Source organism: Euprymna scolopes, chromosome 38 (assembly GCF_053919585.1).
Source record: "Euprymna scolopes isolate OS-2025 chromosome 38, ASM5391958v1, whole genome shotgun sequence".
Lineage (NCBI taxonomy): Eukaryota > Metazoa > Mollusca > Cephalopoda > Sepiida > Sepiolidae > Euprymna > Euprymna scolopes.
This window is the reverse complement of record NC_136519.1, coordinates 76,301,738-76,445,916: the sequence shown is the minus strand read 5'-3', so window position 1 is coordinate 76,445,916 and position 144,179 is coordinate 76,301,738. Positions and strand designations below refer to the sequence as shown.

At 33.2% G+C, this 144,179-nt stretch overlaps 1 protein-coding gene across 1 annotated transcript; it reads left to right on the top strand.

The window, feature by feature from the left end:
• Positions 1-47,013: 47,013 nt before the first annotated feature.
• On the top strand, positions 47,014-128,501 carry LOC145263199 (integral membrane protein 2A-like). Its single transcript, XM_080120266.1, has 6 exons — positions 47,014-47,428; positions 77,516-77,692; positions 96,501-96,734; positions 105,077-105,187; positions 110,159-110,306; positions 125,670-128,501. Exons 1-6 carry the CDS (start codon positions 47,351-47,353, stop codon positions 125,765-125,767), a joined length of 846 nt encoding a protein of 281 aa, XP_079976392.1. The 5' UTR covers positions 47,014-47,350; the 3' UTR covers positions 125,768-128,501.
• The last annotated feature ends 15,678 nt before the right edge of the window (positions 128,502-144,179 follow it).

Below are 144,179 nucleotides of genomic sequence, written 5' to 3'. Positions count from 1 at the left end.
CAGAAAGATTCCCGAGTTTAACAAGATACGCACAAGAAGGTTGGAGATTACATCGACCGAAACGTTGTGAAAATAATACTCAAGACGAGAACAGTAGCTCGAATATCAAGCTTCAGTTTTAAATCACATTTTTAGATACTTTATAAGCGGATTTCTCCGTTGGTATTTTCATTGATAAACAAATTGAATGATACATTTGAATTTGAACTATTTTAATTTGAAGTTGAGCATTTTTAATTTGGAACTGAGCTTTTTCAAATTTGAGTTTGATCTTTTAATTTTATGCTAATTTTTTCTTAATTGAAGTCAAGCTTTTTGGTTCCCCAACAAAAGGAAGGTGGACCTGTAAATTCGCCCTTGCCCGTTCATCTGTTCGTCTGTCTGCACTTTTTCTCAATAACTATGCCTTGGAATTTTTTAAAAATTTTGCACAAACATTAAACATAGTATGAGTAAAAAAGTAACAGACGGATTTTCCAGGAAAACTCTGGTACCCCTCCCTCCTCCGCGCCCCCTTAGGGATGCCTTTCGAGTAAAAATGGGTTTGTGCTTATTAAAAAAAAAATTGATGTCTTGGATTTTTATAAAACTTTTCTTTTTTTTTTTTTAATTTTTTTTTTTATTACATTTTCACTCCAAACCACACTTTGGTGTAGAGGGCTACTATCAGGGGAAACAACTACTGGGGTACTATGTAGGGATTTGGGCAGCAAGATGTTGTGCTTTCAGTTCATCAGAGCATTCACCATACCCTGTCAAAAGCCTTAGATATATCTAGAGCTACCGCTCTGCCCTCTCCCGCTTTGTCCAGTGAATGGTATATACGTTCAGAGATTACAGTTAGGATGTCTGGTGTGGAACAGACTTGTCTAAATCCATATTGTTGTTCAGTCAGAAGTTTAGCATCTGAAAAGTTGTAACTAAGTGATTTCTATATAATTTTGTTTGTCTATACTTCACGATAACTCTTGAGTGTGCCTAAGAGGCTCTTAGAACTAATAAAAACACTCCAGTTTTGAGACTATTTTATGATATTTGTCCAAAATTTTCTGTGTATGTCTATTTAGCAGTTTTGCATGGTGCTTAACTCAAATTTAAATATGTTAAGTCCTTGGGGACTTTTGGGGATAAATGGGGAGGGGGAAATGATAGACTTAGTCATTTCATTTTTTGCATTGTGCAGAACTCAAATTTACATATGTTAAGGCCTTAAACTTACACCAGGATTTGACGTCCCCTGGGGCTTTTGGGGATTTTGGGGCTAAATGGGGTGTGGGTACCAATGCTGAACTTAATCATTGTTTTATGCCTCGTTCACTGTGCACCCACGGGGGACTATGCATGCTTCCCTTGTTAATTTTAACTTTATCTTTTAAAGTTAAATCTTTTTTTTTATATGTGATGCGAGCCTTTTAATTTGAAGTTAACCTCTTGAAGTTTAAGTTAAAGCTTTTTAATTTGAAGTCGAGCATTTTAATTTGAAATTGAGTTTTTTTAAAAATTTGAACTTAAGCCTTTTTAATTTGAACATGAGCTTTTTTTTTTATAGATCACGTTGATCTGTTTAATTTTTAGTTCATCTTTTTAATTTGAAGTTGAGGTTTTTTTAAATTTGAAGTTGAACTTTTTTAATTTGAGCCACCTTCTATTTTCATGATAATCTGTTTCTTTTTCTGTCGCCTGCTAATAAATAAACATGATTAGTCTTCTGTCTGTCGAATTGCAATTTCGCAGAAATTTGTTATCATGTCAAAAGCAGACAATTTCCTTTTGATAACGATCTCCTGTCTTTATCACTCACGTCTTTGCTTCAGATTCTTGATTACCATTGAAATCATGTCGTTTTTTAAGCCTCGTCATCTCGTTTAATTTGAATTGACTTTTAAAACTGTTTTTTTTTTTTTTTTTTTTAAGGTTAAGCTTTATAAAATTTGGTATTAAGCCCTTTTAATTTGACATTCAACTTTTTAAATTTGAGTGCTCAATAAATAAACAATTATTCTTATGTCTGTAAAATTGCAATTTTTGAAAATTTGTTGCTGTGTTATTGGCAGACATCTTTTTTTTTTTTTTTTAACACTCTCTCCTCTCCTACCTATCCACGTCTTCTCTCGGGTTGCTCCGGTTACTTGATTAACGCTGAAATCCTGGCTTTATTTTAAGCCTCGTTTTCATTCTGTCGTCATCACATTTATGAGGTTATAAAACCGTGCAGGCTAATGTCAAATTTCCGTTATTGCAGCGCGGTGTCATTTTCCATTCTTGTCTCTCGTCTTCAACAAGGATGCTTCTAGTGTTTCTGGAGGCTCAAACATTGCAATTCAGAGTTGCTATTTGAAACAATATTTATTACACGGCAGAATATTACTTTCTTCGAATATCAAAATTGATTTTATGAGTGTCAATTCAAGAAAACATTAAGAAAATGTCGGTTAGAGATGCGAGATGCACCTCTCTCTCTCTCTCTCTCTCTATATATATATATATATATATATATATATATATATATATATATATATATATATATATATATAGTAAATGGAAACGTAGCACGAAAAAAAAGAAAGAAAACCTCTTTTGAAACAACAACGAAAGGCTTTATTTCAACGGCAGAACGTTGGACGGTGCTCGAGTGAAGAAAACGAAGAATGAAGAATGTGTTGCAGGTCAGTCAGTAGTTATCTTCAGAGAAAGTGGTCGATGATAGAGAGAGAGAGAGAGAGAGAGAGAGAGAGAGAGAGAGAGAGAGAGAGAGAGAGAGAGAGAGAGAGAGGTCTGTCTTTGATGTTTGCCGGGTTCTCGTTGCTGGCCGATCGTGATTCCCAAAGGGACTAAAGAAGTTCCTTTGAGGACAGATGGAATCAATGCACCTTGAAAGCAGGTTGGCCAGTGCATGACCAAATTGCTTAGCAGGAGGAGCATTGATTCACGAGATAAAATAAATCTTTATTTTATATATGACTATTGCTACAGCGGTATCTATATTTATCTAGTGATCGTTCAAATAGTGTTCCTAACATCTCAAGCCATTTCTTTCGTTTCAAAATACTACAATTTTTTCACATTTTCTTTTCTACTCTTTTTTTTTACTCCAAGCAAGGCATATTGCCACTTGGACATAAGCGACTACTATTTGGGATCGTTTCTAACAGGAGACCCTGGAAAGTTGATCGGCGAGATATTTGTTCACATTACATTTAAACTTCTACAGGCTAATTGTTGTGGTTGCAAGGTTGAACAATAATTAGTAAGGAAATACAATGAAGACGCAAACAACAAGATAACGCAATAATAAGTGTATTAAAGAAAAGGTATATTTACAATATGTACAAATGACGGTGTCGAGTCAGAGAGTCTTGGTGGGAGGACATGTACGCTCTTCAGCGTCACTTCCGGTGGCATTGAGTAAGACACACCAAGGCCAACCTAGGCTTGCCATTTATAGTGTTATGTTATTCGCATATGCAAATAAGTGGTTGCCACCACAACACCCCCCTCCCAAGATTTGAAGTCACACAGATTTCAATATCTTTTTCTTTTTGGGTTTACCATTAATGGTTCATTCACTTTTCTTTTCCTACCTGATCTTCGGGGTTCAGGTGCATTTTGAGGCGGTTCCAAATTAAAAGATTCGTATATGATATCTATGGTGTCCTCCTCTTCGACTGTTGTCGTATCATCATCATCTTGGATATGACGTTTTTTTATCTGATTTAGGTGCCTTTTATGTATATTCTGTGGACCTTTAATCATGTATGTACAATCACCAATGCGTTTATCCACTACTCCACATTCCCAGTAAGATGTGTTATTTCTGTAGCACTTAAAATATACTCAATCTCCCGAGTTATATTTCTTTCTTCTCGTGTGTGCAGTGTTTCAGATAATTGCCTGCCTTGGCAATAGTTTGTCAAACGCTGATTTTACCTTTCTAGCAAACATTAGATCAGCTGGTGATATGTTTGATGGTGTACTAGGATGTGGTGTAATCTTATATACTTGCAAGAATTGTTGCAAAGCTTTTTCCGTTGGTGTTCCAATGGATTTCTTTAACGCTCATTTTAGCGTGTCCATGAACCTTTCCGCGAGGCCGTTCGACCTTGGATGATACGGCGGAGTCGTGATGTGCTTCACTCGGAATGTGTCGCAAAATTCCTTAAACTCTGCAGATGTGAACTGCGTTCCGTTGTCAGTGACCAGTGTGTCTGGTACACCGAATCTTGCAAACAACTCGTGTAGGAACCCTATTGAGTTGTTCGTTGTTGGATTCCTGCAACGCATTACCTCCGGCCATTTTGTGAAACTATCCACTACAATTAAATCATAGTTTTCACCTACTGGACCAGCGAAGTCCATGTGGATTCTCGACCATGGTTGGTCGGTTTTCGGCCAAGGTTTGTGTACTATAGGTGGAGATTTTGCCGCTAACTGGCATCCTTTACATTTATCAATTGTTGTCGCTATGTCAGTGTCCATGTTACGCCAGTACACGTAGCTTCTCATTAACGACTTCATTCGATTTATCCCCGGATGTCCTGTGTGGAAATCTCTTAACATCCTATTCTGCAATGTTTTGGGTATTACCACTCTCTCGCTGTACAGTAACACATCGTCACATATGGAGAAAACTTCCTGCACCTTTGTGTCCGTTATAATTTTCTCTTTTATGTCCTTTATATATTCGTCTTTCTCGGCTTCCCTTTTAATGTCCGACAAAGTTACGGGTAGTTCCTTAATGATGTTTGCTACCATATTTTTTACTTCAACATTTGTCCGAATTCCTGCAATGACTGATTCTTCCAGATTGTGTTTCTGTGATATCAGTCTTGACAGTCCATCCGCATGGCAAATCTTTTTTGATGCTAGATGTTGTAGCTGGAAATCGTAATTAAGTAGTATTGTACCCCAGCGCAGCAATCTATTTGCGGTGTATACAGGCTATCCTTTTTTTGATCCATAGATCGTGACTAATGGTTTATGGTCGGTTTCAAGTATGAATTGTCTACCATATAAATATCGGTGAAATTTAGTCACGGCAAAGATTATGCTCAACGCTTCTTTTTCGATTTGTGAATATGCCCTTTCGGCTGGTATCAGCGTTCTCGAAGCGTGCGCTATTGGTTTTCTAGACCCATCCGGCATAATATGTTGAATGCATGCTCCTAAGCCGTAGGAGCTAGCGTCACTAGCGACGACTATTTTTAAGTTTGTGTCAAAGTGCGTTAAGAATAATTCGGATGTTAGTGCGCTCTTTATTTTGTCAAAAGCGGTTTGACATTCTTGCGTCCAGTTCCACGGTGTATCCTTTTTAAGCAGATTATTTAAGGGGGCTCGCAAGTTAAGCATTCCTTCAATAAAAGATTGGTAATAATTTGCGAGTCCTAAGAAACTCTGCAAGGTTGTTACATTATCGGGTGCTGGCATATTTTTTATTGCTGCAGATCTGTCTGGGTCTGGACGTCGTCCATGTTTGTTTATTATGTGTCCAAGATACTTAATCTCGCTCATACAAAAGTCACATTTACTTTCTTTTACTTTAAAGCCAAATTCTTGTATTCGAGTAAATACTTGTTTCAAATGTTCCTTATGTTCTTCTAGGGATTTGCTCCTGACAACAATGTCGTCCAGGTATGCACATGCGCACTCAATACCACTTAGCATGGTGTCCATCGCTTGCTGAAAGATGGCAGGCGCTACTTTGATGCCAAAAGGCAATCGGTTGTATTTGTATAATCCCTTATGCGTATTGATGCATAGTATTTTTGAGCAATTCTCCTCGACCGGTATTTGCAAATACGCGTCGCTCAAGTCTATCTTGGAGAAGATATTACCCCCATTTAACTTCGTGAATATTTCCTCTGGGCTTGGTAGGGGGTAATGGTGATCTTTTAATAGGGAGTTGACCCCGGTCGAAAAGTCTGCGCACACTCTAACTTTGTCATTCTTTTTCTTTACGTATACGGTGGGGGCTGCCCACTCGTTGTGTTCTATTTTTGATAGAATTCCCGTCTGTTCCAATCTATTTAATTCTTTATCAATCTTTTCCAACCCAGCGAACGGAACATTTCGCTTTTTTCTAAAAATTGGGCTGGCGTTTTCTTTAAGTTCAAATGAGGCCTTGAATTTATTGCAGCGACCTAAGTTAGTCGTGAATGCCTCAGGAAATAATTCTTTTAAATCGTCTTTTATATTTACTGTTGTTGGAGAAGAACATTCTAATTTTTTACAGAATGTATTGATTGGCTTATCCCATAGTCCGAATTTCTCAATTAAATCTATTCCAAACAGATTTTCACTATTTTTTAGTACGAATATTTTTAATTTCTTCGAAATCCCTTTCAATTTTATCGGGAGGACAACTTCTCCTTCAAATTTTATACCACCACCAGTTACCGTCCTGGCTGCTTTACTAGTTTTCATCATGGCCGGTTTTCCCAACTTTTTCCACGTATTCAGGTTTATTATAGAAACATCGGAGCCGGAGTCGAGTTGTAACTTTATTAATGTTTTAAATATTTCCACTTTTACGTATTTTCGCCGATCTTTGTCTAATTTTGTATTTGATTTTGTTTGCTGTACTCTCTTTCTGGTGTAATCTTTATATCTGCAGCAATCGCTTTTGTGTCCCACCTTCTTACAAATGTAGCATTTTTTCTTCTTATAAGGACAATCTGATTCCCAATGCTTTTCTGCACATCTCTTACAGTTATATCTAGGAAGAGGCTTGTTATATTCTGTACTATATTTATGGTTATTATCTTTGGAATATCCTGTTCCATTGCTTTTCTTTGTAAAGTTCTTGGTTGGTGCGTATGGTTTTCTAACTTTTCTTACATATGCCACTCCGGATTCTTCTCTATTTTTTTAATTCTTTTTTAGTGTAATGGCCCTTTCACAGTTCTCTGCTAGTTTCTGGAGGGTTAAATCTTGCTCAGATTCCAGCTTAGACAACACTCGTCTGCGTATTTCTGCATTTTTCGTGGAAACTAACCCTTGAGCGAAGATTAGACATTTAAAATCTTCTACCGTTAGTTCTGCAAGCTTAAAATTATCGCAGTTTTTATTGACAACTGATGCGTATGTCAAATAATCTTGGTTGTCCATCTTTCTTAGATTCATGCACAGCCATCTTTTATGAAAAAGAGATATATTTGGATTAAATAATTCTTTTAGTAATTTTACAGCTTCCATGAACTCTAATTCCGCAGTTTTTTTAGGTAATATGTAATCTACGAATTTGCTGTGTTCTGATGTACCCAATTTTCTGAGTAAGAGGCTCACTTTCTGACTATTTGGCCAATTTTTACAGTCCAGTTGAAAAACATCCTCGTATCTTGTGTAGTATGCTTCAAAATTCTTCTCTTCCTCAGGCACATAATGAAATGTGTCCATGCTATTAAAAATAGTTGTATGGGAGAAATTAACACTATCGACATTTTCTCGATTACTCTTTAGTAGTTCCAGTGTTTTAGCAAAACGTTCATCTTGTCTTTCTTCATATTCCAATTGTAGTTTCTTATGCCTTTCTTCCTGTTCCAATTGCAGTTTTTTCCGCTTTAATTGTGCCATTTTCTGCTTTTCTTCTTGTTCCTGCTGCCATTTCAATAATCTGTCCTCTCTTTTTTCCTCGCGGTCAGCCTGTGCCTGTATTTGTGTTTGCAAAAGCTCGTTTTGTGTAGCTTGTCTGCGTTCATCCCGCTCAGCCTGTGCTTGTAAAAATTGCATGAACATTTTTGATAAGTCTTCCATGTTTTTTTTTTTTTTTTTTTTTTTTAGTGTGTAGTTAAAAAAAATATTGTACCATGTACAATATACACCGGTTTGGGTTACAACAAAAAAGCAAATTGCTGTAAGCTCCTGTTTTCAATAATAATATCGCTGCTTGCAATAATATATTCTTTTTGCGAGTCACGCTGCAAAAAAAAAATAAAACAGGTTTATCTGGAATCACGAAATGGAATTGACTTTCCGTTTTTAGGCACTTACTAATAAGTAACTCTTTCCACAAAATAAAAGTTTGGGTTTTTTTTTTTTTTTTTTTAATCGAGTCACAATTGAATAAATGTATGCAGTACATTTAGTTCTTTGAGTTTTTTTTCTCTAGTATTTTAGTAATTAAAATACCTCTTAAATTGAGATTACCTTTTTTTTTCCGTGACGTTTTACTGTATTATCCGTTATTCAGTGACAACTTCAAGAAAAAAAAATCCTTTCCTTGAATTTTAGTTTTAGCTGTGGTATTTCCTTTTAGTACCGACGTCAACCAAAACATTAATTAAAAAGTCCTTTAGTTGTTGTTTTGTTTACGGAGAACAGTAATTAGAATCCACTGGTGAACTTTTTTCGTAGGTTACTTCCTTGCTTTTCGTAATACGGGTCTGACCTGTCGTTTTTGCGACAGACCAAAGTTCGCTTTTCGTTTTCAAGTTGGTCCTTTAGTAAGATTTGTCGTGTAGCGACAAAACAAAAATTCACTTTTACATTCGTTTGCAAGTCGGATTCCCAGAAAACGGCGTAAATTGTCGCTTTTGCCACGTTAGAGTTTTTTTTTTCACTTGAGTTGAAACTTCTCTTTAGTGTAAAATCCGTTTGCTCGTCAACACTTTGCATTCCTTAAAAAAAATGGTCAACCTTTGCGTTGTTTTTTTTTTTTTAAATAGTTCTTCGTCAAACTGTTATATTTGACGCTTCATATCTCGTCGCCAACTGTTGTGGTTGCAAGGTTGAACAATAATTAGTAAGGAAATACAATGAAGACGCAAGCAACAAGATAACGCAATAATAAGTGTATTAAAGAAAAGGTATATTTACAATATGTACAAATGACGGTGTTGAGTCAGAGAGTCTTGGTGGGAAGACATGTACGCTCTTCGGCGTCACTTCCGGTGGAATTGAGTAAGACACACCAAGGCCAACCTAGGCTTGCCATTTATAGTGTTATGTTATTCGCATATGCAAATAAGTGGTTACCACCACAACACTAATACAGTCAAGAAAGCAGAAAACAGGGAAGGAATTCCAAAATCTAGCAGCCCGAGGGAAAAGAACTATTAGAGTAAAAGGTTTTCCAGCATCTAGAGACCTCAGCAATGAAAGGGTGGGATTTTGCTGCTTGTTAGTTAGGAGTATGTGCTTTGAGGGAGGACAAGTGCTATGAGTTCATCGGAAGATATTCATCAAAGTACTTGTAAAACAGGCGCAGGGATGCAATGTTGCATCTTCAATTTAAATGCAAGATAACAGATACTAGAATTGCACTCTATAGAGCACATATCTCCACCAATATTCAAAAAATTTTTTTGTTTTTTATATAGCCATCACCACTCATCGAGACCCAGAGGCCACTCCAGGATAAGGGTTAAAGAGTGTACAGTAGTCAATCATACAATATAGTAATCGTTAGTAATGGAAATTCGGTAAAGTTGTTAACTTAAGTGGAACGGCTCATCAAGAACTTGTTTGCGTTGGACTTGAAGACAACCATATTGTAGTCAGCTGGAAAGCAGGCAAACGAAACAGAGTTCCACAGGCATGCAGTTCTAAGAAAGAAGCTTTATTCATGGGATCTACGTTGAGCTTTAGGCACAGATAAAGAGTGGGGAAATTATTGATAGTGTTTTCAGCCAGACGAGTGTTTCTTGTGAAAGTTTGGCGAGGGGAGACCACTGATTGAAGCTCAGTCGAGCACTTGCCATGAAAATAATCATAAAGCAAAGACAAACTCGCAACATCTCTTCTGTGAGAAAGAGGTTGCAGAGAAGAGAGAAGGACATCTCCTATGAGGTTACGAAGTCTAATTCAATTCATCTCTACTCCAAATCAAACTCAGATTAAGTCTTTAATCTGACTAGGACAACTCCAAACAAGACTGAAGTGTAAGGGGCTTGTTCGGTCTAGAATAGATTCCTTAACATTTATTTCCCTTTGTGCGCGCTTTTTTTTTTTTTTTAGAGGTTTCCTTCAGACCTGTTAATCGACTGAAACCTTTGTGCCCTTTCCTGATCCCTTTTAGCTGCCTTGCTCACGGCTTTATGGCATAATTTTCTATCCCTTTAAATATTTCGAAATTCTTTGAGAATCATTAAATTATTGCCTTTCTTTCTCTATTAGAATAGAATTGAATAATATATTTTGTTAAATTTTTACGACGTGCCCCAGTGTATTATAAACACCCCCAACCTCTCCATGCTAAGAATAGCTTTCGGAATAAACACCCCTCAACCTCAAAAGCTGTTCTTAACATGGGGATCTTGGGGGGTGTTTATTCCGTTTTTAACATGAGGTGGTTGGGGTGTTTATACTATGCTGGGACAGGTCGTAAAAAATACCTATATTTGTTTTTAGTATTATCTAAATCAACTTTTTTTTTACCTTCTAATCACATATCGAATTTCAATTTAACATCTTGTTGTTACAAGAAAAGGGTACCCTTTTCTTGTAACCAAGAAGAACTTCAGATAAGTGGAAAATGAGATAAGGATAGACCGAGATTCGAACTTTGTAAGCAAGGTTCAGAAATAGATTCGGAAAATGGAATGTAGAATTTCGTATTGTTAAATTTCACATAAAATAGTTTAGATATGTTTGTTTGCAAAAAAGAATTTAATTGTTCAATTCTTTTTATGAAAACTGAATTAAAATAAGGTCAGCTAGAAAACAATGAACAATGCAATTTAGACATATATTGAAAATAGGTTAGGTTGAAAAATAGGTTACTGAGAATTCTTTGTCTGCAGAAACGGTTTGGAAACATGTGCAGAACCACATATGTTTAGGCCACGTGAGTCGATCACGTTGTAGAGCCATACATGACGTCATAGCAAAAATGAATTCTCAATAGAGGAGCTAGTTCGAAGATCAGGGCAGTCGGGCAGAGAGAGCAGTCAGCAAAGGCAGTCAGAGGAGGGTCCCCTTTAGAAGCGAAGGGAAAACCTTTAATCATGTAGTTGACTTTGAATTCCTGGACGTAATCATCATTTCGACCGGTCAAATGGAATAAAAGAACATCATCGATTTTTGTAACTATTGTCTTCGTGTCGTCATTCAACAATTGAAGGTAATGTATGAAACATCTTAATGAACTTTGTCTAACCCATCCAAGGAATGTGTCCCCCCCTCTCCGTCATAAGTAATGACTGCCCCTTTTGTGTTAAAAGATCTGATCACACCCTCTCTCCCCCTCCATGAAACAGAACTGTAATAAGTATAAATGTCTTCTCTCCCTCATCACCATCGTATATATGTACTTTTTATATGATCCCCAATATGAAACACCCGGCTATACAACATTATAGCTTGGCCATTATATCACATATTTTGTATTTTTTAATGCTCAAATGCTTTCTATTCTGTAAGTTTATTAAGTCTACAACTCTTTTTAAGGTCATAGCAAAGGTAATAGTCGTTTCTGCTTTATTTTCTTTTTGCATTGATGCGTTTCTGAAACAATGTTTTTATTCCGTTTCGGTTTTACTTTTGCCGATGATCAATAAACCTGCATCTAGAATATATACCATGCCCCGCAATATTAATTGTCGATGAGAGCTTGTTGAAGATTTGCACACATTTCCATGAAATATACTGGAGACGGTATAGTAGTAATTAGGCTAATGTGCATTTCAGTGGCGTAAATTATTTCACAGACAAAAATGTATAAAAATTATTTATTTTTATATAAAACACATTATTAGACTCTAAGGTTGAAATAAAACACGAAAAAATTTAATTTTAATTTTTTTTTTCATCATTTTTTATTAGACTAACTGTATGATAATCGAGGCTGCCGCCATCTTGTTTTGAAAATTTGGCCTGTCTAAGGCTTATCAGATTGGCCTTTTTGAGGCCAAATTTGGCCTTTTTTACGCTCTTGCATGGAACCATGATTTTAGTCGCCGTTTTTTTGTTTTTTTTTGTTTTCATTTCTAAATGTGCATAAATTATTGTTAAGACACTTGTGGCCATTATTTATTTATTTATTTTATTTCATGGGACCATTATTTTTTTTCATATATTTGGGGGTAAATTGTTACATTAGTTTCACCTGCACAATTTTCTTTAAAATGACGACTTTTATAGATTTTCGGACTATAATTCCATGAAAATACCCCCCCTAAAAAACAAAACAAAGCAAAACAATTTGGAAAAAAATAATGGCAATATGAAAAAAAAAAAAAAAAAAAAATGGCTACCAACGTCTTAACAATAATTTACGCATTTGAAGTGCACATTTAGAAATTACAAGATAAAAAAAAAAAAAAAAAACAGCGGCCAAAATCATGGTTCCATACAAGAGCGTAAAAAGGGCCAAATTTAGCCTCAAAAAGGCCGATCTGACAAGCCTTAGAAAGGCCAAATTTAAAAAAAAAATGGCGGCAGCCTCGATTGTTGTACATTTAGGCTAATAGAAAATGTTGAAAAAATAATAAAAATTAAATTTTTTCGTGTTTTATTTCAACCTTAGAGTCTAATAATGTGTTTTATATAAAAATAAACAATTTTTATACATTTTTGTCTATGAAATAATTTACGCTGCTGCAATGCACATTAGTCAGTAATTTTATACTAGGGGCTTTTACGCTGGAAGGCGAGCGAAAATGAGAGAGACAAAAAGAACGGGCTGATGCCATAGTTAAAACAGTACAACCATTTAAGTAATCATGAAGAGGGTGAATCCCTAACTGAATGGTACAAAATCATCAATTAGGAGTACTGAGAACACGAAAAGAGGATATATATATATATATATATATATATATATATATATATATATATATATATATATATATATATATATATATATATATATACATATATATATATATATATATATATATATATAGATAGATAGATAGATAGATAGATATATATAGATATATATTATACATATATACATATATATACAGAGAGAGAGAGAGAGAGAGAGAGAGAGAGAGAGAGAGAGAGAGAGAGAGAGAGAGAGAGAGAGAGAGAGAGAGAGAGAGAGAGATGGGATAATATTTCAATCCGAATAAAATTAAAGGAATGAATTTGTTGCAATCTGAACTGATAATTGCGTCTTCCTGCCATCAAACATTCGAGATCGTCGGATTTTTAAAATTTTGTTTTGAATCAAGAACTCCGTTGGACTTGATTATATACTGTGGACTGGCCTCATACTTCCTATCAATTATATATATGGATTAATGTCCCCTACGTAGACTTACCCAATAAAGCAGGTTGGTGTCTCATTGCTCTTCTTTCTATATCTTTCTAAGCTCTTTCTTTTTTAAAAACTGTAGTGGACTAGTGGATATATTATATATATCCCCCAGTCGTGCAAAATAGGAAAAATGAATTGCTTTGAGGAAGGAACGAACAACGCGTTTTATTGAATTAAACGAACTAGGATTTATTTCGTGAAAAAACAAATGAAAGAAAAGGGTACAGCACGTGTTTAGTTTCGCGTGCGTCTCTCGCTGTTAACTGGTGAGAAGGAAAGTCTATTGTTGTAGAGAGAGAGTGAGAAAGTCAATCCAGGCCATGGAGATAGAAAGCGTGTAAAGTATACGTACTGTCTGTTAGCTCGCGCCCCATACATAGTAGCAGGGGACGTGACGCGCGCGGGCACGCGCGCCCCGAAAGGGACCGGTTGGTCCGTCGCCCTCTCAGGTCGGAAGCCGAATTGAAAAAGGAGGAAACAGCTTATGTCTCTTGCTTTTATAGTTATTTCCACATGTGTGGATTTCCCTTAAAGGGGAAGTGACGTTGCCCATGTGTGCGTACGTGTGTGCGTATGTGTGCGTACATGTGTGTACGTTAGCGTGTGTGTGTATGCACGTGAACGTGAATACATCTACGTGTGTGTACGTGCGCGCGTATGTTTGTGTGCGCGTATGTGTATGACAAGAAAAATGGCTTGAGATGTGAACGCGTGTTTTTGTGCGAGACTAGAAAGGGCTCGTGCAAAGCAAAGAAAATCTAGAAAATATATTCGTTGCTTGTTAATCGACTTTGGATGACTTTGAAATTAACGTATTTATGCAACACGGTCGATTCACACGTTGCTGATTTCTCCTTATATCTATACTTGGCTCAGCGAGTAATCCTTCCGACCGAGGAAGTCATTTGTTGTCAGTTTATGATATCCTGTGAACTTTGACCCCGATGAGCCTTCCTAGTACTGAGAATTTTGAAAGACTTTCTTTTATCATATTTGCCTTTCTTTTTTTTGGTAATATCATTTTTCTTGCAGTGCCGTTGAGTTGTTGATGTTTTCAAAATAAATAAATAAAAAATAAGTAAATAAATAAAATAAAATAAAATAAATAAATAAAAACATGAATCAAAAAATGATAAAAATTCAATTCTCTGGATTTTATATCCTCCTTCCCATTTTTTTTTTTTTTTTTATTGAACTTTTGTGCTTTCTACTAACCTGCCAAAATAACCTGCCATTTTTACCTCATTCTTTAACCGTAAGCACAGGTGCTCTAACTGGGATATAAGTACTGTAGCCCATGTCCGACTCGGTATTATATGAGAATCTTTGTCCCCATGGGTCTGATATTTGATGGGATATAATTGGGTGACACATTTCTGATGGTGGACTCCCCTGCTCTTGACCAAGCCAGAACAGTGAAACTATGCCCTAAACTTAATCCTGGGACTGAGGTTAACCCCAAATTCCCGAAACTGAGTCGGAAATGTAATATGAAGGTCGGTGCTGTGGATTTTTAATTTTCAAAAACTTATATTCCCTAATGAGTCAGTCTTCTGTTGACTGGACGAGCGAAAGGTACGGAAATTTCTAAATACTCTTTTCTCTTCCCTGCAACCTCTTTCTCACAGAAGAGATGTTGCAGGTCTGTCTCTGCTTTATCGTTATTTTCATGGCAAGTGCTCGTCTGAGCTCCAATCCATGGTCCCCCCTCACCAAACTTTCACGAGAAACACTCGTCTAGCTGAAAACACTATCATTAATTTCCCCCACTCTTTATATGTGTCTAAACCTAAACATAGATTCCATGAACAAAGTTTCTTTCTTAAAACTGCGTGCCTGTGGAACTGTCTTCTGTTTGCCTGCTTTCCAATGTAAACAAGTTCTTGATGAGCCGTTCCACTCAAGTTAACAAATTTATGAATTTTTATTACCAACGATTACTATATTGTCCAATTGACAACTGTACACTCTTTAATCCTTATCTTCGAGTGGCTTATGGGCCTTGATAAGTGGTGATGCCTGTGTAAAAAAAAAATACTCTGACATACTGGACTAAACAGTTTCTTTTCGAGGCAAGGCAGAATTCGGCAGAGAGAAGAAAAAAAAAAAACATGGACGCAGTGGGGCAATTTTTAAATGAACCCTTTATGATGAAAATGGGGTCAATGAGGAAGGGAGCGTTGATGTGCGCAATTGCGGAGCACATTGTGGACGAACAGATATTCGAGGCAGAAATCCTTAACGTGTTACTGGCAGAGGCGACAAGCCTAATGGAACTTGAAACTGCATCTGAGGTTAATCCAAAGCACTTGAAACTGGATCAGAGATGTAATACTCTCATGATCTTTTTACTCTTTTTATTTGTTTTATCAGTTTTTGTTGTATTTTTAGTATTAAGTATTCTACTTCTATTTTTAGAGACTGAAGCCCGGACATGAGGGCAATGCATCATATGAGGTTTTATCATAAATTCATATTTATAAAATATGAATAATATGTGAACGCATTGCCCAGACTTGAGATTTTCTATTGTAACAAGAAGAAGAAAAAAAGTCTTGCCTTGAAGAAGATATTTTTATATATCAAAATGTAACAGAGCCGCTAACGCTATCAATAATTTCCCCCACTCTTTTTCTGCGCCTAAACCTAAATGTAGATTCGATGAACTGCACGACTGTGGAACTGTCTTCCGTTTGCCTGCTTTCCAGCTGACTACAGATATGGTTGTCTTCAAGTCCAATGTAAAAAAGTTCTTGATGAGCCGTTCCACTTAAGTTAACAAATTTACCGAATTTCCATTACTAGCGATTACTATATTGTCCAATTGACTACTGTACATTCTTTAACCCTTATCCTCGAGTGGTCTCTGGCCTTGATAATTGGTTATGTCTATGTAAAAAATAAAAATCTATATAATTAAAAAGGAAGACCAATGATGTCTGTATAATCTATATGATAAAAAGAAAGATCAGTGATGTCTGTATAATTTATATAATTAAAAAAGAAGACCAATAATGTTAGTATAATCTATATAATAAAAAGCAAAGTCAGTGATGTCTGTATAATCTCTATGTAAAAAGGAAGGTCAATTATGTCCGTATAATCTATCTATATAAATAAAACAGAAGACGCGTGTGTAAATATCTGAGAGGTAAACTCTCAAGCTACTGGTCACATAACACTGAAATTAACAGGAAATATTAATTGTACACCCAGGATGGTTTATAACGAGTAAAATCTTTGTTTGGATGGATGAATAATGCGTACAAACATATATTGACAAGTTGAAATGCGAAATGTTCATTTCAACTGGCCGACATGTTTGTACGTCTTTCTGCTTATAATCACATAAACACATAAAATTCATTGTTTCAAGTGTGTTAATACTTAGACTTCATTATCTTTGTCTCTATACCAACATCGAAAGATCACGCAGCTGAGACCCGAAATGTTTTGGTTTCGATTCTAGCTGATGGCACTAACTCAGTTTTTTTTTTGTTTGTTTTTTTTAAATTTTGCCATCATATTTTTGTATTAACAAATGCGAATATCTGCATGATTTAAAATATATCTAAACGTATTTTACGACAAGCGGAATCAAAAGTGCTATTGGATTAATATATAAATTCTTGCATCACATTTTTAAAAGAAGAAGGACTAAAAGATAAAAGATTAAACTAGAAAAAAGAATGAATGCTACTGGGGAGATTTCTATAAAATAAAACTCATCTACTGTTCCTACCTCATGAGGGATGTGGAAAAAGAAGCGATTATGAATTAATGTTTTGTTTAATCAATAAGATAATTATGTATGAGGACAGAATATTCAAATATATCAAATAAAACCTGGCAACGCCGAGTACTTCAGCTAGTTATTTAAAAAAAAAGGAAGATCAGTAATTTTTGTATTAGATTGGTGCAAAAATAATGTCGTTTTTTATATGTAGAGTTGAACATCAAAAAACGACATTATTTTCGCAGCAACATAATATAATCTATATAATAAAAACGGAAAGGTCAATGATGTCCATCTTTGTACTTTAACTCCATGACTATTGAAATGATTCTAATAATATATATTAAAATATTTGCCCTGGGCAGGTAAAGTTAATTCCCTGAACAGACCAGTTTAGCACCATTTTACTGTCAGCTGATGAAAATTAAATCCGAAATATAATAAAATATTCTAAACTTTATATCTAGAATCATTATTGAGATGAGTATTATTATTTATTAATTTATTTATTGCGAACTGTTATCCTCATCTCTTTTTTCTTTTTTTAGATGTTGTTTCATGACGTTTCGGCCAACTATTCTTATGTCCTTCATCAGGTGGTAACCACGACGGGATAGGAACTTTCACGAAACTTCATGAAACAACAACTAAGAAAGATGAGGATAAGAGCCTGCAATAAATAAATCAATAAATAATACTCATCTCAATAATGAATTCCAATTAAATAATATGCATCCCATTCGATACAGACCCAACTATAGAAGATCAGATAATAAATAAACGTGGATTTATAAGACCAAAAAAATCCAACCTTGATCGCCCTTCAGGGCCCGTGGCACAGTGGATAGAAACGTTGAATCTCTACGATTCCAGGTGAGAATTGTCTGAAGATAGCGGTTTCAATCCTATCCAAAGCCAACCAGAGGCTTACTTGACCAAAACGTGGTGAGGCAACAACAACTATGAAAAGCAGTAATTGTTGAGGATGCAGTTAGGAGATTCAGAGTTCTTATCCCATTGTGGTTACCACCTGATGAAGGCCAGAGGAATAGTTACCCGAAACATTGTGAAACAACTACAAAAGATGAGGATAATAGTCCACAATAAATAAATTATTAGAAAAACTGTCTAAAATTTAAGCGGTTTTAAACTTAAGTAGAAAGTGGACCTTGTTTTACTTTTTGCAGCGTCATAACTATTGCTTCACGTATTTTGTCTTTTAATCCTCACCTTCCATGAGTGATGTTCCCGACAAAGGGGAAGAACTGCTGTTTTTATGGTTAAAATATAGCCATATAACATTTATTATTGGCCAATTTTTGGTATTTTTTTTTTTAGCTCCTTACATCAAGTGGCTTCATGCCTTGTCTGGAGCGATTTCCATATAAAATATATTGACAATAGACTTGTGTTAATACTAGTGTTGGGATGATCAATCGGAATCGAGAATCGGAAAAATCATAACTTTTTGGGGCATTGGAATCGGTATTAGAAGCGGAAAAATTTGAGCCTATTTCCCGATGTCAAAACCGATTCCTTAAATTATCTTTTTTTATTTGATTTTGGTTTTAAAAACTTCTTCCACTGCTTGTAGTAATAATAAAATAATAAATATTTATCAATTTTAAACTTCCGGCAATAATAAAATCTCTCACAAGTGTGTTTTTACGCTGGAGAAAATATAGACACATTTAAGATGTGATTTTACGGCAATCGTGAAAAAATAACACATTTTTAGTTAAATATTTAGAGATTTATAAAGAATCAGAATCAGAATCAGTAATTGTATCGGAATCGGGAATTTAGTATGGAATCGGGAAAAATATTGGAATCGTCCCATACGAATACAATAACCCTTACTATAACCTTAATACTCATTCGCATACAACCTATACAATACCAATACCATCTCAAAGCATTCCTTTAATATGCCTAATTATAAAGTTTGTAGTCTTTGAACTTTGGGGGAAGTTGACGAGATTGTGACTCCTGGGCATCTAATCATATCCAAACTATCTCCTTCCCATAATATGTCTCAACACTAGGACTTATGCTTGAGTGTTTGAAGCATATAATCAAGGAGTTAGCCAAAGGCATCACAAGGGTATTATCAAACCTTTGCATTTCACTGCCCTAAACTACCATCTGGTTAGGGAATTTACCGTCACTCATATTGTTTTGTTATGTGATCCTAAAAGGTTTTTGCAAAAGTCATTATTCGTCACTGCATACAGGATATTTCCACATATGGGCTGATACACCAACAACTAGTTTCTCCTTTTTGAAGAGAGTCCAAAAAAATAGTGTCTGATCTAACAGGTTTCACATCGTCTACCAAGATTCAACCTCTGTCCCATTGATGCAATGTTTCATCCCTGCAGCTATAGAAAGTTCAAATGTATGGAAGTAGCAATATTATTACATTAGCAGAACCCATGGAAATTCACTGAATGAGAAATATATTTAATAAACAAATTTGTATAATTATTCATCGGACTACTGTTCTCATCTTGAGTGTGATTTTCACAACGTTTCGGTCGATATAACCTCCGACCTTCTTCAGGTGTATCTTGTCGAACTCGGGAATGTTTCTGTTGAACTCGGGAATTTGGACGGAATTTCAAGCGGAACCCTTTATTTATTTCACGCGGGTAGCGTGCTCTTTTTCTGTCAGCCATGACTGGATAAAGGTCCAAACGTATATTTCGGTTGCCCACACTGAGGATTGAACCTTTAACCTTCAGGAGAATATGACTTTTACAATTGATTTTTCCAAGTACTCTAACCACTGCGCCACAGTCAGAAGAAGGTCGGAGGTTATATCGACCAAAACGTTGCGAAAATCACACTCAAGATGAGAACAGTAGTCTGATGAATACTAATACAAATAACCAATCCTTATCTCAAAAATTCAAAACGTCATAAACAAATATGTTTTGATAAAGCTAATATTTTTCTGCATAACACAAATAATTAGTATTTTGGGGCAGAAAAACTAATAGCACACACATTCTTGTCCTGGGCTGCCAGATTGGCTTTTTTAAAGCCAAATTTCGTGAATTTGGTCTTTTTTTTAAAGAAGTTTGGCCTTCATGAATTATATTTGGCCTTTTTCAAAACCTAATGTATGGACTAACTAAGGATGATACAAATAGAATATTATATTGATGTTTAAAAGACGCTAGCTACCATCATTCCAAACGAAAGCAAATCAAGAACAGTGTTCAGGTGATGGGCATGTTTCAAAAACCCAATGAATGACAATAGCGATATTATTAAATAACTAGAGAACAATATTACTAAGCAATATTACTAAGCAATATTACTAAGAAATATTACTAAGCAATATTACTAAGAAATATTACTAAGCAATATTACTAAGCAATATTACTAAGCAATATTACTAAGCAATATTACTAAGAAATATTACTAAGCAATATTACTAAGAAATATTACTAAGCAATATTACTAAGCAATATTACTAAGCAATATTACTAAGAAATATTACTAAGCAATATTACTAAGCAATATTACTAAGCAATATTACTAAGAAATATTACTAAGCAATATTACTAAGCAATATTACTAAGCAATATTACTAAGAAATATTACTAAGCAATATTACTAAGCAATATTACTAAGCAATATTACTAAGCAATATTACTAAGAAATATTACTAAGCAATATTACTAAGCAATATTACTAAGAAATATTACTAAGCAATATTACTAAGCAATATTACTAAGCAATATTACTAAGAAATATTACTAAGCAATATTACTAAGCAATATTACTAAGCAATATTACTAAGCAATATTACTAAGAAATATTACTAAGCAATATTACTAAGCAATATTACTAAGAAATATTACTAAGCAATATTACTAAGCAATATTACTAAGCAATATTACTAAGCAATATTACTAAGAAATATTACTAAGCAATATTACTAAGCAATATTACTAAGAAATATTACTAAGCAATATTACTAAGCAATATTACTAAGCAATATTACTAAGAAATATTACTAAGCAATATTACTAAGCAATATTACTAAGCAATATTACTAAGCAATATTACTAAGCAATATTACTAAGCAATATTACTAAGCAATATTACTAAGCAATATTACTAAGAAATATTACTAAGCAATATTACTAAGCAATATTACTAAGCAATATTACTAAGCAATATTACTAAGCAATATTACTAAGAAATATTACTAAGCAATATTACTAAGCAATATTACTAAGCAAGATAAAATAAGTCGGTGCTTATGTTACTGTGCTATTTTTTTTTTTAAAGTACTTTTAAGTTAAATTCAAGTTTAAGATATCTTTTTTTATTAACTTGTTAGGTGAAAGTACAGAATAGTTACAAAAAAAACTACTCTCCCCATGTTAAGAATGGCTTTCTAAATAATAACGTTATTATTTCAGCACAGTAACATAAGTGCATAAGTTTTTAGTAGCACCGTAAATTTAACAAATCCCTGGGACATTTGATTGACTGATAGTTATATGATGTATATTTACACACAAAAAAACAAAAAAATAGTGCATGCAATATATGTGACTGTTAAAACCCTATGAAATTAAAATAAATACCAATAAAGATATGAAATATATAGAAGACACTATGATGAGCACCCAAAAGTCATGTTAAAGAGAAAGACATGGTATATTGTTATGGGATAAGCTGATCTACCTATTTCAGAAATAATGGAATCACCCACAGCCTTTTTTTTTTTTTTTCTTTTACTAGGGACTCACCCCTTATCAAGACCCAAGAGTTAATGAGTGTCAGGAAGACTGTGAGACAACACTTTGAAGATCAGTAATGGCAGAACTTGAGTAGGGTTTGATTATTCAAGAGGACGGCTCAACAAGAATTATTTACATTAGACTTAAAAACGACCATGTTATAGTAAGCTGGGAAGCAGCTCCACAGTATTGTGTTCCACAGACGGACAGCTCTAGGAAAGAAACTTTGTTCATGGAATTTTTGTTTTGTTTTAGGCACTGATAGAGAAAGGAAATAGTTACATTTAAACACTGAGGCAGTGATTCGCATCATTTATTTGGTCACTTGCTACGATTGCTGATACATGTAAATCGAGATTCCAATTGCAACAATCAGTTCAGAAGAAACCAGGTCATTTTGGTGGCCTTTTATCTCACGGGTGGAGGCTGGTTGGTTCTATAAGGTCCACCCTCCCACGCCTTGCCTCTTTCGGGTGGAGTAATTTTATTGCTTACTGACCAGGGAATGCCAACAGGGCTGACCAGGCAATTTTTAACAGGCCAGAGTGGTCCCCCTTTTTGACTTTCCTTACCTTCCGACCTTGTGTCACATCTTTCTGTGGGGGGAAGGAATAATGACAGCAATTCATCCCATCATTTTAGCTCCTTGTTCCGATTGTTTATATAGGCCCGTCAAGATTTCAATCTCAACAATCCATTCAGCAGAAATTAGGTCATTTCAGTGGCTTTTTCTCAGACATTCGATCTGGGTAGTCCTAGGAGGTCCGAGGCCTTGCATTCAGTTTTTTAACTGGAGTAATTTATTGCTTACTACCTAAGGCACCTCAGTTGAGGAATACTAATAAGGCTGCCCAGGCAATTTCTAAAAGGCCAGAGTGCTCCTCCTTCATGGGGCACTGGTTTGACTGTCCCCCATCTTCAAAACCTTGTGTCACATCTTCTAGCGGTGGGAAGGAAATAAATACTAGCAATTTGATGCAGTTATGGCCCCCAGAATGATGACGTGTACTTCTATAACATACTTTTGCTAATGCAGTTTTTTTTATTAATTATACCACTGTGTTTGTCTTGATTATTATCGGTCTGCAAAGTTACAACATATACAATCTATATAGATAAAGCAGTAGATGTATGTATGTGTGTCTGTCTGTGTGTAAACATTTAACCAAATAACTCTTAAACTACTGGTCACATAACACTGAAATTAACAGAAATAGGAATCATACAACAAGGATGGTGTATATAGGATGGATACAGAAGTCAGCAAGTTAAAATGAAACTGTTCATTTCAACTTCCTGACATTTGTATTAGTTTACGCATGTTATATAGGTTTTCATTATTATTATTATTATTATTATTATTATTATTATTATTATTATTATTATTGTTGTTGTTGTTGTTCGTTGTTAGGAAGTCAATAAGTGAGTCTTATTAAGAGAGATGTTGCGTTCTGTGTTCGTGTTATGAAGAGATTCATATATATAAAATGTTCATACTTAGAAGTGTAGTAGAAGCTCTTAGAGTGAAGAGACAGTGTTGAGACAGTCTTAGTTCACATTGTATCACAGGATATATAAGACATATAATGACAATTTCACTTTACCTTTTGGTAGAATTACAACACAAAGACGACGTTTATAAAAACACATGATGATACGTTTATTTCTTCTTCGACCGGTTGGTGGTTTTCTTAGTCAGAAATTCAAAGTTTTACATTCTATGTTTCAAAGGTGACCGTCTCGGTTCCAGACGTTCAACTGTCCATCTCTGGACTCCAGACTGTCGTCTGTCGTCCTCAGACTCCCTCTGCTTAACTCTAAAGTTTCTAACTATATCGAGAACTTCCCATTTTCCATGACGTCATACACATGTAAAACATGTGTCTTCTTTCACGTGTTCTGGAAATGCGTGTCCAAAACATTTTCCTTTGTTTACAAAAGGAATTTTAACCTATATTTCCAGTAACCTATATTTCCAATATGTTAAAAACATGTTTATTAAATTATCCTATAGTTGCATTCCTCAATTCAATTTCATAACAGAATTGACAAATGCACATTCCTTTTCTTAAAATTATTTTATCTCTAAGCTAAACAATGGTTTGTTTTTACATTCCATTTTCTAATTCTCTCTCGTAATCTATTTCTAAACTTAAATTACGAGGTTCGAATTTCGTCTATTCTATTTCATTTTTACATTTAACTAGCTTGGCCTTCGGGACAAGATCAAAGTGTAGTATCTGTTCTTCAGATGCTGCACTTCTATTTCTTGTTCTCTTTCGGTGGAGGAGAAATCCTTCACGACTGAGACAATTTTTATTTTTGTACCTTTTCTCCACGTTAAAAAACGGCCCTGGTGTCTAACTCTGTCCCGTGGGGAGGCATAGTAAATAGGTACATTTAACTAATTCCCTATTTTTATACTTACATGAAAAGGGGACAGCCCTTATCATGTAACACGCATGCGTGAACTAATCATAGTTAAAAGTGGTTTAGATTTACAACCTTCTTATCGAGTTAACTCAAAAGCTAGTGAATGCAGCTGGATCGCTCAAATGAGGGAAAACGTCTTAACTACTAAATGTTTTGGTTTCGATTTTAGATGGCATCTACGTCATCTTTTCTTCTTTTTTTTTTAACTTTTGAAATATATAAACTCAACAGTGACAAGGGCGCATTCGAAATGAATGTTTCTGTTTAAAGCACAATTGCACCATGATACTTGACTTTTGCATTTTAAACTTAAATTCAAGTCACTATCACCACACAAGTAGTAAGGCCAGGTATATAAAATCAACAGTAGGTTCTTTGATGTGAAAGGGGCACATTTAAAATAAGATTTTCTTTTTAAGAGCACAATTGAATCATGATACTTAAGTTTTGCATTTAAAACTTTAAGACAGCCATTATATATAAAAAATAATTTTATAAAATCAACAGTAGGTTCTCTATAGTGAAATGTAAACTATAATGCATTGTGAACCACTCACTGTGAGGAGGCATGTGAAACTGTTTTTGGTGCACCATGATGGGTTTCCAACTAGAGTAGGCACTCAATCAATTTGAATAAAAAATACCAAAAATTGGCCAATAATAAATGTTATATGGCTATGAAAACAGCAGTTCTTCCCCTTTGTCGGGAACATCACTCATGGAAGGTGAGGATTAAAAGACAAAATACGTGAAGCAATAGTTATGACGCTGCCAAAAGTAAAACAAGATCCACTTTCTACTTAAGTTTAAAACTGCTTAAATTTTAGACATTTTTTCTAATAATTTATTTATTGTGGACTATTACCCTCATCTTTCTTAGTTCTTGTTTCACAATGTTTCGGGTAACTATTCCTTTGGGCTTCGTCAGGTGGTAACTGCAATGGGATAAGAACTCCGAATCTTCTAACTGCATCCTCAACAATTACTGCCTTCATATTTGTTGTCGTCTCACCACGTTTTGGCCAAGTAAGCCTCTGGTTGGCTTTGGATAGGATTGAAACCGCTATCTTCAGACAATTCTCACTTGGAACCGTAGAGATTTAACGTCTCTATCCACTGTGTCATGGGTCTCAAAGGGCGATCAAGGTTGGATTCTTTGATCTTATAAATCCACGTTTATTTATTATTTGATCTTCTATAGTCGGGTCTGTACCGAATGGGATGCATATTATTTAATTGGACTTCATTATTGAGATGAGTATTATTTATTAATTTATTCATTGCAGACTATTATTCTCATCTTTCTTAGTTGTTGTTTCATGAAGTTTCGTGAAAGTTCCTATCCCGTCGTGGTTACCATCTGATGAAGGACATAGGAATAGTTGGCCGAAACGTCATGAAACAACATCTACAAAAAGAAAAAAAAAAAAAAGATGAGGATAACAGTCCGCAATAAATAAATTAATAAATAATAATACTCATCTCAATAATGATTCTAGATATAAAGTTTAGAATATTTTATTATATTTCGGATTTAATTTTCATCAGCTGACAGTAAAATGGTGCTAAACTGGTCTGTTCAGGGAATTAACTTTACCTGCCCAGGGCAAATATTTTAATATATATTATTAGAATCATTTCAATAGTCATGGAGTTAAAGTACAAAAATGGACATCATTGACCTTTCCGTTTTTATTATATAGATTATATTATGTTGCTGCGAAAATAATGTCGTTTTTTGATGTTCAACTCTACATATAAAAAACGACATTATTTTTGCACCAACCTAATACAAACATCACTGATCTTCCCTTTTTTTTTTTTTTAATAACTAGCTGAAGTACCCGGCGTTGCCAGGTTGTATTTGATATATATGAATATTCTATCCTCATACATAATTATCTTATTGATTAAGGTCCTGGATATGACCTTAAACTATATCCAGTGGTGAGGCCCCAGCTTGTGGGCTTTGGGGAGTGTGGAGCCACCCTTTAATTACCATTGCTCCCAGGTCCACTCTGACCTGGAGTGGTAGGACCTGTTAAGGTCCCAACTATGGGTTAGATAGAAACCGACGTGAAAGCAACAAATATATTCTATTAAAAAAATTTTTCTTCAAAATCTTTGGATTCGGCATTAAATAACCCGAAAAGGGTTGATATGCTGTAAAACAAAAACAACCAACCAACCAATTTATTGATTAAACAAAACATTAATTCATAATCGCTTCTTTTTCCACATCCCTCATGAGGTCGGAGTAGTAGATGCGTTCTATTTTATAGAAATCTCCCCAGTAGCATTCCTTCTCTTTTCTAGTTTAATCTTTTATCTTTTAGTCCTTCTTCTTTTAAAAATGTGATGCAAGAATCTATATATTAATCCAATAGCACTTTTGATTCTGCTTGTCGTAAAATACATTTAAATATATTTAAAATCATGCAGATATTCGCATTTCTTAATACAAAAATATGATGGCAAAATTTAAAAAAAAACAAAACAAAAAAAAAACTGAGTTAGTGCCATCAGCTAGAATCGAAACCAAAACATTTCGGGTCTCAGCTGCGTGATCTTCCGATGTTGGTATAGAGACAAAGATAATGAAGTCTAAGTATTAACACACTTGAAACAATGAATTTTATGTGTTTATGGGATTATAAGCAGAAAGACGTACAAACATGTCGGCCAGTTGAAATGAACATTTCGCATTTCAACTTGTCGATATATGTCTGTACGCATTATGCATCCATCCAAACAAAGATTTTACTCGTTATAAACCATCCTAGGTGTACAATTAATATTTCCTGTTAATTTCAGTGTTATGTGACCAGTAGTTTGAGAGTTTACCTCTCAGATATTTACACGCGCGTCTTCTGTTTTATTTATATAGATAGATTATACGGACATAATTGACCTTCCTTTTTACATAGAGATTATACAGACATCACTGATCTTTCTTTTTATTATATAGGTTATACAGACATCATTGGTCTTCCTTTTTAATTTTTTTTTTTTTTTACACAGTGATCACCACTTATCAAGGCCCGGAAGCCACTCAGGGATAAGGGTTATTGCAAGTACATTACGTCAGTGTGGAGATTTGATGAAGTGTTTACTTAAGGGGGCGGTTCATTAGGAATTTGTTAACGTTGGACTTGAAGACATCCAAGTTGTAGTCCGGTGGGAAGAACACAGACGGAACAGAGTTCCACAGGCGTGCAGTTCTAAGAAAGAAGCTTTGTTCATGGAATCCGCGTTTTGATTTAGGCACAGATATTATATAGATTTTTATTTTTTACATAGGCATAACCAATTATCAAGGCCAGAGACCACTCGAGGATAAGGGTTAAAGAGTGTACAGTAGTCAATTGGACAATATAGTAATCGATAGTAATGGAAATTTGGTAAATTTGATAACTTAAGTGGAACGGCTCATCAAGAACTTGTTTACGTTGGACTTGAAGACAACCAGATTGTAGTCAGCTGGAAAGCAGGAAAACGGAAGACAATTTCACAGGCGTGCAGTTCTAAGAAAGAAGTTTTGTTCATGGAATCTACATTAGGTTTAGGCACAGATAAAGAGTGGGGGGAATTATTGATAGTGTTTTCAGCTAGACGAGTGTTTCTTGTGAAAGTTTGGCGAGGGGGGACTATAGATTGAAGCTCAGTCGAATACTTTCCATGAAAATAACGATACATCAGAGACAAACTCGCAACATCTCTTCTGTGAGATAGAGGTTGCAAGGAGGAGAAAAGGACATCTCCTACGAGGCTACGAAGTCTATTTTGAACTCTATCAAGGCAGGACAAGTCCTTTCTAGCAGCTCCTGCCCAGATGTGGTAACAGTATTCCATCCTTGGACGTACCTGGCTCTTATATAGATAGAGAATAGCATCAGCAGTGAGATATTCAAATACTAACATGTGGTGTTAACCCTTATCCTCGAGTGGCTTCCGGGCCTTGATGAGTGGTGATTCCTGTGTAAAAAAAAAAAAGAAGGCGACATAAACGAGATCCGTTTTTGACAAACTCTCACCAAAACAATCAAAACCACAAGTGAATACTTGCATACCCAGTAAACGTTTCATGCCAGGAGAGAAAGTTTTCTTCAAAAGTTACAAAACTAACACCTCATTCAGGGATGTGGGTACGATCAGTAAGATAGTCGGTGATATGGTATATATAGTGCAAGGACTGAAATTTACCCATAAACGTCACCAAAACCAATTAAGATGATGTCACGCAGATGACACCAGCGATACACCACTGTTGGAGGAAGAACCGATCGACACTAGAAATTTGATCTCAAACCTCCCCAAACAACACCAAAACAACGACGGTCAGTTCGGAAAGTAAAGGTCACTGATCCACTAATGACCAATCCTGAACGAAAGAAATACTAACAGCTTTTACAGACAAAAACCTTGGGACGGGGATGTTGGGGACGCAATCCTACTGCCTGGAATAATGAACTATTCCATGACGTTACTTCCGTCCATGACGTCACTTCAGGTAATGAGGACCGGTTAACCGTCAGTCAGAAAGATTAAATAGTTCTGATCCAAATTTTTTTTACAGAGTCCCATGTTTGACAGAAGGATTCTCTGAGTTCGACTAAGTGATCCAATTTACAAAATTCCCACTACTTACGTTTACTACACTATAACACTATAATCATATTGACTTATGTATACCCATTAACCCTTATCCTCGAGTGGCTTCCGGGCCTTGATGAGCGGTGATTCCTGTGTAAAAAAAAGAAAAAAAGTATGGTCGTCACTACTAGACAAGCAGTTGAGCAAAGATATTGTTTAATTTACTTTTTTCATATATTTTCGTTAATACATATTTAACTGTTACTGTGTTTTTCCTTGTCAATTATTCAAATATTTACACCACAATAAATATATAGATTATACAGACATCATTTTTATTATATAAATTTTACAGATATCATTGACTTTCCGTTTTTATTATATAAATTATACAGACATCATTAGCTTTTTATTATCTTTTTTATTTATTTATTTTGTTAATGAAATTTTCACCCCAAACAAAGCAAATGGCCAGTTTGGTGTAGGGGGCTACTATCAGGGGCAACAACTACTGGGGTGCTATGTAGGGATTTGGGCAGCAAGATGCCGGTTCACATTACGCTTGAACTTCTGCACGTCAGTACTGTTGGGGAAGCAGGGACCTGGAATGGAATTCCAGAGTCTAGCGGTTCTGGGGAAGAAACTATTGGAGTAAAAAGATCTTTTACATCTAGGGATCTCTACAGTGTGGGGGTGGGATTTAGCGGCCTGTCGTGTTTGTCGAGGGTGCTCACGTCGTGGGGGCACAAGTGATTGCAGTTCTTCAGAGCATTCACCACTAAAATACTTGTAGAAAAGGCAGAGGGATGCAACATTCCGTCGATGGGACAGAAGCTGAAGCTTAGATGCCAGTTCAGGGCCTATCAGGTTTGCGACTCTCTTCTGAACCTTGTCAAGGAGCGAGAGACTAGTAGCAGATGCACCAGCCCAGATGTGACAGCAATACTCCATACATGGGCGAATGGTGGCCTTATAGAGGTACAGGATACTTTCGGGTGTTAGTAGTTTTCTAGCACGGTAGAGAGAGCCCACCTTTCTTGCAACGGCCCTGGCAATGCCTTCAATGTAATTGTTCCAACTCATGTTTCCTGTGAACGTTAGGCCAAGGAGCTTGAAAGATGTACTCTCAGATAAAGAGTCGTTGGCCATTGCTATAGGTGGTAGAGAGGGTTTCTTGTAATTATTGAATGAAACTAGTTTAGTCTTGGCAGCATTGAACGCGACCAACCACTTTTGTCCCCATTCCACCACAGATTGGAGGTCTTTCTCGAGTGTTTCTGCCATTTCTTTAGAAATGTGTTCATTCGTCTTCCTGTCGTGTCTATTATAGAGTGTGGTGTCATCAGCATATATACCCATCTCAGAGGCAATTTTGTCGGAGAGGTCATTTATGAATATCAGGAACAATAGAGGTCCAAGGATAGAACCCTGGTGCACCCCCGCATTTATATCATATTGTTTAGATGTACGACCGTCGAGGACAACCTGGATTTTTCTCTTATCTAAGAAGGATTTAATTATGTTAAGTATTCTACCAGTGATACCGTATGATGTAATTTTCCTGAGGAGACCCTCATGCTACACCCTGTTAAAAGCCTTAGATATATCTAGAGCTACCGCTCTGCCCTCCCCCGCTTTGTCCAGTGAATGGTATATACGTTCAGAGATCACAGTTAGGATGTCTGCTGTGGAACGGGCTTGTCTAAATCCATATTGTTTGTCAGTCAGAAGGTTAGCATCTGTAAGATGATGGACGAGAGCATGGTTAATTAAGGTCTCAAATATTTTGGCAAAAAGTGGGAGGAGGCTAATGGGGCGATAATTTGATGGGTCAGTCCTTTCGCCAGAATTCTTAAATACTGGTACAACAGAAGCAGTTTTCCAACAGCCCGGAAAGCAAGCTTCATTAAGGCATTTGTTGTAGAGTTTGGAGAGAACTGGAGCTACTTCAGCTGAGCACTTTTTTAATAGCACAGCTGGGATAAGATCGGGTCCACAAGCTTTTGAAGTGTCAATGTTTTTTATGATAGCATGCACCTGAGCAGGGGTGGTTTTCAGATCGTCTAGCGTGGCGTCTGTCTGCATAGGAAAGTCAGGTAGGGGGTGGTTGGAAGGGTCCAGTGTGGAGTTTGAGGCAAACCGACTGGCAAGCATCTTAGCCTTGTCGGTTGCTGAGAAGACAACCTCGTGATTGTTTGTTGGTGGGGGAATTGTTGATTGCCCATTATTTACTACACTGTTGTAGATTTTCCAGAAGTCTCGAGTTCCTAGTTTTTGTGCTTCGATGTGCTTTTTAGTGGTTTCCGTAAATTCTCTCTTAGCTGTCGCTATTTCTTTCTTAACGTTATTTCTAGCTTCTATATACTTCAGTCTGTTTGAACTGGACTTATGTCGGTTAAACTTACAGTATGCATGCTGCTTTTGAGCAATGGCAGTTGCACAAGTCGACGTAAGCCATTGGGGAGAATGGGGCTTACTATAAAATTTCCGCATGGGAACATGCGCTTCGATTGCAGTTTTGAGCCAGTCAGTGGTCTCGTTTGCACATTGTTCAGCAGGGAGAGAAAAAATATTTCTCCGTGGGGCATCTCTGATTAGTTCCCTGATGGCTTCCCAGTCAGCCTTTTTATAATATCTCGTTGTTTTGAGCACTGGCTCTTCAGTTTTGGCTCTAGAGTTTAGGGTGATTTAAACCATTATCACTGCATGATCAGCGTTCCCGAGTGGGCTGTGGGCCTTCGTTATGCAGTCATCGGGAACTGTGGTCAAAAACAGATCTAGAAGTGATGCGTGTTGTTCTTCCTGGTCAGGGAAACGGGTTGGAAATGTAAAAATTTGTGATAGGGAGTGAGATATAGTGAAGCTATGAGTTGTGCTGTCCGCTGCATCTGTGTAAGTAGAGAATCCAAGCCAGTTTTTGTGGTGGACATTAAAGTCACCAAATACATGTATTTGTGCACTAGTGTCGAGGGACAGTGCCGTGTCTATGCTGTCAGAGACTTTGTTTATTATGGTGCAGTCTTGAGTCGAGGGAGAGCGGTAGAGAAAATAATAGTAGCTAATATTGTGTTGCATGTTTAGTCTAAAGCACATAAATAAATAAAGCACATTATATAGTATATAGATTATACTGACATCACTGATCTCTATTTTCTATTATAGAGATTATACAGACATTATTTGTCTTCCTTTTTTATTATATAGATTATACAGACATCGCTGATCATTTTATTATATACTAGCATTTCAGCCCGGCGTTGCCCGGGTGTTTGGAGGTGTACGTTGAGCAAAAAAAAAAAAAAAAAGCGGTGAATTTTTTAAAACTTTGACCCCTATTATGACCCCTTAACATTGATTGTTTGGGGCTCATATCAAGTTATTAAGTTAGATTCATGTCCAAGGAATCTATATTTAAAATTTCAAGTGTTTAGACCCAAAATTGACGGAGGAGTTCTCAAAGGTCAAATCATTGAACTTTGACCCCTTAACAGCCAAATTTCTGGCCGAAAACGGATTACAAAGATTTTCTTAAATCTCAGTACCCTGTATATCAAATTTCGAGTTCGGAGATTGAAAATTGACAGAGTTATTGCGTTGGAAAATGTACACACACACACACACACACACACACACACACACACACACACACACACACACACACACACACACATTTATATATATAATAGATTAGGTTGGTACAAAAACAATATCGTTTTCTCATATATGTTACTTTTATGTATGATTTCTGAATTAATTCATTGATATATGTATAGCCATGTTATATATCATTTTGAAGTGCATTTTTTGCTCTATCGAATCGTTTTATTCGTTACCGTTCTCAATATCTTAATTTTTTTGTAGGCTTTCCGACATGGATAAAATTCAAATCCGCACAATTTTCTCGTTTCAGTTCAAACTAGGCTGGAAAGCTGCCGAAACAGCTTTTGATATCAATGATCTTTTTGGCCCAGGAACCACTAACGAACATGTGGCACAACGGTGGTTCAAGAAATTTTGTAATGGTGACAAGAGCCTTGAAGATGAAGACAGTTGCGGCCAACCGACTGCGATTGATAACGAACATTTGAAGGTCTTAATTGAAGCTGATCCCTGCAAAACTACATGAGAAGTTGCTGTTGAACTTGAGGTCGACCACTCAAATCGTTCATCATTTAAAGTAAATAGGGAATGTAAAAAAGTTGGATAAATGGGTGTCGCATGAACTGAACAATAATAATAAAAAATCATCATTTTGAGGTGTCTTCTATGCTCCTTCTGTGCAACAAAAACGACCCCTTTCTCGAGCGGATTGTGACATGTGATGAAAAGTGGATCCTCTACGACAACCGGCAATGTTCAGCACTGTGGTTGGATGCTGGAGAAACTCCACTACACTTCCCGAAGCCAAAATTGCCCCCCAAAAAGGTTATGGTGACTGTTTGGTGGTCTGGAGTTGGTCTCATCCATCACAGCTTCTTGAATTCCAGTGAAACGATTACGGTGGAGAAGTACTGCTGACAAATTGATGAAATGCACCAGAAGCTCCAACATATATGTCCGAGATTGGTCAATATGAAGGGATCAATTCTCCCCCATGATAACGCTTGCCTCCATGTTGCTCAACTGACTCTGCAGAAGCTGAATAAATTAGGCTATGAGACTCTGCCTCATCCGCCATATTCACCAGACCTCTTTCCACCGATTATGACTTTTTCAAGCATCTCAACAACTTCCTGTGCAAAAAATGCTTCAAAAACTGAGATGATGCCGAATCGACCTTCAATGACTTCATCGCTTCCAGAACTCCAGATTTCTATGCTAATGAGATAAATAAACTTATTTCTCGTTGGCAAAAATGTGTTGATTCTAATGGTTCCTATTTTGATTAATAAAGTTTATTATGAAAGGAGTTATGATCTTTTGAAGTTGAACGTCAACAAACATTATTTTTGCACCAACCCAATAGACTATACAGACATTATCGATCTTCCTTTTTTATTATAAAGATTATACAAACATTATTTGTTTTCTTTTTTTATTATAAAGATTATACAAACATTATTTGTTTTCTTTTTTATTATAAAGATTATACAAACGTTATTTGTTTTCTTTTTTATTATAAAGATTATACAAACATTATTTGTTTTCTTTCTTATTATAAAGATTATACAAACATTATTTGTCTTCTTTTTTATTATAAAGATTATACAAACATTATTGGTCTTTTTTATTGTAAAGATTATACAAATAATATTTGTCTTTTTTTTATTATAAAGATAATACAAACATTATTCGTCTTATTTTATTATAAAGATTATACAAACATTATTTGTCTTCTTTTTTATTATAAAGATTATACAAACATTATTTATCTTCTTTTTTATTATAAAGATTATACAAACATTATTGTTTTTTTATTATAAAGATTATATAAACATTATTCCTCTTCTTTTTTATTATAAAGATTATACAAAAATTATTTGTCTTTTTTATGATAAAGATTATACAAACATTATTGTTTTTTTATTATAAAGATTATACAAACATTATTTCTCTTCTTTTTTATTATAAAGATTATACAAACATTATTTGTCTTTTTATTATAAAGGTTATAAAAACATTATTTATCTTTTTTATTATAAAGATTATACAAACATTATTTGTCTTTTTTATTATAAAGGTTATACAAACATTATTTATTTTCTATTTTATTATAAAGATTATATAAACATTATTTGTCTTTTTTATTATAAAGGTTATACAAACATTATTTATCTTTTTTATTATAAAGGTTATACAAACATTATTTATCTTTTTTATTATAAAGATTATATAAACATTATTTGTCTTCTATTTTATTATAAAGATTATATAAACATTATTTGTCTTCTTTTTTATTATAAAGATTATATAAACATTATTTGTCTTTTTTTATTATAATGATTATACAAACATTATTGGTCTTTTTTTTATTATAAAGATTATACAAACATTATTGGTCTTTTTTATTATAAAGATTATACAAACATTATTTATCTTCTTTTTTATTATAAAGATTATACAAACATTATTTCTCTTCGTTTTTATTATAAAGATTATACAAACATTATTTGTCTTCTTTTTTATTACAGAGATTATACAAACATTATTTGTCTTTTTTTATTATAAAGATTATACAAACATTATTTATCTTCTTTTTTATTATAAAGATTATACAAACATTATTTGTCTTTTTTATTATAAAGATTATACAAATATTATTGTTTTTTTATTATAAAGATTATATAAACATTATTCCTCTTCTTTTTTATTATAAAGATTATACAAACATTATTTGTCTTTTTTATTATAAAGATTATACAAACATTATTGTTTTTTTATTATAAAGATTATACAAACATTATTTATCTTCTTTTTTATTATAAAGATTATACCCACATTATTTGTCTTCTTTTTTATTATAAAGATTATATAAACATTATTTGTCTTTTTTTATTATAAAGATTATACAAATATTATTGGTCTTTTTTATTATAAAGATTATATAAACATTATTTGTCTTTTTTTATTATAATGATTATACAAACATTATTTATCTTCTTTTTTATTATAAAGATTATACAAACATTATTTGTCTTCTTTTTTATTATAAAGATTATATAAACATTATTTGTCTTTTTTTATTATAAAGATTATACAAATATTATTGGTCTTTTTTATTATAAAGATTATACAAACATTATTTGTCCTTTTTTTATTATAAAGTTTATACAAACATTATTTCTCTTCTTTTTTATTATAAAGATTATACAAACATTATTGTTTTTTATTATAAAGATTATATAAACATTATTCATCTTCTTTTTATTATAAAGATTATACAAACATTATTTGTCTTTGTTTTTATTATAAAGGTTATATAAACATTATTTGTCTTTTTTTATTATAAAGATTATACAAACATTATTGGTCTTTTTTATTATAAAGATTATACAAACATTATTTGTCTTTTTTTATTATAAAGATTATATAAACATTATTTATCTTCTTTTTTATTATAAAGATTATATAAACATTATTTGTCTTTTTTATTATAAAGATTATACAAACATTATTGGTCTTTTTTATTAAAAATATTATACAAACATTATTTGTCTTTTTTTATTATAAAGATTATACAAACATTATTGTTTTTTTATTATAAAGATTATATAAACATTATTCCTCTTCTTTTTATTATAAAGATTATACAAACATTATTTGTCTTTTTTATTATAAAGATTATACAAAAATTATTGTTTTTTTATTGTAAAGATTATACAAACATTATTTCTCTTCTTTTTTATTATAAAGATTATACAAACATTATTTGTCTTTTTTATTTTAAAGGTTATACAAACATTATTTATCTTTTTTATTATAAAGACTAGCAGGGCTACCCGGCGTTGCCCGGGACCGTAACAACAATGTAAAAACAAAAGCAGATATTGAACATATGTTTTATTCTTAGGGGAGAGGAATCTTTCAGGGTGAGAGAGAAAGAGAGAAGATAAAGAGTGTGAGAGAGAGGCAGAAGAGAAAGTTGTTCCATCCTCTTTCCCAAATTTGACTACTGTTCACGTTTGAACTCTCATCGTCGAGTTGATCCTCGAGTTGCTTATTTGCCTTGATAAGTGCTAATATAGAGAGAAGAGAAACAGGGGTAGAGAGAGAGAGAAGATAAAGAGTGTGAGAGAGAGGCAGAAGAGAAAGTTGTTCCATCCTCTTTCTAAAATTTGAATACTGTGCACGTTTGAACTCTCATCGTCGAGTTGATCCTCGAGTTGCCTATTGGCCTTGATAAGTGCTAATATAGAGAGAAGAGAAACAGGGTGAGAGAGAGAGAAGATAAAGAGTGTGAGAGAGAGGCAGAAGAGAAAGTTGTTCCATCCTCTTTCCCAAATGTGAATACTGTGCACGTTTGAACTCTCATCGTCGAGTTAATCCTCGAGTTGCCTATTGGCCTTAATAAGTGCTAATATAGAGAGAAGAGAAACAGGGTGAGAGAGAGAGAAGATAAAGTGCGTGAGAGAGAGGCAGTAGAGAAAGTTGTTCCATCCTCTTTCCCAAATTTGAATACTGTGCACGTTTGAACTCTCATGGTCGAGTTGATCCTCGAGTTGCCTATTGGCCTTGATAAGTGCTAATATAGAGAGAAGAGAAACAGGGTGAGAGAGAGAGAAGATAAAGTGTGTGAGAGAGAGGCAGTAGAGAAAGTTGTTCCATCCTCTTTCCCAAATTTGAATACTGTGCACGTTTGAACTCTCATCGTCGAGTTGATCCTCGAGTTGCCTATTGGCCTTGTTAAGTGCTAATATAGAGAGAAGAGAAACAGGGTGAGAGAGAGAGAGAAGATAAAGAGTGTGAGAGAGAGGCAGAAGAGAAAGTTGTCCCATCCTCTTTCCCAAATTTCACTACTGTGCACGTTTGAACTCTCAATCTCGAGTTTATCCTCGAGTTGCCTATTGGCCTTGATAAGTGCTAATATAGAGAGAAGAGAAACAGGGGTAGAGAGAGAGAAGATAAAGAGTGTGAGAGAGAGGCAGAAGAGAAAGTTGTTCCATCCTCTTTCGTGAGAGAGAGGCAGAAGAGAAAGTTGTTCCATCCTCTTTCCCAAATTTCACTACTGTGCACGTTTGAACGCTCATCCTCAAGTTGCCTTTTGGCCTTGATAAGTTCTAATATAGATAGAAGGGAAAGAGGGTGAGAGAGAGAGTAGATAAAGAGGGTGAGAGAGAGAAAGAGAAGAGAAAGAGGTCTAGAGAGAGAGAGAGTGAGAGAGAGAGAAATATGGTGAGTCGAGTTGATCCTCGAGTTGCCTATTTGCCTTGATAAGTGCTAATATAGAGAGAAGAGAAACAGGGTGAGAGAGAGAGAAAAGATAAAGAGTGTGAGAGAGAGGAAGAAGAGAAAGTTGTTCCATCCTCTTTTCCAAATTGTAATACTGTGCACGTTTGAACTCTCATCGTCGAGTCTATCCTCGATTTGCCTATTGGCCTTGATAAGTGCTAATATAGAGAGAAGAGAAGCAGGATGAGAGAGAGAGAGAGCGCGAGAGAGAGAGAGAGAGAAGATAAAGAGTGTGAGAGAGAGGCAGAAGAGAAAGTTGTCCCATCCTCTTTCCCAAATTTCACTACTGTGCACGTTTGAACTCTCAATCTCGAGTTGCCTATCGGCCGTGATAAGTGCTAATATAGATAGAAGGGAAAGAGGGTGAGAGAGAGAGAGTAGATAAAGAGGGTGAGAGAGAGAAAGAAGAGAAAGAGGTCTAGAGAGAGAGAGAGAAGAGAGTGAGAGAGAGAGAGAAATATGGTGATAGAGAGAGTTAGGAAAGTGGTAGAGAGAGAGAAGAGAGTGAGAGAGAGAGAGAAAGACGGCGAGAGAGAGTGAGAGAAAGACGGCGAGAGAGAGAGAGAGAGAGAGAGAGAGAAAGATGGCGAGAGAGAGAGAGAAAGACGGCGAGAGAGAGAGAGAGAGAGAAAGACGGCGAGAGAGAGAGAGAGAGAAAGTGTTCTTTGGAAAACTGTGCACGCGACCTAATTTTCGTTTACATAAGCGGCCTGATACTGATACCCACCCCTCCCCCTTCAAGTTTAACAAAGTTAGAATGTATAAACAAAATGGCTAAATCTTTGTTTACATGTTTTACAAAGAGCGAAGTCATCTTCGCCGGCAAAAAACTTCAAGCAAAAATAAAAACATTTTCCCTACGTCAATTTTCGTGTAATTTTGGGATTTTGATTTTTGGAGTGCGATAATTCCGTTGGTAATAACGGTTCGAGTCGAAAACTAATATTTAACTGTGTTATAGTATCAATTACTCCTCCGAAGGCAGTTTTAACGTACCTCAGCCGCAGCCGACATTTTACTGAGCTGACGTCACGTCACGTGACACGTAATAATGAATAACGTTAAAATGACAGGTTTTTTGGGGGCCCCCCTGGGAGAAAAACGATAAGTTCACCCCTTTCTACTGGTCCGTTTGACGTGAAATTTCGATATTTGTCATCCGGGATATGGGGCTTCGATATGATACCAAATTTATCAAGTCTGGTTCCGTCTTTCAAAAGTTTTAGCGTTACAAAGAAACATACATACACACAGACGTTTGAGATTTATATATTACTAGCAGGGCTACCCGGCGTTGCTCGGGACCGTATAAACAATGAAAAAACAAAAGCAGATATTGAACATATGTTTTATTCTTAGGGGAGAGGAATCTTTCATCTCAAGTTTTAGCGTTACAAACAAACATTTGTCTTTTATATATATAGATAATGACAGGTTTTTTGGGGGCCCCCTCGAAGATAACTGATCAGTTGACCAACTTCTAGTGGTCCGTTTGACGTGAAATTTCGATATTTGTCATCCGGGTGATGGGGCTTCGATATGATACCAAATTTGTCAAGTTTGGTTCCGTCTTTCAAAAGTTTTAGCGTTACAAACAAACATACATACACACAGACGTTTGGCTTTTATATATATAGATTATACAAACATTATTTGTCTTGTTTATTATAAAGATTATACAAACATTATTTATCTTCTATTTTATTATAAAGATTATAAAAACATTATTTATCTTCTTTTTTATTATAAAGATTATACAAACACTATTTATCTTCTTTTTTATTATAAAGATTATACAAACACTATTTTTCTTTTTTATTATAAAGATTATACAAACATTATTTGTCTTGTTTATTATAAAGATTATACAAACATTATTTATTTTCTATTTTATTATAAAGATTATACAAACATTATTTGTCTTCTTTTTTATTATAAAGATTATATAAACATTATTTGTCTTTTTTTATTATAAAGATTATACAAACATTATTGGTCTTTTTTTATTATAAAGATTATACAAACATTATTTATCTTCTTTTTTATTATAAAGATTATACAAACATTATTTATCTTCTTTTTTATTATAAAGATTATACAAACACTATTTATCTTCTTTTTTATTATAAAGATTATACAAACACTATTTTTCTTTTTTATTATAAAGATTATACAAACATTATTTGTCTTCTTTTTGTATTATAAAGATTATACAAACATTATATGTCTTTTTTATTATAAAGATTATACAAACATTATTTGTCTTTTTTATTATAAAGATTATAAAAACATTATTTGTCTTCCTTTTTTATTATAAAAATTATACAAACATTATTTGTCTCCTTTTTTTATTAAAAAGTTTATACAAACATTATTTGTCTTTTTTTATTATAAAGATTATACAAACATCACTGATCTTTCTTTTTTATTGAATAGACATCATGGATATTCCTTTTTCATTATATAGATTATAGAGACATCAATGATCTCTTATTAGCAATCTTCCGTTTAATTATATAGATTATACGGACATAACTGAACTTCCGTTTTATTATTTAGATTTTTGCCTTAATGAACAGGTTTCTGTGTTTATATACTTTATTAGAAGTTTAATTTTTTTGTTGATTAGATTTTTTGTATTTAGAAAAAGATATTTTTTTAGTCTATGATTGTAATAAACCGTTTACTTCACCAGGTTTGATAGTTGAGGAAGACGGCCATCCATAAAAGAAAAAGACAGAAAGATCAGACTTAAAAAAGAATTAATTAGTAGTATTTCATCTCTATGTTTATCAAAATTTTTACCTGATGTTTTATATAAATAATACTAGCAGGAACCGTATACTGATGTTGCCCGGAGAATTTGAGTAAATCACAACCCTCAGATGTTAATTAGCAATTATCTTCAGATGAAAATGATCACTATTAGCGCGCCTAATGGACAGGGGCAGGAGAAAGAGAGAGAGAGAGAGAGAGAGAGAGAAGTAAGGCCGTTCTTCAATGCTTCCAAGGTTTTCTTTGCTGTCTAAAAAGGGCTAAAGAAGACAATAAGCCCCACCCCCCACCCCAAAGTCCTCTTTGCACTCATCTAGTGGAGGTCTGGTTAGTGCTTTCTCTCCTCTGTCTTTCTATCCTCCTTGATTTACAGAGTTGGTTTGTATGCACCAATAATAAAAGAATTAATTGTGAAACACAAAAGCGTGGAAAAAAATAACAGAACCGTTTTTAAAACAAAACATTTATTTTAGCAGCAGTGTCCAGGTTTAAAAGGAAGGAATAGAAGGTTCTCTTGGGTCTGTCAGTAAGGAAGCTGCTTTTTATGTAGTCCCAGGTTGGCAGCAGTTATTTTTGATGAAAATCGTTGATACTGGAATGTCGAGTGGACAGGGATGAGAGAGAAAGAAAGAAAGAAAGAAAGAAAGATGCCTGACTTCTCTGCTGGTCAGATACTCTCTGCTAGCTGATAGTGTTTTCCAAAAGGAGCTAAAGAAGCTCCTTAGGGGGCAGATGAATCAATGCGCCCTGCCAGCTGATTGGTCAATCTGTGGCCGAGTTACTCAGTGAGCGGGGGTGGGGGGCGGCGTTAATTTACAAAATAAAATAGATAATTTGTGACCTTTTAGGTCAATTTATTCATGGGGATTGTGATTCTCTCAATTTTCCTGTACAACAATATATTATTATTATTATTATTATTATTATTATTATTATTATTATTATTATTATTATTATTATTATCTATATATTGATAGTATGGCATGTGTGTTATTTATTTTGTGTGTCACACTTACATACGAGTGACTGTCGGTTAATTGTTATGGACTTCCACTTCCTGAAATAAATAATTTTACCAAGAATTCTTCATAAGTTTTGGTTTCGATTATAGTTAAAGAAACTCGTTATATATATATATATATATATATATATATATATATATATATATATATATATATATATATATATATATATATATATACCTATTTACAATGCCTCCCCACGGGACAGAGTTAGACACCAGGGTCGTTTTTTAACGTGGAGAAAAGGTACAAAAATTAAAATTGTCTCAGTCGTGAAGGATTTCTCCTCCACTGAAAGAGAACGAGAAATGGAAGTGCCGCATCGGAAGAACAGACACTACACCTTGATCTTGAAAAAGTATATATATATATATATATATATATATATATATATATATATATATATATATATATACTTTTTCATAAGTTTTGGATTCGGTTTCGATTCAAGCTGATGCAACCAAGTTACATTGATATATATATTTTTTTTGAAATCGCAACTTTATAATATATAAAAATCGATAGAACATTAACTCTATAATAATATATACAAAATCTGCAAGAATTAAAATATCATATTTAAGCGTACTTTACGGCCAGGCTATACCGGGCTATGCTGGGCTATGCCAGACGTCCCTGCTAGCTTAAATAAATACTTTTGCAGTTTAAACAAAAGAGTTATAATAATATTAGGGCGTCTTCATTTCCACAGAATGCCAACATCAATATATTACATATGAAAGAGTTTCCTGTGGAATTTCCACAGGTCCCGCTAGTTATTATTATTATTATTATTATTTTTTTTATTATTATTTAAAAATGTTTTTTTTTTACTCACTAGGAATTCTCACACAGGTCATCATCAGAGATGGTATACTGAAAACAACTGGTAGTATTCCCTGGAGTCTTAGTAACAACAAGTTTCCCCAGATTTCAAATACTCTCCACTTCTTTTGATAACCTTTGCAAAGGAATTTGCATCATCGCAAAAGCTGCTTGCCAATGACTATCATCCAGTGGAGGTTTGGTTTGTGCTTTCTCTACTTGGTCTTTCATCTTCCTCAACCAATCTCTACTATTTGATGTGGTGCCAGTTGATGCTAGCATTACAATGTTCATTTTGTTTTTTGAGGGGGGGGGTAGCTAATTTATGATTATACAGTTTCAGTTTTCTTGGTTACATGTGGTGTTCCTCCATCTTTGCATTGCAGTTTCCATACACTCAGCTAGCGCATGTATCTCATGTTTATTCGTCTCTGCATGCAAAGTTTTCCTTTTATATTTCATCTGTATTCATTATTGCTCTCTGGCCAGTTGGGCAGATTTGCTTCTACATCTCCTTGATATTCACCCTGTGGTCTGCTGGAACAGTGAAATCTACAATCTAGCAGGATCTTTTCTTCTTGTTAACAATTATGACTTCTGGTCTCCTTGCTTGGATGGGTTTATTTGTTTGTACAACCATGTCCCATAGAATTTTATGGTTTTTGCTTTCAACTACTGCTATCGTTTCGTTCTTGTGCCATTTGTTTAGGTATTCAAGATGCAGTTGTTTGCATGATTCCCAGTATACTCCTTATGTCATGGTCATGCTTATTCTCATATTCTTTTGGGGATAGTTTGCTGCATTCACTTATTATGTGGTTTATCGTTTTGTCCCTTTGTCCACAGAGTCTGCATTTGCTATTTTCTTGTGTCTTGTCAATCTTTGCTTTGATATAGTTGGTTCTAATTGCATTATATTGTGTGACTGTTATTAGCAATTCAATTTCTCTGTTTAGGTGTCTTTTTCGTAGCCATATCAAAATGTTTTAATGTCTTTTCTTTTGTCATCCTTATGAATCATTAGTGTAACTGTTTTTCTTCCCAGTTTTTTTTTTTCGTTTTATCCTTTACCTCTCCATTCTCTGTTTTAATTTTTACAGTGTCTTTTGCTGTGGTGATTAGCCTTCCTTTGTTTTGCGTTATGCATTTTTCTTATCTTTTACACAGTGTTCCATACTAACCAGTCCCCTTTCTCAGTTTTTCCTTTTCATGTAGAGTCGGATTTTTATCCTCAGCTCCCCCAAAATCAACAGAGATTAGACGATTTCTGGAATGACCTAGTCCCTGTTAATTGCGGTGTAAGACTGGCTCTGTGCAGTTCTAGCAGGTTCATTCTTTCAGTCTTTGCCTTCTGTCTTTGAGAAAGGATCAATTTATTGCTGATTACCTGAAACGTCCTGCATTTGCATTATTTGCATCGTTTGCAGAGCCAAAGGGCGCCTCCTCTGGAACACTGACTTTTTCATTCCTACTTTCCGATTCTAGTGTCACAGTTCTTTTTTTTTTTACATGGGGGGTCACCACTTATTAAGGCCCGAAGGCCACTCAGGGATAAGGGTTATTGCGTGTACAGTAATCAATGAGATAGTATTGTAGTAATCATTATTATTGGGGGTTTTGATAGAGTGTCTTACTTAAAGGGACGGTTTGTCAGGAGTTTGTTTACGTTGGACTTGAAGACGTCCAAGTTGTAGTCAGGTGGGAAACAGGCAAGCGGAAGAGAGTTCCACTGGCGTGCAGTTCTAAGAAAGAAGCTTTGCTCATGGAATCTACGTTTGGATTTAGGCACAAATAAAGAGTGGGGAAAATTATTGACAGTAGTTTCAGCCAGATGGGTGTTTCTCATGAAAGATTGGCGAGGGGAAGAGAACTAAATACTCAATCTAATCCTGGGAGTTATGAGCACTCCTATTCCAACTTGACTCAGTTGCCATGAGAACCAAAGGCAGCAACTACAGTGCCCAAACAGCCCTTTTCAGAGCTACTGAACACATTATTAATGCGAGTCACAAATTACTTATGTGGGATACACATTCTACTCTCTACTGCTGTCAGCCTCCTTAAACTTCCTCTGACAGCCTACCACCCCAATTACTTCAACTCTGGATAATTTCCAGCAACTCCAACTCACTCCTGCAGCTTCCAGGTCACTCCTGCAGCTTCCAGCAACTCCAGCTAACTTCTGTAGCCTTAAGCAGCTTCCAGTGACTCCAGTTTACTTCTGCAACCTGCAGCACACCCCTGCAGTTTCCAGCAACTCCAGCTTACTCCTACTGTGACTCCAGCAACTCCAGTTCTGCAGCTTCCAGTGGCTATTGCAGTTTCCTGCGCTTCTAGCCTGGGCCCTTGATGTCCAGCAACTATCTTCGGTTCCATCGATGTCCAGCTACTATCTACAGTTCCCATCGACATCCAACTACTTGTTCCAATGCTCCATGACGTCCAGCAGCTACTTTCCAGTGTCCTCTGATGTCCAACTACCCATTCCAATGCCCACTGATGTCCGTTTACCAGCTCCAATGGCCACTGGCGTCCAGCCACCTGTTCAAGTGTCCACTGACATCCATATTACTTTAAATTTATATGATGAATTAAAATCTCTTGTAATATATATATACACACTAGCAGATGTATCTGGCATTGCCTAGTATTAAATGTAACATTAAATTTCTTAAAAAAAAAAAACGTAAAGAAACTGAGACATGTACATGTGAGTATTATGTTTTTGTGAACAGTTCACTTCTTGTAAGTAAAAAAAAAAAAATATTCACGCTGAAATCAGAACCAAGACCTAAAGACAGTGAGCAAGTACGATAACCATTAGGCCAGCTTACCACGGTCTTTAACAGGTGTTTTCAAACCTACTTATTCTTAGCATAAGGAAGCTATCATGCGAACGATTCGTGCATGCGCACTCGTGAAACAGAAACAGATAAAAATTTAATGACCCCTCCCCCAGTACCAATTTTTCAATTTTGACCCCCTTAGCAGCCATTTTTTTTCATGAAAACTGATTACAAAGTTTTCTACATATCTGAACACCTATATGCCATATTTCAAGTCTGGAGATTAAAAATTCATTGAGTATATAGGTTGAAACTATTTATAATTTACAATTATTAATCTTTATACTCAATATATATATATATATATGTCCTTTTCTCTTCCTTGCAACCTCTATCTCACAGAAGAGATGTTGCGAGTTTGTCTCTGATGTATCGTTATTTTCATGGAAAGTGTTCGACTGAGCTTCAATCTATGGTCCCCCCTCGCCAAACTTTCACAAGAAACACTCGTCTAGCTGTAAACACTATCAATAATTCCCCCCACTCTTTATCTGTGCCTAAACCTAAACGTAGATTCCATGAACAAAGCTTCTTTCTTAGAACTGCACGCCTGTGGAATTGTCTTCCGTTTTTCTGCTTTCCGGCTGACTACAATATGGTTGTGTTCAAGTCTAACGTAAATAAGTTCTTGATGAGCCGTTCCATATAAGTTATCAAATTTACCAAATTTTCATTACTAATGATTACTATATTGTCCAATTTCTACTGTACACTCTTTAACCCTTATCCCTGAGTGGCCTCTTGGCCTTGATAATGTGGTGATGCCTATGTAATATATATATATATATATATATATATATATATATATATATATATATATATGCGTTATAATTGCACGATAAAGAAAATAGAATTTTCTTTTTGTTTACAATTTTAGTAAAACTATTAGATTATTTTACTGTAAGAAAATAAACATTTATGGTGAGCTACGATGTTCACTCTTTCGCTGCCGGAAATTCAAGTGCCCCGAGACGTTTTCTGCGCAAGCGGCTAGAGGCGCCCTTTTTCTTTTTACTGAATTGCTCTGGAGGTTCAATGTTTTGATTTTTTTTTGACCAATCAGAGAGTTTTCCGGGCTGTCGGAAATTATGTGTCTGGGAGCCGGTGAAAATCTTTAAAAACCTCTGTATTTTTCCAAAAAAAGCGCAGTTAACAAAATTCAGAGATAGTGTTGAAAGATATATGTATCACTACCGTCTGCAGCTAAAAACTAACGCGACAACACTGTGAACGTAGCAGGCGAGTCGGCTGATAAAACAATGTGGGCGAACACACAGACACAGTAACTAACTTTTGTATTCCCCCTTCTACTATCGCATGCTCATTTTTAATTAATTTTATGTAAACAATTATTTTAAAACTTCCTTAATCTCAACTAATTCCCCCCTTTTGTTCACTCATAAATGAACTATTATTTTCATTGAAATATTTCCTAAAAAGTAATAAATCTTTTTTTATAAATTGAGAGTTAACTGTATTTGTTTTGTTGATATATTTTCTACGAAAGAACATCGTAAATTCGACTCTCGGTCTTGCTCTCTTTACTTCTTTTCCCCACAATAATAGTAAAATTAATTAATAAATAATAAACAAATGTAAGAAACATTGGAAAAGGCCAAACATTAAACACTTATAAAGTATTAAATTAAAACATTAAAAACAATTAAATTAGAAGTTCATCACAGGCCAATAAATGCAAATTAAAACCAAGCCCCAATTCTTTTTCTCAACTTTTGGTAAACCCCATGAACAATGCTTCCGACAAAGGGAGTAGAATTGCTGTTTTCTGAATCGAAATCTATCCCGCTAACACTTATTGTTGGCTAGTTTTTGACCATGAAGTATTATTTCATTTGTTTTTTAGCTCCTTACATCAAGTGGCTTCATACCTGGTTTGGAGCGATTCCCCCCCCCCCTAAAAAAACCCAAAAACACTTGAAGTAGGTGAAATATTCCACCAGTCTTTATGTTACTATTGAACGTGAATAAAACTGCAGCAGTCGCTAACCACTGGCTATAATGTTGAACGACGCAGTATAGATCACGTGGTTTCTTCCACCAAATCTCGCGAGAAAACTGGAGATGACGTCACCGTGACTTTATACTCATCCAGACGTAGACGTCGGCCTATCATCTCAACAACTTCTCGCTGGAAAGGAGATAAGAAAAATAAACAAACAAATAAATAAACAAGGAGACATTTTATTTTTTGTTGTTTTGTGCGTAACACAGGTTCGTTTACTATTTAAACGAAACAAGGACAAGACAACATGACTATCTACAAATTTCAACAGGTGGGCAAAAAGTCCAAAGATGACGAACAGCCCGAAACCGTGAAGGAACCGTTGGTAAGTCATATATTAATCACCATTATTATTAATTTTTTTTTCTCTGTATTCTCACCACTTGTTTTGGCATTTAAAAATTTTGTATTTTATTTTATTTTTACGGGCCACTTCTTTTTCTTTGTACAATTAACTATCACGTCGCTTAGAGAATGAACTTTGATTTTTAACATATTATTAAATTTTAGCGCTGGAGTGGGGGGTCATTTTCTTATATGAATTAAACGTGAAATGATCACCCATTTCTTGGCCACCACCAATTTTCGGAAAAAAAATTGTATTTCTTGATACATATGCAGAATACAAATTGTGCTATTTTTTGTTAGATAAGATTTCCAAGTTGAATTCAATTTTTACGGTATCTTTTATTAAATTAAGTGAAAGTACTGAATAATTAGAGAACGCCCACCCCATGTTTAAGAATCGGTTTCTAAATAATAACGACGCTATTACTATTTAGAAACGCATTTGTTATTTCAGCACGGTCCGTATTCTGCATAAGTACTTTTTTTTCCGACAAATATATTTATTTTATTTTGTGTTTTATTATTACGTTTATTTATATTTCTTAAAAGTACTTTTCAGAAACGGCACGTAAGTTTTGCTTTTAGCTCGACATATGTAAACATCATGGTACTTCTGCTTCTGCAGTATAAAGATCGTGCTAGCGTCGAAGTTGTTCGGGCGATTTACGGAAAACGCCGGAAGGTGCCGAACGAAAGTTTCGTGATTTTTGGTAAATTTTTTACGACGTGCACCAGTGAGTGCACTGCACCAGTGCATTATAAGCACCCCAACCTAACCTCCCTATGTTAAGAACGGCTTTCGGAATACACTCCCCCCTCCATCCAACCGCGAAAGTCGTTTTTAACATGGTGTGGTTGGGAGGGATGTCTATTCCGAAAGCCGTTCTTAACATGGGGTGGTTGGGAGTGTTTATACTACGCTGGGGCAGGTCGTTAAATCCCCCCCCCCTCCGTAATATATTTCAGTGAACACGAAGATAATTTTGGACTTAAGTATTGGATAATTTTAGTTCTATGAAACAAAATCTTCATTGTAAGGCAAGTTTTATGAACATGCGGTGGTGCTTGAGATAGTCGACAGATCGATTTTTTTTAAATATCTCATTTAAAACAAACAGTACTTAATTGTCATGTCGAATCTAGTAATATATCCAAAAAATAACATTCATAGGGTGGAAAGTTATGGTTAAAAGTAATGTTTACGGAAAATTGCATTTTTCGTAGATGTTTTAAAAGTAGAAGTGATAGCAAATAATGCACTTATTGAACCGTGTTTAAATAACGTTATTTAGAAAGCCATTTTTAACATGAGTGTTTTAACTATTCGATACTTTCACCTAACAAATTAATTAAAAAAATATCGTAAAACTTGAATTTAACTTTAAAAATAGTGCACAAGTACCCAATTTTTGTTTGTTTTTTCTTTTAATGACTTCATTATTTTGGTACTTATGTAAAATAGGGACCACGTTATCTTCGGCATATTCCGGGTTGGTTACGTAAGATGCCGAAACGCTTTGCCAATGAAAATTGTAGCAGCCAATTGGCACACGCGATAAAAATATTGCGGAAAATTCAGTAAATTTATGAGAACTGCTTAAAGTTGGACATGCTTCTTCAGTCTCCAAAAATATTGAATTTTGTCCAAAAAATGGAAACTTATTTGCAAAACATTTGAAAATAACAAACCCTAACACAGAATTCTAACCTATTTTACGTATGGTTGAAATGGAGTAGGCAAGAAAAGTCATTAAAAAGGCGTTCGCTAACAAATAAATAAAATAAATATTCATGAAATTTACCATAGGATAATTGTTTTAGTTTGTAATTTGAACTTTTTTCGGATTTGTTTTATAATACATATTCCAGCTATTATAGAAGCAATTGGACCCCCGAAAAAAAGAATTAAAAACAAACAAAAAAACTACCTGGTAAATATACCCGGTGAAATAAGTGCTAAACGAGTGAATAGTTGGCATACCCAGCTTGAACAAGCAGATAAGAAAAATAGGTACTCATGCAGATGCACTTATTGATCCGTGCTGAAATAATGTTATTATTTAGAAAACCATTCTTAACATGGGGACGGGAGGGTGTTTTGTATCTATTCTGTACTTTCACCTAACAATTGAATAAAAACAGGTATCGTAAAACTTTAATTAAACTTGAAAAATACTATTAAAAAAATAGCGCGGATCAATCAGTAAGTGTACTAGTATCGAAAAAACAACAACAAAAAACAATGTTATCGAAGGCAATATAGGGGTTGTATTACTGTAGACATAGATTCGAAAAAGTTGTAGCAAATAAGTTATCAAAGGCAAGATAAATTACTTTTCTACCTAACTGGATATGTTTTTAGGGTTTTTATTGAATATAACATGTTTATTCACCTCGAAAAACAGTGTTTACCGAGGTATTGGAAAATTAAAAATGGCGCTCTACTCTCTCTTTGACACGTTAACTTTGGGAAAAGGAGTTAAAGATAAAAATATACAAAATACTCTTAAAAACCCACCGAATATATGTCAGCCTATTTCACGGTAACATATATTGAGCGAGTTTATTACAGTATTTTGTCTAGTTTTTTTTTATTTATAACTCCTTTTCCCAAACTTAACGTGTCAAAGAGAGAGTCGGGCGTCATTTTTAATTTTCCAATACATCGGTAAGCACTGTTTTTGTGCTCCAGAATTTATTTTTCTACATAGTCACCACCATTCTCAATGCACTTTTGCCAGGAATTTAATGATGCATCTTTGCTTGTAATGTACGGGCATGATAGAAATTGATTTTTTAGTCTCACACCGTCCATATCTGCAACAGACAAATGAAACTTCCAGGTCATGAATTCATAAGTTCAGTTGTAATAACAATGCAATTTGTAATTCCATCTGGTCCAAAAATAAAATGGAAGTGTTACTTTTGTATTGCCTTTTTGTATGTTTGTGAATATATCTACTAGCAGTTCAGTCCAGCTTTGCTCGGGTTCTATGTACTGTTCATAACTTTGTGTGCATATGTATTAACGTTTGACTTGTATCCAGGTAATCTACATTTATTGTTTTGGGCTCAAATCAAATTAAAAAGTTTGATCCATGTCCAAGTAACCTACATATCTACAAAATTTCAAGTGTTTAAACCCAAAATTGGTGGAGGAGTTTGGTAGAGTCTGCAAAGGTCAACTTTTTCAACTTTGACTTCTTGGCAGCCAAATTTTCGCCCAAAAACTGATTAAAATCTTGCATGTCTGAATGCCTTATATGTAAAATTTCAAATGTTTAGACCCAAAATTTGCTGAATTTTATGCTAGAGACTGCAAAGGTCTAATCTATTGATTTTTAACCCCTTGGTAGCCAAATTTTCGGCCAAAAACCGATTATAAAGCTTGCCCTATGTCTGAATACACTTTAAAATTTCAAATGTTTAGACCAAAAATTGGCTGAGAGGTCAATTTTTTAACTTTGACCCCAATTTTGACCCCTTAACATTTATTGTTTTGGGCTCAAATCAAAGTAAAGTTTGATCCATCTCCAAGTAACCTACATCTAAAATTTCAAGTGTTTAGATCCAAAATTGGTAGAGTTTTCAAAGGTCAAATCGTTGAACTTTGACCGCTTAGCAGCCAAATTTCTGGCCGAAAACAGATTCTCCCAAATCTCTATATCCCTTATGTTAAATCTCGCATATGTAGACTGAAAATTGACAGTAGTTTGGTAAGGAAATGTACTCACACGGCCAATTTCACTTTTATAGATATACTAGCATTTCAACCTGGCGTTGCCCGGGTGTTTGGAGGTGTGTGTTGAGAAAAAAAAGTAATAGTAGGAAGGCAGGCTTTAATCCGTACCGCGAAGGAGGAAAAGAACGAGGGGAAAAAACATGTCTTTACTGTTACAACCACCACTAAACTGGAAGTGACATAGGTTTAAATTAAGGCTAGACAATCGAAAGGAGAGGATGACTTTTGAAAATATCGGCGAAAAAAGCGACCCCTCCCTATAGAAAAGTGCCAAGTTGAGGGTGAAGAAATTAATGTTTTTAGCCAATTTTTCGGTATTTGTCGTCTGAAAGGTTGAGTTTCAAAACGATACTGATCTTGTGAAAATCTGTTGCTTCTGTCAAAAGTTTTAGGCAGACATACAAACATACATACATACATTTATATATTCGTAGCTCAAATTTTGACCCAAACCGATTAAAAAGCTTGCCCTATCTCTGAATACCCTATAAAATTTCAAATGTTTAGACCAGAAATTGTCTACGTAATTTGGTAGACTGCAGATGTCAAATTTTTTTTAACTTTGACCCCTATTATGACCCCTTTACATTTATTGTTTTGGGCTCAAATCAAGTTATTAAGTTAAATCCATGTCCAAGGAACCTATATCTAAAATTCAATTGTTTAGACCCAAAATTGGTGGAGGAGTTTGGTAGAATTCTCAAAAGTAAAATCGTTGAACTTTGAACCCTTAACAGCCAAATTTCTGGCCGAAAAAAATATTACAAAGATTTTCCCAAATCTCAATACCCTGTATATTAAATTTCGAGTCTGTAGACTAAAAATTGACAGTTATTGCGTAGGGAAATGTACACAGACACACACACAGACACTTTTCACTTTTTATATATACTAGCATGGGTGCCCGGCGTTGCCCAGGTGTTTGGAGGTGTATGCTGAGCAAGAAATTGTCTGAGTAATTTGGTAGAGACCACAGTTATCAATGTTTTTTTAACTTTGACCCCTATTATGACCCCTTAACATTTACTGTTTTGGGCTAAAATCGTTATTAAGTTAGATCCATGTCCAAGGAAACTATATTTAAAATTTCAAGTGTTTAGATCCAAAATTGTTGGAGAATTTTGGTAGAGTTCTCAAAGGTCAAATCGTTGAAGTTTGACCCTTTAAAAGACAAATTTCTGGCCGAAAACTGATCACATAGATTTTCCCAAATCTCAGTACCCTGTACATCAAATTTCGAGTCTGTAGACTAAAAATTGACAGTTATTGCGTAGAGAAATGTAGACAGACACACAGACACGTTCACTTTTATATATAGATAGATAGATAATCAATCATCCAATTTTCCTTGCTGTGTTACAGCGTTTCAGTGGGTCCAGACAAACACCTATCCAAATCCAAGGATTTAACTTACAATCATCTAGTTCAATGATTCTCCCTACTTCTGTGTGGTTGATAAAAGCTTAAAGGGGACACAATTTTATTTTTTATTTATTTTCACTATGTATATAACAAAATCGATTCATTTAGGTTTTATTAACCTTGAAACAAATATTTGATTTTATATAGTCCACAATCAAAATAAGGTTGGGAAACTCTGATTTAGTTGAGAGTTGGCAGTTCAGCCCAGGGGACTAGTGCCGCTGGTAAAAATAATATCCCAATGTTTTTTTTTTTTAATTTTTATTTCATAGACATTGACCACTATTAGTTGCTGCTTCATTTGTTTATTTAGAAAGAACTTTTCATCATCCTAAATAGCATGCGATATCATTAAGTGTTCTGTAGAAATCGACTTTAACCATCATTTCATTTGTAGGTAATTTTGCATCAGATTAGTGGAAACTTTAGATTCAACTGAACATTTAATTTTGTTCCTGAAATTGTTTTTTTCATGTAATTTTATCTCTAATCAGTCAACCTGAAAAGTAATCTACTTAGACTTAGACACACACACACACGCGCACGCGCACTACGAGAGGCGTTCCAAAAGTAATGCATCCTATTTTTATCCTGTCCGAATGAATTAGAGAGGATTGCAAATTGTATTATGATGACTGAACTTGTGCATTCATAACCTGAAAGTTTCATCTTTCTGTTGCAGATGTTGACAGTGTGAGACTAAGAAAGCAACGCCTGTCATGGACGTGTGTCAAAAGCAGGAATGCATCATTAAATTCCTGGCAAAAGTGCATTCAGAATGGTGATAACTATGGAATAAAAATAGGCTTTATTTTTGGAAGTGTGTGTGCGCGCATGCATATATATATATATATTCTTGATTAATATTTTCCAACCCTCCATCTTTGGGATGAGCACTGTTGTAAATGTATTTCACCCGCTACTTAAATAGCTATAAAAGCGAGGCTTGCTGTTTGTTTTGTTTGTAAATAAACAAGTAACTCGAGCACTGTAAAAGTGGTGGGCGAGCGTTTATTTAAATTGACATTTGTTGCAAAGATCCCATGGGCCGATGGATAGAACCACGCCATCGTAAGAAATGGCCTATCAGCTGAAAAATGACATGATCACCAAGGTCCTAGCAAGTAAAATATGTTGTGGTAGAACTTCCGATTATGAACGCGATGGTTATAGGTTCAATCCTCGCCTGGGAAAATGTACTAGTCTAGCTGCACTGATGAGTTGTGATACAATGAAACAGTACTGTATGTGGCTGATATATATAATTTCCCCGAAACCTTGATGTAGGGAAGACTAAATCTTGTTTCTATGGTTTCAAATGATCTAAAATAACAGCAAGGGGAGACTTGATTCCAAATATTTCTCATGTTATATCTCCCCTCTTTTGGAAATAGGGTACGATTATGAATATCTCCAGTATCAAATAATCCTTATACACTGTGAAAATTACTTTATGCATGAAAATCAAAGAGGGGAGATATAACATGAAAAATATTTGGAATCAAGATCATTTGAAACCATAACAGCAAGATTTAGTCTCCCTCCACCAAGGCCAGAGATTTTGGCAAAATATCAGTGAATTTTGGAATTCATATGCAAAACTAGAAAAACAAATGACTTTGAATCATTTTATGGCTGTAAAAAAGTGCCAAAAAAATAGGCTCTGGATGATGGATGATCCCCTTGTGCGACCTTAAGGGCAAATGTCACATCCCACCACATAATTCAAGTCGTTACTTTTCCTAACGCGTCTTCATTTGTTAAATTCTGATCATTCATATCTCTCTCATATATATATATATATATATATATATATATATATATAATGACAATAATTATATCATACTGTAATTTAATGTTAATCTAGATGCAAAGAAAACTTGCATGCATATTTCTTTGGTGGACTGACTCCCCTCTCCGTGTGTGTGTGTGTGCGTATGATTAATTGCTGATTCCTCTTATTTCGTAGTAGAGAAGAAGCAGATATATTTATCAAATTTCATCGACATGTTTTTGTAAAATAACATATTTGCTTTGCTAATAGGAATTTGCTCCTCTCTACAATGGCAGTTAGACACGAGGTCGTCTTTTCAATGTGGGGAGCCCCCCCCCCCCCCCCTCATGAAGGACTCTCTGGATTGGGGCAAAATTAAAGATTACCTCTGTCTAAAGAGATTTCTTTTCACTGACTGAAGGTAGAACAAATACATTTTGGTTCATGGACAAAAAATTAAAGATCTGGATTTGAACTATTGAACACTACACTACTGATCAAATACACGAAATAAATTTGTTCCTATTCTTGAATTCAACATAAATAAGAATATTGAATATTATCAAACATACAACTATCGATTTATAGAGACGCAATCGAAAAATACTGATTTTCTTTGATCACAAATAAACATTTGACGTCCAAATGCTCACCTGAAATGATTCTCTTTGACAGTTTAAAGGTTTCAAAATCACTAAAATTTTAAAGTTTACGATATAGACGTCTTTTTCACGTTATGATAGAAAAAGATTAAAAAAAAAAATGTTTGTCATGTTGGCCTTGAAAGCGGAAAGTGATTTTAAAGCCGTTAAACTGTGGATAGGAAAAGTAATTTCTGGTTAGAGTTAGTTTAATTGTTGAACATTGGTATTATGACTGTTTTTATTTCGTTTTTCCAAACATAAGAAACAACAAAATGTGACAGTTTATTTCTACCGCGCCATATTCTAGTAAAGAACTAAACAAGATTTGTAATTATTTTCAATTTGAATTAAAATATTTTTTCTGTACTGTTTTAGAAATATTCATATTAAATTTCAATTATGTAAATTTTGTGAATGGTGTTTCGTTTCACTGTTTCATGTGTGCGTTATATATTTTTTGCTTTTTAATATTATATGGTTTACGATGTAGTTCCCACTCCCCTCTTTCTGTAATTATGAATTATTTTAATTCTTCAGCATATTAACGATTAATATCAAAAAATAAGGAGTCAGGTCAGTTTTCCCCGTTATTTTATCCCCCCCCCACACATCGTAATCATAATTCGTAATTCATTGTAAATAAATATGATAGCAAAAAAAAAAAAACCCAATAATTTCGCGCAATGTTTACAAAAACACTAAATAAAAATGGCTAAATGGGAGGGGGGGGTCTATTTACGTTAAATCTGTGTCAAACATTAAATTATTAGATGTAATTTTCAATTAAGTCAAAATAACTGAAAATATCGTGATTAATCGATCTTGTTAAAAATTTTTTTAATCCAATTTTCTCTTTCGTTATCTATAAATAAATAAATAAATAAATAGAATAGTTTTACGTAATCTAAAATAACCAACTTGTTTTGATTTTAAAAATATCCAATTTCTTTGCAAATGATAGAAAAAGTTTTAATACATTCATATTTTGATATAAACTATTTTATCAACTAAAACTATTCTTACAACATTATCACAAATGAGTTGAAAATTTAAAAGTCCATTTATATTCTTTTAGTGCCTAAAAACATTTTGTTTTAGAAGTAAAAATGAATTTGACTTCGTTTTAGCCATCAAGTATATACCGTTCAAAAGCTTCAATCTTTTTTCTAATATCTCACAATGACGAATAAAATCACTGACCATTTATTAAATATCCATTATTTTACGTAAACATCGTGTCTAGCATCTTTTTCATCACTGTGTAATCATGAATGATCGACATGATGTTTACGTCTTAGACTTCGATATTCGAAAGTAGTTTAAAATCTGTAACTTGGTGAATAGAAAATAATCTCAACCTAGAATTAAAGTTCATGTATTAAAGTATTATGGTTGAGATGTGCCCCTAAACCAAATTAAAACGGTATTTTTTTTTTATCGTGCTATTTTATGAATGCATGAAAATGTCTATAAATCAGTTAAATGTTACGAGTATGGTTGTCTGTAGTTAGAAAAATGGGTCAATTGGGTCCTTTTTTTTTCTTTGCGAAACAAAAACATAAAAAAAAAAAAAACCCAAATATATATTTTTTAAGTTTTGAATAGAAATAAGTATTTGTTATATTTTCGGCTATATATATATGTTTAATTGTGTACTTTGAATAAATAGAAGATATGAATATTAAGCCATTACGTTTCCAAGCGAAATGGCTGCGTTTTTGCTTTGTACGATGAAACAGTAGCGGAGATTCTCAAGTTGTCAAGATCGAAAAATAAAAACGATTCTACGAAAACGAAAATGAATATATATATATATTTATTAAAAATTCAATAATTATATAATCTAATTTTGTCCATAGTTTATACTTTTTCTCTTAAGTTTAATAAATTCTTAAAATATAGCTTTATAAATGAATGGGAATAATTTGTTTTTCAAACGCATTTTTACGTCGTAAAATATATTGAATTTTGTTTTCTCTTATATTTAAGATTTTGATCCTTTTATTATTATTAATTTTTCTTTTCTTTATTTTTTTCGTTAACAATATTCGTCTTTTTTACATTTTCCTGGAATTTCTTTTCATCAATTTCTGTAAATAAATAAATCAGCCATGACGACTTCATTGGAAAGGAGAGGGAGGGCACCTAAAAAATATTTTTCTAACAAATTTCATTTATATATATATATATATATATATATATATATATATATATATATATATATATATATTCACATTCACCCAGATGACTACATTTCAATCTCTATTTTATTGGAATTTATTTAACAAAAAAAGAAACCAGTTTTCAATTTTAAGCCATTTACTGAAAAGAAAAAGGGTGTTGGCTCGATGTTTTTATTCTTCAAATGAAAACAAAACATTTCTCTTATATATATATATATATATATATATATATATATATATATATATATATATATATATATATATATATTCACTTGATTATCCTTCTCTATAGAAATTTTTATCCACGAATATATTTGATTGATTAAATCGTAGTAGTCTTATATTGTAGTAGACATGCTAGCTGTATTTACCTGGCGTTGCCTGGGTTAAGTGTCTGGAAAAAAAATCAAAATAGTTATGGTTTATATTATATTTTTAGCTTTTTCAATTTTATTTTTGCTTCAATAAAATATTCGATTGATAAGTTTTTATCAAGTTTCGTATAAAGCGAGAAACAAGTAACAAACACGCTCTTGATTTTAGTTGATAGTTTCATTAATACACATTTAAATGTTTTTCTTTCTTCAGATCAATAAAATTATTTTAACGCCTTTTCATTTAGTTTAAGATATTTTTGAATTTCTAAAAATAATTATGACTAAATTAATCTAAATATTTTTCATCGGCTAATGTTATTGAATAATACATAAGCTTTCGTTGTTGAATTTTGTGTGTGTGTGTGTGTGTATATATATATATATATATATATATATATATATCTCTCCGATCATAATAACCATTTCTGTTAAAGTCTGATGAAGTTACTGGATCGTCGATACGTCGGTAACAGAAACATGTCTAACTAAGCATTAACAACACAAATTCGCTCCTCTAATCCCATTTATTTATTTTTAGTTTTCCAAGAATTCTTTTTTATGTTTCTTCTGTGATTAAATTTAAACTTCCTTGTTCGTTTGAATTGCAACTAACAAAGAAAATTGACTTTTTTTTCCTCATGTATTTCTTTCCTGTGTTGATTTCTAAAGCATTTTTCAAATGTACAACTTACGCAGTGCAGTATGTGTGAGTTATCTTGTTTTCTACAAAGAATAGCATCTTTAAATTCTCGGAAATGATTATTTCTATCAATCCGGCATTGTCTTCGTCAAGGACTTAAAAAGAAAGAATTCAAAATATAGGAATGTTTACAACATGATTTTTTTTTTTTTTTTAATTATATAACCGTGAAAACTAAAAACACACGTAAAAGCATATTTAGCAAGATTACATAACATGCAAACGCAGCATCTTATCTGATAGTTTGTCATATATGAGGGTGTGTTCAATAAGTAATGCCCCTGACCAACTTCACATAGCAGTAGAGCAACGAAATTTGGCACAAGTATTAATCTTCCTCTACATAGGAAGCATGCAGACGTATGCATTTCTCTTATCGTTTAATGCAGAGACCGTTTTTGTAAAACACCCCTTAGGTTGGTCCTCCACTCATAACATGGGAAATCAAAGCTGTATAATCTAAGAAATGCTTTCCTTTCAAAAACGACTTGATGGCTGGGAAGAGATGAAGTCAGGGTACAAGGTCGGGAGAGTAGGGGGGGGGATGAGTAAGATTTCATAGGCACATGCTCATGCTTCTAATCGGACAACTGCACATTGTGGACAGGAGTGTTCTCATGCAAGATGAGGACACCTTTGTTTATCCTACCCCAGCTCTTGATTTTGATAACTTTTTAATTTCCTCAAAAGTGAAGCATAATAGGTTCATGTAGTTGTGGTACCCTTTGTCAGAAAATACATCATCACTACTCTGTTGTGATCCCAGAAGACTATCACTTTGCTAGTAGACGGCTGCACTCTTGCTGTCTTTCTAAAGTGGTGAGTCCATTGCATTGACTGGGCTTCAGTGTCTGAATTTTCAAGATAAAAGTTCCAGGTTTCATCCTGTGTGATCAGTCTTTAGAAAAACTTTGACTTTTCTTCTTTACACATTTCTAAATTCATCCTGGAGCATTTAACTGGGAGACACCTTATGCAAATGGTCATAAATGACAGTTTCTACAGACGCTGTACTAATCTTGACCTCTTGGGCTATTTGATGAATAATGTTGATCGTAGCCTCAATTTGACTGACAGATGCTTCAGGGGAGTGACCAGATTTGGTATGTTTCCAGATTTCAAGCCATGTTTGAATTTGCGAAGCTAGTGTTTTGCAATGTCATATGATGGGCCATCTTTACTATATGTCTCTTTCATTTCATCAAGTCTCCTGTGCGGTGTGTCCTTTCAAATGCAAAAACTAGATCACTGCGCAACACTCAACAAGTTCCATTTGGTTCAAACACCTGTAAATCAGAAACCACAATTCAGAACTGTAATTTGCCACATACCCAATAGACATAAATCGTTGCACATCCTGTGCCCTTTCTGATCCATTTTGATCCTTGGTGTTAGTGTGTGGGGAGGGGCGTGCCTTGGAAGTAAAGAATGGTGTAAAATATCAATTATAGATAGTTTTTTTTTTTTTTTTTTTTTTTTTTTTTTTAAATGAAAATTGCTCCAGAAAAGACTTAAAGCAACTTAATGTAAGGATCTACAAAAAAAAAAAAAAAAAAATTCAAAATTAGCCAACAATAAATGTTATATGGATAGATTCCAGCCCATAAGAATGATTTCCTCTTTGTTACAAACATTGCTCATAGAATGTGAGGACTAAAGGCCAAAATTTAAAAACCTGCAAATTTTGCTTAATTGGAGTAGAAGTTAAATAAAATGGTATTGTTTTAGAATGTATTATTTTTATTTAAAAAATCCAAATTAAAATCTGAACATTTTATTTTACATTATTTCATTGGTTTCTTTTTATTTGTATTATTATCCAATAGAAAAAAGCTTGGTCATTTTATAGAGAAACGGTTGCACTATGCCCACCCTCAATCACTGGTGACGTGTGTGTACACTCTCCCTTATAATTTATCTCTTGGTTTCATTCAAAATCAAGTATTTAGACACTAGGTCGGTTTTTAATGTGAGAAAAATCCACCTACTCTCAAAGAAGAACACTGGACTTGGACAAAAAATATTTCCTTCATCTAGGATCTCACCTTCACCAGTTGGTGCGTGTGTGTGTGGGGCATAATCACATTGACACACCAGTTCTCATCAGATAACCGAAGTTAAGCAATGTTGAGCCTGGTTAGTACCAGATGAGTGACCATTTGGGAATTTAAGTGTTGTATGTGCTCTCCGCTTATCTCTGCATTTTTTCCAGTTGTCCTGAACCTCAACTTGCCACTGGTATTTAACAATGCCAACTCAGAAGTGTGTTTGGAGATTGTGCAACTTTTGCCACAAATTCCACGCACAAACACCCTTACAGTGGGTATCCATAGTCAAGACTGAAAGAAGCTATTCTATAAATAAATTGCAGGTTAATATTTTCCAGAGGTAAAATAACCATTGGATTTTGAACAAGATTCATACAAGAGTGCTCAATACCAAAGTAGGGCAAGATATACTTTTTATTTGTTGTGTTGCTACACATCAATGAGTATGTTTCGGTTGGCCAGTTACAAGTAACTAGAGACCTCTTCAAGCGATATTACTTATACAAAAGTATGAGTAGTATACATACAAGTTGTGATATCTTTTATCTGTACATGTATTTCTTGCCTCTATATAATATGAAATAAAATGAAAAATAAATCCTATTACAAAATCTAAATCCACCACAATGCATTTGATTTTTCTTAAACAAGTCATTTAAATTTTTAAGAGCTGACAAAAATTAACTTTCTAACCTCTTGAAATTAGGAGTTTGAAAATTGTCAAATTGACATTTATACTGGCTTTAAATTTTAATTCTCGTTTAATAAAAGCTTGAAAGTTTTGAAAGCTATTTAGATCCAGCGATATGACAGCATTTTGAGTATTGGTTATGATGGTTAAAACTTAGCAGAATTTGATTAAGAAGACAATTCACAAAGAATTTGTTTACATTGGACGTGAAAATTGCCATGTAGTAGTTGGCTGGTAAGCAGCTCTATGGTATTGTATTTTTCAGACAGGTTGTTAAAAACTTTGCTCATGGAAGTTCCTCTTAGTTCTTGGTATGCGGGTAGAAACAATTTATATCTAGTTAAAACCAGACAAATCGTCTTCATATAATATTTTGATTGCAGAAATTCCCCTCTGGGCCAAAGTACTGTAGGTTCGCAATACCAACTGCCACATACAAATTTATTATATATAGACTCTTAGCCACTATTTTATCTAACTTTAGAATGGCATTTTAGACACATTTAGTTGTTACAATAAAATCCTACATTTCATCCTAGGAGCAACCATCTTTAGAGGAGTGGTTCCTATTTTTCCCTCTGAATAAAAATTCCTCCTACTGCCCCCAGTCATCACCAGGAGGAATTTTGCACTTTTGACAGATATGGGGTTACACCCTTCATAACTGGATAGACATAACATAATCTTTCCCTTTTCTGATTCAAAAATAATAAGTCTCCCCAAACTAATTCTACTTAATCTGATTGGCTGAGCTTTGACAATTCCTATACTCTGGATTAACGGTATTCACATGCTAAATGTACGCTAATGTACCATTCAAATATGACGTCACCCCCTGAGTAAATTGTTGCGTTCATTTTCTTACATTTTACAGCATAAGTTTGCATTTCCTCTCCCCCTTTCTCCCTATCTGTCTCTGTATATATTCTTCCCAATGTATATTCTATCTATCTCTCACTCTAGCTTGCTTTTTACATTTTTTTATGCCAAAGAAAAAAAAAATAATAATTTCAAGGCGTTGCCGAAGAAAAACATTTTTATTTTCTCTCTCTCACTTTGTACATTTGTTCCAGTAATTAATTTTATTTTCTCATCCATAATTACGTTTTTTTTAATATGTACTTTATTTAAATCTGTGCAATCTATTACGCTCGTCGTTGAATTAATGATAAATGTTTTGGCAATATCATCTACTGGATTCTCTACATTGCGCACATGTTAACTTCTTTTTCTTTTTATGGGGTACATTTGTAAATTAGGTCCACCTCCATAATTTTCTTTAGAATGACTAATTTTATAGGTTTTCGACTATGCTGATTAAGAAAATCTCATTCCAATTTTATGGAGATAAGTACTTATAGAGATATAAAGACCTGTATTATGCACTGTAATTTACTGGCTGCCAGGTTTATCTGCACCCGTGATAAATCTACTTCTCTCCTACTCCCCCTTTTTTTTTTTTTAAGCATTTGCGGGTGGGTATGCTGACAATGATTATCACTGCTATATTTAGGGGAATTATTGTTCCCCCCCAAAAAAGGAAGGTTGTCTACTCCAAAAGCCGTTTTTTACATGGAGATGTTGAGGGTGTCTATTCCGAATGCCGTTAAAATGACAATACTCAAAGAAGTAAAGTGAAAAAAGTTGTAATTGTTTTGTTTTTACACGTTAAAAAAAAGACTACATAAAACTGGAATTTACTTTAATACTATTGGTGGAAGGGTTGAAAAGAAGAGGAAGGCTTTAACAACAAACAAAAACAGCTAGGATTGCTACCACTGATTTTGATTACTCTAAACAGTTCATATACAATGAGAATCCCTAACTTCTAAAACTTCTGTTTTTACTTTCCATTATTATTTTAATGAACCATTTTTCGTAATTTAATTATTTCATACTGATTTATACGTTCCCTTAATTGCTTTTTTAAAATTCAAACGGTACCTACAGGTTATCATCCTAAATCAGCACTAATCACTAGTGAAAGCCAGATTATTTAATTTCGGCCATGGCCGCCAGTGTCAGCAATTGTTCAGGGACAGCAGTGGCCACCAACAACAACCGGGGGGGGGGGCAGACTTCCACCAGGCAACGCCAGTTAACGAGTTCTACTAGTTTTTTAAATATTTTATGGGGGTGGGGGACATAGAAAGAATGGAGCTCCATCAAGCACGTACTATGAAAGTAAAAAGACTGTATGGTAGAAAAGAGGATATCACCTACGTTTGGAGTCTGTTCTGTATTCTATTAAGGCAGGAAAGAGTGCTCTGAGCTTCACCTCTCCAGATGTGGCAACAATGTTCTATCTTAAGACGTATTTGAATTATAGTTTTATAACAAGTTTAATCCATTTTAATGTAATACCGTGGTGATGTAACTTTAAAAATCTGATTTTAAAAATAAGCGAATTAAAATTGAAGTAAAAGGACTCCCAACCAATGCCGGATATGTCCAACTAGAATAAAAATCTGCCAGTCATTTAAGATTGTCACTTTGTCATTATAATTATTAAGTGATTAGTCTTCCATCAGATTGGTTAGTCATCTGCTTGTATAGAATTGTTCAAAGTTGTTTAAAAAACAATGTATTTATTGACAACCTTGATCACGTGATTTCTCTTACTACTTTCAATTGGTGCAGGGAATTTTGGTTTCAGCAAAGAAAACAGGCAATTTTAATGAGATCTTTTTAACCATGGAAAAGAAAACTATTTAAACTGTGAGACGAGGTTCGATTAAGAACAGTGTTTTCATCTGGTTTAGGGGTCAAAAATCAATCGTAATACTTGAGGATTTTTATATACATCCAAAAGTTACTGTCTAATCAGCATTATAGACTTAAAAATTACTTTGGAATTTCAGAGTATCATGACACAACACAAGTCGGACATTTTAATTTATTATTAATACTAAAAAATGGCTGACAATGGTGTATTCATTCAAAATGTGAAACCTGTGTAGTTTTTAAACCAAAATTTGAACTGTTGAATAGAAAGTAACATCAAAGTTTAATGTCAAGTATTACGGTACATATGTGTACCTAAAACAAATAAAAATTTTACTTTTTCCATTTGTCATAAAAGAACCATTTTTTTTTTTTTAATATAAATTTTTTTAATGTATGCTTGGCTATTGTTTTTGTCAAACAAGTAATTTATTTAATGAAAACTATATTTTATTTAATAAAAACTATATTTTATTTAATAAAAACTATATTTTATTTAATAAAAACTATATTTTATTTAATAAAAACTATATTTTAATTTAATGAAAACTATATTTTAATTTAATGAAAACTAATGAAAACTATTTTTATTCAATGAAAACTATTTTTATTCAATGAAAACTATATTTTTATTCAATGAAAACTATTTTTATTCAATGAAAACTATTTTTATTTAATGAAAACTATATTTTTATTTAATGAAAACTATATTTTTATTTAATGAAAACTATATTTTTATTTAATGAAAACTATATTTTTATTTAATGAAAACTATATTTTTATTTAATGAAAACTATATTTTTATTTAATGAAGACTATATTTTTATTTAATGAAGACTATATTTTTATTTAATGAAAACTATATTTTTATTTAATGAAAACTATATTTTTATTTAATGAAAACTATATTTTTATTTAATGAAAACTATATTTTTATTTAATGAAGACTATATTTTTATTTAATGAAGACTATATTTTTCTCCCTTAGTGAAAAAAAAAAAAAATTTTTTTTTACTTTTAGGGAATTCAGACCAATTTATACAGAAGTTGCAGGGGTCTCATTCATCAGTCAATTTTGTATTTAAAAAAAAAAAAAAAAAATGTGGGGGGGGGCTTGAACAATGGAGCATGTTCTTGGTTCATGCAGATTAGTTTTTACTATGCATGTGAAGCCACAATAGGATAACAATAAGCAAATGATGGAGTAGAAACCAACTTGTATGAGAAAATGGGTTGTGAAATTAGTTTCAATTTCAATGTGTGCTAATTAGTTATTTTTTGTTGTGTGTGTGACCTTGTCTGTCTGAGGAACTGGCTCTACCGAACTTGTGTTGATTTTTGATCTACAAACGGGATATATATATTGACCTGTGAAACAAATTTGATTTGGTTTTTAGCAACTAAAAATAGCTGCTAATGAGTCAAAATTGAAAAAAGTTTGGGACTTGGCCGACATAAGTTGACTGAATATGTTATTTCTATGCATGCGCTCGTATACAATTATGCGTTAAAGTTTTTTTTTCTATATGCGTATTGACGTTGCTCGGAGGATAATGGATAAGGCTGAAAAGCTATATGCTTTTGGTTTTGATTCTAGCTGATGGCACCCAAGTCATGTTTTTTTTTTTCTCTTTTGAAATCACTACTATATATTGAGTACAATATACTAATAAATACAAAACTTGTATAAATTAAAATCATATATAACCATATTTTATGACCTGGCAATGCTGGGCGCCCTGCTAGTTTTTAATAATGTTTAGTTCTTTTGTCAGTTTTTTTCCAGGTTATTTCCGGTTGGGTTATTTTCAGTGACTGGCTATTTATATTTTTAATGTTGCTGTTTTTCCACTTAAGAAATACAATATTGTATTTCTTTATGTATATCGAAATGATTCCATCTTAAAGGGAAAGGGTCACTTGTCAGTATCGTGGACTTAATAGTTTCAAGTTGTCTTTCACCAATAAAAAAAATGAAATCCAAGTTGAATTAAGTTTTTGCCCTATTGTCAAATTGTATTTTTGTCTATTTTACACGGTCCAAGTTTGTTTTTACCATAAAAAAAACCTGGCGTGATCTGTGTTATAAATCCTATTATTGTGCTAGCTGTTGAAGAAAGTTGTGCTTCTTTGTCATAGCGCTTCAGTGTTTCCCAACTTCGGTGATCCACTGAGAACCAGTGTGTCAATGTGATTGTCACATTGTTAAGGCCAATAAAATGTAATTAGATTTCATTCCTTACAGAAACTGATGATGCAATTGCAGACAATGGAATTGGGTAAACAATTCAAATCCTATCCGATCTATTGTAATAATCTATGCACCAATTACTCTTGTGAAAATGAATGGACTCACAATTTCTGGCCAGATAGGAGTAAAATAGCAACTTGTATTCAATTAGTAGTATACAATGAATCATTTTAGAAGAGGTATTGTGCTTCAACATTAATCTGCTGAAGGATTGATTTGCTATTAAAATAGACAAACCAAATTCGGCCTGCATAGAATGTGTACACCAAAAATTGTTATGCTTATTTGATATAATACAGCAAGAAACAGTTTTGCTTTTTGTGGGTGTGTGGTGAGGGGGTGGAGGGGTCTTTTATCTTGGTGTGTTAAAGAGATTCAATGTTAACCAATAGCATCCAAGATGGCAGATATTTTGTTTTCTAATCACTTTTAAAGGGTCATAATTCAGTGGCTAATTGTGCTATTAAATAAGTTTATTTTGCAAGTATTTATGTGTTTACATTAACAGCTTTTTGGTATAATGAAAATAAAATTTTGGTTTTAAATGCCCGCATGAAGCCTGAAGCAGTTCATCCAACTCTGAAGTTTGTAGTCAATATTGGAGGGAAGAGGTTAATCAGTTTTAAGCAGATAATTGGTCACATGTGAGTACTTGGCCTAAATATTCTTACATGGAATGGTAGCACAATATTACCTCAACATTGGCCAAGCTTCTATGGTCAAGAATGAGTGCAGTTAAAAATAACTGTCATATGAGAAGCCACTTAGAAAAACATTTGTGTAAAATTGGGTGGGGGTGGCATCTAAAAAGATTTTGGAAAAGGTTATGGCATGATTCTTAGAACCATTGAGATTGGAGCAGGGAGTTTGTTACTGGCTTGCTCTATCAACTTGTAAGTCATCAAATATCGAGTAAAAATGACTGGTATCCAATGTGGCGACGAGCAAAAATATATACCCTGTGAATATTTGCATAATAATCTTTGATCAAAAGCAGAAAATGTTTTGAACATTGTTGCATGGATGATGTGATACAAGAAATGCATCTGATACCAAGCTGTTAAAAGCGACATAAAAAAATTTGTTTTTCATCGTATTTATTAAACAGTTTGATTACTGTCTGGCATGCCAATTTAGATGATAGGGCCTCTCGTTAGTCTGTCTGTGTGTGTGTGGTAGTTGGGGGGCAATATGCAAAATATTGAAAAGAGCCCCCCCCCCCCAAAAAAAAAAACTATTACATATTTTTTCCTAATGAGTCAACATTAAATAAGAAAAGTGTATCGATTAGGAAATGATCACTAAAAGATGCATTACCGACAGACAAGATGACAACGTAAGAAACTTTGTGCCAAATTATTGATTGTTACTAAAATAAAACAATCTCCCATTTCTGTTTGATTCAAAGCTAATTTCTGTGACTGTTCCGGTTTCAAGTTTTATTCTGGGGTTATTCTCTAAAGTTATTCAGTACGGATCCAGAACCTAATCCACAGTAGTGTCTGCATCTTTCGACTTTATGGTAAGCTGCTGGAAAAGGCCGATAAGAACAGCTTTTTGTGAGATGCCGACGCTACTGCAGGTCAGGTGCTGGATTACTACCGAAACTTGTGTAATTTCCATGAAATTGTTTACATGATTTTGTCTTTAAAAAAAAAAAATTCATCTAATATAAGTTCCTTGTGTAAAAAGAAAAAAAAAACAACAAATTTATCCTTAAATTTTATTTTCAAAATTTTGAATCTGACAATGAGTGTTCACATCAGCTTTTCCGATAGTTTTCATAAACTGTTGGAAGATGCTGATGCTGTTGTGGGTCACGTTTTTGATCGGTACCAATTATTCAAATTTTTTTTTTTTTTCACTAGTGAGATGCATTCAACTAAATTTCAAAGCACATGACTGAAACTTTTTTAATCATATTTGACCAAAAATCAAAATTTTCAATTTCTGTCAGGATACCGTTAATCAAAAATGATTAAGCATGCATTCATATTTCTTGAAACTTTGCTTTTGAAATAAAAAAACAGTGCTTGATCGGAATTTTTTTTTTTTTTTCACATACACAATTCCAAAAATATTACTTGTCCAAATAATTGAAGTAATGAAGGAAAAAAATTTAATATTTAAATCAAAGTTCATTTACTAAGATTTTTTTTTATTCTAATGTTTTTTACAAAATGTTTTTGAAATTATGGATTTTATCAAATATGGATTTAATGAAATATTTTTTGAGTGATAAGGTTATGTGGAAAGGGAATGATGTTAATGTTGGTATTCGTGGTTAAGAGTTTTTTCTTTTACTATAATATTCCTTGATGCTGTACGTTAATAGTCAATAAATGAATTTTACTTTCTAAAAGAAATTAAAAACAAATGCAGTTGATCTGGAAGTTGACTTGGGTTCAGTTGTGGATAAAATGATTTGTTTAATACTGTTAAGATTCTGCTCATGTCTTTCAATCATAGGCATGTTCTTTTTTTTTCCTGAGATTTTCATGGATGGCTCTGTTCTTGAAGAAATCAATTTCTTGGGCTTTCTTGGAGTCTATACATTATATTCCTTGCTCTTTCTGATTTTTGTAAAGTTGGTTCTTTCTATTGCCCTGATGCTGCTTGATCGGTACTTGAAGATATCGGCTTTCTAGCGGTAAACATTGATGCCCCCACCTCTTTTATCGTGTTCTGCAAGGACAACAATTTTGCTTTATAAACAAGCAAACAAAACGCCATAAATAAACATTTGAAAATATCAATAACTTGAAGCTAAAAAATTTTTTTTTTTTTTAATTAGATCTTGCATTAAAAAGAACATGAAAAAGATTAATATGCCATCAAATAATCAAATTTCTCTATTGCTCTAAACACTTTTTTGCACTTGAAACTATTCTCTCTCTACAAATCTCTTCACTCTCTCTCTCTGTCATGATGTTGCTAGTCTCAGTCTTTTCTATAAATACTAATATTCTATGTATTTTTCATACATTCTTTGTTTTTGCTCATTTCATTTCTTGGTTTAGTGGTTTTCACTAATTCGCTGTTTTGATATTTAGTTATAATACAGCTTCCTATTCCAGTGTGTTTCTTTCCAAGATCTGCCAACTTGTGGAACTCTCTTCCTGCTGACTGTTTTTCCCAATAGTCTGAAGCTTTTCAAAACTATTAAGGATCTATTGTGATACCCCCTCCACCCATTAAAAAATTTTTAGTCAAAAATTATTTTAAAGAATAGATATTTATAATGAAAAAAAAACCCCAAAAAACAACTTTTTTTCTATGTTAAAAGCTCGTTATATCATAATTCACCTTACTTATTGAATAACCATAATGGGGAATTATCTTCATGGTATTGTCAGTGTTATTTTCTTCAATGAGCTCTATTGTCACCAAAATAGTGATCTAATTAAACTAATTTTTTTATTGCTTTATCCTCTTTCATTCTTTTTTTTTAAATTTTTGTTAGTCACATCTGCTTACCATAAAATGAGGCTATCAAAACCAGTTGGATCTATTATGTTCATTCACACACTAATGACATTTGAGAAGGTATGAACCAGATGAGGCCAGTTTGTTGAGAGATGAGGCAGCAAACTCGAGTTTTTTTTTTTTTTTTTTTTTTTTTTCTAATTCTTTACGTAAGATATTAAGAGTTTGCTGAAAAACATCCAGCTTTTTGTATTGGATTTAAAAAAAAAAAAAGGGGGGGGGAAAAATAAAATGTGACTTCATCTTGTATGTAAAATACTTGATTTTAATGAAAAATTTCTAAAGACCTGTTCCATCATGAAATAATCCACAATTGTCAAATTGGTAAGGCTAATCTTATCCATCCTCTTTTGAACAAGTTTTTTTTTTTTTTTTTTACACAGTGGTCACCACTTATCAAGGCCTGGAAGCCACTCAGGGATAAGGGTTATTGCATTTATTTATATTAGTCGCTGAAACCAATTAAAATATTGTATTAGCATCTCTGGCCGGTTTGGTTGCATCTTGACATGAACTTGACATTTATTAATTTCCATGAATCACCACTGCTGTAACTATTAACCATTTCAAAATATCCCTCTCCTCTCCTGGCCAATTTGAGTACTTGCTATCTCTCGGACCCTTCCCTCCTTTTCACTATCTTATACAAGTTTTTGTGTAATCTATCATAGAAAGGGCAGTTATCTTTGTATGTGTAGTGCATGTTTAGCTAAAAAAAAAAAAAAAAAAAAAAAAAATACAAAACACAGTCGGTATCTTCCTGATGGCGTTGCCTTGAATGAATAATACCTAAAATGACTTGTTTCATCTGAACAGGCCAATTTTTTAAATGTTATTTGGAAATAAAATGCAGACTCCTTACTCCTCGTCGTTGCAGCATTCACTTCGAGTTGGTTGGGTCATCTCTTTCTAACAAGTTCACATTTCAAATACTGTGACCAGGCACGCTGCTCCAGGAGTGTTTCTGTTATGAGTGCAAGCCAGTCACAGTTCCAGTTACACTATATAGCTAAAACTTATATCAACTTGGATTTAGTGATGAAACAACCATTGTCGAATATGATTAATAAGGGTTTAATGTGTCACAAAGGGTCAAATGTCAAAAGTGATATATGTGAGAAGTTACGTAATTTTCATAGCTTGACATGTTTAAGCTTAAATTATCGATATTTAGCTGTTTTCACAAGACTGTCGCAGTGGAAACCAGGAGGTGGATGCACAATGTCAGCTTGCCAAGTGTTAATCACTAGATAGGATGGATGAGTCTAACAGCTAAGGCGATGTCAGTCCACCTTTCTTTACCCAACACATTGTAGACATGTCTAATCACTGTAAACTTATATCCATTGTTTCTAAATGCACTATTTAGAAGAACTTGTGGGATTTCAACATGGTCAATATTGTCATAAGTGGAGAAAGATAATTATTTTGGAGTTTTCCTTCAAGACTAGTTGCTTTACCAAGGCTTGAGACTATAGTTTTCCTTACTATTTGACTCGTAACTAAGCAGAGATGGATTCCATTCACAAGAATATTATGGAAAGTGACTTTATGGCCACCTCTTTTTCAAACTTACACACACCTGTTATTTCTGAATTGTCATCCATCTAAGTACTAACTAGGTTAAACATTACTTAACTTTGGTGATATGACAAGAACATGTGTTATGTATAGCTATATTATTTGTTATGTGTGGTATGTATAGCTATAAACCTGTTAAGACTGCATAATTACAAAACTTATTTTAATTTCAGAAAGGGAAAGTTAGAAAAATATCAGAATTTTGCATATTTGGTTGACGAAAATGGCTTTAAATATTTAATTCTGTTTAGACCTCCAATATGTAATACTTGTGACTATTACAGAAATGTATATTTCTAATTGATTTTAATATCTAATCAGGTTCAATACTTTTTAGTCATTAGAGGAATTTGGAGGAGTTACTTCAAAACTGAAGTCTTCCTACTTCTGTTGTTATAAAGTCTTCCATTCAAGATAATTGTGATGGGAATATGAAAATATCTTTTAGATTTTAGTTGAATTTATGCCAAGTTTGGTGTTTTTCTAACCAATAACTTTTGGAACCCATAATAATTATTAGTAATTAGAATTTTAACTTATGCCCAATAGATTTTAGCTCACCTATTTCTTATTCCATTGGAATGTCTCAAAGGGGATCTCAAATTGCATTGTTATGAATCAACTTATGCATTCCTGACTTGTTGCAGATATTGATAGTGTGAGACTGAGAAACCAACCCCCTGTCATGGACGTGCATCAGAAGCAGAGATGTTATTGAATTCCTGGTAAAAGTGCATTGAGAATAGCGGTGACTATGTAGAAAAGTAAATTCTGGAGCACAAAAGATTCCTCATTTTAATGGTACCACTTCAGTCTTCATAGCCCTTCAACTTTTTGAATTAAAAAAAATAAATAGGATGCTTTACTTTTGGAATGCGCCTAGTATTAGAATTATTCCCTATCACCACTCACCCCCAACTACGTTGATCAGGTGTGCCAGGGTGTTTCCTGCCATGTTTGGTGGGATTCTGTCATTTTGGAGCCGATTAATAACCATCAGACAGACCAAAAAAAAGGTTGATTTATAATCTAAATTCTATTAAATGCCCCCCTCCCCGCCTCAGCTTAAGATCTCTTTATAGAAAAGATATTACCCCCACCCTCCCTGCATATGTAGGTAATCTTTCTTACCAAATTAAAAGTTTGTTAGCATTGTAACTTCAAAGAAACTAGCAGTGAACAGACACTTTCTGCCTTTTATCTATATATATATATATAGATATATGCTCAATATGGCTTACTTCAACTGGTAAGCACAACAGCGTCAAGGGCATTATTGTATCATTGCAGATAAAGAAAATGAATGGTTCAAAGCAAGTATCCAAGATTGAAGGAAAGGAAAGTTGGGTTGTTTTTGAGAATAGCAGGTCTGTGGCATAAATATTTGAATTTATATGCAAGCATCTAAAATAGTAATCTGAAATGTTTGACTCTATAAAAAGAAAGGTCTAAGTAGGCAGGTTAAGGTCATTCATCTTAAGTAGATGTAAACATTACCTACTTTATTATCTACTAAAAGTCAGCTTTAGTTTTTTTTTTTTTTTTTTTTCAATCCTAGTTTTTATCACAATTGTTTAAGAGATTATCTCTTATAAAAACGATTTCTCTTTATTTTTGCTTAAGAATTATGTATTGTTACTTTACTGCCTCCCCACAAGAACAATATGACTAAAGGTCAAGTTTATTTGAGGAGTGTTTGTAATTTTATATGAATTTTTTTTTTTACTTGTAACCTTAAGGGAGTTAACTACATTCAAGTAATCAATAACAATTGACGTATGCAGTATTACTATTGTTTGTACAGGACACTTTTTTTTTCTTTTTTTTTTTTTTTTTTTTTTTTTCAGTGTGAATTTGAAGTTGTTTGGAAATATTTAAACAAACAAACAAACTAGAAATATAAATATGGTCATAAAGTTGTATTCCGAAGTTATATATATAAAACATTGCAGAAAGTTTTGTATTTCCTCGGCATACAATCCTTGGACTTTTATTTTTAGTCATTTTTTTTCTTTTTTCTCTTTTTCATGGTGCTCCTCATTTTGAGACAACTGACCTCAGAAAAAGGTGTTATTATGCACAATTTTGCATACTACTTGTAGACACACCTAGTGTTACGGAAATATTGTAACTTTTCTATTGACTAAAATGAGTGTATTAATAAACTACACTATTTCCTTATTTTCTCTGTTGTGGACCTGCCTGGCATGTAATACTATTCCTACCTTATTGAAACTATTTTAGTAAGCTTTTGTTTTATATACATGAACATTGTATTTCTTTTAAGCAAGCGGAAAATTATATGTAAAGTTATACGTATGGAATTGTGGCTAGATCAACATTTGAAATGGACAAAAGTAATTTTATCAGTTGCTTTTTGTATACTTGTACAATAGCCACCCAAGATATGGTGGCCCTAGGATAGGTTACGATGTGGAATACAATGTTTTTCTGGCCCATGGTTACGGTATTTGCGGTGTTATGTTATTTGATTATATACATGTGTATTATATACTGCACTGTATTTTGTTACTAATTTTTAACATGCACGCCATGAAATTTTGCTTGGGCCCTGCCATACAACGCTTTCACCAATCCTGGGACGGATTAATGCCATATCCTGGGACGGATTAATGCCATATCCTGGGACGGATTAATGCCATATCCTGGGACGGATTAATGCCATATCCTGGGACGGATTAATGCCATATCCTGGGACAGATTAATGCCATATCCTGGGGTTCTACTGTACTTGAGACTGCATTCATGGGGAGTGGGTAAAACCAGCTCCATCCATCTTCACCACTGACCCCTTCATAAAGGCCAACCAAGCCTGGAGAACTATTGAGTGATCTCTAACCATTCACTGTTTTAGTGGCATGCTCCAAAGATTCAGGAGTCCATCTTTTAACCTTTATCAGGTTTTTCTTTGTCCGCCACATTGCTTTTTTCCAATCTTGTAGAGAGGAGCTGAGGCAATTGTTTTGTAGATCAACTTTCCATGTTGATGGTGAAGGTTACAATCCTGCTAACACAGATCTCTTGCAATAATAAATTGTTAGAGGAAGTTAATTTTGTAGCATATTGTTTAAGAGCAAGTACCTTCATTGGATATTAAGGATGTAATGTGAACAGTAATAATCATGTTTCTAATCTTATTTCTTTCTTGCTAGGCAGGAATTGCTGCCATAAAGGAATGCTCGTTTGCACGAGAGGCAGGAATTGAGACAGCAGAAGACTTTGATGTGCAAAGTCAATTCTTGTTTTGAAACTGTCCTAATCTGACCAGAGTAAGAACTGTTGCAACATGCAGAATCCTATGTGAAGTTGTTTTATAATGTTATAAACATTGTAAAACAACTTTACATAGGATTCTGCATTGAGATATTTCTGTTACTGCTGTGTGGCAGGGAGCTAATTTTGTCTATTTTAGGCATTCAGTATTTTTTGCCTGTTATTATTTTTATGTTAAATTAGATACAAGTTGCAATTTTATAAATTGTCTTTGGATATAAACTATTCATGTAAATATTCTTTTTTGTAATTAGCAATACACATGAAAAAATTTAAATGGCTTAAAATATTTCAATATTGGTATATATAGAGCTTGATAAGCTAAGAAAGAATCTTTTTAAATCCAATTAAAATCAAGGAAGTTATGACTATTTTTTATGTCCTGCGTGTTTGGATATTTTCCCCTCTTTAAGACCATATGCGTTTTGTCACATTTTTTGCACTACTTTTTCAGTAAAAATGCTATATCTTTGTTAAAACACAAGACTAAGCAATGAAATTTGCCATATAAGTGTATTTTTGTGCAAGGAATCTGAATATGCTATTGAAAATCTCCAGAAATGAATGGTTTCCAAATAATCTGCAGTAAATGCACATAAATATGCTGCGATTGCTTAAAAATGCCATGTATTCATTAAAAGAAAAGAAGTTAGGGAACTCAAAGTTTAGTTGTAATGCATTTTATGTGCCAAAAACTGAAATCGAAATCTAGGATTGGTTAAAAATGAATATATTGCAATATTTCTTTGGTATTATTGTAGATTAATACCTTCTGTTACCCCTCCCCATCTGACCACCTCTCCAAAATGTTATTCTACCTTCATAGACAATTGCATGTGAACAACTTGAAAAACTTTAATAAAAGATAAACAAAAATTATTTTAGAATTTAATGTAAAATGATTTCTCATTTTGAATCATTCGAGCGTTTTAGGGCAGTTATTCCCCCCCCCCCCTTTCCCATGATAGATAAATCCTGGGTGTTTTTTTTTTTGTTTGTTTGTTTGTTTTCTAAAAGGTGATTATGCTTGGTTTTAAGAGGGTCTTTGTGCAATTATGAGAAGGTGGGGAGGTTGCCACTCTGACTTTGAGTTAATGATAGGGCTAAGGAAAATTGTGTGAAACATCCTGAAAACTTGATAGAAACAAAACAAAAACAATTTTAGAATTTAGTGGGGGTTGGTTTCACATAAATGTAAAATAATTCACCATTTCAAGACGATCCTAGCGTTTTAGGACAGTTGACCAATTTATTTTGAGGGGGCGGATTAATCATGTGCACTTTTCTGTAAACGTTTTTTATGCTTTTTTTTTTTTTTACATTTATATGAGCTCACAGGAAGTTTGTTTAGTGGGGAGCTCTGCCACTTGTACTTAGCGTTATTGTTAAGGCGAAAGACAGTTTTAGGAGGAGGCTTGCCACTCGTTCCTAGGATTAGCCATAGAATAAAGCGAGTTTTTTTTTTTTTTTTTTTTTTTTTCTTTTTAAGAGGGTGTTTGATACCCATTGTGAAACTTTACAAGAATTATGACAAACAGACAAAACTAAATGTTATTTAAAAAAGTGACGTCCCTCTAACAGAAAACATGATGCTTGGAAAAATATCAAGTATTTAAATTCTATTTAAATATTAAAAAAAAAAACAAGTTTTTGCTAAAGCTGGCAAATTGTTAAAAATTTTGAATTAATGTTATTTTGATTTTTAATTACATTTCATGTCTTTTCCTACCGTTGTTATTTTTTAACTGAGCACCTCCTACAAATATTTAAATATTGATTATTTATTTAATAATTGGGTAGATTAGTTTCCATTCGATAATAATTCACTGAAAACATTTTTTAAGGGACGAAAATTAGAAGTGTGTGTAAAAAAAAAATTAGATACCTGTATTAATGAAATGAATTGTAGCAAATTATCATGACATTCACAAAATTCAATGTTCACAAAGCAAATGATTTTACTTGATAATCTTTCATTTCCAATGAAAATAAACTCTAAATCTCTTTTGGACAGAAATAGGTAATTAATGAAAGCAATTGGAATTAAAAAAAAAAATTTTTTTTAAGAAAGGCGATTTATATATATATATACATATATATATATATATATATATATATATATATATATATATATATATATATATATAAAAAATGACTGGCTCATCAAAATCAGATTCGACAGATGCATTATTTAGATCTAATGACAAAAATGTATCTAACTTATATCTTTTATTGAATGACCATCATAGAAATTTGTACCTACTAACTGAATACGAAACGGTATATTTTCAGTTTTGATTTTTTTTTTTTAATTTTTTCTAAATAAAATTACAAATATTTATTTTTAAGTAAAGAGAAAAATTCTAAATACAAAGCTCTATGTAATTACCTACATGTTCTTGTATACAAAATATTGATAATGAATAATAAATGATCTAATTAACAGTTTGATAGAAAAAAACAAATGGTAAATAATTTCCAATGTCCATACTAATAGACTAATTTTGCAATTTAAATTATAGACTACTTGTTTGAATATATGTCACAATTCTATATATCACTGAACTTCTGGATCTTGTGTGTTAGCTTGTCAAATGTGTGTAGATTACATGACGTCATTTATTAAAACAGGTGGAAGATAACTGTGTACAGTGAATGACATCAGACATGACATTATCCATCAAACCAGGGAGAGGGAATGTGCCTATCACATCTAGATGACCTGCAACTTGACAAGTTGTACCGAACCCGGGTGGGGGAGGGGTCTACTATTACATTAAATCAATATAACATAAAAAATATGTTAATTCAAAATCCAGGCTGAAATATTTTCTTGGTTTATCGTAACCTTTGTGATTGCATTAGTTTTTTTCTTTTTCTTTATTTTCTTGATTTAAAAAGATCTTTCCTGTTTAAGATATCTTATTTTTCTCAAAACCTTGTGCATATTGGTCTAAATATTCTGGTTTTGTGCTTTTACACTGTCTGACAGATAAGGGTATTTTATTTATATTTTGATGATTTTCTGAAAATTTCCTGGATTTATTCTAAAATTTGTTTAATTTTTTTTTTTTTAATTTGAGGATTGAAGAAATTAATTTCAGTATATATATAACTTGTTGAATTGTATTTATTTATTTTTTTCAGACTGCTGAAAAAGAGAAAGATGCTGAATCTTCCAAATTGCCTAAAGCGATCCATGTGACGTTCATACCTCGGAGATCTAAGACCTGCATCAACTTGAGTCTTATGTTTATCTCTTTGATCGTTCTTTCTGGAGGAGCCATTGGCGGAATCTATCTTTATGGACATCTCAAGCATACGGTCAGTATTAGACATTACAAAATTATCTTGAAATGATATTATAGACTTGCCTCAATAGAATAACAGGCCAGAATGAAAAAAATAACCTGGGATTGTAGATTAGCAACTTTGTGTTAGTTAATTTTTAAATTAACAGCTAACTTAGCATATTGCCATCAAGATGTGCAGTACTGTAAATTAGGGGTTGGGTCAGAGGCATCAACTTGTATAGCAAGATGTTTGTTCACATTAATTTAAATTTTGTTAAGTAATTTCTAGGTCAAGCTGCCTGAGGAAAGAAGCTATTAGTTTAAGACAGTTTCTGGCATTTGGGGACCTACAATGAAGAGCTGATTTTTGCTCCCTAACAGGTTTGGCAGGGATAAAATAAGCACAGGGATGCCGCATTGCAACGTTTTTTGTTTTATTTTTAGTTTTTTTTTTACCCCCCCCCCCCATCCTTGGACTTGGTCCAAGAGGGAGAGGGTTGATGCATCAGCCCATATGTGACACCAACACTCCACCATGCATGGTATGTGAATAGTGGCTTTGTAAAGATATACTGACAGGTGTGAGGGGTTTTCTAGCTCAATGTAGCAAACTCACCTTCTTTACAGCAGATTTAGTCGTATTTTTTAAATTCCTATTACCTATCAATGTTAGGCCAAGGAGTTTGAATGTTGGACTCATGGGAAGAATGCTTTTAGATTTGGTGGTTGATAATTGTTAAACGAAAGAAGTTTTGACTTTGTAGCATATCTTTGACTCCATTCCACTACAAACTGGGTGTCATTCTCAAAGGACTCGGCCATTGCTTTAAATATCTTATAAGTGTTTTATTAGATTTGTGTCGTGAATGGAGCATTCTATCTCTGCCAGGATTGCAGGATTTATAACAATCAAGAATAATAAAGGTTCAAGGATTGATCCTGCATTAATGTGATGTTATTTAAATGTCCAGTCATCGAAGGTGACCTGGATCTATCATCATGTACTGTAAACGTGTATTGGCAGTTAAAAAAAAAAACATTCTGTAATATAGTTAACATAATCAGAGCGTGACTCAATGTGTCACATGCAAGAAAGTTGTTAAACTCTGCTCTTGTTCCCACCTTTTTAATTATTTTGCATTAAACATAATGAAACCATTCTATTTTAATTTTTTTTTTTTCCATTGGAAGCTTATGTATTGTTTTTCAAATTTTTTTTAGCAAGGTCTTTTGGGAGGCATAAATAAAACAATTGTAGACTGATAAATAATCCAGCAAAGTTTATATGATTGCTTTTCTCTCCATGAAATTTTGTCTATGCTTCTCTGCTTTTCTATATTTAATTGTATATGGCTGCATTTGTGTTTGACTAAAAATAAAAATAAATTCAGAATCTTTGTACGGAGGTTTGTGTTAAAAAAAACATTGGTATCTAAACTTTTGTGAGTGAAAATTTTTTTCAAATGAAAACGAAAGCTGTAATAATATTTGAGCTAAACAGAATAATGCGTTGATATGGTTTCTAAAATTAGCCTTTTGTTCAATATCGTACAAAAAATGTTGGATAAACTTGGAATAGCTCTGGTACTAATTGAGCTATCAAGATAAGTTTTATATCTTTCAACACTATGTGCCTAAAGTCTCTAGTGTATAAAAGTATTTGTTTGTGAAACCTAGTTGAAATCCTTTTATAGAAGACTTATTTCTGTGTTACACTGGTATTGCTCCATCAATTTCTGTTTATTCTAACATGATCTTTAAGATAATCATGGGCATGGAATTTTTTATTGTTTTATGTGGCAGGGGTATCACAAATGAAAGATTCTGGGTTGCTCTTTGTGCTTCCATGTTGCTATTGTTCATAGCACTGCTTTTATCTTTTCCCTTGTCCCCACAATGATGAAGTGATTACACTTGAGCGAATTTATAAAAATAGTTGAGTCTTTGCTTAACTTACTGACATTCATATTTTGTCATATCAGTATTTTTTTTTTTTTTTAGTAATTATCAAGACTCCAGATGACTGTCTAGTATCAGCTATTCTTTTCTTTTAACTTAAGATTCAACACTTCTGCTGATATCTTGCAGGTTTTCATTTGTTTCTTGAGCAGTATACATTACAGTAGTATACAGTATACTGGTCTATCTCCTGGAGGTCTTTAACTCACTCAAGATAATTAAGGCTTAAAAAAACCCAAAGAACTCGGATGTTCCTTTCTATTAAGTAATGAATCGATAATCAAAGGCAGATTACAATAACTTTAAATATTTTATCTCTGAAATTCCTTTGCATTTCATTTTCGGAAGAAAAAGTGATATTCCTATGTCAGATCTTACGAATTTATCAAGAACCTTGATGTCTGCAAGACAACTGGTACTGACAATGTTCCTGTCATTGGTTTTAAGAATATGTTAGCGTGAGTGTTAGGTATATATTTCTATGTGAAGGGTATGGGATTCACTCCTAAACTGATTAACCGGGGAAATTTGGAATTTTTAAGCGTGGGCTGTGTTTAGACTAGCAAAGAAAGTTGTTAAACTCTGCTCTTGTTCCCACCTTTTTAATTATTTTGCATTAAACATAATGAAACCATTCTATTTTAATTTTTTTAGTTTGGACTAATTTTATGTTAGATTTTTCCACAAGTGTGAAAGTTTGAAGAAAAAAAAAAATGTTAATACAATTGGGAAATATTTAATTAGTACTGATCGTGTAGTGACATTAAGAAAATATACAATGTTGTAATTGAAACCAGTTGATGTGTTGGCATGTCACAAGAAACCTTTCATTTATCGATTTATATAATGTATTTAAGATGTGTTTGTTTTTCTTGTATCTATAATAATTGTAACTTAATTCTGGTAATTAAATAATTAATATTAGCTCTTGTATGACCTACAGTTAAGCACTTTGATGTCATAACTAGTGATTTACACACACACACACACACACACACACACACACACACACACACACAAGGTGTTTGGAAATAAGTTTGACACTTTTTAGGAAGATAGGAAAAACATATCTTAGCCAACAATTGATGTATTAAAATTTAAAGTGCATTTCTTAGAGGATATTTTGTTTTTTGGCTAAAATTTGCTCTATATTAAAAAAATAAAGAAAAATCTATGATGTATGTACCTGTGACAAAAAAATATACCATATTCCATAAATTGTGTAGATTGATCAAGTTTACTTTTATAAATTGATTATGATTACCTGATTAATGGGAATTCGTAGGCATTGCAACAAGTCTAGTAAATATGAATAGTTGAGTTATCTACCTTTTTTGTTTCTTGAAAGTTTTTTTTAAAATGGTGGGTGAGACGTCACACCTTGGGTACTTAGTTTTATCTTTAAATAGAATAAAAATTTATTTGATCAATTCACATGATTTTTGGAATATATATTCATTTTATCACGAGTATGTACATTATACAGATATTTTATTTTTGTTTTTAATATAGGCTGGAATTCTGGATTAGAACCAATATTTTTCTAAATACGTAGATCTGCATGATGTGTCCTTCTCTAGAAACATACTGAAACTTGGTCTACATGATGTGCAGGACGTTGTGTGAACTGTATGTGAGCCATCTGTTGTTTTTAAGGACAACTGCTGGATCTGAACAATCTGAGTGTACAGTGTTTGTATGACCACATTTAAAGTTATGCTGTCTCTTAAGTCTTTCTTTCTGACAGAGCAGTCCGAGTAAAACTTATCAGATTCATGCTTTGCTCAAACAGTATTTGTCCCCCATCAGAAAGCGATACTTTATCAACACAAATTCAGATTTTTCCATTGCTTTGAAAATTTGCAACAGTACAGTTACTTAAATAACTGTAATTTGTAAACTAATAATCTGATAGGACTCAAAATTTTGGCATGTACCATTTGAAGGTTAGCAAAGTTTAGAAACCATTGATTTAAAAAAAATTTTTTTTTTTTTTATAACTATTATTACAAATGTATTTACGCAATGTTAGCCTGATTAAGGTCCCATAGAAAAAGAGTGCAGAATAGTTACAAATTATTTTAAGTATGATTTAAAAAACAAAAAAATCCCTTTCTCATTTGTTTCATTTCCATAAATATTTGATTAATCTTATAAAAACAAAAACACATTAAATTTGTGTTTTTCAACTGTACCTATAATCGAAGCAAACACACACTCCACACATACAAATGGTTAACCAAATCCGTGAATAATCGTATTTCAATCTAACCTCCAGTCTTCTTCAGATGCTTTTCTAAACTTGAAAATCTTCTAATTCAACTTTCTACATCAACCTCATGGTGTAATTAAATATATAAATAATCTATACTCCTATAAATTCATTTTTCTTTTGTGTGTATTGATATTCATATTAAACACCCGATTTTCGATTTATTTAAAAAGAAAATACAATTTTGTTATATATGGGTTGTGGAATTGCATTCACTAGCAAAAGATCTAGCTAATTTGCATATTCTTTTAAACATTCATTTTAATTAATTCCCTATTAGTTTTTTTGGTTTTCTTATGGGATGATCATCTTTAGTTAACTATTTCGTGTAATTATATTCATGCAGATATTCTACATGATTTATGCTTGCATAATATTTGCATAAAAAGTTTATAGTAAACACAAAATTGTTCCCATATTTATGTGTACGTATTTATTTTTGTTTAACAAATTTTGCCTACCAAACTCCTAGAGTTTTCGTCTACAGACATGAAACTTCATATATAAGGTATTTGAATCCATGCAAAACTTTATATTTGGGTTTTAGCCCGGAAAATCGGTGTGAAAATTAAAAAAATGAAATTTGCCAGGTGACGGTCGAACACCGGCATTACAAATGCAACATAGTAGCTATCGGTTCATATTTTAATTTTTAGCCTTGCAGTAAACATGTTTTCATAGCCCAGTCATTGACGGCAGAGGCAAAATAAATCATGAGCTGAACGTTTTGGTTTTGATTCTCAGTGGTGGCGCAGAAGTCTTTTTTTTTTTTTTTTTTTTTTAATTTTTTTTTTTATACTTTTTAAATTATTATTATATATTGCATCCAATCTATCTATATATCTATAAAAGTGAAAATGTCTGTCTTTTCTATATGGTAGTTAAGGAAGACTATTATACAGAAAAGCATTACTTTACATATTCACACTTTTTAATATATACATATGCTCTTAACCTTATGAACAGTACATAGGGCCCGAGCAAAGCCGGGCGGAACTGCTAGTAATATCTAAAATAAAAAAATATATCCATTCTTTGGGGGTCAACTGGACCAGGTTTCATCAAATGAGGTCGTTTTCTCCTCAGCCCTTTCCAATGTTATTAAAGGAGAGGTGAATGACTTACATTTGTAATGACCAGCTAAATGAAGTCGCTCGTCATGTAATCAGAAGAATCTATTTGGCTGGAATTTATTCATTTCAGGAACAATTTGATTTTGTCACGCATCATTTTTACACACAAATGCATGGAACTATATTTCTGTCTATTTGCGTATGTAGACAGTAAACAGGTCGGAACATTCTAGAAACTTGATAAAAGCGCCAATACACCAAAAAACAAAATAGTCTAGACAGCATTTCCGCAAGTCATCATCGCTGCTGCATGAAATTGTAACTCGTATCAGACTCTATCGTACGACATAAAAATCTACACTAGTAAGAGTATTATGTTCAAATTTTAAATGGACAAATTAATATAGTTATATAACAAAAATGTTTAAAGAAGTGGATGAAGTATGGACTAAGGATCCCAGGAGCCGAGAGATTCAACTAGGGACACATATCAATTGACATTAGTTGACTGCCAGCGCACGTGTCATTTGTAAACAAACACACACAGTTCTTTGTTTTATTCATTGATTTTACGGAAAGATTTAAAGGCAAGTGGGGATAATATATTTTTATGTAGGGTGCGTTTTTTTATTCAGTAGTGGGAGTGGACTTTCCTTTTTTTTCTTTAACAAAGCTTTTTAATAAACGAACACAGATGTTTATCGAGTAATTTCTTCAAGATTATCCAATGTTTTCTTTTATGCATTTAAGAAAGACATTAAATATTTATTTTCAATACGTTTTTCTTTTTCTTTTACAAAACTTAAACAGCCGCAGACATTGTGTCTCTATCCTGTTAAATTATTTTTTTTAACGAGTTCATTCTCTATGATTATGCGATTTATATTTAATTTGAATTTATAAAATATGTTTAAATTTAAAAACAAACTTTTAGCCTTCTAAGAAAGAGGCACTCTGACATAAAAATTTAAATTACCTCAGTATGTTTAAATATTTTTTAAAAAAATTAACTTTATTGACAAAAAATATTTTCTAAATTTCTAAAATATAAAATTTTTATTTAATCTCATGATATATGCGATAAATGGGAAATCATGTAGCACGATAGAGAACGATTTGCGATTTTCCCACTATATTGTAAACCATGTTATTTTGTGAATCTTATAAATAAAATTCACGCACTGATAAGAAAAAGCTATTGGAATTGTCATAAATGGTTTATTAAATCCATGCCCCGTTGTAGATCTCACAGATGCCTGTCTAAAAGAATTTCTGTGGCATGAAAGACATTCAGAAAATACCTTTTTCAACTCTGCAAGTAAATAGAATATTTTTTAAGTAAAAGTTATAAAAAGATTTATAAATAAATATGTATTTGTTAAACAAGAACCCAAGTTTACCCAGCTGGGCAAACTTGGGTCATTATACCGGAAAAATATTCAGTAAATAAAACGTTGTTTAGTAAATCTTGATTTTTGTTTTTGCATTTTCATATGCCAAACATGGATATAAATATCACTAAAACATCTGCTGGGTCATAAACTTCATTTCGGTACCTTACTTGCCTGGGTGGGTTGCCAGTAGGCTGAGATAAACCGTGTCACACACACACAGTAAATCGAACTTACTAAGGGAGATAATAACTTCCGGTGAATACCGGAAAAATATTCAGTAAATAAAACATTTAGTAAATCATTATTTTTTTGCATTTTTATTATTTATTTATTTATTTTTTTTTGCATTTGGATACACCAAACATGGATATAAATATCACTAAAACATCCGCTGGGTCATAAGCTTCATTTCAGTACCTTACTTGCCTGGGTGGATTGACTGTTGATTGAGATAAACCGTGTCACATACACACACACCCACACAGACAGATAGACATTAGGAAAATTTAAGATCTTATTTGTTTATATTTTTGCTTACAGAAAAAAGAATGAAAAAGTTTGTAAACTGATTTCTGCAATGTTTCGTTTACGTTTAGTAAATCTAAACAAAGATTTATTGATGTATAAAAGTTGCCTAGGTCTAGAAGGATTTCTACTTCACTCACCGAAGACAAAGGGGAGCATCCAAAATTCTACGTTTTTTATTAAAATATACAAAAAAAAAACGTATTTAACATAAATATTCACCCTACCCCCATTTTTCTTTAAATCTAAAATATATATTTAAATTACATTGTCTATTTTTGTTTAAATAAATCTTGCCTTTATATTAAAAATCGACGAATAATAACAAAAGCAAATCAGTTTGCGTATGTTTGTTGACAAATGACATATACGATATTTGTTATCACTCTTCCCCCCCCCCCCCCAGCTTTTTTTTTTTTTAATAATAGTTTGTACGATAATATTAACACTATTAAAATAGATTGGATGTCTGAAAATAACTTAAAATATTATCGCATAAATATGTAATTAATGTTCAACTCTTACTATCCTGTCACAGTAGGTAAGCATGGACAATATTAAGTTTTTGAAAAATAAATTTTAAATATCTACTCTGTCCTTGCAAAACTTTTTCATGATTAGGGCTATGTCCTAATTTATGGTGATTTTTTTTTTTTTTTTTGCAATAATTGTATGAGAAAATAAGAAATTTGAAAAAAGAAAATTGAATTTTATCAAGCTTGGCTGGAAAAAGGATTAATCTTGTTAGAATTTAAAAATAGATTATTGAATTTAGTGTAAAACTAGATCAAAAAGTTTTGATGACCAGGCAGTGTTTGTACCAAACAGTCTGGATAACCTAGCGAGCCATCTGGTTTTCGTAAACAAGACGAGGATTCATTTGCTGAGACTGGAATTAAGTAAATATTGAAAATTATCAAAGAAATATAATTAAGATTTTCCAACTTTGCAAAAAATTATGGCAAGTGTGTTTTGAATATTTTTAAATTTCATGTTTGGGTTTGCTCATTTTATTTTATGAATTGTTTGTGGCCCATTCCACGAAAAGTGGTCCTGGGGGAATTTTTGTAAAAACTGCTGGTTAGGTAGATATTTTCATGAACTTGCTATGAGAACTGTCAAAAAATGAATAGGACATGTTCAGGTTAGTTCAACTTTTGTTCTGGGATCAATTTGAAAACATATTTTTGACTCAAAATTAAAAGAACACAAATATTTAATTATTTTAAAAATCACACACAAACATTGACAGATATTACACATATATTTCAAGAAAATAACAACTTTCCAGCACCATTCACATTTTTGGAGAAAATCTTAAAAAAAGTTTGGTCAGATTGTGTGTGACACATACAACGATAATTTCACAATTATTTTTATTGAAAGAAGAGCTGATGCCTTAACACTGCTGATTGAAAGTTAAAACAAATTCACCAACACTATTGCAAAGAAGTCCTGCGCAAAGATGCATACAATTGCTCAACATCCAAATATTGTAACATACGTAACATTATGTATGTTACATGAAAATTAAAACAACTTTGTACAGTGATAGAACTTCTGTTTTGCCATCAGGTGATAAAAATAAGCTACAAGGCACTATAAGATGTTATGTCTGTTTCACTACCAGTGTCCACTTCAATGCTTCAAATCCCTGTCAAATTGGTACAGAACAGTGTCTGATCTGTCAACAACAAATATATTAATTGGGAGTTGTGTGTTCAACTTTTTCAGAACATCTTTGGTTAGTTTGTGATGAACACATGTCTGTGGGGCCAACACCATTTCCCCCTTTCTTGTATGATACATGACAGAAACAACTACATTGGCACCACTGTAAGTGACAACTTCTCTAGGAAAGCGTTTACCTTCATAAGTCATCAAAGCCCAATCACCAACTCTCAGCCTTGCATTGTCATTCTCTTTCACCGGATATACAGCAGTACCAGATGGTTTAATGTCACCATCTGTTTGGATTTCCACCCGTGAACCATCACTACAAGCAAGCATATGCATTTTACTAATACCACTAGCATCTTTGACATATGACCATGGATCTTCACTTTTCAAAAACTCTGAAATCTCTAACTCGATTACATGGAGTACCTTGACCTTTGACATGTTTCTATCAGCAACTCTGAAGAAGTTAGAACCTTGTACAGCCTCTGCACTGATATCTTCGGACGTCACCCTTTGACAATAGTTTGCAGATCCCCCTATACCATCAATTATGCCTTTGCTGTGAGATATGACAAAGTATTTCCACATAATCCTGCAGTTTAATCTGTTTAACAAATCACTCACAAACTTTGTATTTATTTTTAAACTCGGATGATGGCCCATCAGTGTAGATAATGTCATTTGCTTTAAATTTGATGTGCTCTGACAGCTTGTTGATGAATGTGCAAATGTGCAATGCATTCAGTTTTAGCTGTCCATCACTATCAGAAAAGATTTGCAAGCTTTCCCCTTGGCTGGTTAACAAATTGAAGCTAGTCCTTGACCAAAGTGTCGTCTGGGTCTCATGTTGGTACTTGCAGCTGTAGGTCATCACGAAATCTATCTGCAACATGTGTCCGCTTATATTCTTGTCTTCTTCGAAGGCTGCTGTTCGGATGCATTTTATTCGGACATGTTGTTGCACCTGAGAAAACTCACCAACATTCAACTTTAGGCGACCAGCGTTATTCTTTCCCCATTCCTTCCACTGGACTATTTCTGCATCAGCCTTAGTAATAACCAGTCTCATTCCAACCTGACACTTGTCAAAGTTACCGTGCCAACAGGAAGACAACAACTCATTGGGTCTTCCCCCACAATGCAGAAGGCCAGAAATGTTATACGCAATACTAAGACCCTTCAGTTTGTGCATAAAGTTCTCATGCGTCTGGCATTTGGACTGGTCAGGATGTTGATCTTTTAGTAACATTACGTTATCAAGTTTGCCTCACTTAGACCAACTGAAGCTAACAGCAACGTCTGGTTAGCACTTGGTGAAAAAGGTGTGTGCTTCTTTCAGAAACTTGACAGAGTAGTACTTTCTCAACTTTGTCTGAGAGAATGGGGTGAAAACAATCATCTGATCTCCCATGCCAGGCATGATATAATCAATGTTCTGAAGAAAAAGTCTTTAACTTTCATGTTCTTCAGACAGGCCACGCTTGGTCCTGCCTGCTAGGTTGCGTTCCATTTTCTCAGTTCAATTCCTATTCATTTAGACAAGCCAGCTACAGCAGTAACTTGTTTGGTCGGTGACAACAGCAAGTTGGAAATAAGTCTCTTGACTGGCAACTTGAACCCAAGACCGATTTTTATGACGAGTTTCTTGGACTGCTGTTCTTTCTGGAGTTTCTTATGTGATTGACACTTTTGGATTCGTTCAGTGGTTTGTTGGTGGTGCTTTGCCAACTCATCTTCTGTCATCTGGGCTTTTTGAGGTCCAAAATGGGTAGCAATGTGTTCATTCCCTTTCTTTCAATAGTCAGGATCTGATTCGACTTTCCTCTTGCGATGTGCATGAACCCTTTCAGCACTGGTCTTTGACATTTTACTATCCTCCATTCTGAAAACATGGATACAAAATATTGAATATTCAATCAAAGCATTTAGACATTTTGAATGATTAAAATGTATTTTACCGGAAATCTGGACAGCGGCAGTGTGAGGGGAAACTTTCTTTCATGAAAAGACGAAAATTATCGGAATTTATCTCTCATGAAGGAAGTACTCTAATGTTTCCTGACTCCTATTCTCTGGGGAAATTGAGGCCCTTTAGTGTTTCAGAATTCATCTTCACCCGAGCACAATTTTTTTACAGAAATGGCTTTCACAAAAGAACAAAAAATACACTTCATGCAGAGATTCACCATTATTTCCACTTCAAAACTCGTATTTGGCATCAAAAAAAGTTCTAGATTCTTTGATTTAACTTGAAACATTTTTTTCAGTCATAAACATTACAAAAGTTTAAAACAAAACCTTGAAAATTAGTTTTTTTTTTTACTTAATCATTTTACACTCCTAACATATTTAAGCAGTGATTACTAAAATGCCTCAAGAGAAGGCAACAAAGCCTTTTCTTTAATGATTCTTTGAAAGGTTTTACCTTTGAAATAATAGGGATTGATAATCCTAAACTTGCAGGCTTTCTAAGGGTTTGGAATTGCATGTAAAAAGTCTTTCTGTATGAATGTAATGACACAAAATAGGTTGGCACTAAAAATTGGGCCTGGGTAGAGAAGTTAGGCTTCTTTTTCATCAAAGAGTAATGAACCACTTTGCATTTGTACCCAATCAAACAGCTGCTTCTCTGATAAAAATATGGATACTTGAAGAATTGAAATCTGCTTTCAAACTGTGACATGCTCTTTGAAAATTGACCACAATTGTTATGGAAGTTTTATAGAATGATTCAATACAAGTTGCCTAAAAAAAAAATTGAGCTAGTTATGAATCGGTTGAATAGATAATGATCGTTTAATAAATAAATCATGAATTCACAAACTGAAATAAACTTAAATTATTTTCCGTTATTAGATTTATTTAGATTCATCAGACTACTGTTCTCATCTCCAGTATTATTTTCGCATTTCGGTAGATGTAACCCCCGACCTTCTTCAGGTGTATCTTGTCGAACTCATGAATGTTTGTCGAACTTGGGAATTTGGATAGAATTTCGAACGGAACCCTTTATTTACCGTATGGGGGATAACATGCTCTTGTTCTGTCGGTCATGATTGGATAGAGGTCCTAAGGAACTCGCAATTGTATTTTTCGATCGCCCATATTGAGGATTGAACCTTCAATTTTATGACCAGCAATGCTTGTCGGCCTATTAGTAATATATATATAATCTAGTTATTAATAATTTATATATATATATATAATCTAGTTATTTATAATTATTAGTCTTAGTGACGAAGCCATGTTTGACAGTTCATCTAGATCTGCTTCAAACCACAACCTGCATTTTACTTTGTAAACTGTCTTTAACTGTTGCAAAACTCCTTGCCACTCCTAAAACTAAAAAAATTATTTTCATTGCTACACAATGATTAACAATCCTATTTTCGCTTTCTTTTCTGTTCCTTTGTGAACAACTTTCTACATCTTTGTTCTGCTAATAAACTTGTTTCTTAATTTTTGTGGAGCAGACGTTGATAGTATTACAATAACACTAAACAATAGTCCAAATAATACAAATTTCTAATCCTTATCTCTAAAATTCAGAAACATAAGGAGATATATATATATATATATATAATCTTTGACTTTGGCACAATAAGTGTGAGAGTGCAACTGGCAGATCTATATACTGGATAACTAATATAGTTGTCATTGGGAGAGGAAGAGCTCTATTTTGGCACTTACCATTCTACTGATTTTAAAGTGAAGCCCCATCTGTTACAGCTACTGTTTAGTTGATGTTTTACAGCATTCATTATAGCTTTTGTTGGTGTATTAAACATTCCAATGTTATAGCATTAATCTCTGTTGTTTGCACCCTGTGTATTTTATAATGTCTTGGCTCCTTCTTGAATACTTTTCCTTTGTCAATTATTTTCACAAGTTATCATTGTAAGTATTGTTAGTGTGGTCAGTCTTTTCCTCACGAATAGTTTTTGCTATGGTCATCTCGTCTATACTGCTGCTCTTAAGTCATGAAAAGTGATCTTGTTTTCCATTTACCACAAATTTGTTACATAATCACCAAGTCATCAATTGTATTTTTTTTTTTATAACCAGGGTGACCCCCCCAAAAAACAGGACATTCAATTGTTTTTCTGAGCATTTTACAGTCAACGGAGAAAAAAAGGCCAAAGACCCTAGTGTTTTGATGTGATGTTTTGAATATAATAAACTAGTTATGACCAAAGTTTCATTTAATTCAAGCAAAACACTAAGAAATGGGGCCTAATTATGGTTGGACCCGTTTTTTTTTTTTAGTCACCCTGTATTTAATGAAGTCTTAATTCTTGGTAATTTTCTTTTTCTGATGCTAAAGCTTGATTTCTAATGTTTTAAAACAAATGAACAGAAAGCAATTTTCATTCTTTTGTTATATGAAACCATATTTTCATTTGTAAAATAAACAAAATGTGAATAACTTTATAGCCATGTATATGCTTTCAGTATCCCAGATTCCGTTCGGTTCTTAACACTGAAAACATGGACAAACCAGTTATTTGGTTTGATACTTCAGTATTATTGAATAACAAAGATAACATTTTATCTTCAGTTGTAACTTGAAAATTTATACTCATAGAAATAATGCTTATGAGTTAGGAACAGGAATTTCTTTGGTTCTTCAATTTTCCAGGAAAATACCAGGTCATAAGTTCTAGTATATTGTGTATGTGTGTAGAACCACTTCTACTCTTTACTGTCAATACATTTGGCATTTATAGGTTGAATTCTCTTAATTCTTGTGGCAATTGTTAATGGCCTAGAGTACAGTATTAAAGGTAACACAATTTGAAAATATTCCATTCACTATAGCAATATTCACTGAAAAATGTATTCTTGGAATTTTAAAGGCATTTAATATAAAAGGGAGAGAAAAAGATATCAAAATTAAGAAAAAGTTCTTAAGTAGCAATGCACATAAAAAACTGAAATTATTTAAAATATTTCATTAATGACATACATAGGAGCTTGATAACTTAATGGCGTTTTTTGCTGCATCTAATCATTTAAATTACAATCGTTTTAAAACAATTGTCTTTTCACAACATTGAATACAAGATGAAAAAACAGCAAATTTGCACAATTTTCTTATTTCTATTCAAGCTAGGCTGAAAAGCTGCTGAAACAGCTTGCGATATCAACAAAGTCAATGGCCCAGGAACCACTGCTGAATGCAAAACACACTGGTGGCTTAAGAAATTTTCTAGTGGCAACAAGTCTTGATGATGAGCATAGTGGTCGCCCATCAGATGTTAACAATCAGTTAAGAGCTTTAGTCAAAGCCAATAAACACAGAACTGTTCGAGAATTTGCTTCTGAATTGTAACGTATACGATGATTTGCAACCATTTGAGAGATTAGAAACTTAATAAATGGGTACTTCATGAATTGAATGACAACCAAAAGAAACTCTAAGAAAGTGTTACTCTTCCCTTTTTGTATGCAACAAGAATGATGCATTTCTCAGACTTGTGATGAAAAGTGGGTTCTTTACGACAACCAGTGATGTTCAGCTTGGTGTTTAGATGCTGACAAAACTCCAGGACACTTGCTGAAGCCAGAGTTGTACCAAAAGGTCATGCTGACTGTTTGGTGGTCTGCAACCTGTCTCATCCCTTAGTTTTTTGAATGCAGGTGAAACCATTACAGTGGAATAAGTACTTTCAATAAATAGATGAAACGTATCAGGAACTTCAACTTCACCCAGCATTAGTCAACAGAAAAGGCCCAATTCTTCTCCATGACAATATACGAAACCGACCCTGCAGAAGTTGAACGAATTGAGCTATGAAACTTTGCCTCATCTGCCATACTCTCCAGGCCACTCCTCTACTGACTACCACTTTTTCAAGCATCTTGACAACTTTGTGTGAGAAATTGGTCAAAAACCTAAGCGATATAAAAAACGCCTTCAGGGATTTAATCGTCGCCAGAACACAATATTTTTATGTTACTGGCATAAATACACTTGTTTTGCATTGGCAAAAGCATGTTGATTCTGATGGTGCTTATTTCGATCAATAAATTTTTGTTTGAGCTATGTTGATCTGAATTAAAAAAAAAAAATGCATGAACTTTCTTGTCGAAATGATACTACTGATGCTACTTATATCATTGCTGATATTATAGTCAGCCAATAAATGATTACAATTTTTGAAGATAGTGTAATTAAAAATTGCAGCTAAGGAAAGATAAAATCACATACAATTATAATTCCTTACATAAGGAGTAAAAGGATTTACTTGCCAGTTGGAATACATATCTTTTTCAAAATGTTGAATACTTGTGTTAAAGTGTTCTTTTGCACAAAATAGTAAAAGGAATGGGTTAGTTTAAATGGTAACTTCACCATAATTAGGAGCTTTGTCTTCCTTGATTTCCAAATTCCATGGCAAAATTCCTTATAGATGTGGCACAAACTTTTAAAAGTATCCTGTTCTTTACAAAAGTTGTGATAATGTTGATGACTTTAAACGATTTTCTTTACTAAAAACACTTTGAATATATAATATACATTTTTATGATGGATTCATATCGGTCTATTCATTGCCAAATAAAATGGTATTTTGAAGATTTAAAAGTGCTTTGGTTTTTAAAATATGACTATTAGTACGATCCCTGTAAATCTTGCTGATCCCAAAGTGTTTTTATGGTCAGTGGATAATACTAATTCAAAAAAGAAAAATCTTTAAAAGTAAATATTAATGCAAAAGCATTAACTTATATTAAAAAAAAAAAAATAAAATGAATAATGGTTTCTGCTTAGAATTGGTAAACTGCTTTCATTATAATTGCTATCCATGACTATAATTCAAGCATACCAATTTTATTTTATTTATTTCTATATCTTTGTATGTTTCAAATATAAGGGAATGTTTTGATTTTTTTTTTTATCAGTGCAATCTTATTACATTTTAGGACAATATACATCAACAATATGTATATAAATATATATTATGTATACAGCCGACATTGTCTCTGTCAAAAATTGTTATAATAGGTATTGAGAGCAAAAGCTTTTCTTGCATTTGCAAAAACAATTATCAATATTAAATTTTACAAAAGATTCTAATTTGAAAAGTAGGATTTCTTTTTATATTTTCCATCAATCTTTATTTTCTCCATGGAAACAAATTGACAAGTTGCAATGTTGTTAAAGTGATGGAGAACAATGCATGTTTATAGCACAATTTAATTTTTTTTTTTTTTTTTTACTGCTCTGAGTGTGTATTTTTTTTCTTTTTTTTTTCTTTTTTCTTTTTTACTGCTCTGAGTGTGTATTTTTTTTTCTTTTTTCTTTTTTACTGCTCTGAGTGTGTATTTTTTTTTTTTTTATCTGTCTCTGAATAATACTTCTGGTGCGGCTTGTTTTTAAGGATATAATGAAGTAAACCAGATGTGAATAAACATGTACATGGTATTATTCTGTTGTGTGTTCTATTCTAAAAAAGATTTCTCTATTAATATAGAAATACACACGGATGATAAAACGCTTTGGATAATCACAGATTTCAAGGGGTTTCTGCTAAAATAGTCATATTTTAAAAACCAAAGTACTTTAAGTCCTCAAAATGCCACCGTTTTGTTTGGAAATGAATATACTTTCAAATAAAGTAATAACTAAGAACATACATTATAGATATTTTTAGAGTTTTAAGCAAATAGTCATGAAAACCTGAACATCATAAAACAGCATTTTCGGAAAAGTTTTGTACCCCACCCCCCTTCCGATTTGTAACTGCTCATACTATGTTTGTATTAAGAATTTTGTCTTGGAATTTGGAAACTAACCAGAAGAGATGTCAGTTTTAATAGCTTGGGGTGTCCAAAATACTTTTGACCACTCGTTTTTTTTGTGTTAAGAAAGAGACTAGTATTGAAAATTTTGAAAAAATTTTCTTCGGACATCCACTGTTAAACAAAACAATCTTTTTACTGTTTTTATTCATTAAAAGTTTTCTCTTGTGGTAGCAATTTAACATCATGATACCTGAAAAAAAATCATTTTAAGTTTCAGTGTCTTGTAATATTAGTAATAGCATTATCAGCAACAGTGATCTTTATAAACAGGTGTTTTTTTTTTGTTTTTTTTTTATTCCAGATCAAGTTTTTTTTAAATTGAAAATCTTAGATGTAACCATGTCAATATTTAAAAAAAATTGACTAGTAGTCAAATTTTTAAAATTTTTCTTTGAACAACCAAAAATGTGAAATATGATTCTTTTGGTTCATGGTAGTACACCCACCTCCTCCTATATTTTTTAATTTTTTGTCTCTTTTACAATGTTTTCAGGGGATTCTCGAATGAAAACTAATCTACCTGATTATAAAAATAAAATGTAAAATCGATGTTTAAATATTTGTAGGAAGGATACTTTTCCAAACATCGGTGATGTTTAAGAAATAAAAACGGTAGAAAAAGACCTGAAATGTAATTAAAAATAAAAATCAAATTCATTTAAATACAAATTGTCAGCTTTAGCAAAGGTTTTTTTTTTTTTTTTTTTTCAAAAATACTTGATACTTTTCCAATCGTCACATTTTCTGTTAGTGACGTCGTTTGTTTTAAATAACATTTATTTTTGTCTGTTTGTCAGAATTCTTGTATAGTTTCACAATGGATGTCAAACGCCCTCTTAATAATAAAAATAACCCTCCCTTAATCCTACCTCTAACCCTAGGTATGAGTGGCAAACCTAAAACCATCTTTAGCCCTAACAATAACGCTGAGTAGCAAACTCCACACCAAAAAAAATTCCTCCGTAAGCTACATATAAGCATAAAAAAAAGAAAGAAAAATCTTTTCTCAAAGAAAAGTGCACATGATTAATCTCCCATAAAAATAAATTGGTCAACTATCCTAAAACACTAGAATGGTCTCAAAATGAATTATTTTACATTAAATTTATGTGAAACCAACCCCACTCTAAATTCTAAAATTATTTTTGTTTTGTTTGTATCTACAGAATGTTTACACATAATTTCCCTTAACCTTATCATTAACCCAAAGTCAGAGTAGCAACCTCCCCACCCTCTTATAATTGCACAAAGACCCTCTTAAAACCACACATAATCACCTTTTAGAAAAAAAAATGCCCAGGATTCCTTTTATTTATTTATTTTTTTCCTTTATTACAATGGAGTTTCTACTTATCAAGGTCCGGAGGCCACTCAATCTCCTATAGAAAAAAAAAAAAAAAGGGTTAAGGGCCTAAAACGCTTTAAAGTTTTTCAAGGTGTTCACACGTAATTGTCTACAAAAGTAGAATCACATATTTTGGAGAGGTGGTCAGATGGGGGTGGGGTAAACTGAAGGTATTAATCTACAATTACACCAAAGAAATATTGCAATATATTCATTTTTAAACAGTTCTAAATTTAGATTTCAGTTTTTTTTTTGCATAAAATGTATTACAATTTAGTTTTGAGTTTTCTAACTTATTTTCTATTAATGGATACATGGCATTTTTAAGGAATTGCCGCATATTTGTGCATTTACTGCAAATTATTTAGAAACCGTTAATTTCTGGAGATTTGCAGTAGCATATTCTCATTCGTTGCACAAAAATACACTTATATAGCAAATTTCATTGCTTAATCTTTTGCTTTAACACAGATATATTTTTACTGAAAAAGTATTGTAAAGACGTGACAAAATGCATTGGTCTTAAAGAGGGAAAAACTATCCAAATGTGCAAGGCACAAAAATAGTCATAACTTTGATTTTAAGCAGATTTAAAAAATTTAAAAAGATTCTTATCAAGCTCTTTCTATGTATGTCATTATTTAGATATTTTAAACCATTTCAAATTTTTCATGTGTATCGCTAATTAATACCATCTACACTATTTTCACATTTTCAATAAAATAAGATTTTATTTCTTTTCTCTCATTAATATAAAGTAAATATTTTTGTTTTTTCAATTGCAGGTTATCCGTGGGCGTTGTGGCGTCATTTACACCCAGGACCTGTTCATGCGAAAAGAACACCCAGAACCGATTGCCAGCGGTTTCCGCTATAGTGACCAGAGCCAAGCTAGAAATGACATGTCCGTCTCTTTCTTTGAGGAAACTATCGAGATCACTGATGATTATTATGAACGAGTTGAAATTCCTAAATTTGATGAATGTGAGAATGCCATTGTCTTGCATGATTTTGAAAGGGTAAGCCGGCTTTAACCATTCTGTTTATTACATACTACCTTGTAACACTATTCTTGTAAGTACTTGAAGACATCGTGGGTGTATATAGGAGGTACCACGTAGCGATTATAGGTGAGAATGTCTCAACATGACCCTAGCAAATATTTGAAGTTTCAAATTGTATACATCCAACCAGACCTATTCCTCTAATGTAGGGGAAAATTTATTGGAGAACAAGTCATGTGCCATAGTTTACAAACACAAGGTGTTTTTCTGTACTGCGGAGAACATGGTCTAAGCATTTGAAAATATTAGAAGCTGTAGTTATTAATATGCAGTGACCATTTTTTTTTTTTTTTTTTAATTTTTTTTTTTTTTTTTAATTTTTTTTTTTTTATTACATTTTCACCCCAAACAAGGCACATTGCCACTTTGTTGTAGCGGGCTACTATCAGGGACATAGCCGTCAGGGGTACTGTGTAGGAAGTTGGGCAGCAAGATGTTGGTTCACGTTGCACTTGAACTTCTGCATGTCAGTACAGTCGGGGAAGCAGGGACTTGGAAAGGAATTCCAAAGTCTAGCTGTTCTGGGGAAGAAACTACCGGAGTAGAAGGCTCTCTTGCATTTAGGGATCTTTACTGTGAAGGGGTGGGATTTAGCTGCTTGTCGGGTTTGTCGGGAGTATTTACGTTGAGAGGGCACAAGTGCTTGCAGTTCGGAGCATTCACGGTTAAAGTACTTGTACAACAGTCAGAGAGATGCAACATTTCATCGATGGGACAGAGGCTGAAGTTTAGATGACAGTCCAGGACCTATCACATTGACGACTCTTCTGAACCTTGTCTAGGAGCAAGAGACCAATGGCAGATGCACCAGCCCAAATATGACAACAATACTCCATACATGGGCGAATGGTGGCCTTATAGAGGTATAGGATACTTTCGGGCGTTAGTATCTTTCTAGCACGGTAGAGAGAACCTACCTTCTTCACAGCGATACTTTCAATGTAATTGTTCCAACTCCTGTTTCCTGTGAGCGTTAGGCCGAGGAGTTTAAAAGATGTACTTTCAGATAAAGAGTCATTGGTCATTGCAATTGGTGGTAGAGAAGGTTTCTTGTAATTATTGAAGGAAACGAGTTTAAGTCTTGGCAGCATTGAATGTGACCATCCATTTATGTCCCCATTCCACTACAGATTGGAGGTCATCCTCTAGTGTTTCTGACAATTCTTTAGATATGTGATCATTTGTTTTCCTGCCGTGTCTGTTATAGAGCGTCAGCATATATACCCACCTCACAGGCAATTTTGTTAGGGAGGTCATCTATGAATACAGAGTGACCCCCCAAAAAACGGGCCCCAACTATAATTAGGCCCCGTTTCTTAGTGTTTTGTCCAAATGAAATTAAACTTTGGTCATAACTAGTTTATTATATTCAAAACATCACATCAAAACACTAGGGTCTTTTGCCTTTTTTTCTCCGTTCTACAGCATATGTTCTAGATGGCCTCCATTTAGCTTTTGTTTTTTTTTGGTTACCCTGTATTAGGTATAACAGAGGTTCAAGGATAGATCTCTGAGGCACTCCCACATTTATATCATATTGTTTAGATGTACGACCGTCGAGGACAGCCTGGATTTTTCTCTTCTCTAAGAAGGATTTAATTGTTATGTATTCTTCCAGTGATACCATATGATCTGATTTTCCTGTCAAAAGCCTTAGATATATCTAGAGCTACCGCTCTACCCTCCCCCGCTTTGTCCAGTGAATGGTATATACATTCTGAGATTACAGTTAGGATGTCTGCTGTGGAACAGGCTTGCCTAAATCCATATTTGGTGTCAGTCAGAAGTTTAGCATCTGTAAGGTGATGGACTAGAGCTTGGTTAATTATGGTCTCAAATATTTTGGCAAAAAGTGGGAGGAGGCTAATGGGACAATAATTTAATGGGTAAGTTCTTTCGCCAGAATTCTTGAAAATTGGTACTACAGAAGCAGTTTTCCAGCAGGCAGGAAAGCAAGATTCATTAAGGCATTTGCTGTAATGTTTGGAGAGAACTGGAGCTACTTCGGCGGAGCACTTTTTTAATAGCACAGCCAGGATGAGATCAGGTCCACATGCTTTTGCAGTGTCAAGATTTCTTATGATACCATGCACCTGAGAAGGTGTGATTTTCAGATCGTCTAGTGTGGCATCTGTCCGCAAAGGAAAGTCACGGAGTGGGTGGTTGGCAGGGTCCAATTTGTGTAGACAGAAGATTTAACAAACTCGAGTTGCTGAAAGTATGTGATAATACACGCAATTTCATAAAGGTCGAATTGCTTATGTTATATATAAATTCCATGTTAAATCATCCAGGGTTTGACACCCATGTCCTCAGATTTTGTATCTTGCACTACAGATGGACATCATAAAAACTAATTTAAGTATGTGACTCCAAGCAGTTGCTAATTTAAAGCATTTTCTATTTTGCATGAGTCATCTGAAATGTTGTCGAGCAACATTTTAATAATTACATTTTCTTGAATATTTTCAGTTTGGAACATCTGATTTGCTGAGAAATTAAGTCTTCTATGTGATTTTTATCAGAACTAGGAATATTTCAGACGTTCCTCAATATGGGGAAAATTATTATGTAACTGAAGAGGTAGTTTTTTTTTTTTTTTTTTTTTTTTTTTGATATTCATGTAGACACTATGAAGTACTTCTTTACCAAAAATGGTAAAAAGTTCTTTTATTCACTGACAGTGTCTATTCAAAGTAAAGGCTTTTCTGAGGATTCAAAAATATTGTACTGTGGAAGCAATTAGTTTTGGTATGTGAGATGCAGTTGAGATCATCTAAATTTATATAAAATTCACACTGAAATTTGGAATGGAAAAGTTAGATAGTAAAAGGTAAAACAGTCTTGGTGATCAGATATTTACAATAAAACTAATTCAGCCCTGTTACATATGAAACATATTTTACTAAAAAAAATTAACCAACTAATACAGGAATGAAAGGCAAAAGAGACTGTCATAGAACATATTAAAAGAAATATAATCAAGATGTAAGCAACTAAAATTGGCATACTCATTGGAACGCAGTGTAATCTATAATAAATCTCACCTGTCTATTTATATGTATGTATGTTTATATTCTGCCTAAAACTTTCGACAGAGGCGACAGATTTTCACGAGATTGGTATCGTTTTGAAGCTCAACCCTTCAGACGACAAATCTCGAAAAATTGGCTAAAAACATTTATTCCTTCACCTTCAACTGTGCACTTTTCTAAAGGGAGGGGTCGCTTTTTTTGCTGATATTTTCAAAAGTCATCCCCTCTTTTCGATTGACTAGCCTTAATTTAAACATTTGTCACTTCTGGTTTGCCAATGGGTGCAACAACAAAGACGTCACATTTTTTTCTTTTACGTTCTTTTCCTCCTTTGCGGTACAGGTTCGAGCCTGCCTGCCTGCTACCATTTTTTTTTTTTTTTTTTTTTTTTTTGCTCAACACACACCTACAAACACCTGGGTAACGCCGGGCACCCAGGCTAGTGTGTGTATATATATATATATATATATATATATATATATATATATATATACATACATACATAAAAGGCAAAAGTAGCACACACGTTTTTGTATGTCGGCGAAAGGCTTTTAGGGGGGTGGGGGTCTAGAACAGACCTCATTAGAAAATCGACCAAAAAAACTACCTACCCTAATAAATTACTTTTACTATTTTTGATTATTTACTTTTCTTTTCATATTATTTTTTTTGTTTTAAGTTTTTTTTTTTATAATAGGTTCACCTCAAATTTCTTTAAATTGATAACTTTATAGGTTTCCGAGTATGCCGATTACAGAAATCTTGATTAGATTTTGTGGAGACAAGTAATTTTCTACATATTAAAACGTGCACACGATAAAGAAATCTAGTTCTCTGCGTCCGTGTTCATGTGTTCATCTACCAAAATTTTGCCATGTAACAGTATTTGTAAATAGGGAAAATTCATGTAAAAACGCAAAGAAACAATGTATTTTATTTCGTGTGTTAAAGGTTTGACGTGTTTTGTTGGCATAATCTAAGAAGAGTGCAGCAATGTAGTCAGAGGGGAAAAAATAGGTATCATTGTGACGCGATATTTGAATGGTAGGTTAGCGTTCGTTTATGATGTAGATAGCGTTAATCCCGAATATAAGAATGGTGAGAGCTCAGCCAATCAAAATGGATAGAATAAGGCAGGGGAGACTATTATTTGTGAATCGAAAAATTGAAAGAGTGTGGCTATGTATGTAAAGACCAGTTAATGGCAGTGCAAGTACAATATCATAGGCAAATATAAAATTTGACCCAGTCTCAACTGGTAGCGGTGGGAGCACTAAATATTGAGAGAAAAATAGGAACTTCGTCCTCTGTAGATGTGTCGATTATGGTGTTGCTCATCGGATGTAATGTAGCATTTTATCGTGAGTGAATGTGGCAGAAATGGTGGTCGTAAGCTACATAAGATAGTGGCTGTCAGGGTAGATGTATTGAATTTGTATGGGGTATCTGTTGTTGCAAACCTACGGTACTTTGATCCAGAGGGAAATTTCTGCAGTCAAATTATTATATACTAGCAGAGGGGTATCCGGCGTTGCCTGGGTGTTTATAGGTGTGTGTGTGTGTGTGTGTGTGTGTGTGTTAAAAATAGGTGTAAAAGAAAAAAAAAAGTTTTGGTCGGAAGGTCAGATTGAACCCCGAAGCCTTGACGCGAAGGTGGAAACGAAAGGGAAAAAAGCCAGTCACCTAACCATCTGTGCCACGAGGTAGAGGAACTGGTAAGGGCATTATATGAAGGTATATGAAGCGAAATGAACAGGTGCGAGGAAGTCTGACCTATTTTTGCGCTGCAAGCCAAATTATTCGCGGGCGAACACACACACACACGCACACCCACATACACATATTTTGTTTTTATATTTATAGATACCCCCCTTCTCCCTGGTTTAGCTAATATATGATGGGAGTAAATTTTCTGTAAATGCAAACAGCGGAGTTTATTTTGTAAACAAAATAAACCGTACTGATTTATATTGAATTTGTTTTGTTAGTTTCCAATCTGACGAAGAAATGAAACTGTATTTGCCCCCCCCCCTTCCTGGTAAAGAAAAGGACCCAAATATGTATAATGTTATTTGTATGTGTTTTATGCGCGTAAAATTGAAAGAATTTAATGGCAAAAACTGGGGGGAAAAAATGTAAGAAAAGGTGTTAAGAAATCATTTGTAGGTGTTTAGGGCCCAAGAAAAAGTGAAAAAAAAGAAAAAAATGAAGGTAGTCCTGCATAATTTGACCCGAATTCTCGTGAATTCCCGTCAAGCATTCAGTCATCAGTGTCAGCCGCAGAGGACAGGAAAAAACAAACAAACAAAACAAACTAGAATGAATACAAATGGAAAAAAAAAACTCCCAGAAAACTTACCATGTAATTATGTTTATTTTATTTGTTTTTATTTTTTTTTTGTTGGTTTGTTTTCTGGAATAAAATCCAAGAAACAAAACAAACAGGAAAAAATACAAATGGGCGGGGGAGCAATAAATAAAACCAGAAAACTGACCGTGTATAATGAAAAAATGTTTAATAAATTTTAGTCATAATTTTGTTTGTGTGTTTGTTTTATGGAAAAAAAAGTATTTTTAACCGTATAATTGTTAGGTGTAAGTATAACGGTTTGTTATGTGTTTTGTTTTTTTCTTTTTTGTATTGTTTTCTTTGTTGTCACTTTTTACCAATTGGAATGTCGTCTGGTTCCATATCGATAGTGTAATAGTAAGTGGGCTTATGAAACTACCAGAAATTCAATGTATAGAAATAAATAATGAATGAGTAACTAATCTGAAAATAAGAAGTCAGCTCTCCCCCCTAGTATCACATATAAATTCACTGGAAACATAATAGAAGGAAAAATACAGTAAATATATAAATCGAGTAATTGTTTGAACATTTGAAGAACGCTAGCGGCTGACTGTTACAGCTTGTTGTAAAACCTGGAATCCAAGGTTAGTTTGTTTCGTTTAAGTATGTAACCCCACACTGATGAAGCTTCGGTTAGGACCCCTGTTTATCTGGAAATCTCGGCTCATATCGTCTAGTCCTTCTCTGAGGGTTGTTACATTGAATGCTGAAAGCGAATATCGAAGCCGCAGGCAGGAAGAAATACAGACTTGTGAAACTCTAGCCTACAGAATTAATTTCAAAAACTTATATACAAATATTTTTACAAATATCGTTCAGTTCTTAATAAGTTTTCAAAGTTTCAAAACTCTCTTCACAGACAACGTCAGACGGGCGGATAAAGAGGAAGAGGAGTCACGACTCCAGGGACGGCGACCTCCACACGCTCTGTTCTCCCCGAAATCAACAAGCAAATCTTTTAATTTTTGCAAACAAGCAAATCTCTTAATATATAGTGATGTATGTGGATGGGGTGGAAGTTTCCCTAGCCAATCAGATTTTGCCACGAAATGAAACCCAAGATTTTTGCGTGTGTGCAATTTCCGAATCTGGCATCTGAGATCTACAGACATACTAATTCCCATAACCTTAAGGTCATCATGTCAACACTGACATCTGACTCTGAGTTCACCAAGGCCAGACAATATTATGCTCCAAGTTTCCTGTCATCAATTTTAACAGCAAAATATATTTCTCTGGTTTCAAACAATATCTATTTTGACATGAAATAAAATATCTATATTTATATTCTCTATTTTGAATCCTCGGGGTATCTGGTGTCACCTGGGAACGATTAGCTATCTAGCATAGTTACTCGGCCCCTGGGGAGAGTTCTAAAGCTCCCCAATGAGGGATTACGTCACAAGTAACCCTTCGACTCGCCCCCCCCCAAAAAAAAAAAAAAAAATTTAAAAATTTAAAAACAAAAAGGAGGGGAAAAAGAAGAAAAGAAATGGTATAAGTAACCCATGGAATAGATGAAATCGAAAGTTGTGTTTCAGCTGACAGTAAAATGCCATTCCATTTTTTTTTTTTAAGCAACTAAAAACTCAAACCGGTGTTTCCTCTTAAATTCCCCTGTGGACGTTAAGTGGTCGCGGGGGTGGGGGGGAGTATGAATGTAATAAAGAGAAAAGATTTTATCACTTTCATTGATTCTTACAGGTTTTGGCAGTGAACTCTCACCAGAAAAAATATAGGAATGTACAGTTATCGAGGCAGTGTAAGGATAATAGACCTATAGCACGCCTCAGATAATGTGCTGCAGTTTGTGCACATTACATTTGCATGAAATGTCTTGAGTTTTAATCCTATTAAGGTCAAACTCAGAGGGTAAAAATGACTTCATTTTATTTATATAGAAAAGAAATGATAAAGTTCAGTTTTACTATAAATCAAATCATGTTCCTTTCTTTTCTTTTTAAATGTAATTTTTAAGTAAATAATGCATGTATTTTAGTCTTTAAAAATCCATGATATAACAATATTTAATTACTTTTAATGCATACGCACAAAACTTATCCATTTTGAATTTTTTTTTTTAAATTAATATTGAATAAGTTTCAGTACAAATCGTGTTCCTTATTTTTCTTTCTTTAAAGTTTTCTAATGCTTTTTGTAAATTTTTGATTCATTGTTGACAGTCTGACTTGCTAGGATCTCAGCAATGACATCATTTTTCAGCTCGTGGGCCTTAATGACATAGTATGAAAGTCACGATCAAACTCCCTAAATTTCTGGATGATTTGATGTAGAATTACTTGTGCTATATTAAGCACAAGATTTGTCAGTCGATCTCTTACCCCCCCCCCCTCCCCTTTCAACTATCAAAGGTGTGTATTGTAGAAAAATAAACAACGGCTCATCTGTAACAGATGAAGATTTCAAAATTTTTAACATCACCAGGTACATCATGTTGACCCATATTCTCCTAGTCTTTATAATAAATTAGAGTTCATTATTATCTGTAAGGTGGGTGCCACAACAACCGGTTTATGTGAAAAGAATACTCCAAACCAGTTGCTAGTGGTTTCTGCTATAGTTCCATTGCATTAAAAAAAATTTCATTAAACAATATCTGAAAAAAAAACTGGTAATTATAGAATTTGAAAATTTCTAAAATTTATCTCATTAAATAAAAATTGTCTTTTCGTAAAGAAACTAGAAAGCAAAAAAGGTTTGTCGCTTTACCAATCTTATGATAGGTGTTCCACTCTAGTTATAATCTTGGCATAGATCATTAGTTCATCTAGCAGCATATAATAGAAATGCTTTACTTTTGTTTTTTTTGTTTTTTTTTTTGTCTCCTGTATGAGGGTGTTCACACATGATAAAAAAAACATTTGTGAAATTTGAATTGTTTCTTTCAGAATTTTACTGCCATTGTGGACAAAGATATTGGCAGATGTTTCATCATGAGGCTGAACAGATCCGTGATTGCTCCTCCGAAGGATTTGTGGGATTTACTTCACAAACTGAAGGTAATGTTCAATGTTTTTTGTTTTTCTGACGAGGAAATCCAAAATTGATAAAGGTTGTATCAGCAGGAGTTTGATCTGCTTAAAATATCCAGCCCTCCATGTTAACTTTAGTCTTTGAATTTATGTACAATTCCATCTTTATCATTATTTTGAAATTGCACCAAAGCCTCTGACAGCTTATTTATAGCGACAGCTGAAATGGTGGTGGAGTGTGAGGTTTTTGATAGTCTTTCTTGGAAAATCTACCAAAAAACCAGGTAATTATCTAATTAATACGAAATTTTCACCAATTAACTAAATGGACTTTATGAAGATGTAAAAATTTATTTTATAATCTATATATATATATTGCTTACAAAGCTCCCTTTTTTATTTATGGTCACTCCTACCCTTAAAATAAAAAGCTGGAACAAAACACTTGTGTGTGCATGTTTTGTGAGGGGGGGGGGGGGTTTAAAGATTATAAATGAAAACACAAACCAAAAACTGCTCCTCTTCAAATTCTGAGATTGAAAGTCCGAATTTAGAATGTGTAATTTTTCATCTTTTGTCTTAAAAGTGTAAAATTTGTTGAAAATGTTATTAATTCTTTCAGATTAGCATAATTTTTTTTTTTTTTTTTTTTTTTTTTTTTACAAAAAGCACTACTTTTAAATCTTTAAAAATACAGTAGAAGCCCAGGATACAGTGGCCCTAGGATACGATTTTTTCAAGTTACAATGTGGAATATGTTTTTCTGGCCCCTGGTTACAGTATTTGCCCCACCTTATGGTGTTATTTATGTTATTTGATTATATACATGTGTATTATATACTGTACTGTATTTCGTTACTAGGTTGTCCTCGACGGTCGTACGTCTAAACAATATAATATAAATGCCGGAGTGCCCTAGGGATCTATCCTTGGTCCTCTGCTGTTCCTGATATTCATAAATGACCTCCCCGATAAAATTGCCTCTGAGATGGGTATATATGCTGATGACACCACACTCTATAGCAGGCACGACAGGAAAACAAATGAACATATATCTAAAGTAATGGCAGAAACACTGGAGGATGACCTCAAATCAGTAGTGGAATGGGGACAAAAATGGATGGTAACGTTCAATGCCACCAAGACAAAACTGGTTTCATTCAATAATTACAGGAAACCTTCTCTACCACCTATAGCAATGGCCAACAACTTTTTAGCTGAGAGTACGTCTTTCAAGCTCCTTGGCCTAACGTTCACAGGAAACATGAGCTGGAACAATTACATCGAGGGCATTGCCAGGGCCGCTGCGAGGAAGGTGGGCTCTCTCTACCGTGCTAGAAAACTTCTAACACCCGAAAGTATCCTGTACCTCTATAAGGCCACTATTCGCCCATGTATGGAGTATTGCTGTCATATTTGGGCCGGTGCATCGGCTACTAGTCTCTCTCTCCTTGACAGGGTTCAAAAGAGAGTCGCAAATCTGATAGGCCCTAAACTGGCATCAAAACTTCAGCCTCTGTCCCATCGTCGAAACGTTGCATCCCTCTGCCTGTTCTACAAGTATTATAATGGTGAATGCTCTGAAGAACTGCAAGCACTTGTGCCCCCACGACGTGAACACCCTCGACAGACCCGACAAGCTGCAAAATCCCACCCCCACACTGTAGAGATCCCTAGATGTAAAAGATCGTTCTACTCCAGTAGTTTCTTCCCCAGAACTGCTAGACTTTGGAATTCCATTCCAGGTCACTGCTTCCCCAACTGTACTGACATGCATAAGTTCAAGTGCAACGTGAACCAACATCTCGCTGCCCTAATCCCTACATAGTGCCCCAGTAGATGTTTCCCCTGATAGTAGCCCCCTACACCAAAGTGGCAATGTGCCTTGTTTGGGGTGAAAATATAATAAAAAAAAAAAAAAAAAAAAAAAAAATTTATAATGCCCTATCCCAGGTTTCTACTGTACAATTTTAAATGTTCTTTTATAAAGCCCAATTTTGCCAATATATCATCAGAAAATGCTTTGAAGAATCGAGATCAAAAAAGAAAAAAAAAACAACACTGTGAAAGTTTCAAAATGACAATAATTGTTTCTGCAATTTGTCATTTACATGAGATATCGTAATGTATGGTGGCCGACAGATACTGAAAAAAAAAATTATATATATATATAAAGCTAAAAATGACATTGAATTTATTTTGCCATAAATGGCGTTTGGAATTATAATTTAATTCATTTATTAAAAATAAAAAAAAATGGTATTTGCCTGTTTGGTTACATTAAAATTCATGGAAATGCGTAAAGACGTCTATATTTCCATACTTTTAAATATCTTACAATTGCCCATGGTGATATCATGTGTGTTTAAGAAATTTTCTACTTGTAATGAATAAAAAAGGGATTATTTGAAATTCACATACTTTAATATTTTTGCATATTCTTATAGCAAATCCTCCTAAATTTTATTTAGACATAAAAAATTACTATATTTAATTCAAAAACCTTTTTAAAAAAATATTTAAATTTTGTTTACATTTTCGGCAAAAATTATAAAAATCCGGTCAAATATTTTTTTGAAAATTAAAAATTCTGTTGAATTATAGAAAAAGTATTTTACTTTTAATATATAAAATTCAGGGTTTTATCTTTCTGGAAAAAAATTGTTCAGAAATAATGGATTTTAATAGATTTTAATTAGTTTAAAAAGAAAAACTGTTTTTCTTGGTCTATTGGCTGTCGCGACATTAGTTGATAAAATTGACTTTTATTATTATTTATCTTAAAGATATGAACAAACTTTTTGCCTTGTAAATAATCACTTATACTGAAAATTTGATTCTTTATATTTTTTATAGTTAATAAATCATAAAAAAACATTCTTAGCTATCTTAAATTTCTAATTTTACTTAAAAATAAAATTTCTCAGAACTGATATAAGGATCAAATATTTTATCTGATAGTCTATATAAAAAAAATCAATCTTCGTGCTGTTATTAATTTAAAATTGTACTTTTGTACACTGATATTATTTGAAAAGGTATGAACTGCAATTTCATAGCACATGTTCAATTAGTCATGAATTGTTTACAAAAGCTATTTTTGTATTTAAAAAAAGATGGTAATTTTGTGTAAGACAAAGGAAACATAGGTTGATTCAATGTTTTTGTTGAAAAACTTGACTACCTTGTTTTTTTTTTTCCATCACTATTGCAATGACTTGCATTAATTGTATAAATTTACTTTATTTTGCATTTAGTTTTACAAAAAAATAAATTTAATAAAATTTTCCGTTTGAAAGTATGAAATAAAACTTTTGCAAAATATGTTTGCGATAATCATTCAAATGATTTTATATAATTTAGATGAACAAAACTAATAAAGAATTTTTATGTGAAATGTTTGTATTTGCCTCCCCATGAAGATAAGGTTACCAACAAAATTGTTTTTTAATGCAAGGAAATCCAACTCTCCAAAAAGGGGAAAATCTGTACGAGAACAAAAATATTGCCTTGCTCTAAAAGACTTTCAATCAAAAGACAATCAAGAACAGAGAAGACTAAGTATTTTTATTTCCATTTTCAGCTATATCGTTGGTCATTTTTAGGAAAGTGTCAAATTATAATGTCAATATTGGCAGCAATTAATATCAATCCTAATAGGTTTTAATGTTTTTTTAAATTTTTATTTTATGAAGTTGCCAAATTACAGGAAAGGCATTATTGTCACAATTGAATGCAGTTGGATGATTTTCATTTTATCTGTTTCATAAAATATTTACAATTAAAAAAAAAAAAAAAAAAAAATTTTTAATTCCATTTTTGTGTAATTTTTGTTAATGAGAATTTAATTTGAAGATGTACTGTTAAGTTGTTGAATGCCACCAATGAAATTAAATGTTAAAAACAGAACAATCAACTGAAAATCTTCATCCTTCCTGCATAACACTCCCCAGTAAATAAGCTAAATATAATTCTTTTTGAAAATACTTATGGTGAAAAGCAAAAATAAAAAAAATAATTTTTTTTTAAAAATAAATTTATGAGAAAATACTGTGTGTGTGTGTGTGTGTGTGTAATCCATTCATATAAAATTATTGTTCATTTTTCCCCACTAATTCTGCTTCAGTATTTTTCATTTTTCCCACTACCTCTGCTTCAGTATTTTTCATCTTTTTCTCCACTACCTCTGTTTCAGTATTGTTCATTTTTTGTTCCCACTACCTCTGTTTCAGTATTGTTCATTTTTTTTTCCCACTACCTCTGTTTCAGTATTGTTCATTTTTTTTTTCCCACTACCTCTGTTTCAGTATTGTTCATTTTCTTCCCCACTACCTCTGTTTCAGTATTGTTCATTTTTTTCCCCACTACCTCTGTTTCAGTATTGTTCATTTTTTTCCCACTACCTCTGTTTCAGTATTGTTCATTTTTAAGCAAGTATGATCTACTCCATACTTGCAATTTCATTAAATACTTTACAAGCAAAATCTTATTCTGCATTTTGCAAACTCCTCTCCTCTGACGAGAAGGAAAGTACTTCTTTTGAAACTCTGCGGATTAAGGACAATCCATTTTATTTGTGTTTCCTTTCTGAAAAATGTTAACTCTTGCTAAAATGTTTTTCAACATTTTATTAAATTCTTGTACTTATAAATGTGTGTGTTATTAAAAAAAATTATAATTTTATTTAGCATATTTATGGGGAAATGTTATGTTAAAAAGTAACAATTTTTATATATTTTCTTAAAAAAAAAAAAAATATGAAAACATGAAAAGCTACTAAAAAAAAAAGACTTCCTTTGTCTTGTTTAGATTTCTCATGCTTAAATATATTTTTGTTGAATTTACATTAACATCGGTGGATGCCATTTAAGCTTCTAATTTGGCCTCAGTTTATGTTGATTGCATATTTAACTATTGAAATTGATAATTATTGATGTCAGTTAATATAGCCATTTTTTTCTTTTTTAATCTTTTATTTTTGTTCATTTTCCTTTCTAGTCTGGCTATTACATGCCACGTGCAACTGTTGTGCGAGAAACCTACTCGGTTGAAATCCCTCCGTTGGATAATCTTTCTATTCTAGGACCCTATGTCAGAAGTGAATGTGGTCGTTTCACTACATTCATGCTACGCAAGATTACCAACCGTGAGTAGTTGTTTGATTATTTATATTTTTTTTTTTTTTACTTTTGTATAAAAAGATATTGAATAAAAATACTTGACCATCCAAACATTGGCCTCAGTTCTCAAACTCGTCCGTGTTAGTCAAAACAGCCTATATTAAGTTAATTCAACTTTACACAAGACACAGATTTTACATTTTGTATATATATATATCAGCCACAAGAATTATTTTGAAGAACATTTTATAAACTTTGTTACTGTTTTTTACTCCAATCATTTTGATCTTTAATTTAATAATTTTGCAATGTTTTTATTTCCTGGACACAACTTGATCTTCAGCCGGCCGCCATACGTTGGCTAGATATTGATACCCAATTCACACGTATCAAATGTTGACCTAGTCAGCTATCTGGATTATTCTGTTTTATTCTATTTTTACAGTTTGCACAACTTCTCAACTTTACTCCATTTGCTAACTTATTGAAAACAGAAAAAAAAAACATAATTTAGCAAATCTCTTAATATTTTGATCTATAATGGAACAGCATTTAGTCTTGATCCCCTTTCTTTCTTGTGTTTTGTGAGAGGGAGGGGGTAGTGCACCAACCTCTGTCACAGGTAGAATTAAATTTTCATCTATTTTGAATGTATAGAAACTAAGTTTTTTTTTGTTTTTTTTTGTTTTTTTGTATGTGACTATCTTATTGAAAAACATAGCAAAGGCTTAATTTCATGTTGAAAAGATTGTTTTTTTAAAAAAATATATTTAATCTACCATTAACCCACGGTGGTAAGTCCTTTAAAAAAAAAAAACCCTTGTAAAATCACATTAATTGCCTAAATAATAGCAAAGTTAAGTAATCACCTGAGTTGCCATGTTGTTTTTCATGTGTTCAGACATACAAATATAAAAATAAAATTTAAAATCTTGATTTTCACATGTTAAAAATATGTGAAGCATCAGCAAAAAAAAAAACTTAGATTTCTTCAAACGTCAATGTTTTTAATCAAAAATGCTAAAGGCATTTTTTTTTTTTTTTGTCTTCTGTACTTATTCCAGGAAGGAAAAATTCTCCTAGACTCTAAAATTTTAATTTTGTTTCAATCCAGTCACCCTCATCAGGATTGTAGGACTTTTCAGAAATGGGAATTAAAAGTAACAATAAGGAAATAAGCCCCTCCCCCCGAACGCGTACAAAATAAGAGAAAAGTTAACCGAAGAAGGTGTTTCTCATAAGGTCGCTGGTATGTGTATGTAAATGTATGATCGTTGGAAAAATACAAATCTAAATAATCCCAAAGATACGCTCTATTAATTCTGGTAATCTTCTTCCTAGAAGTAATGCAGCAAGTGAATGAAAATTAAGTAGCAATAATTTGAAGAAATACAAATCTGTTAGTGAATCGGTTTTTGGTTTTGCTAAAACAATATTGTTTTTCTATTAAGTCTTTAAAAGTTAAGAGATTATATTGTAGAAACATTTTCATCGTGTAACAAAAAAGGAAATAGTTTAATTTTTTATTACTTGTTAAAAGATAACAACGCACTTTTGGCATGGAAAGTGTCATCTACATGCAGATTTTAAAAAGTCACAATAATGAAGAATAAAGTATTCAACCGTAAATTCATTTACTAAGAGTAAATGCATGTAATTTACAGTTGAATACTTGCGTGTACAATGTAGTTAAAGATCAGTGTAACTTCCATGATGTTTGCGTGTTTATGTAAATGTTAAGAAGTCCGTTTTGGGTTAGGGTTACTTATGTAAATATAAAGATATAACTTTCTTTGTAAAGATTACTTATTTTAACACAAAACATAGAATGCCTGGCAGTGTTTAGTAATTAATAAAATGAAATCCATGATTATATAGCAAATCAAAATTCAAGACATGCAAAATGTTTGAGAAGCTAATCATAGCAGTCTGGTAAAGACGCCATTTTAAATATGTTCTGAGGTGCTTGTAAATTTGATCATTCTTCAGAATGATTAGAAGAGAATTCTGGTATTTGCTAGTTACTCTCTATCGCCCCTACAACAGCGGAGTTACTATCTTTAAAAGCATATCTGAAAAAATTGACCAAGTCCTATCTGCTTATCCTTCAGCTAACATTCACGTATGTGGAGACTTCAATGTTCACAACGTCGAATGGTTGACCCACTCAAACAAGACCGATGACAAGGGGAGGTTCTGTCATGATTTCTCCATTGCTTCTGACCTCACTCAGATTGTTCACGAACCCACCCGTGTGCCCGACAATGACGGCCAGTATGCGAGTCTCCTAGACCTTTTTTTCACAACTTGCCCTGAACTATGTTCAGTTTCCGTTCTGCCTCCTCTTTGATCTTCCGACCACTCTGTTGTATCAATTAAGATAAAAATGAAATGTAATAAGTCCTCAGACGTACCTCTCCATTGTACAGTATATCGATACACTATGGCTGACTGGGATAGCTTCCGTACATTTATATCGGATCTACCTCTGCGTTCCATGTTTAAAAAGGATGTGTTCTCTATAGTATCAGACCTGACGGAATAGTTAAATGTAGGTATAGACTGTTTCATACCCTCGAAAAAGTTCCAGCAAAAACATAGCCGCCAACCATGGTTCTCTCCAGAATGTGCTGCTGCCATTGCGCACAGAAATCACTTTTTCCACTGCTTCCAACGTAATAGATGTATGGAAACTAAAGTCGCTTTCAGGACTGCCAGCAACCATTGTAAGAAAGTAATAAAGAATGCAAGAGAGTTGTATGCTCAGTCCATGAAGTCCAAAGTAGCTGAGCAGCAGCTTGTTTCCCACCAGTTTTGGCGAATAGCAAACAGAATCCTGAACAGTTTGCGGTTGCCACCTGACGAAGGCCAGAGGAGTGGTTGGCCGAAGCGCTGTGAAACAGCTAAGAAAAGATGAGGATACTAGTCTGCAATAAATAAATTAATAAATAATACTCATCTTAATAATGAATTCCAATTAAATAATATATATACCTTTCTTTTTTGTTGTTAACTAAAATGCTCCTTTGCTAAAAATATCACAAAAACAACCAAATATCAAAACAACTAAACCAAACTCCATGAATAAATATTTGAAGATATAAAAATAAACTTGAAACATAAAAATATTTATCAAAATTACTGGATTCGAAATTAAATAATCTAAAAAGGGTTGATATGTTGTAAAACAAAACAGCAAAACAAACAACCCAAAAATATCACATCATTTCAAGAATTTGAAAATACGGAAGACCAAGGAGGAAGGAGATGGTATTAATAAAAATATGAATCGGTCATACTCACTTAACTCATTCATATCTTCAGAAAGAAAAAGGACCTGCAACATGTATACCATGCAAGCCACCCTTCATCGTTGGCTGCATACTCATTTCTTGTAAAGATCCCCTAACAAATGAGATAATAATTTTACTAAATAGACAATATGAAGGATTTGTTTAATAAAGTTCATATATTTAAATATATTTATTTTTCTGAACGTCACAAGGTTTTACAGAATTTTCAAAACACAAAAATCTCTTTATCCATCTCCCAAATATTTCTACTCCGATATGTTTAAAAACAACAACATATGACTCAATACTACTGCAAACAGGCCGTTCTTTATTCATGTGATTTGCATTAGTTCTAGGCTCAGATAGAAAGTAGCGGGAGCAATGAGTAATTTGATATTATTGTAGATCAGCAGGGAGACCCGATGTATTGATCTACTGCAAAACAAAAACTTTCTCACAGAAGACACGTTATTATCCTCTCTCATTTTTATCATTATGCTTATCGTAGATGCTCCGTTCTTGTCCCTAATGTAAAAATATACTTATATATCCTGAAGGAAGAAGACCTTCCAACATGCAAATCTTGCCAGTCACCCTTCATCGTTGAACACACACTAATTTCTTGTAACAATCCCCTAACAAATGAGATAAAAAGTTTTACTAAACAGACAATATGAAGGATTTGTTTAATAAAGTTCATATATTTAAATATATTTATTTTTCTGAATGTCACAATATTTTACAGAATTTTGAAAACACAAAAATCTTTTTATCCATCTCCCAAATATTCCTACCCCGATATGTTTAAAAAAAAACAACAACATACGATCCAATACTACAACAAAACAGGCACTTCTAGGAAAGAAATGTAATGCATATTTATATTTCCTGAAAGAAAAAGGACTGCAACATGAATACCATGGCAGTCACCTTTCACCGTTGAACATATACTCATTTCTTGTAAAGATCTCCAAGTTAAAACTATAATACAAATAGACAATCTGAAGCATCTGTTTAACAAAACTCATGTAGACAATACATTTTAATTTTCTGAAAGTTACAAGACTCTGCAAGAACATTTTTAATACACAATAATCTATTTACCCATCTCCCAAATATTCTTACCATTATATGTAAAAAAAAAAAAAAAAGAAAACAATAACAGAGGGCCCAATATTACTGCAAATAATATACACAAGAATCTAGAATAAATAGCATTTAATAGCATTAAATAATCTAACAGGATATATCCTTAAAAACTACCCAATCAACAATCCTAAAAATAAGAATGCATCTAGTTTCACCCACAGTAAAGAACTCACCCTCAATCTCTGTCTTTCACACTTTTTCTCTCTCTGTATGAAAAACGAAACGAACCTTTGCTAAACAAAGCTAAAACACCCCCACCTGTTTAACAAAACTGCACAAGGCCACTTTTCAACTGACTATGATCGTTTTCAAGTCAAATGTTAATAACTCACCTGGGGGAAGGAGTGGCTGGTTACTTTTAATGCATCTAAAACCAAGCTTCTATCTTTACATCAACGTTCTGATCCCCATCTGGCATCAATTGAAATGAATGGCTCTCGTCTTGGGGAGGCTCCATGTTTTGACAAGCTTCTTGGCTTGACCTTTACTCCTGATCTTAAATGGAATACGTACATCAAATCTGTTGCCAAGGTCGCTGGAAAAAATGGTCGGATCTTTCTATCGATCCAGTAGATATCTCACTGCTGATGCAATTCTCTATCTATATAAGAGCCAGGTACGTCCAAGGATGGAATACTGTTGCCACATCTGGGCAGGAGCTGCTAGAAAGGACTTGTCCTGCCTTGAGAGAGTTCAAAATAGACTTTGTGGCCTCGTGTCCTTTTCTCTTCACTACAACCTCTATCTCACAGAAGAAATGTTGCGAGTTTGTCTCTGCTTTATTGTTATTTTCATGGAAAGTGTTCGACTGAGTTTCAATCTATGGTCCCCCCCCTCTCAAACTTTCACAAGAAACACTCGTTTAGCTGAAAACACTATCAATAATTCCCCCCACTCTTTATCTGTGCCTAAACCTAAACGTAGATTCCATGAACAAAGCTTCTTTCTTAGAACTGCATGCCTGTGGAATTGTCTTCTGTTTTCCTGCTTTCCAGCTGTCTATAATATGGTTGTCTTCAAGTCCAACGTGAACATGTTTTTGATGAGCCGTTACACTTAAGTTAACAAATTTACTGAACTTCCATTACTATCGATTACTATATTGTCCTTTTGATTACTGTACACTCTTTAACCCTTATCCTTGAGTGGCCTCTCGGCCTTGATAAGTGGTGACGCCTATGTAAAAAAAAAAAAAAAAAAGCGTGTGCTCTATCCCAACTATCATCAATGGACCTGAGGTAATCTCGTCAGCATCAGACAAAGCCAAACTATTTGCCAAGAACTTTGCAGCTAATTCTACCGTTTGCGACCAAGGCTGCTAACCCCCAATATTTCCTCCTGTATCAGAAAAAACGCTATGTGATATACAAATATCTGTACGTGATGTTGCCAAGCTAATCAAAAACCTTGATTCCAGTAAAGCAACCGGGGTATTCCAATTATAGTAATCAAAAACTTCAACCAGAACTAGCGCCCATATTTACAAAACTGTTTAAACGTTGTCTTAAGGAGAATTGCTTCTCATTACCCTAGAAAATCTCATCAGTATGCCCTGTATTTAAGAATTCAGGTGATCGCTCATCCCCCTCTCCGTACAGGCCAATAAGTCTTCTGTGCGTCATGAGTAAGTTTGTTTTTTTTTTTTTTTTTTTTTACATAAACGTCACCACTTATCAAGGCCAATAGGCCACTCAAGGATAAAGGTTAAAGAGTGTAGAGTAGTCAAAAGGACAATATAGTAATCGATAGTAATGGAAGTTCGGTAAATTTGTTAACTTAAGTGGAACGGCTCATCAGAAATTTGTTCACGTTGGACTTAAAGACAACCATATTATAGACAGCTGGAAAGCAGGAAAACAGAAGACAATTCCACAGGCGTGCAGTTCTAAGAAAGAAGCTTTGATCATGGAATCAATATTTTAGGTTTAGGTACAGATAAAGAGTGGGGAAAATTATTGATAATGTTTTCAGCTAGTCTAGTGTTTCTTGTGAAAGTTTGGCGAGGGGGGACCATGATTGAAGCTCAGTTGAACACTTTCCATGAAAATAACGATAAAGCAGAGACAAACTCGCAACATCTCTTCTGTGAGACAGAGGTTGCAGCGAAGAGAAAAGGACATCTCCCACTAGGCCACGAAGTCTATTTTGAACCCTATCAAGGCAGGACAAGTCTTTTCTAGCAGCTCCTGCTCATATGTGGCAACAGTACTCCATCCTTGGACGTATCTGGCTCTTATATAGATAGAGAATTGCATCAGCAGTGAGATATCTACTGGATCGATAGAAGGATCCGACCATTTTTCCAGCGGCCTTGGCAACAGATTTGATGTACGTATTCCATTTAAGATCAGGAGTAAAGGTCAAGCGCAAGTTGCTGGAATCTCTGTTGAATAGAGAAGTAATCAACCATCTCAGCAAAAATAACCTTCTTAGACACACAATATGGTTTCCGTTCTGCAGATCTGCAGCAGATGTGCTTATAGTTATATCTAATAGGATTAGCGAATCTCTCGATGGAGGCAACCTTTCTAGGGCAATTGCTCTTAACATATCAAAGGCCTTTGATAGGTATTGCATAAAGGTTTACTTCACAAGATTTCCAGCTATGGTATAGTTGGAAATGTCTTCTCAATTATTAAATCATTTCTCTCTGATAGGTTTATAACAGTAGTAGTTGATGGGCAAAAATCAGAAGCTCACAGTATTAATGCTGGAGTTCCTCAGGGGTCCATCTTGGGCCCAACTCTTTTCCTGATTTACATTAATGATCTTCCAAATCGCATCCTTACATCATTAGTAGCCATTTATGCTGATGACACTACCATCTATGGTAGTACATATAAGACAGTAAACGACCAAGTTCTCTCCTATACTCTCTCCTCTGATCTTGAGCAAGTGGTACAATGGGGAAATGAGTGGCTGGTTACTTTTAATGCATCTAAAACCAAGCTTCTCACTTTACATCATCAATGTTCTGATCCTTATCTGGCATCAATTGAAATGAATGGCTCTCGTCTTGGGGAGGCCTCAAGTTTTGACAAGCTTCTGGGCTTGACCTTTACTCTTGATCTTAAGGTCCTGGATATGACTTTAAACTATATCCGATGGTGAGGCCCCAGCTTGCAGGCTCTGGGGAGTTTGAGCCACCCTTTAATTGACATTGCTCTCAGGTCCACTCTGACCCGGAGTGGTAGTACCTGTTAGGGTCCCAACTATGGGTTAAATAGAAACTGACTTGCAAAAGACAAATATATTCTATTAAAAAATTTTTCGTCAAAATCACCGGATTCGGCATTAAATAACCTGAAGAGGGTTAATATGCCGTAAAACAAAAACAACCAACCAACCAATCCTGATCTTAAATGGAGCACATACATCAAATCTGTTGCCAAGGCCACTGGAAATATGGTGGGATCCTTCTATCGATCCAGTAGATATCTCACTGCTGATGCAATTCTCTATCTATATAAGAGCCAGGTACGTCCAAGGATGGAATACTGTTGCCACAACTGGGCAGGAGCTGCTAGAAAGGACTTGTCTTGCCTTGATAGAGTTCAAAATAAACCTAAATGTATATTTCATGAACAAAGCTTCTTTCTTAGAACTGCACATCTGTGAATTGTCTTCCGTTTTCCTGCTTTCCAGCTGACTACAATATGGTTGTCTTCAAGTCCAACGTAAACAAGTTCTTGACGAGCCGTTCCACTTAACAAATTTACTGAATTTCCATTACTATCGATTACTTTATTGTCCAATTGACTACTGTACACTCTTAACCCTTATCCTCGAATGATATACGATCGTTGAGGACAACCTCGATTTTTCTCTTATCTAAGAAGGATTTAATTATGTTAAGTATTCTTCCAGTGATACCGTATGATCTGGTTTTCCTGAGAAGACCTTCATGCCATACCCTGTCAAAAGCCTTAGATATATCTGGAGCTACCGCTCTACCCTTCCCTGCTTTGTTCAGTGAATGGTATATATGTTCAGAGATTACAGTTAGGATATCTGTTGTGGAATGGGCTTGCCTAAATTCATATTGTTGATTGGTCAGAAATTTAGCATCTGTAAAGTGATGGACTAGAGCTTGGTTGATTATGGACTCAAATATTTTAGCGAAAAGTGGGAGGAGGCTAATGGAGCGATAATTTACTGGATCAGTTCTTTCGCCAGAATTCTTGGAAACTAGTACCACAGAAGCAGTTTTCCAGCAGTCTGGAAAGCAAGATTCATTACGGCATTTGTTAAGTTTGGAGAGAACTGGAGCTACTTCGGTGGGGCATTTTTAATAGCACAGCCAGGATGAGATCAGATCCACATGCTTTTGAAGTGTCAAGGTTTTTTATGATAGCATGCACCTGAGATGGGGTGATTTTCAGATCGTCTAGCGTGGCGTCTGACTGCAAAAGAAAGTCAGGGAGGGGGTGGTTAGCAGGGTCCAGTGTGGAGTTGGAGGCAAACCAACTGGCAAGCATGTTAGCCTTCTCAGTTGCTGAGCAAACAACCTCATGATTGTTGGTTAGTGGGGTAATTGTTGATTGCCCGTTATTTACTACACTGTTGTAGATTTTCCAGAAATTACGGGTTCCTAATTTTTGTGCTTTGGTGCGTTTTTTGGTAGTTTCAGTAAATTCTCTCTTAGCTGTCGCTATTTCTTTCTTACAGTTACTTCTAGCTTCTATCTGTTTGTTTGAACTGGACTTATGTCGGTTAAATCTGCTGTACAAATGCTGCCTTTGCGCAACAGCAGCTGCACAAGTAGAAGTAAACCATTGGAGAGAGTGTGGCTTGCTATAAAATTTCCACGTGGGAACATGTGCTTCAATTGCCATTTTGAACTATTCAGTGGTCTCATTTGCAAACTGTTCAACAGGAAGAGAAAAGATATTTCCCCATGGAGCATCTCTGATGGCTTCCCAGTCAGCCTTTTTATAATATCTTGTCATTTTGAGTAATGGCTCTTCAGTTTTGGCTCTAGAGTTTAGGGTGATTTTGACCATTATCACTGCATGATTAGCGTTCCCAAGTGGGCTGTGGGCATTCGTTATACAATTATCAGGGACTGTGGTTAGAAACAGATCTAGAAGTGAAGCGTGTTGTTCTTGCTGGTCTGGGAAACGGGTTGGAAACGTAACCATCTGTGATAGGGAGTGAGATATAGAGAAGCTATGCATTGTGCTACCATCTGCGTTTGTGTAAGTAGAGAATTCAAGTCAGTTTCTGCAGTGGACATTGAAGTCACCAAATAGTAATACACACGGACGAAAAAACGCTTTGGATAATCACAGATTTCAAGGTAGTTCTACTAAAATAGCCATATTTTTTAAACCAAAGCACTTCAAGTCTTCAAATTACTACTGTTTTGTTCGGAAATGAATATACTTTCAAATGAATTAATAAATATGAATGTACATTATATATTTTAAGAGTTTTGAGCAAATAAGGTGATAAAAATGTGAACGTCATAAAATGGCGTTTTCGGTAAGGTTTTGTAATGACCCCCCCCCCCCTGTTTTCTAAAGGTCCGTACCGTGATTGTATGAAGAATTTCGTCATGAAATTTGGGAACCAATAAGAAGAGGTGTTAATCTTAATACTGTCAAGTGTCCGAAATATTTTTGACCATTTCTTTTTTTGTCGTGTTAAAAATAAGACTTTAATATGCCGAGTATCGAACATTTTGAAAAAAAAATTCTTCGGACACCCAGTAGTAAGTAAATCAATCTTTTTACTATCTTTATCAATTAAAAGTATTATTTTATGTTGAGTAGGACCGCGGTAATTGATAATTTAAAAGGACCTACCCGAAAAAAAAAATTGTTTCTATTTCTCGAATTTGGTCAAATGAAGTTAATATTACTAGAAGCAGCAGCAGCAGCTCCAGCCTGTAGAATCAGCCATAGCACAGTGTATAAACAAACACGCGTTCTTTAATTTTTATTCAAGAACGAATTAAGAAAAACATGAAAATATGAATATAAATGTTCTTATGTTTAATTAGAGCTATTTTGTTATCAGAATAACATTAGTTTAGAACTATTCGGTTTTCAGAATGTATAATAACAACAATCCCAACCAATTCGGCATTATGAATCTGTTGCAATTTCTCACATTTTTCGTCAAATGGTTAAAAAAAACAAAAACTTTTGTAGATATATAGCTTGCATGCACTTTTATTCTTTAAATTAGTTTTGAACAGCGAATTAAAACAATGTTTTACTGCGAACAGCCACAAATGTTTTTTTTCAAAATCAAAATAAGTATCAAAATCTCATTTATACATAGATTCAAAAAAGTTGTCAAAAAACAAATATATAACAAATAAATGTTATCAAAGGCAAGATAAGTTACTTTTCTACCTAACTGGATAATTTTCTAGTGTTTTTATTTAATATAACATGTTTATTCAGCTCAAAAAACGTACAGTGTTTACCGATGTATTGGAAAATTAAAAATGGCGCCCGGCCCGACTCTCTTTGACACGGTAAGTTTGAGAAAAGGAGTTAAAAATTAAAAAAAAAATAAACTATACAAAATACTGTTAAAAACTCACCGAATATATGTCAGCCTATGTCACGGTAACATATATTGCACGAGTTTCTAGCAGTATTTTGTCTACTTTTTTATTTTTAACTCTTTTCCCCAAACTTACCGTTTCAAGAGAGTCGGGCGACGGGCGCCATTTAAAATTTTCCAAAACATCGGTAAACACTGTTTTCAAGCTGGATAAACATGTTCCATTAAATAAAAACACTAAAAAATTATCCAGTTAGGTAGAAAAGTAACTTGCTTTTGATAACATTTATTTGTTATATATTTGTTTTTTTGACAACTTTTTCGAATCTATGTGTATAGTAATACAAACCCTCAAAATCTATATCAATATTCTTGAAATTTTAAAAGCAGTTAGAAAACACATCAAACTACAATTAGGAAGCTTTTTATTTCGTTATTTTTTTTTCTACTTATTAAGCGAAAGATATTTTTACAACCTGCTCCAGCGTAGTATAAACGGCCTATGGAATTAACACCTTCAATCTCGAAAATAGAAATCAACAAATTTATTGAATTTTCTTTGAAATTTCGCAATGCAGTTTCTTATTAAATTAAAACTAAATATATAATATAAAGCCAATAATTATGAACTGCTAACAGTAAATATGAGTGATGAACGCTCTTTGAAAAAAAGCTCTCTTAACTTCACCTCTAATCCAAATTATGTGTGGCAAGTCTCCTCCTAAAACACTCTTTACCCTAACAATAACACTAAGTTCGAGTGGCAAGCCCCCTCCCCCCCCCAACAATATACCTCTGTAAGCCACATACAAGCATCTAAAACAAACAAACAAAAAATAGATCCTTCCTTAAAGAAAATGCACATAAAAATAAATTGGTTAACTGTCCTAAAATGCTACAATGGCCAGGAAATGGTGAATTATTTTACATTAAATTTTTATGAAACTAACCGCTCCCCTCTCTAATATTGTTTTTGTTAGCTTTGTCTCTGTCAAGTTTTCAGTATGTTCACACACAATTTTCCTTAGCCCTACAATTAATTCAAAGTCCGAATGGCAACCCTCCACATATTCTCATTGCATAGAAACTCTTAAAACTACACATAATCATCTTAAAAAAAAAAAAAAAAAAAAAAAAAAAGCATGCATATTTTCCCATAGAAAAAAAAACAGTTAACTGCCCTAAAATGCTAGAATGATCTGTAATAGGAAATTATTTTATGTTCAATTCTAAAATAATTTGTTTATCTTTCATTAAAGTTTTTCATGGCATGTTATACATAATTTCCTAAAAAGGTAGAATCACATTTTGGAGGGGTGGTCAGAAGGAGTTGAGTGGGGTTAAACAGAAGGTGTTAATCTACAATAATACCAAAGAAATATTGCAATATATTCATTTTTAAATGGTCTTATGTTTAGATTTAAGTTTTTTGTACATAAAGCACATTACAATTCAACTTTGAGTTCTCCAACTTCTTTTCTGTTTATGGATACATGGCATTTTTAAGGAATTGCTGCATATTTATGCACATTTACTGCAGATTATTTGGAAACCATAAACTTTGGGACATTTTCAGTTGCATATTCTGATTCCTTGTACAAAAATACACTTATACAGTAAATTTCATTTCTTAGTCTTGTGTTTTAACAAAGATATGACATTTTTACTGAAAAAGTAGTGTAAAAAATGTGACGAAACGCATATGGTCTTAAAGAGGGGAAAATATCCAAACGTGTGAGGCACAAAAATAGCCATAACTTCCTTAATTTTAATCAGATTTTAAAAATTTAAAAAGATTCTTTCTTAGCTCATCAAGCTCTTTCTATGCATACCAATTTTGAAATATTTCAAGCTATTTCAATTTTTTCATGTGTATTGCTACACCAAATACATGTACCTGTGCACTAGTGTCGAGGGAGAGTGCTGTATCTATGCTGTCAGAGACTTTGTTTATTATGGTGCAGTCCTGGATTGAGGGAGAGCGGTAGAGAAAATAAAAGTAGCTAATGTTATGTTGCATGTTAAGTCTAAAGCACATAAAGTCTTGGTCATCTGATTCTAGGTTTGTTTCTCTAGTCAGGGGGAGGGTATTACGAATATAGACTCCAAGTCCGTGCATATGTCTGTCAGTCGTTATGGCAGAATAGGAGATATCCAGGCATGTTAAAGTAATTAGAAGGGATGGAGGAGTGTAGGTTAGTCTCAGTTAGTGCTAAGATATCCGGGGTGTTTGTTACGAGAAATGCTTCAACATCATTTAAATTAGTTCTAAGCCCACAAATGTTCGTAAATGCAAGCTTCAAGTTGATTTTGTTTGAACCTAAGCCTGTTTTAAGCGTAATTTTTTTTTTTTTTTTTTTTTTTTTTTGTACTTTCTTTTTTTTATTGTACTTTCTTTTTTTTTTTTTATGTAAAGAATTTCAGTTTAGGTAGGGGGTGCTGAACAAGTGGTTATGCTGAATACCAGACATGCAACACGAGTAGATCATCAGCTGAGCTTTCATCAACTAGGATTGTTGCCTCAGGAAAGCCCACCAGGGATGAGTGCAGGGTCCCTTTCCATGGGCGACATGGCACTACAAACATCCCAATATTATACAACTGTTGATGGAGCAGCTACTCTAAGCGCTACCAAAGAGTTAGGGCTACTGTACTACCAGTCGGAAACAGCAGCCAGGACTGTCAATCCGGTACCCTCAACCCATCAGACGAAGGTCAACCCAATGTAATTGCACTGGCATATGTGTCACTCAAGCACTCCCAAGTGCCTAGTTTAGAGGAGTGGGATGTGTCAGGAGTTGGGAAAACGGCATTCATTGCCCTAGTCAGGAAACAAGATCTACCACTGAGTGTTTCTGTCAAATCACTGTGATAGCATCTCTGCGCCTGACTAATAGGTAAAGGAGGAGTATGGAAGCTGGGCGATAGACAGAGCCTATCTACTCCTTAAGCAGTTTAGGTTTGCAGACCGGTAATTTGTTTGAGTCACCAGCTCTAGGAAGGTTGTCATCCAAGCAAGATATTTGTTTATATTTAAACTTTGCATATCAGTGTAGCCAGGGAAGCAGGCAGCAGGAAGGGAATTCCAAAATCTAACTGTTTGAGGGAAGAAACTATTAGAATAGAAAGCTTTCTGGCATTTAGGGACAACAACAGTGAAAGGGTGAGATCTTATTGCTAAGCGGGTTTGTCGGGGATATGTACATCGAGGGGGTACAAGTGAAACAAGTTCATCAGAACACATTTCATTAAAATATTTGTAAAATAGGCACAGTGATGCAACATTGTGACGATGGGACAGGGGCTGGAGCTTAGTTGATAAAGTGGGACTGATTAGATTGACAACTCTGTGAGGTTTTCATTTTTATCATGTACTTTGTATTTTTCTGTAAGACCATTCAAAATAGTGAGGGGGGGGGGGATTGAACCCAGAAAAGAAAGTGGCCATTTTGTTTTCATGTGTGATCAGTAGGGCTATAACAGAATATTCTTATTATTGTTTTGACTCTCGAGTTATATCCGACACGCTTTGACACAGTTAATCGACTGAGAACCACATCTGTCGATATAAAAGCATATAAGATATCAACAAATACACACTCAAGAGTCGAAACAACAAAAAGAATATGCTGTTGTACTAGCCCTAGTGATCAGTGGTGGGAAAGGATATAATTCACTTACAAACTGTATTCGGTAACTCTTACCTCCTCCAACTCCCACACACACATGTATAAAAGCATAAGAGCACATGACCAGAGTGGTTATCCCAGTGATTAAAAAAAAAATTAAAAAATAAAAATTTTTTTTACTGAAGTCACATTTTTTTAAAATGTTGAAAAATGACACCAATTAAAACTTAATCATGTTATTTTTCTTTTCAATGCAACTTTAAGTTTTCTAGTGTTTTTTTTTTTTTTTTTGTAAAAAGCTCTCCTCCATTATCTATAGTTTGACTGTTCAACAGATCTTGTTTGCTAGAACCTTGTGACATCATTTTTCAGTGATTAAACCTACTATTTACAAAGGTCACAATCCTACACACCCGCATAAAATCTGACACAAATTATGGCTAAAAACAGATGATCTATCTTATGTAATTTTATTAATTAGAACTTCTGTGCATGTTGAGGTACTACAGTTTAAAAAAAATTTTTGTTAGTATTATGAATCTTTATTTTTATTTATTTCTTTGTTTTTATTTATTTTTTTTTTTTAAATTTTTTTATATGTTGCAAAATTGATACTGTGTGAGCATGGATAATTTAACTTATTTTGCCAAATGATTGCTTCGTTATAAACTGATGTCTTTTAAAAAATATTTAATATTTATAAAGATTAACGTTTACTTTTATGATTTTTTTTTTTTTTTTTTTTTTGCTTGGACTTTTTTTAAATAAATCATATGAAAACTTTTTCTATATCTTGCAGAGCGCCTGAAACGTTCCGTGGAAGCTAATTCAAAATATCATTATTATGGTTTTACTGGCCACAAGGACAGACTTATGAAGATACAGGTGTTGCAGTGATTGGAGGTACGCTAGCTAATGTACAGTGGAGCAGTTGGCAACTTTAATAAACCACTCTATTAACTATTCCGATTGCTAAAACTGCTCTTTGATTCCATAATAATTGGCGGCCTCTTGGTGGACTTGCATAGACTGTTTTGAATACATTGACAAACGAGAGAGGTAACAAAAAAAGACATTTTTGGAGTGCAGTTGGTGTAAATTATTTCTAAAATACCATGAAATAATCGCTGGCAAAGTTTGCAAGTTCCACAGTTTGGATAATATATGCAAATAATAATTATTCTAGACAACCAGTATGTTTTATTCTAGAGTTTTAACAAAACACGCTTTTGTGATCATTTAACTCTTTCATTGTTGAAACCATATTAATTTGTAAATTACCAAAATAAATCTATAAAGTTGAATAAGCTGTGAATTAAAAAAGCAAAAAAAAACCCACCAAAATCAACCTTGTAGTCATTTTCTCTATAAAACCTATACACATGAATTTAGTTTATATATAATGTATAATTTTTTCTTTTTCAAGACAAGCCTTTCAGAAAATTTTTAGTTTGTATCTTATTTCTTCTCTATCAATAATCTTCCTGATTGTAACCATGTATAATCCTTGTATAAAGTTCAACCACACTCTTATACATATATATATATATATATATATATATACACATACACACAATCTGCTGTACATTTAAGCACACATTTTAAATGCCTGATCACACATATCCATGACGACTTAAGAGCACACATACACATGTCAAGCCTGTATACACACGAACGAACATGTTAGCATGCAAAAAAAAAAAAGAGACTTCCTGTTAAATAGAGTATATCTAATTTCCAAACGGTTCAGTAAATCAAATATTTGTGTATGCGTGTAACTCTATATTGATAGTTATCTGTATGTATTCTCAGTATTTCTTATTTTAATTTTTTTTTTTTCTACTGGCTCTAGGTTTTTTTTTCTTTCCTCTTACCAAAGAAAGGAAAAAGAACTTTCCTAAATTCTTAAATATCTTAACCAACTTTACATCATACAAGAAAGTATTTAAATGAAAATACTGTTGACATTGAAATAATTTTTATTTGCTGGATCTATTTTAAATTACACCCTTTTTTTTTTCCTTTCATTTATCAGTTATCTTTTCTTGCCCCCCCCCACTTCATAAATATATTGCCTACCATAGATGTAGTTATATTTTATAGGAGAGAGAGAGAGAGAGATGAGATATTTTTCTCTTAATTCTAATTTTCCCAAGACATATTTAGCATATTTTATATGTAACTATTTAAAAAATAAATAAAATTAACTCCCTGAATTATTTGGTTGAGAATAACTAAAAAATTTTAACCATTTGATACAAAGATTTTTTTTTTTTTATGAAGCTTTTTTGGCTGCTGTGGACAACAAAATGTCTGATAGAATTTAAAACCATGTTGAAAGAATTTTAAGAATCTAAATGTTATATCTATCTTTTCATCTACATGTAAAAATTGGCACTTTTGGTTTTTACAAATATTGCTATTGAGTCTGAATGAGTTCCATTTTCCAAGTAGGCATTAACGGGCGACAATTAGGCGAACGGCTAACGTAAGAACGAGCTGATTATCATTAAAGATAATTGTTGTAATTGTTTTGTGAAAAATGACACTCAAGCATTTGAAAAAAAAAACCCCTAAATTTTTATATCCAAATAAAGTGTATTTACATTTTAACAATGAATTAGTCTAACTAAAGTGTAGAGCTCGAATGATATTAGAAATTTGGTACAAATATTTAATTCCAGAGCATTTATAAATGGAGATTTTCCAACAAGAAAAGAAAAAATTTTTTTTTTTTTTATCTTAAATTATGTCCATTTCATCAATTGTTAATAAAGACAAGACATTTGTAAAAACAAAACCAAAATTAATTCTCATCAGATTAAAAAAAAAACAAAAACTTATCTGCATTCATAATTGATAAAATGCCCCCCCCTTTTTTTTATGTCGTCTGAAAATATAAATAAATGCTAATCAAATATAGTTAGCTAACAAAACTAAAGGAACATTTTTTTTCCATTTTGATTCTTAATGCCAGTCAGGGGCACTTCTGAAACTGCAGTAAACTGTTAAATAAAGTAAATTTTTTATTGCTGATATATAGCTCTATGATGTAGAATATTGAGCTCTTTATTTGTTCAAGATTGGCTGTTTTAATTTGGTTCTGTTATGTATCCATGCTTGTTTTCTATTCTGCCTTTCCTCTTCTCACTTGCTAATCAACAAATGGGAAGAGAACAGGCCTTTGAAGTTCTAGAAATTAATAAATATAGATGCATAAAAGCTAACATTATAAATAGTATGGAGGATTATTGCTTTTATCGTTTTTTAAGTTAATTTCCTTAATCCGTTTGTAAGTAGATTATAATGTCTATTCTGGAATCTGAAGGCTAGCACTTTCCCTTTTGAGGGAATTTGTTGAATGTTTCTGAGAGAAGGGAAAAGGCTGTTTATATTTTTAAGGCTCATTGTATAAATAATTATCAAAATTGTACGAGTCTTTCCATGTTTTTTGTATTAAAAAAAAAAAAAATTTTTTCCCTTTGTTTTTATTTCCCTGTGGTAAATGATTTGCATTTTCTTTCCATGTCCAAAATTTATTTCAGAACAATGTCTAAGTTTTCATGATATATGTATCTTTTTTTTTTTTTCTTTTAACAATTTTAAGTTAATAAAACTTAATTTCTATTAACATTTGTATTCATATATTCATCAAATTATGATTTGTTGTATAATACTAACAAGAAACGCTTAATATTTTTCACCACCACTGCAGCTTTTTATGTGCTCTGGCGATTTTTAAAAAAAATTTTAATTTGATATTTAATAAGTTAAAAAAAGAAGTCTCTGCTGTAGAGTAGACAGAAAGCTATTTAAAAAAAAAAAAAGAAAAAAAAAAGGTTTCTTGTTGGTCTTAAACAAAACATGTCTAAAAGAAAGTTTATCACCTAAATATACTTATGTATACAAGAATCATTCCGTAAATGTGGTGTTTTTTTACTTTTTCTTTCAGCTTCAGAGATTTTGGTATAAACCAATTGCATAATATGCAGAGTTTAGATTTCTTGAATTGTCTTTGTGTGTGTGTGTGTGTGTATGTATGTATGTATGTATGTATATATATATATATATATATATATATATATATATATATTGAATAAATGACAAAAAGATATATTCATGATGTTGACCATTTTATAATTTATTCCTTTAATTCAGTTGACATTTACAATTCTTGACAGTATCTGTTTCATAGTGCAAAATCAATTACTTAATTATTATATCAATCAATTATGCCCTTAACTCATCAGAAGAAATGGCAACAATCAATCTGTTAAAAGGAAATAAAGTGTGATTCGACATGATTAAAATCCAAAAATTGGAAGAGAAGCTGCAAATACCTTTTAATATGTTTCCATAATAAGGGCATAATAGATTCACTTATTGATTTTGCGTTACAAAATTGTAAATGTCAACTGAATTAAAGGAATAAATTATAAAATGGTCAACATCATGAATTTCGGAATATAGTTCTTTTGTCATTTATTCACTATATTGCTCTGTAATTATATTGAGTTTCTTAAATAAGAGTATATATTATGAATATATTTCTACAGAAATATATATATATACACAGATTAGATCAGTATACTGATCGACTATAAGACTATAATAATTTTTATCGCTCAATGGGTCACATGGCCTGTTATCAATGATTATTGAAATCATCACTACTTAACATCATCTATAATGCACACACACACACACGTTTACATGCACACAACTGAAATTAGATTTCTTACTGGCTTAAAAATGTTTTGTGCAACTCGTGTTTAGCAGTTGAACATTTCAAAGCCTGCAAAAACAAAAGCTCATAATCGGTTTTTATTGTACTAATTCTTAATTTTATTCTAACACATGAAAATAATTTGACTATAATTAGCACGGCGTTGACATTTATCAAATAATTACATATTTTTAAACACCCTCCCTTTTCTTTTTTTTTTATTTTTTTTTTTATTTTACTCTGTTTACTTGGGATCTAATCTCCATTTAGTTTTTTGTTATGATGGGGAAATGTGAGAAAATTAATGGCTATTTATTTATGATCAAAACTAACCTGGATACTTGACTTTAATTGAAGTCAGGAATTACATTGTCTATTTAAAGGCTGTAAGATTACTTTGAAATTTGAAGAATTAGAAAAAACAAATGACCATTTTAAAACATATAGCTGACATGAGTTTACTATTGTGATGCTGTTATGGTATTTTTCAGCCCTTAAGCTGCCTAAATTAAAAAGCTAGAGTCAAGTATTATGGTTTATTTCTGTTTGTAAATCCAAGCTAAAAATATTAATATTCATACATGACCTTTTTGTATCAAAGAACATTTTATTCAAGAAAAAGATTGCGTGTTGATGTTTTTGTTTCGGTCGGTCATGGTCATATATTTATATAAATCTTGTTTTTCATCCCCCCCCCTTTCAAATGTGTGTGTGTGTGTGTGTGTGTGTGTATATATAACAAAACCCAACCCTGTTTTTTCTTGTTGAATTGCTTTCCTTTCAAGATTCATTGAGAAACCTTAAAATGTTCAATAAATTCATTTACAAAAGTTTTCTTTTTTTTTTTTTTTTTTCTTTTATGAAGAAAATCTGTTCCTTGTTCCAAATTCAATCCATTTAGAAAAAACAAAAATACAGGCAAATTGTTATGATGTATATACCCATCACGGAACGGAAATATCATCTTCAAAAAATTATATGAATTGATCCAGTAGTTCTATTTTTAACTAAGAAAATCAAATTTTATGAGTAAGCAAAAGGGGACTCTTACATCGCCACCTTGAAAAACAATGGCAGATAATTCCACAATAATTCAAACTTTGCAAGATCAAACTTGTAATGGTTTCACATTAATTGCTTAAAATCATTTAAAAATGATTTTCTTTAAAAAATTTTAGTTGATCAATTTATGTGATTTTTGGAATATGGCATTTCCATTTTGTGACTGGTATGTACATCATACAAATTATTTTTTTTTTAGGTTGAATTGTCGACTCATTACAATTCAGTTCAGATCTTGTTAGGATTTTGTCTTGGTTTCAATTTTATTAAATTATACAATGGATTATTTTATAATAAACTTCCTTGATGCTATTTCTAAGTTCATCTGCTTGAAATCATTCTGGTTGTGAAATGAACACATTTTGTAGTATATTTTATCAAATTTAGTTAAAATAATTATCCCAATGTTTTATGTGAAATTTGGTCCTTGTCTAGAATTTCCCTTATGTTAAAAATTTTATTTTTGAATAAGAAAAACGTTTTTAAGAGATTTTTTTTTCCAATGCCTCCCACTTCCCAATGTTAAAAACGGCTTTTTAAAATCTTACAAATTTGAATTATATGAAGTTATATCCCTTTCTTAAATTTTTTCAAGATGTGAAATCATCTCTCGTAGTTTTGTTATAAAATTTGATTTTCTTATTTAAAACTATTTGATTAGTTGACATGATTTTGGTATACTATATTTTCTGTCACAGTATGTGCATAATACAGATTTTTTTGTTTTTAATATTGAGGGAATTCTGGACATAATTGAAAAATTTATATTTAAGAACATTAATTTCATCTCTTCAGTTTTCAACAAAAATGGTAAAAAAAACAACAACTTTTCTTACCACTGCCATTGTGTGTGTGTGTGTATGTATATATATATATATATATATATATATATATATATATATATATATATATATATAATGATGACTTAAAATTATTTTTAGTTTTTATATTTCAAATACTGGTAATTTGATTATTGCAATTTAAAGCCTTAGTTTTTTTTTGTTTTTTTTTTCAAATAAAATTTTAATTTGAGAAAGTATACTTCAGAGGATTTACTCATTTTTTTTGTATAACAAATTAGATTCAAGCTGCTGATACCCCGACCCCCCCCCTTTTATTTTTAGTGATTAAATTTTGCATCATTTAAAATTGAAATGAATTTTCCGTGGAGCTTATTTGTAATTCAATTGTTGATCTTTGCAAAAAAAAAAAAAAAGACTTGAAATATGTATTTTTTAAGTCTTGGCTCCTTAAAAATAAAAATAGTCTGAAATAATCATTTATAGGGACAGTATTGTTAAAGTTTTAAAATGTACATTAAAAAATACTCCTCTCCCTTCTTTTAGAGTACACATTTTAACAATATTGTTGCTATAGATTATAAGGACTTTATTTTTATTTTAAGACATTTTATTTATTTTACTTGCAACGAAAATTTTTTTTTTTTTTTTTTTTTTTTTTAAATCTACAGGTAATGTTTTTTTATTTTGTCCAGCTGAAGAAGTGTGCTAACCTAGAACTGGTTTGCAAATTGTAGTGAGCCGATGATAAATGCAAACTGGCCACCTGTGACTGCAGATTTTTGTGTGCGTGTATAAAAAATTATATATATAATATTATATATATATATATATATATAGCCAATTGGGAAATGATAAAAAAAATTGTATATACTTGAGTTATATTATCCAGCACTTTGTGATCTCAAAGGCTGTTTGTATTTTTAATTAATATTTTGATGTAAACTTCATTGAAAATGTTCACCCACTTTGCATTTGCATGGATTGGACCTTATACAAAAACATAAAAATACTTTTTTTATTTCCCAATTCGTTATACATGTGTGTGTGTTTTGATAGAAAAAAAATCAACAATGCTTAATTATTAAATAAGAGCATTTATTTTAATTGTTATACAGGATGTCGGATTATATCAAACATGATACTGTCAATTTCAGGCTGTCACAGCTAATGACGAAACCGGACGTAAAGTATACACTCCTACCCTAAATCTTCATCAATTATGCTTATTATTTGGTTGATGATAGAATTGTTTACAGTTATGGATTTTTGTTTTATATGTTGTCTGATTATATATATATATATATATATATACATACACACACACAGTTAAAACTCTTACTTAGGACTCCTAAAGATAATGTAAGCTTGGTTTAATTTCTCTGATCCATAATTCCATGTTTTTCTACTTCTGCAATCTTCTCTTGAAATGAATACCAAACACTTCTCATTTTTCCACAACAAGCTAACTACACTCGCACACCACCAAAAATTGGTCAAAGAGAAAACCTTCAATTTGATACTTGTACATAATTCCTGGCAAAAGGAACTTTATCATTAGTTTTCAGTTATATTTGAATACTGAAATTTAGAACAATGCTAAAAATACTTTATTTTTTTATTTTATTTTATTAATTTTTTTAGACAAATTTGATTTCTAAATATCTTTTATCTGGCAATGCAAATATTTTTTTTTTACGTACGATTTTATTTTGGCAATAATGAATAATTTGGTTAATTTTTTTGTACAAGTACTCCCACCCTCTCGTTGTCAGGTGTTAATCTTGCTCGATTTTTAATTTTTATTTTACCCTTCATCTTTTGGTACAACTATTGGGTACTCAGATTTAATTTCTTGCTACAACTCTTGCTTCACATTGAACTTGCTACAAAGCAGTAATTGGCATTTATATCAACTTTTTTTTTTTTTTTCTCAACAAAACTACTTTGGTGGTTTGAAGTTTTAAAAGTTTATTATTACTAATTGGTTGACTTTTTGTTTAGTTTTGTACTCTTCCACTCCGAAATAAAATGCAGTCATTAACTATAAGATGCTTTCATTTCCATTTATTTTGATATGTTGGACACCACGGTGAAGGATCATTTGGTTGCAGCGTACAAGCCTTGACCAAATGACTCTCTCCTCCTTGTGTATCAATAATACTTTTATTTCAAGCCAGAAAATTTAGAGGCTTTTTTCCAAATCACTTTGGAATTTCACAATGTCGAAGTAAATGTGTCTACAACATTTGTCAGCATCAAAAGCTGCAGGAATTTTTTAAAATTAAATCTTTAAATTTTATTGCACAAACTTAAAACAAAAAAACTTTATTCAGACTTATGGTGCTTATTTAGAATTGGACATTTTAAAACTAAATTGCTGAAAATTTTTTAGGATTTACATACTCGTCACTGAATGACTGTCATATTCCAAAAATGATGTAAATTGATCAAGTGGTTATTTTTATATAGAAAATCTTTTTTTTTTTTTTTTTTTTTAATACAATTCTTAACAATTTTAATAAATGTTAGCTATTATAAGGCTTATTCTGATTACTGTAGTTCGACTTGAATTGTCTTATTTGTAAAACATGGCAAAGCAAAACATAACATTATTTCCTTATAAAATTTATTTTTTTATTTTTAAATAAATAAAAAAATAAATTTTATAAGGAAATAATGTTATGTTTTGGTTTGCCAACTACAAAAAACTACTTGATCAATTTACATGATTGTTAGAATATGACATTTTTGTTCCATGATGGGCGTGTATATCAAAGTATTTTTAAAACGTTTTTCTGTATTTTTGTTTTGAAACAGGATTAATTTTAAATAAGCTCCAGTCCTTCATGATAAACACCCGTCTAGCTAAAACCACTGTCAGTAATTTCCCCCACTCTTTATCTGTGCCTAAGTCAAAACGTAGATTCCATGAACATAGCTTTTTTTCTGAGAAGTGCACACCTGTTGAATTCTCTTCCGTTTGCCTGTTTCCCATCTGACTACCACTTGAATGTCTTCAAGTCCAACATAAACAAATTCCTGATTAATCGCCCCATTAAGTAAGACACTTTATCAAATCTCCAATACCAACTATTACTACGATATTATCCCATTGGTTATTGTACACAAAATAATCCTTATCCCCGAGTGGCTTCCGGGCCTTGATAAGTGGTGAGCCCTCGTGTAAAAAAAAAAAAAAAAAAAAAAATTTTTTTTACAATAGACAATTCATTAATTGTTGATTTTTGTGTGCATAAATGAAATGAACTTCAGTTAAGTTTCTGGTAGTTTGGTTTTGAGAACAGCTTTTACGTTTTTGTTTTTATTTTTTGTCATCAAATCTTTTCTGTTAATTACCAGCTAATACCATCTTAATTGAGTTATCTCCCCTTTATAGATTGACTTTATTTTTTTTTTACCTTTATCTTTTTACCTTTGTGGAACATTTCCAAAGCGATGTCTTGAGAAACTCCCACATAAAATATTTTAAATTTTTATTTGCTTCTCTTTCATAATACAAAATAATATTTTTTTATATAACTGGTTTAAGAGGTTGATGAGCTGCCGATTGATGGTCTTATACCTTCAGATATTTCTGAAAGAGAGAAAAAATGATTGGCTGCTGAAATCTGTCTGTACTTGTCAGAGGAGTGGGGCAGTTTTGGAAACTCGTCTCCATTTCATCTTTTTGGGCCATTCGCTACTCTCTCTAATCTTCTGGTCAAGATCAAAGTGTACTATCTGTTCTTCAGATGCTACACTTCAATTTCTTGTTTTCTCTCAGTGGAGGAGAAATCCTTCATGACTGGGACAATTTTTTATTTTTGTTCCCTTTTCTCCACGTTAAAAAAAAAAAAAAAAAAAAAAAAACGACCCTGGTATCTAACTCTGTCTTGTGGGGAGGCATTGTAAATAGGTACTCTCTCTCATCCCTGATGACACAAAAAATTGTGTGACTTTTAACCTAATTTTTTCACCTCTTCGAAGACAAATTCCGAATTAAGGAAATTATAATGATTATAAGAAAAATTAAATTTTCTTTTTTTATTTCTTTTTTGTTTATTTTTTCTTTTTTGTTTATTTCTTTCTTTATTTCTTTTTATTTATTTTTTATTTCCTTTTTATTTTTTGTTTATTTTTTTTTGTTTATTTTTTATTTCCTTTTTATTTATTTAAAAAAATTATTTTAAACTTTATCATACTTCTCTAATTTTCAAAAAAATTCTCTATGAAATTAAGTCCTGAAGCATCGAAATACTATAATAAGGAAATGAGTGAAGGTAAGTCTGTTACAGTATGTTACGGCCACAAGCAATATAGGTTAAATCTATCATCCGTTTGGTATCCGTTTTCAATGTTGGCATTCACTGGATGGATGGTTTTTAGTAATTAACTTCCAAACTAAGCTATCTCTAACCAGGTCGTTATTATTTATAATCCCTTTACATCGACTGAAATGTATAAATATCACTCAATATGAGAACAGTAGTCTGATCCAAATATGAATAACCGATCATCTCAAAAATTAAGAAACGTAATATCCCACTTTTTCTGAAGCGCTATTAACATATTATCCCCCACCCACCCCACAGATAATAACCTATTGTTATTGATATACACAGAGTTTTTGACTATTGAAGTATTGATTCTGAAACTCTAACTCTTTACTTTATCAGAGAAAAATTTTGATTTTAATTGAAACCATTCAAAATAATGCTTCCTCTTGATCTGTTAATCAAAGGTGGATTGAAGATCTAGATTTATTAATCAAGTTTTCTTTTTAATTATAAGAAATGTGATAAAATGAGATTAATATCACACAAACCATCTATAATATAAATCTCACCTGTCTGTTTAAATGTATGTATGTATGTATGCCTAAAACTTTTGACAGGTGACAAATTTTCACAAGATTGGTATCGTTTTGAAGTGCAACCGATCGGACGACAAATATCGAAAAATTGGCTAAAAAGCATTAATTCCTTCACCCTCAACTGGGCAGTTTTCTACAAGGAGGGGTCGCTTTTTTTTTCGCTGATATTTTCAAAAGTCATCCCCTCTTTTCGATTTACTAGCCTTAATTTAAACCTTTACCACTTTCGGTTTGGTGATGGACACAATGGCAAAGACGTTAGATTATTGTATCTTTTTATTTATTTAAATTTTTTTTTTTTTTTTTTTTTACACCTTCTTTTCATCCTTCGCGGCACGGGTTCGAGCCTGCCTGCCTACTATCACTTTTTTTGTTCAACACACACTTCCAAACACCCTGGCAATGCTGGGTATCCAGGCTAATAATACAGACAGCATAAAAGTAATATTGTCTTAGGTTCTACACAACAATGCTGGGGGAACCAAAAAAAAAAAAGAGAAAAAACCCAAAAAAACCAATGCACATACTAACAACCTTCAAACACAGGAAAACTTCATCATTACAACTTTTTTAAGCGTTTCCCCAAATGAAAAATAATAAACTTCTAATCCGTTAAAAGATTTGGTACTTAGATGTGTTTTGAAAATAAAAACATGCGTCTAATAAAATATTAATTCCAATGTTTCTAGTGGAATCAAAAATTATAAATGAGAAAAATAGTCTGAACAGAAGAGAGCCTGCTGTAAGTATGTAAGACAAACGTGAAATAGATGCAGGTCAATGAACTATTGTCTCCTTTCTTTCGTTCTACTGCTCCCCTTTTTTTTTAAGAGAAGCGGGTAGTATTGTTCGGCTGATGGAAATGGGTAGATATGTAAAAAGTGCCACACTGCCAAAAAACATAGAAACATGGTTGTCATAAAAGGTATTAAATCATGGTTTCTTAAGCAATAAAGAATTCGTACATGATTTTTGTGAACATGCATGTTCAGTGGGATTTTGAGTGGCAGACCTGTGATGGGGGGGGGTATATCTGCTAGAGGCCATAAGTTTGACAAGATGGCCACTGTTGAATGCAGAATTTTGGATGAAGCAGGTGAACGGACAATCACAACTCATGCAGTGAATACACACAAACACAAGTTTATAATTTTACACAAGGATCTGGACTCCTCTGCAAAACATTTGATCCCGTATAAACACCATAATGTTGATCAGTGCCACCGTTGCTACAACTACATAATCCTGAATGCCCAGAAACAATATCCCTAACATACCAAGGTTAGTATAAACATATGCTCTCTTGTTTTGTCGAGTTTTGTGTGGAACTTATTGGTTTAATAATCACTCAAAAAAAATAAATAGATAAAATATAATCTTGAACACATTATTTAACAAACTTACAGATTAAATAGTAATGTAGGAGTTGCTGCATGCGTTATCATTTATGTGTTACGAGATACGTTTTTGTCTATCTTTAAAACTGTTATGGTGACAGTACTCTCTTCTCAAGGCCAATCGCAATCCCTTCTTTGGTTCAAGGGAAGTAACAATTTTTTTTTTTTTTTTTTTTTTTTTGCTGATACCTAACACTAACAAAGTCAGATCCAAATAATGTTTAAGTTGATACATAACCCCATGAGCGGCATCGCCCATAGCTAGGAGCAGAGTTGGGCTGCACCTTAAAGGTAATTCCACTCCTGACGACTTGAGATTAAATTTTTAAAAATAAAAATACAATAAAACTTTTCAAATAAATTCAACAACTTTTCATCTGAGCATTTCAAGCCTCCAAAGTCTTTGAAACTTTTTAAAAGCTTCTGAGAGCCTCTAAACTGTCAAACTCTTCTGGTGAAGACTTCTTCATAACTCCATCTTGTGATTTGATCATCTAGTGGTTATCTTTCGTCTAATGTTCGTCTTGTCTTTATCATTTTTTAAGTTCTTTCATAACATTAAAATTCTTTTGTTCATCTAGTGGCTATCTATCGTCTTTATCTGTGTTTTATTTTCGTCTTTGCTTTTTCTCATTTTCGTCCAGTTTGTCTTCATTTTTTCTTTGTTGAATGGTTACAACCCTAATATCTATGCCAGATGTTCGCTGGTTGCTGGAACTCATTGTTTTTCTACTCGAACACACAACTCGTGCATAACCCTTTCTACTCGAACACACAACTCGTGCATAACCCTAAGTCCATGTGTCAGTTCTGCTCTCATGATGGTTGGTTGATAACCCTACCACAAGAGTCTCTCAGCTGGCCGCCTGTTGTTGGACGTTGGGAATGAGGTCTGTTTTCCCAGGCAGGTGTGTCGCTCTCCTTGGTTGCAGCTTGAACATTTTTTTTTTCTTTTTACATTTTCACCCCAAACAAGGCACATTGCCACTTTGAGGTAGGAAGCTACTATCAGGGACATAAATTACAGGAGTACTATGTAGGGAGTTGGGCAGCAAGATGTTGGTTCACCTTACACTTAAACTTCTGCATGCCAGTACAGTTGGAGAAACAGGGACCCGGAAGGAAATTCCAAAGTCTAGCGGTTCTGGGGAAGAAACTACTGGAGTAGAAGGCTCTCTTACACCTAGGGATCTCTACTGTGAAGGGGTGGGATTTAGCTGCTTGTTGGGTTTGTCATAGGTATTTACGTCGAGGGGGTATAAATGCTTGCAGTTTGTCAGAGCATTCACCATTAAAATACTTGTAGAACAGGCAGAGGGATGCAACATTTCGTTGATGGGACAGAGGCTGAAGCTTAGATGACAGTTCAGGACCTATCAGGTAGGCGACTCTCTTTTGAACCTGGTCTAGGAACGAGAGACTAATAGCAGATGCACCCGCCCAAATATAACAACAATACTCCATACATTGATCTGAGGAAGAATTTGTTTAACAACCGCAGACAAAACAAAAAAAATCACAAAGGCAGTCTTTTTAGTAACATATAATTATTCAGAAGTTATTCAAAGTTGTTACACGTATAGTGTAACATACGAGTTTGAAGACAAAGAATATTTATTACTAGTCTGATTGCCCGGGTGTTTGGAGGTGTGTTTTGAGCACAAAAAAAAAAAAAGTTGTAGTAGGCAGGCAGGCTCGAATCTGTACCGTGGAGGAGGAAAAGAATGTGAAAAAAAAAAAAAAAAAAAAGCGTTGCGCCCATCGCCAAACCGGAAGTGACATAGGTTTAAATTAAGGCTAGTCAATCAAAAAGAATGGATGACTTTCGATATTATCGGCAAAAAAAGCAACCCCTCTCTGTAGAAAAGTGCCCAGTTGAGGGTGAAGGAATTAATGTTTTTAGCCAATATTTTTTTTATATTTGTCATATTTGTCGCGCTTCAAAACTATACCCATCTCATGAAAATCCGTCGCCTCTGTTGAAAGTTTTAGGCAGACATACATACATACATACAAACATTTAAACAGACAGATGAGATTTATATTATAGATGTTCAATAGTTATAGCTAAAGAACATGAACTCGGGACCTGTTCAAACTTGGGGTATCAGACTTGCTTCTAGGTGCAGGATTATAATTGTTGAAATTAACTTTTCCACCCAGGCTGCCAAACGCAAACACACGTCAGACGTCCAGGATTTCAAATCTTTAACTCTCAAACTCACACTCCCCAACAAACTGACTCAAACTGGCGAAAAAGACACTTTTTATTATCTCTAACTTCTAATTTATGTCCCCCTTCTATTTGAGATTTTGTCTTTCTTCCTCTCTCTCTCTTTCCTTCCCTCTTTCTCTCTCTTTGTTTATTCAAATAATCTGGTCGATGGATGGCCATATCAAGCAAAAACAATAAGACTGCCCCCTCTTTTTTCTTATCAATCTCTTCGACCTGTTATTTACAAATATCTACACCACTTTACATGCACCAGGAAAGCCATTAATTAAGATAACCCAATTCTCCCCAAAGATAAAATCCTCATAATTTTTTTCCAGCACCCCCCCCCTCCCAAAAAAAGTTAAATCTCCTCTACCTATGTCAAAAGGACCACTTAGACATCGGCTGCTTCCTGACCCAACAAGCAAGACAACCTGACGTTGTCCGAGTTTACAATCTTGTCATAGATAAATCAAACTTTGTATCTGACTAGTCAGTTTTCATTTGTTATTGTTGTAACCTGTTCTTGGCAATATAACAATGTGCTCTGTTACCATTTATTTTAAAAATTATTTATTCCTGCTCGGATAACTGGTACTACTATGAAACAGTTAAATAATCACCTAAAAATAAAACTCAATAAGGGGAGATAAATTATATTTTACATTTAGGAATATAATAGCTGCCTACAACTAAAATTTATTTCTTTTTCTGTATAAGTTTAAAAATGTGCAAACTTATTTAAAACTAAAATGTCTACGTTTTTGAATTTTTGAGATGAGGATTAATTATTTGAATTCTTAAAACTACTGTTGTCATCTTGAGTGATATTTTTGCAACATTTTAAACTAAAAATTTTTCTATCAACCCCATTGTGTAGTGGATAGAGTACTTGCTAAAATTCAATTGTTGGTCTCCCGGTTTATCGGAGAGGGACCTATGTTTTTAGTGGCTTCCGTACGTCCGTTAGTCTAGACTATTGCCAGATAACCGTCCATTAGTTTTTCCTGAAATTTTGCCACAAATTATATTTCATTAAATAGATGTGCACAGTAAAAAAAAATTCTTTTTACAAAAATTCCTGTTGCACCCCTAGGGGCTCAAAAGAGGTAAAAAAATGCCTCAAAATAGCCAAAAATGACACATTTTGCCCCATAACTTTTGATCCATCCATTAGATTTTTTTGAAACTTGTTAAAGTTACTCTTGTGGTGGTTCAATCCTCCAAGCAAGTGACAGTTCAAATATTATTGTGAATTATTTAGGACTTCTACCACATCATGATTGATGGAATGAGAGCATGCTACCCCCATGGATTAATGAAAGAGCTCTGTTTGAAATTTCATACAGATTTCTGAGTTTGACAGAAAGATTCCAGAGTTCATCAAGGTACACCTGAAGAAGGTTGGAGGATACATTAACCAAAATGTGAAAATAGCACAAGATGAAAACAGCAGTCTGAATAATTTAAATAATACTAATAAAATCCTGTATCCTGGGCAATGCTGGCGAGGGACAGCTTGTTCACGATAAAATATGCTTTTAATTCTGTACAAATGTTTCTTTCCTCTGACGTATTTGTTGATGTGGCAAAATAAGACTAGCATTGCTGACTTACCTCCTCCTTGTCATTCCTTTCTTCCATCCATCATCACAATCAAACCGTAAGCAGATTATGATAGTCATTTTGTTTTATTCTTGCTTGACAAAGGCAATCCTGAATAAAATAAAGCAATATATTTATATATCCAACAAAACAGTAAATCACAAATTTTTGTATTCTATTGTTTTACACGACTTTACGGAGATTAAAGTTGAGATGTAATGATACTAAACATTATGTCGGAATGTAATGTGATCGTTACGTTTTAACAGACCCAACACATTGTATGCAAAGGAAATAAATTTGACTCTAGTTTTTTCAGTTTAAATAAAAAAGACATTTATTAACGGTCGTTTTATCATCAAACCACACACCCATATTTTTTTCCAAGTCAGCAACAATATGGGCACATCTCTGTGTGTCTCTTGGGCCAATTACCTGTTTCCCAGTTCGCAGCTCTAACCAGCTGTTATGTCTGCAGTTCGCCCCATGGCACACAATCATCCGACTACTTTTGGTTCCCTGACAAAGGAGGGATTGAACTTGATAATTCATTCCCGTTCGTTTGTTCGCACTTTTCTCAATAACCACTCCTTGACGTTTTTTGCAATTTTACACAAACATTAGTCATGGTGAAAGTATATATTTTGACTTTTTTTTTTTTTTTTTTTTTTTTTTACAAAGGCATCACCACATTATCAAGGCCCAGAGGCCACTCAAGGATAAAGATTAAAGAGTGTACAGTAGAAATTGGTCAATATAGTAATCATTAGTAATGAAAATTTGGTAAATTTGATAACTTATATGGAACGGCTCATCAAGAACTTATTTACTTTAGACTTGAAGACAACCATATTGTAGTCAGCCGGAAAGCAGGAAAACGGAAGACAATTCCACAGGCGTGCAGTTCTAAGAAAGAAGCTTTGTTCATGGAATCTACGTTTAGGTTTAGGCACAGATAAAGAGTGGGGGAAATTATTGATAGTGTTTACAGCTAGACGAGTGTTTCTTGTGAAAGTTTGGCGAGGGACTTGTGGAGAAGGACCTCGCATGCTCGGCTTGTTTGTTAAGTTCGGATTGCGTCTTGTTTTCGAAGTTCCTCTCACACGGACATTTGTTTCCAAGTCACTGCCTCTGCCACGTGGTCTTAAATCTCTGTCCGTGTTTATTTCCTTTCTCTTCCTTTGCTGTGACGTCACACGATGATTTGTATACGTCGAGATGCTGCTGTTGCTGCATATATGTCTGCGGCTTTGTTGGATGGAAATTGTATTCTAATTTTGATAAAAATCCATTACATGAAAGAAATCAATATGTAAGGATACTAAACCTTATATCTAGAATTCTTATTCCAAGTTTGATTAAAATCCGTTAGATTATTTCGATTCTAGAAAATGTCTGAAATTTAAGGCTTAAGCTTAAGAAGTCTTAAGAAAAAAATGAAATTTAGGGAATCTTGCTTAATTGGTGTCTAATGATTATCGATCAAATTCAATGCAAATTTGAAATTTCAAATTAGGGATTGTGTCCCATGATATCTTCTACAAACCTTTTTAAAATACTCTAAAGAAACTAAAAATTGAAGAGTATTTATTAATTGATGTTTAATAGATATGGTTAAAATTTCATGAAAATCGAAGATAATTGAATGTTCAAGAAGGGTTTTCACTACCGTTTGCATAAAACTAAATATAAATATACCCCAGATTTAGACCCATTATGCCTAACAGGTTCCAAAATTCATAATGGTCAGTTAATTAGTTTAGGAGTGAATCCTGTACATACAAAATGTTAATGCATATGTTACTCTAAATATATATGTTTATTCATACAAACATTATTGGCTACATATGTGCATACATGTTTCTGCTGCAAATGGCCAAACTGACTCTGACCATCCCAATATCCACAACACGGGCCTAGATAAAAATCTCAGGATAAACTCATAAAAGGAAATAGAAACGAAAAAGGAATTTTATACAAATACCTTTGCCTACCAGGTTTTAAGATCTCTATCCAACTCCTTCTTATCCCTATACTTCTATATGTTTTGTTTTGTTTCTTTTTCTTTATGATTTTCAATTTCTTTTCAAATAATAGTGCAGTTTTGCATAAAAAAAAATACTATTTAACTCTTTAATGACCTGGTTGAACTAATTTGTTCAGCCATAAATAAATACCTCTGAGCCTTGATAAAAAAAAAAAAAAAAAAAAAAAAAGTGGGAATTGATTCAAACACGCCTTGTACGTATTAGTTCAACATCTGAGTAGGTTCCAGATTCCTCCAGATTACAATTGTCCATTGCTTACATTCAGTATGCTGCCATCTGTCTCAGAAAGTGGAGGATTTCGTTTGTTGTCATAAACACTTTTTTCATGCACCATCGATAATCACGTAAAGTTTATGAAATGCAAAAATTCTCAGTGGTTGTTTAACTATTGAACTTCATATTTTTTCCATTTTGAAGGCAATCATAGTATCATTAAAACTTTAAAATAACTAAAATTAACAATAAATATTTTTTAATCATCTAGATCATAACTGAAGTCAAAGTGTTAAAATCTGGTTTCATTGTAAAAAAATCTAGTGTGAGGACACTATGTAGCTAATAATGTTTGTATAAATAAATA

What these genes read in the sequence shown, in the direction of transcription:
- LOC145263199 (XM_080120266.1), top strand. Translation starts at nt 47,351, where the DNA reads ATGACTATCTACAAATTTCAACAGGTGGGCAAAAAGTCCAAAGATGAC. An exon ending in TCTTGCATGATTTTGAAAGG is followed by an intron (nt 96,735 to 105,076) that starts GTAAGCCGGCTT and finishes TGTTTCTTTCAG; the next exon opens with AATTTTACTGCCATTGTGGA. An exon ending in ATTTACTTCACAAACTGAAG is followed by an intron (nt 105,188 to 110,158) that starts GTAATGTTCAAT and finishes TTTCCTTTCTAG; the next exon opens with TCTGGCTATTACATGCCACG.